The 113,871-nt window shown below is 40.8% G+C and overlaps 8 protein-coding genes across 10 annotated transcripts; 2 read left to right on the top strand and 6 right to left on the bottom strand.

Annotated features, from left to right (window-relative positions):
- Positions 1 to 2,146: 2,146 nt before the first annotated feature.
- lgsn (lengsin, lens protein with glutamine synthetase domain) lies at positions 2,147 to 13,149 on the bottom strand. Of its 2 annotated transcripts, none has more exons than XM_030740426.1 (4): positions 13,036 to 13,149; positions 4,626 to 5,310; positions 3,799 to 3,965; positions 2,147 to 3,414 (listed from the first exon to the last, which is right to left on the bottom strand). In XM_030740426.1, exons 2-4 carry the CDS (start codon positions 5,266 to 5,268, stop codon positions 2,221 to 2,223), a joined length of 2,004 nt encoding a protein of 667 aa, XP_030596286.1. In that variant the 5' UTR covers positions 5,269 to 5,310; positions 13,036 to 13,149; the 3' UTR covers positions 2,147 to 2,220. The 2 variants fall into 2 exon arrangements, with proteins under 2 accessions (XP_030596286.1, XP_030596275.1); XM_030740415.1 differs by lacking the exon at positions 13,036 to 13,149 and adding an exon at positions 5,549 to 5,735.
- A 772-nt stretch (positions 13,150 to 13,921) lies between these two features.
- Positions 13,922 to 21,706, top strand: ptp4a1 (protein tyrosine phosphatase 4A1). Its single transcript, XM_030734690.1, has 6 exons — positions 13,922 to 14,082; positions 16,642 to 17,360; positions 18,048 to 18,140; positions 18,504 to 18,634; positions 19,322 to 19,396; positions 20,490 to 21,706. The coding sequence occupies exons 2-6, from the start codon at positions 17,256 to 17,258 to the stop codon at positions 20,605 to 20,607; spliced, it is 522 nt and encodes a 173-aa protein (XP_030590550.1). The 5' UTR covers positions 13,922 to 14,082; positions 16,642 to 17,255; the 3' UTR covers positions 20,608 to 21,706.
- Positions 21,707 to 23,167: 1,461 nt separating this feature from the next.
- Positions 23,168 to 41,104, bottom strand: LOC115790161 (collagen alpha-1(IX) chain). Its single transcript, XM_075074414.1, is given in 35 exon segments — positions 23,168 to 24,234; positions 24,236 to 24,396; positions 25,410 to 25,487; positions 26,116 to 26,304; positions 26,547 to 26,601; positions 26,847 to 26,993; positions 27,396 to 27,428; positions 27,669 to 27,713; positions 27,813 to 27,848; positions 29,073 to 29,122; positions 29,125 to 29,143; positions 30,272 to 30,325; positions 31,851 to 31,904; positions 32,096 to 32,149; positions 32,250 to 32,294; positions 32,392 to 32,445; positions 32,660 to 32,713; positions 33,081 to 33,134; positions 33,522 to 33,575; positions 33,657 to 33,710; positions 33,819 to 33,872; positions 33,984 to 34,037; positions 34,133 to 34,186; positions 34,307 to 34,363; positions 36,419 to 36,451; positions 36,599 to 36,652; positions 36,869 to 36,922; positions 37,337 to 37,361; positions 37,551 to 37,588; positions 37,768 to 37,821; positions 39,384 to 39,446; positions 39,525 to 39,567; positions 40,165 to 40,235; positions 40,923 to 40,945; positions 40,948 to 41,104. Coding segments are annotated over 35 exon segments (2,061 nt in total). The 5' UTR covers positions 40,997 to 41,104; the 3' UTR covers positions 23,168 to 24,189.
- A 1,677-nt stretch (positions 41,105 to 42,781) lies between these two features.
- On the top strand, positions 42,782 to 50,240 carry hyls1 (HYLS1 centriolar and ciliogenesis associated). The gene is given in 19 exon segments (XM_030739544.1): positions 42,782 to 42,815; positions 42,818 to 42,838; positions 42,841 to 42,879; positions 43,057 to 43,073; positions 43,075 to 43,177; positions 43,273 to 43,310; positions 43,312 to 43,377; positions 43,599 to 43,742; positions 43,744 to 43,781; positions 44,690 to 44,745; positions 47,271 to 47,407; positions 47,409 to 47,438; positions 47,697 to 47,754; positions 47,845 to 47,899; positions 49,085 to 49,166; positions 49,430 to 49,456; positions 49,995 to 50,007; positions 50,010 to 50,086; positions 50,088 to 50,240. Coding segments are annotated over 19 exon segments (1,068 nt in total). The 3' UTR covers positions 50,121 to 50,240.
- mrpl4 (mitochondrial ribosomal protein L4) lies at positions 50,150 to 54,276 on the bottom strand. Its single transcript, XM_030739533.1, is given in 11 exon segments — positions 50,150 to 50,368; positions 50,371 to 50,427; positions 50,636 to 50,690; positions 50,692 to 50,710; positions 50,825 to 50,934; positions 51,585 to 51,691; positions 51,925 to 52,042; positions 53,001 to 53,052; positions 53,167 to 53,338; positions 53,549 to 53,627; positions 54,095 to 54,276. Coding segments are annotated over 11 exon segments (903 nt in total). The 5' UTR covers positions 54,143 to 54,276; the 3' UTR covers positions 50,150 to 50,282.
- A 2,864-nt stretch (positions 54,277 to 57,140) lies between these two features.
- Positions 57,141 to 74,979, bottom strand: LOC115780498 (neuroblast differentiation-associated protein AHNAK). The gene is given in 6 exon segments (XM_030729722.1): positions 57,141 to 64,131; positions 64,134 to 69,185; positions 69,449 to 69,618; positions 70,009 to 70,126; positions 70,222 to 70,275; positions 74,881 to 74,979. Coding segments are annotated over 5 exon segments (11,796 nt in total). The 5' UTR covers positions 70,225 to 70,275; positions 74,881 to 74,979; the 3' UTR covers positions 57,141 to 57,678.
- A 1,969-nt stretch (positions 74,980 to 76,948) lies between these two features.
- On the bottom strand, positions 76,949 to 97,246 carry abcc10 (ATP-binding cassette, sub-family C (CFTR/MRP), member 10). The gene is made up of 22 exons (XM_030731185.1): positions 96,956 to 97,246; positions 95,633 to 95,846; positions 93,931 to 95,302; positions 93,549 to 93,776; positions 92,144 to 92,300; positions 91,577 to 91,722; positions 91,060 to 91,139; positions 90,541 to 90,712; positions 89,354 to 89,452; positions 88,722 to 88,911; positions 87,900 to 87,977; positions 85,043 to 85,231; positions 84,405 to 84,543; positions 83,799 to 83,991; positions 82,455 to 82,798; positions 81,707 to 81,876; positions 81,428 to 81,588; positions 80,680 to 80,933; positions 80,046 to 80,191; positions 79,438 to 79,535; positions 78,885 to 78,997; positions 76,949 to 78,673 (listed from the first exon to the last, which is right to left on the bottom strand). Exons 2-22 carry the CDS (start codon positions 95,806 to 95,808, stop codon positions 78,538 to 78,540), a joined length of 4,641 nt encoding a protein of 1,546 aa, XP_030587045.1. The 5' UTR covers positions 95,809 to 95,846; positions 96,956 to 97,246; the 3' UTR covers positions 76,949 to 78,537.
- A 4,033-nt stretch (positions 97,247 to 101,279) lies between these two features.
- Positions 101,280 to 112,737, bottom strand: sp2 (sp2 transcription factor). 2 transcript variants are annotated; one of them, XM_030735650.1, is made up of 9 exons: positions 112,665 to 112,733; positions 108,296 to 108,372; positions 107,193 to 107,240; positions 106,236 to 106,985; positions 105,290 to 105,508; positions 103,490 to 103,790; positions 102,060 to 102,237; positions 101,647 to 101,840; positions 101,280 to 101,403 (listed from the first exon to the last, which is right to left on the bottom strand). In XM_030735650.1, the coding sequence occupies exons 1-9, from the start codon at positions 112,669 to 112,671 to the stop codon at positions 101,303 to 101,305; spliced, it is 1,875 nt and encodes a 624-aa protein (XP_030591510.1). In that variant the 5' UTR covers positions 112,672 to 112,733; the 3' UTR covers positions 101,280 to 101,302. The 2 variants fall into 2 exon arrangements, with proteins under 2 accessions (XP_030591510.1, XP_030591518.1); XM_030735658.1 differs by lacking the exon at positions 107,193 to 107,240 and having other exon boundaries at positions 112,665 to 112,737.
- Between the last annotated feature and the right edge of the window lie 1,134 nt (positions 112,738 to 113,871).

The raw sequence follows: 113,871 nt of genomic DNA, 5'->3' as shown, positions 1-113,871 counted from the left end.
TAGAGTGGGTGATGTCACAGATGATGAGGGGTGACCATATATTAAAAAGCCTCTCGGGCTGAACTTTCTGGCCGAAAGCCCTTGAAGCTAACTTCTACTGTACCATCTGCATGTTTTTTTCATGAGTTGCAAAGCTAGAGCTACATTAAAAACAAATGATTGCTCAGTTGCAAAGTTGGTGCTTGGGTCAACATTGATTATAATGTACAAACAACACCAGAACAGTAACATCAGATTGTAACTGCACATAGAACTTACCTAGAAGAAAACATGAAATCTTGCACTCCTTTTTAAAAACACTGCACAAAAACAAATGTTTGCACCAACCAAAACTTTTTTTCATCTGATTCCACAGATTTCAAATAAAGTGCAACTTAGAATATTCATCCTAGAAAAGCCTGCCTTTAGTTCATAGAATAGAATGTCATTATACAGAATGCACAATGAGATTGGAGTCATAATCAATTTAGGTCAAAATGTATCTCCAGATTTTATTTTCTCAGCTGTTTCTCAAGGTTTCCATAGATGTGTAAAAGTGATGACATCCAGCGTGACTCCTCAGTGACTTTACAGAAAGCAGTCTGCGCAGGTTATTGAGTAAACCTCAAAGAAAATTTGTTCTTTTTTAAAGCACTCACAGTGATAACACTAAATACTACACATTCAATGATGACAGCAACACCGGCAAAATCCCACTCATCTCCATTTTGCTGGTGTGGCAGAAGAATTGACAGACTGCTTGAACAGATAACATGATGGGTAAGTTAAAAATACAGTGCTGCGAAAATGTTCTTCAGATTCCTTGTCATCATGCAATACCTTCGAGGCTGTCTCTGACTGCTCTTAAATTAAGTCTGTACCATGACAAAGTGCCCAAAAATATATGAATGTTTCAAGTGTAAGACATAAAACCGTCTCTCTTCAGCAACAAGAGTAGATGAGAGCTCTTGTTGGGGTCATCACTGATGATGATAACGTCCTCACAGGGTTGAAGTGTCATTGCGTTCTTATTGGCTTGTTTGTAAATAGTCTGAATTGACATTGCACTCTTCTGCTTCAAATAATTATGATAATCATAATTTAAGCATCTTTATACACAGTGTGTAGAGGTGTGTCATTTCCCAAAACCACAGAGTCATCTGGTCATGTAAGATGAGTGCTATCAATTTCAGTCTTTTTGATTCATACTGAGGAAAATATAAGTAGTCTAATTACAGCCAAGCTAGCGACCCCAAGAGGTTAGTATGCTCATTACACACCAGAAAACCATGTCTCAGCTGCTTTGGCTCAACTCCCGAATAATAACTGCACATCAAAAAAAGCATTTTTAATTCTTGTTTTAACATTTGCAAATGTTTTAGCACATTTAGGCAAAAGCCTAACAGACATTTGTTGCACGTCTTTGTCATCAAAACAGATTATCATTTGAATAGTTCAACCCTCTAAAATATACATTACCTTCTTGTGTAGGTCATCACATGTAGAATAGTCAAAATCTGTCCGGGCCATACTGAATTTTCAACATGTGTATTGTAAAGCATATTTTCAGAGCGTCAAAACAAACCGCTAACATAGAGAAGCTGCTCACATGAATATTTTATGGTCCATGGAACAGGAAGAGGAGTGAGGATGTTTAGCAGTGAGTGAGGGAAAACAACAAGAGCGCAAAGGATGGATGTAGCATACATGGTGGCTCTTCCTTTGCTACCCAGTAAGAGAACATTAGGTGTGAGGTCAGCGAGGATCTGTGACCAAATGGACGCTGACTCAGCTCTGCTGTGCTACTGCTGACACCGCATATTCGACTGCAGATAATAGGCCAATGTTTGGTTCCTGTGGTAACGTTTTTGGCATCGATAATTTACATGTGTTTGTTCTTTGAAGCGATGTGTCGATTTTCTGGTTTCCATTTACTTGTGTGTGTGCCCGCTGGAGGAAAAAGACATTTTTGACTCTCCGCTCTTCTTCACATTAAAAAACATTGGGCAGAACAATCCTTTTGCTGTGTACACACAACAACAAAATAGCACAACACTGCTTTGCATTTTGGGGGGGTTTAATACCTTTATTTTGAAATGTCTTCTAAACGATCTACAGTGTCTAATAATAAGTTATCAACATCGTATAAAATAAAAACTTGTACATTCAAGCAGCTGGTTCCCATGCTTTTATTTGTGTGGCAGGAGGAAATGTGTTTCATCTGAAATAAATTGAGGCTTTCTATATGAAATACTCAAAGCACTTGTTCCTCTCATCATCCAGTTCCTGGGTCTCAATCTCAAACTTCTTCATGGCAATGAAATACTGAATAAAAGGCTCTCCGAGGGCACTGCGGATGACATGATCCTCCCCCAATGCCTCCAGCGCGTCGTCAAGCTTTACTGGAATGGCAAACTCCTTCTGTTGACAGGGGGCTTTGTTCAGACCGCTTTCGACATTCAGGTTTCGTCTGATACCATCCAGTCCTGCAGCCACTGTAGCTGCCAGGACAATGTAAGGGTTTGCCATGGCTGAGCCCAGCTTGTTATCAATATGCGTCTCCCTCCCACCGTGACACTTGATGTTGAAGGAGCTGCTGTTATCGTTACAGCCACAAGTGGCATACAGCATCTGCTTGGGGTCTTTGATGCTTTTGGCAATGTGACTCCTGCAGCCCAGGCCAGGTGACATCAGGCAGCTCAGCGCAGCAGAGTGGGTGAGGAGGCCTGCCAGCCATTTTCTACCAATCTCAGAGAGCTCACCTGCTCTCTCTCCACTGTGGAAGATACTGCGTCGCCCATTAGCATCCCACAGGCTATGTGAGAGCACACCCGCATTGTACAGACCATCGTCAGTGAAAAAGCTGGCAATGTAGCTGTGTTTGCGAGCCATTTCTTTGATGCCAGTGCGGAAGGTGAAGGCGCTATCAGCGGCAGCAATCCCAAACTCCGGCCTCAGGTTGATCTCCATCTGGCCAGGGCCACTTGCAGAAGCCATGCTGTCTATGTCAGCCCCCATGCAGTACATGCTATCCACCAGCTGCTGGAAGAAAGGCAGGTCATGGTTGCTGAGCAGGGTGGTGGCAGGAAACAGGAGCGTCTTTGGTCCGATCCGGTCTGGAGCTCCTAGTACGCAGCATTCGTAGGTGAAGGATGAGTGCAGAGAGAAACCCAGGCTTTGGAGCTGGCCGAGAAGCTGCTTGGCAATGAGGCGAGGCGAAGTGCGAAGGGGGTTTCCTGTGATGGTGCATGGGTCGCAGATGACCCGTGCTGTTTGCTCAGCCCAGGGTAGGGCCCTGAAGGTCGAAAGGTCAGGGATCAAAAGGACATCACTACAGAAGTTGGCAGTGTTGGCGTGGTCCACTTCATTGCTCTTTGGGCTCAGGGTTAGCTCCAAATAGCTTCTTGGCATTGGTACCCCATATAGTGCTTTCTCCTGTCAATGCAACATATAGATTAAAAACACTACTCACCTTTTATTAGGAGGTTTTATGAAAACACTGAAGGCCATTCTTGTGGCCGTGGGTAACTGACTTAGTTTTACATAAAGACATGTAACCTAGCGCTCAACAAAAGATCTAAAATACATCTATCAGTTATTCTGAAACCACTCTGAAAGTCATAGATAGATAGATAGATAGATAGATAGATAGATAGATAGATAGATAGATAGATAGATAGATAGATAGATAGATAGATAGATAGATAGATAGATAGATAGATAGATAGATAGATAGATAGATAGATAGATAGATAGATAGATAGATAGATAGATAGATAGATAGATAGATAGATAGATAGATAGATAGATGTTCATTACATGGAAGAAGCGGACAGGCACTGTCTTGGACCTTGACACCCCGTGGAGGTCAGTGGCCTCAAAGCGGACGAAGTTGATGTTCTCGCGCGCTATTTGCTGTTTAATTTGCTCCATGGCTGCAATGAACCTCTGGTTCCCAGAGATCTCGATTGTGTCTTTTTCGTTATCTGTGGAAAACAATTTGAAATATCTGCAAAAACATTTGACAAGCTTTCATTTGAATACAAAGCATCACGTTTAAAAAACATTTTAAAAAGGACAAATTAAAAGCTTGTTTTTTAAGTCAGAGATTTCACAATCTCAAAGCTCAAGTAACACCATCAGGACCACGCTAGTCAAGCCAAAATGATCTGGGTTTGAGGCAGTGTCAAAACAGTGACATAGTTTGTCCACTGACGCCACTGACAAGTGTAAAATTTCCCACTGTTAGCCACTGAATATAATACAGTGAGCAGAGAAAATCAAATCTCACTGAAAAAAGCCTCAAACTGGGTAGTGTTTTTCCAAATTGTTTAAAGTTATTAAGAAGGTTTTAAATCAGGTGACTCTTTCAAAAATATAAAAAATAAACAAAAAATGTGTCATTTTTTTATATTCAGGACATAAAGCAGACGTCAGTATCTTGTGCTGGTTAAATGAAGTCCCGTCATGTAATAACCAAAATTTTTATAATGAGACAGGACTCAATGCTACAGCCCTACGAGCCAGCAATTTCTATTTTCCCTGAGCTGGAAGGTATAGTTCTAATACTAAATGTATACTTTTTCAACATATTTCTTTCTTCCTATCAAGAAAAACTTGGCTAAATCTAATCAAACTTCACCCACCTGAATGAGAACCTCCAGTCTCTCCCCAGGAGCCACCGCTCGCATATGTGTGGGTCCTGACTCCAGGCTGCCTATTTGTGTTTGCACTAGACCTGAACGAGCTGGATGAATCCATGGTGGAAGGCAGCTGAATAGATGTGCTATCTCTGGACCTGGGCCCCCTTCTGGAAGCGTCAGAGTGAGGTTTGAAGGTGCTGAACGCCCTGTGAGAGCTTCCATCATCCTGACGTCCGTTGGGCCCTCCACCACCAGTGCTGCTTGCATGGAGGTACGTGTAGGGACTCCCTGGTTTCCCCTCATGTCTTTCCCGGATGCTGAGCAGGGGACTGTCCCTCAGGATGGTCTTCAGCTCCTCCATGGTCTGCCTCGGAACACCCATTTCACCATAGGACACTCTGGTCTGAGATGAATCCTCTCTGGTCCAGTCCCCCCCAGCAGCAGGTTCATCCACTGAGGGATCATCAACTTGCTCTGGGGGCTGGTGAGGCACAGGGCCAATTGAGATAATCGTGGGGGTGTTAGGAGTCATCGGGGTACCGATGGGAGTGTGGATGATGGATGGACCGCCTCCTCTGCTGCTCCAATCAACTGGATGCACATATTTCCCCGTCACCCTGACTCCCTTCTTGCTGCCTAGACTCATCCCGGTGCCGTCTATTTGGTCGTCGCTTCTATTTTGGCCTTCCTGGAAAACAAACAGTGCCTCTATCACAAGAATGGTAGGAGAAGGTCAAGTATCTGTGAAGCTGATCGCCAAAAAGTGTAAGCAATCAAATCTGAAAACATACTGAATGAAAAAAGACTTCAGAATTAAAAATGCAATACTCCATGGATCAAACAAAGTGAAGTCATATATATGAAGGAAAAACCCTGTATGGATCCTGCTAAAATCAAATCAAAATGCAAACTGTAGATGCCGTTACCTTGAAATCTTCAGAGTCATTCATTTCTTTTTTTGTACTCATGAACTGTGATTTGGAAATTGATAGCCCCCCCCTGTGAAAGCAGAGCTTCACTTGCACATTAATTTTTATAGACAATTGGTACAATGATGACGGATTAGAAAATTCTTTCTGCCCCGCAAAACAGCCACGGGAATCCAGCTGGAAACTGGCATCAGCCAGCCGCCGGTGGACACTGAAGCGCCGCTGCTTCGAGCTCATTGGCTGCTGCCGAGAACAATTCAGTGGATCTTTTGTGTCACTGCAGAGTAAAACTGCAGAGCTCAGCAGTTCTATGTGTGCTTCCAGAAAGATATGGGAGCAAAAGTATTTATTCCACAGAGATGAAAACCCACAGTTATAAAAAGCAGACAATAGCTGCTGGTACTGACAGGCTAAGCACTGAAGAGCTGCTAGAGTGCAGCGTGACACCACGCTTCTATCTGTAGCACATTTCTTGAAAGGAAACAGCATCAAAATAATACTTTTTTCTTAAGTAGTTGATCATCAATGGTACCACTTTCTAATATGATGTATTTATATGTGGTGAAACAATCTCAATCAAAGTGTATCATTCAAACTGTTCTAAAAGTGGCAGCAAATTTTAATTTTTCTGTAATTTATTTAGAAGTAACAGAAAATAAACTGTAAGGCTAAATTATTATAGCCATTACTTACAGTTTACTGAAGCATATCTTATTACAAAGTTGGATCAATCGACTATTGGCTATTCTGGGGTTTGTCAGTGTATCACATGATCTTTCTTATTTTCAATCCCACCTTTCAAAGCAAATGTCTCATTTTTAAACTGCTCAAAAATGTTAAAATTTGTAACACTTCATGTCGAGATCCAGCTCCACCTGCTGCATGCGATACACGTGTTAGTGCTGGAACAGCCACTAAAGGTTTGTTTTGTTACTGTTTCCAAAGTCAAGTCATGTGCTGCATTTACTGCCTCTATTAATGGTGAAAAAACTATTTAATTTATTTAAAACTTTATGGGAATATGACAAAAAAAAACTTCTTAATGAGTGCATCCAGCTGTTTTCATGTAGCTGTTTTTATCCTTCCAGGATAGGTTGACTTGTCACTTCAAACAGCAGAAAATGATCCCGTATAAAGTATTTTTATTTTTCTGTAATTTACATTATTATAACAGTAAAAAGTTTGTGTTGAGTCTGAAATAAAAGGCTTCATATTTTTAGCTTGTTTACTGAACATAGTGACCTTCGTTCTTGAAGGGATTTCTAACTAAAGATGTTGATTTAAAAAAAAAAGATTTTATATATATATATATATATATATATATATATATATATATATATATATATATATCCATCCATCCATCCATCTATATATATATATATATATGTATACATATATATACATATATATCTGGTTAGACTGAAAGATGTCAAAAGTCACTGAATTAGAAACTATTTCCCTGTTCCTCAAGTGAAAAGCTATTTTACATTTTATAAAGGAGTAATTTTTAATGGCTATATTTGTCACGCCTACACTGTTTGTTTGTTTTTATCTATGACAGAATTTTTCTTATGTCATTAATTATTCAAAAAGTAAAAAAAAAAACACAAATTTACTGAACAAAACTACACTGCTCAAAAAAAATAAAGGGAACACTTAAACAACACAATATAACTCCAAGTAAATCAAACTTCTGTGAAATCAAACTGTCCACTTAGGAAGCAACACTGATTGACAATCAATTTCACATGTTGTTGTGCAAATGGAATAGGCAATAGGTGGAAATTATTGGCAATTAGCAAGACACACTCAATAAAGGAGTGGTTCTGCAGGTGGGGACCACAGACCACTTCTCAGTACCTATGCTTTCTGGCTGATGTTTTGGTCACTTTTGAATGTTGGTGGTGCTTTCACACACATGGTAGCATGAGACGGACTCTACAACCCACACAAGTGGCTCAGGTAGAGCAGCTCATCCAGGATGGCACATCAATGCGAGCTGTGGCAAGAAGGTTTGCTGTGTCTGTCAGCGTAGTGTCCAGAGGCTGGAGGCGCTACCAGGAGACAGGCCAGTACACCAGGAGACGTGGAGGAGGCCGTAGGAGGGCAACAACCCAGCAGCAGGACCGCTACCTCTGCCTTTGTGCAAGGAGGAACAGGAGGAGCACTGCCAGAGCCCTGCAAAATGACCTCCAGCAGGCCACAAATGTGCATGTGTCTGCACAAATGGTTAGAAACCGACTCCATGAGGATGGTATGAGGGCCTGACGTCCACAGATGGGGGTTGTGCTCACAGCCCAACACCGTGCAGGACGTTTGGCATTTGCCAGAGAACACCAGGATTGGCAAATTCGCCACTGGCGACCTGTGCTCTTCACAGATGAAAGCAGGTTCACACTGAGCACATGTGACAGACGTGACAGAGTCTGGAGACGCCGTGGAGAGCGATCTGCTGCCTGCAGCATCCTTCAGCATGACCGGTTTGGCAGTGGGTCAGTAATGGTGTGGGGTGGCATTTCTTTGGAGGGCCGCACAGCCCTCCATGTGCTCGCCAGAGGTAGCATGACTGCCATTAGGTACCGAGATGAGATCCTCAGACCCCTTGTGAGACCATATGCTGGTGCAGTTGGCCCTGGGTTCCTCCTAATGCAGGACAATGCTAGACCTCATGTGGCTGAAGTGTGTCAGCAGTTCCTGCAAGATGAAGGCATTGAAGCTATGGACTGGCCCACCTGTTCCCCAGACCTGAATCTGATTGAGCACATCTGGGACATCATGTCACGCTCCATCCACCACAGACTGTCCAGGAGTTGGCGGATGTTTTAATCCAGGTCTGGGAGGAGATCCCTCAGGAGACCACCTCATCAGGAGCATGCCCAGGCATTGTAGGGAGGTCATACAGGCACGTGGAGGCCACACACAATACTGATCCTCATTTTGACTTGTTTTAAGGACATTACATCAAAGTTGGATCAGCCTGTAGTGTGTTTTACCACTTTAATTTTGTGTGTGACTCCAAATCCAGGCCTCCATTGGTTAATAAATTGATGATTTTTGTGTGATTTTGTTGTCAGCACATTCAACTTTGTACAGAAGTATTCAATGAGAATATTTCATTCATTCAGATCTAGGATGTGTTATTTGAGTGTTCCCTTTATTTTTTTGAGAAGTATTTATTATTCTTTCTGTTATTTTGTTTCAATAATACTATAAAAATACATTTTAAAGCTTAAGGTATGTCTGAGTACATTATGTGTGATATGTTATCATTTTAATACCAACATATTGATGAACTGGTGATTTCTTAATACTTTGATTAACATCGGACTACAATGAAGTCATCATAGTCAGGCTGTATTTGGCTCTTCTTGGTTGGTTAGCCATGGTTCACTGTCAAACATCACAATGTAGAGATTAGAAATGGAAAATTACAATTAAATCATGGTGTATGAACACACACACACACACATTTTCAGAGTTAGAAATGCCCCTCACAACTTTCCAGTATCCTTACCATACCAATGGACCAGTTTCTGTAAAAAGTATGAAAAGTTGTAGAAGTAGACTGAAAAATTCATCACAGAAAATGTTGTGATATTTTATAATTAAAATATCACAACATTTTCAATTTTCTACAGCAGGACATATACATACAGGTGGAGTTATGAATAACCCCCTCGATCACTTGAAGGCTGGACAGGTTCAGGTTTTTCCAAGTAATTTCTCAACAATTTAAAAAAACGTAACTGTGTACTGTGTAACTAGCACAGCGGCATGGTGGTTAGCACTACTGCCTCACAGCTAGAATAACATCTAGAAAGTCTGGGTTCTCGACCTATGACAGCTGGGCTAGGCTCCAGCCCCCTGCTACCCCGAACAGGATAAGTGGGAAAGACTAGATGGATGTAAACTGTGTAATTTGGTACTATTTAAAGGGAAAATATGCATTTTCTTTCCTGGTGTACCTGTGTAAATATTATTTGCTTGTTACTAATATTTTGATCCTTCATGTACATTATGTGGCACGTTTAGCCAACTTGTTATACTGACTCCTTCCAGCTTATACTAGTAATTAATGCAATTCACATTTTGAATGTGTGCTAGTTAATCAGTCTTGGTCCAAGTGATCCATTCATTCTAATGCGTCCCTCTGATGACTCAGGATTAGATGCTGATGACTTAGGAATTACTCATCAAATAGCCTGTGAAAGTAAATTGGGACTCAGTGGCTCTGGAGATCAGCTTCACATCCTCTCAGCATCAAGTTTAATGTGCTGGTTAATGATGCAGCTCTTGTTCCTAAATAGAGGATTTATAAAAGATTAAGACATAACTACTTTGATCAAAGCTCTTATACAGATGCACCCAAATCAAGAGTGAAGAAAAAAATAAGAAAATCATGTGGTTTACTTCTAGGCAGACAGATTAAAGTTTACCTGCAGATGTTCCAAGACACCACCTGAGTGTATTCAAAGTAGATTTGATCAGTATGACAATATGGTACAGTGGTGAATATACAACATATATTGGTTCTTGAAAAGTGCATCCCATGAAATGTGACTTCAATCTATCCATCCATTTTCTGACACTTATCTGGGTCCAGGTCACGAAGGAAGCAGTCTAAGCAGAGATCCCCAGACCTCCAGCTCCCCAGCACTGCCTCCAGCTCTACTAGGGGGATATCAAAGGGCTCCCAGGCAAGCCAAGGACATAATCACTCCAGCATGTCCTGGGTCTGGCCCGGGGCCTTCTCCCAGTTGGATGTGACCAAAACAATTCACCTAGGTGGCATCCAGGAGGCAGCCTACTCAGATGTCCAAACCACCTCAGCTGCCTCCTTTCTAGCAGCTCTACTCTGAGTCCCTCCCAAATGACTGAACTCCTCATCCTACCTCTAAGGGAAAGCACCCTTTAGAGGAAGCTAATTTGTGCCACTTGTATTCACAGTCTCATTGCTTCAGTCAGTACTCAGAGTATGTGATCATAGATGAAGGTGAGAATGTAGATCGACCAGTTAATCAAGAGCCTTTCAAGAGTTTTTTTACATTCCCCTCTCCCTTCACCACAAAAAACTGCTACAGTATCAACATCACTGTAGACCCTGCACCAATCTGTCTGTTATACTGCGTTTCCAATAGTACCTACTCAGTATGACTTAACTTGATTCGGCACAGTTTGTAAGGTTTTCATTAGATCCTGGTACCGGGTGCTTTTTTAGTACCCACTCAGCCGGGGTTCCAAGCAATCCAAGGCGATCCAAAAATGTGATGTTGAAAAACAGCATGCCACTGATTGACGAGGGAGTGTCATCACTAGCTGAGACACGAGAGCGACGCCTTCACAGAATCAAAGGTGCCATTTTTAAAACCTGAGAGCAAGAAAATGGCTTCACACGCAAACCAACACCGTGATCCTACGGCGAGGTGCAGACGTTTCTGTGCTTGGTGGCAGACGAGAAATGAGAAAGTGTATCAGGAGGTCTTCAAGCTAATGGACGCATTTGAGTCGCATACAGATTACATCAATTGACTTCTGCCCATGTTGCTATATTGACTCCACCCACATTGAGGTGGTACACAATTGTAATGGAAACAAAACAAAACCGTGTTGAGTCACGCTGAGTAGGTACGAAGTGCTAAGTGCTGAGTAGGCTCAGGGAGGGGCAGTCATCTGCCGCGACCGGTTGGGCTGAGGGGAGAGAAAAGACATGCTGTGGAAGAGAGACAGAGATTAATATCAATTAATGGTTAAATGCAGAGAGGAGTATAAACAAAGTAAATAAGGTGAATGAAAAGAAACAGTGCATTATGGGAACCCCCCAGCAGCCTAGGCCTATAGCAGCATAACTAAGGGATGGTTCAGGGTCACCTGATCCAGCCCTAACTATAAGCTTTATCATAAAGGAAAGTTTTAAGCCTAATCTTAAAAATAGAGAGGGTGTCTGTCTCCCGATAAAACCATATCATCTGCAAAAAGCAGAGACAACATCCTGAAACCACTAAACCCAACACCCTCCACGGCTTGGCTGCACCTAGAAATCCTGACCATAAAAATGATGAACATTATCAGTGAGAAAGGGCAGCCCTGGCAGAGTCCAACCCCCATAAGTTGAATCTGAGTTATTAACACTCACTACAGTGGTAGAGAGACTGAACAGCATGCAATAACAGGCCACATTTCCCATACTCCCAAAGGACTCCTCCACAGGACACCCTGAGGGATGCAGTCAAATGCCTTCTCCAAATCTACAAACCACATGTAAACTCGTTGGGCAAACTCCCACGCGCCCTCAAATATCCTCAAGAGTATAAAGAGCTGCAGTCATTTTCCTCAATCTGATGTTGGACCGAAGGACAGTTGAATTATGTTGAGAATGTGATTTTTTCAACATAATTAGTCTGTGTGCTCTTTAAAACAGTGCCAGTAAAATAACGGTGCCAGTAAAGACGACCCACAAACTTCATATTTTGTAGTCACTTCATAATTCAAATACATTTTAAAAAAGGGAAAAAAATGGGGAGGGAGGGATCAAAGTCAAAGCCCTGTTTTGAATCCCAAGTGAAATGCAAGAAAAGCCTCAAACTTGCTTTCTCCTGTCACGTCTTCCCTATACCCTTATCTATAGTTTCAAATATCCAACTACAGATCTCAGAGGCACCACCCTCTGAACAATAGGGGCCAGTGGTCTACTAAAATTCCAGTGCTAGACACCACAGGACACGCCTAGAGGTGCTGTCCCCAGTGGATACACCACCAGAGAACCTGGGATTTTGGAGTCTCCAGTGCATAGTATCTTAGTACAGATCCTCTTATCTTAGCAGGTATTACAACTGTGCTCTTCTAGACCTCAAATATTGTACCTGGAATCAGGAATCTAGTGCAGCCAGCCATAGGCCATGATGCTTCTAGTACTAACTGGGACTGGTTTTAACATGACCTTATTCATCTGTTCCAGTTATTCCTTCAGTCCGTGGTTGGTAATTTTCAGTCTTCTTGTGCTCCTTTTTTCTGATGCCTGCCCTTGACTGCTCCTCATCAGCCACCATGTCTGGTTAGGTTGTTATCAGCGATCAGCGGCTGTTTCTTTGCACCGTTAAGTCCCACAGGATCTTAGCTCTGCTGTTCTCTATCAATTCTTACTGAGTATCCCACTGGATCTGGGGACTTCTAACCCATACTTGTCCTAAATGTTCCTGCACACTATCACGTAAATTTACCTTAATAGAATATTTAATACACACATCTGTGCTTCAAAGCACAGGAAAAAATAATTTTTAGAACACATAAATTAACTAATTTGTTTGTTTGTTTGTTTTTCCCCTTTACATTTCAAGCTTTGAAATGTAAATAAGACAAAGTCATCTTCACATCCAGTCATAAGCAGTGTTTCATTCACGTTAAAATTTCGGAACATTTCTGTCGTCTTCTGTCATCATGTGATTTCTGGAGGTGAAGGTGCAATTAGGCCACAGTCACCGACTGACCTTTGCTGCCTGGACGAAGAGAAATGTCTGGACATAGCACCACACATTTTCAGGGTGGGGTTTCACGAGACCAGTCAAGCTAGAAGCAAAAAAAGGAAAAAAAACGGACCGGAAGTTTCCTCCGTTTATCTTCGAAATAAAGGCAAAGGTGTGCGAATGGAAATTTTTTTTATTAATAATTTTTTTATATATTTTTATATGCTTTAAGAAATCATTAAAACAAACCCTTCAATTAATTACATGACAAAACCACTAACATAGCTTTAATCTGAGGTTAAATCCTGACTAAGAATTACATTGTCAGGTATTTAACAAATTACTTTAGAGCTGGAGTCAAGACTAACATATAAAAATACTCATTTTCAACATGTTGCCATTCTGGTAAAATCTCATAACTTTAATTTTACAGGTGGATTTTTGCATTAGAGAGTTACTTAGACATAGACATACAGTTGTGGTCAAAAGTTTACATACACTCATCATAGGCATGAATGTCATGGTAAGTTTGGGCTTTTAATTATCTCTGTTCTTTTTCCAGGGTGGAATGATTGTACAGCATACATCTTTAATGACTTTAAAAAAACAAGAATTTTTCTCTAATCTACACAGGGACAAACGTATACATACACGGTTAAATGTTAAATGGTTGGTTAAATGTCCTTTAAATGCTAAACGTCCTGGCTAAGGAAAATTATTTGAACACAAAGAAGTGCAAAGTACAACAAAGTGAAATGAAAAGCAGTTTAATATAGAAGTGTTCACAGTGATGTGCAAGACTGACGACTAGTGAAATTCCTCTTATTGCTTTTAATATTATTATATTATAATATAGGACCGGTGTTTTATAGTGAAAGTCCTGACAGGAAATGAGATCGGTCTCTCTCGCTCTCTCTTTCTCTCGCTCTTTCCCGGCAGATCAGGAGACTTCGGCTCCGCTCGGAGAAACAGCACCAGACTGTATGGTGAAGAACCGTTTCATAGTTTTACCTTTTTCTGGGGACCGGCTGTATGATTAAGCTACAATCTTCAATGAGTAAGCATATCCCAGTAAGTAACCAGTTTTTCGTGGCTGCCATTTTGTTTCTGGCTTTCTTCTACGCTGCTGTTGTAAATCACTACGTTATCGTTAACTGTTACCAGCTGGCCCTCACGTTGCTTCGGTGAAATCACGGCCTGCTCGATGGAAACCCAGTTTAATATCCCCATGATTCTGTCACTTAACGTTTCCCTTATGCTGTAAATCCACTGGACATGGCTTTGTCTCGGTATTTGAGTGTGATCTAAGGTTTGCGAGATGGTCGTCACGATTAGGAAGCGGCTGGCGGATGCGCTGCTCGGGCTGGTCCTGGCTCTTCACTCGAAGTTTCTGCCATCTAAAATCGACGTATATTTATTTTAAATAAATGAAACCTGTAAATGACATGTCGGTGGTGGTTTGCGACACGGGCTACCTAGCCGGTGTCTGAGTTAGGCGTCGTTTTTGTCACCTCCGAGCAGCGTGCAGTCTTGCCACAGCTCCTGACATCGCCTATAGGCCTCTAATGTTATATGATGGCGCCCAGTCTATCCTCACACAAAGGACACTTTACAGCCTTGCAACGCAACGCAGTGGCATGCCTGCTATTTAAACCACTTCTTCTGTGCTCCATGCCTCTCTTCTCTTATCAAATCACCGTCCCTTTAATTAGTTGATAGCTTTTAGGTGCTTGTTAATATTTCTAAGCAGATGCTGCTTTTGAGCCGGAAAAGCAGCAGATTAACAAAGCATGCCCGACCGGCTTAGATTTCACTGTTTCTAGCATAAGCCGAAGAAAACCTTTCCAGTAAGCGGGCTCTCAGGTAACGAACTTCTGCAAGGTGTAAAGGGCAAGAGCATTAGGAAGGAAACTGCAGTGAAGCCATTAGTGAGTCAGATTTCTGATGATCGTAACCGCGTGTGTGTTAAAGCCCCGCTGAAGGCCCCGCGGCGAGCTGAGCCTTCGTACACAAACGACCTAGATGTCAGAAATGACACACACCGTTTCATTTGTATTGCACACGAGGTGGGCTATCACACAGCACTGCAGTGGGACTTTATGTAACATACCGGCAGGTAGAGATTTCTCTTTTCCAGTCCGCTTTGCTGTTAATCATGCTATTATCTGACACACCGCTTTTCTGCGTGGGAATCAACACCCCCCCCCCCCCCCCCCCCCCCCCCCCCCGACTCACACACTGTTAATGTGGCTGATCATATATTTGAGTGTGAATTTAAACTCGGAATGAGTTTAAAGGTTCAGAAATGAGAAGCTCAGAAAGGCTGCGATTTTAACTACCGGTTTCAGGGTCGCTAATTTAAAGAAAATTATACAGCGGGATTGTGTTGCTGCCGTTAGTCCTTTAATCTGTGTTTGTAGCAGGATTGTGTGGTGGCCAAGTCTGAAAGTCACTCCAACATTCAAATAAAGAAATGTCGTTGTTTTTGTTTTTTATTCGTGGTTCGTGATTTTACTGAAACTCCGCGGCCAACTTTGAATCCAGGACTGTGCTTTGTCCCTGTGCTTCCTCTGTCATTTAATCCCTCTGCCTTTCACTCTGATGGAGTGGGATGTTTGACTTTTAGGGCTTATGGATATGCGTTGGGGATTAGAGCTGTCATGATATCAGATCTTCATTTCCTGGTTATCATAGTTTAAAAAAACAAAAAAAAAAAAAAACTTAACAAGGATGGTATCATTACAGTTTCCTTACAGAATGTGAATAAATAATCTGTGGCTCCGTTCAGTTGTGTCTTTTTGACAGATTAATTGAATGCAAATTATAAGTGCACAAAAAACAGAACACCTTCCTCAGTGTTATTAATGTGCCATTATTAAATATCAATGCAGTTATTGTGCCACTCCTTTTTAGGACTGTATCAGCAGATACCAGCTTTGTTAACTTGGATCCCCAAGTGGGATATTTATATATACAAGTGGCTGATATTTCTGTTGCATCACATCACTTTTGCTCTGGCAAAATGTTTAAAAAATAGTGAGATGAATATGAGGGGAAGGGGGGGGGGGGCAAAACTTTAAAATTATTCATTTGGTTTTTCTGGCACAAAAAGGGAGGTGACCAAAAAAAAGGGGGGGACTCCACTATTATACGATCAGTGCATCTCTGATCAGGGCCAGGTGGCATGCAGTTTCTTACAAAACTTGACAATTTGTTAACAATTTAGGAGTCTTAGGCTAGTGTAGCATTTTGCTCAGTCAGTCAAAAAAAAAAAGCCAGTGTGTCTTCCTTTTTTTTTTTTTTTTTTTTTTTTTAAATAAAGGAAAAAGCAAAAATACTGAAACATTTTTTAAAAGTCTATAACAGGGATTATTTATTACTCTTGGTTAAACACTGCCCTTAAATATTAGGGAAAGCAACAGTTTTATTAATCAGTTACTGTTAAGGTAATTTTTCTAAACGGGGTGTGTCTCCATATCAAATATCAATACATTGTTCTTTCCAAAATCTGGCATTAGTGTTGCAGTCATACTAAAAGTTTTCCCCCTTAATGTTAGCATACCAGAACTGGACAGAAGCGGGCGTTCTTTAAGTGTTGTCTTCCCTCCTGTCCCCCTCTGTGTCCTGCAGCAGTTCTGTGGTGTTCTGGGTCACACATTTATGGAGTTTCTGAAGGGCAGTGGGGACTACTGCCAGGCTCAGCACGCCGCCTATGCAGACGAGTGAACAGCCAAACTCGCCATCAATCCGACGCACTTGAGCCACAGGAGGGACCCCGGAAAGTTGGCAGGACCGGGACTCCTCCCAGAACCAGCGTAAATTTGGCCTGGATGGGGTAACTCCACCTGCTGCACACTGCCCTCGTCGGCTTCCGCCTGGCCAGAATCAAGGTGGAACCAGCCTTGTTTTTTTTTTCCTTCCTTTCTTTTGTTTTATTCCGAAGGAGAGGGTTTTGAGTTACTTTTCCAATTGTCCGCCCTTTTTCGGCTGCCAACTTCCCGAATTTGCCTGTTGTTTTTGTTTTGGGGTTTTTTTTTGTTTTGTTTTAATTTTATTTTTACTTTTAGCCTTGCCAACCTTGAAGAAGACTGGAGGATTTTTTTTTTGTTGTTGTTTTTGAGTTCCTCAAAACTTGTTGGACATTTGTTTGACATTCCCTCCGAGCTTAACTGTTTACATTAGTGTTTACTCTGTGGAAGACATTTGAGTTCTGTTACACTTTTTTATTTTTAAACATTGTCACAATGGCTCGAATGAACAGACCAGCCCCTGTGGAGATTACCTACAAAAACATGAGGTTCCTCATTACCCACAATCCCACCAACGCCACCTTGAACAAGTTCATAGAGGTGAGCCAAAGTGTTTACAGATAATATCACAGTGTGTATATAACTTGAAGCCCACATTGGAGAAGCACATGACCGGTGATTACATGTTGAGAAATATTTTGTAGTTAACAGTGAGGACAAAAGGTGAAGACGGATGGTTGAGTGGATTTCAAATTATTAGGGTTATTTTGTCCACTCAACAGTGGGCTTTCTTCACGAACTCGTCACTTGCGCCGATCTAGTTTAACTTAGCTCAACTTTTGAGGCATGCAGTCGAAGCAAAAACTGATGTGAAGGGTACCACTGACTCACCTGACCTAATATGAAGTATATTGGAGCTTTATCTTCACAACTGGAACCTGCAGTCAGCTGCAAGGTGGCAGAACGTGCTGCTGATCCTTGATAAGCTGTCCATGAACAGCTGTGTCACTCGCACATGTTACAGAATGTGCACCCTGATCGTTTGATCACTTTATCTCTAAATCTCTGTTCAGTTTGAAGCAAGAAAGCTTATTGGTTTTGTTTAAAAACAAATAATCACAGGTGATTGTGTAGTGTTTACCACAAAGAGCAAATCTGTGTATGTGTGCACGCATCATCAGAATCACTTTGATGCCTGTTTTGTAGAATTATACATAATATAATTATACATATCCAGTGTCCTGGAGGTAGCTTTGCCAGTCATGTTGGTGCGATGTCTGATTACAGGAGCTGAAGAAATATGGAGTCACCACGGTTGTGAGAGTTTGTGAGGCCACCTATGACGCCACCCTGGTGGTCAAAGAGGGAATCCAGGTTCTGGTGAGTCCAAACCTCTGACTTCATCATGACTCCTAATGTTTCAAGCCAAAACAAATGTAGTTTTTGCCATAGCTGTGGGGGTTTTTCCCCAGTGTGCAGGGACAGGTTCCTTTTCAGTTTTTTTTTATTGTGTAACAAAAGGGGGAGGGGGGGTGCACCCATGAACAGATTTAGAGGTTTTGTAAAGTGAAGACTCTGAACAAGTGGGAAGAAAAGCTCCACAGGTGTCCCCGCTGCTGCAACAACATTTTTCTTTCCCTGCAGTCGGCTCAGCCCTCACACTTCTTTTGTTTTGGTTTCCAAGAAACTGAGGCCACTGACATCATTTCCCCTTTCCCCCGCCCCTCCCTCTCCTTTCTCCAGGATTGGCCGTTCGACGATGGAGCTCCTCCCTCCAACCAGATCGTGGACGATTGGCTGAACCTGCTGAAGCTGAAGTTCAGGGAGGAGCCGGGCTGCTGCATCGCCGTGCACTGTGTAGCAGGGCTGGGGAGGTAACAGTCACTGACACCAAGATGAAAGTTTTTATATTTTACTGTGATGGGATATCTGTCAGTGAAATGTGGCTCTTGCTTCTCTTTGTACTCTGATACAGAAGCAGTCTGTGCTAAAGCAGTTATTTGAGAATGATCCCTGTTTTCTCATCATTTTTATAGCATTGTAATTAAACTTAGTTTGGGGGATTTTCTCTAACAAAGTAGTTTTAATCCATCAAGTCCCTATTTTCTGACCTTTTAAATAAATAACCTACCAAACCTGAGCTCCCAGCACTGTGGAAATGATCATAAATATACAAGTTTAGGAATAAGCTCGTTGTTATCAGTTGCGGTTTGAAAAACAAACCAGGAAGATCTCAAACAAAGAGGCAGCCATTTGCATTTTCCTTTCATCCTGCTGTAGATGACGCTCGGTCTCACCCTCATTTTATCCAAAGTGTGCGTGCGTGCTCGGTTCAGACGACCTGCCTGGTCCCGTCTCTGTCCTGTTTGCTTTAATCTGATTTTGAGGAAGCGTTGCTCACAGGAAGTCTTTGAAATCCCTGAAAATTCTGAAGGTTTTTGCAGAAACCCATCAAAAGCACTTAAATGAGGGGTGTTACATAAAGGTTTTTTCCTGGAGTAAAATCTTATTTTGTATAAGTTTGTATTAACGGGCGTTCTTGGCACCTTCTTCTTTGGCAGAGCTCCTGTTCTGGTGGCGCTGGCTTTGATTGAATGTGGGATGAAGTATGAGGATGCTGTCCAGTTCATTCGACAGTAAGTAAAAACCGTTTGGCAGGAAATGATTAAAGAAGCTTCCTGATAATTGAGTTTTAAAGAGCCATAAAATTACCTTAGTTAGTTACATTTGGCTGTTATGTGCAGCCAAACGAAAGCAGTAACTTTGAGAGAGTCCTGTATTTTGTTTATGTTTTGCTGTAACATGATACTCTAGTGATACATAAAGCAGGGAGGGCTGAGTCATATCTGTAAATAGCAGAGGTATCAGAGTGAGATAAGAGTGAATCAGTAGGAGGAGTGCTTTAAAGTGTGTGTCATCACTTTAAATGTTTAAAGAGCATTTGGAAACAGTGCAGAACAAATCAATACGATGAGGACGGTCCCAGCCAGTTTGGATTGAAAATGTTTACAGGTTATGGTGGGAGCAGAGCACTGCAGATAAAACCCACAATTTTTTTTTTCTACTATGAATCATCATATTTGATTTTCATTTGTCCACATATCCCTGATATAAAGGAAATGAAAGGATAATTATCACAGTACGGTTTATACTCTAGCAGAATCATAAAATCCTATTGAGAAAAAAAGTTGTGGTTTAATGGCTATACACATGTTTACCATGTCACTGCATATATTCATCATCACTGTAGTTACGCTGTAGAAAGTGCACACTGGGTTAGTGGACTTTCACTAAGCTTACCCTTCTGCTTCATACATAAACATTGTGGGCTTGGCTCAACTGTTGCTCTGAGAAAATTGCTACTTCTGTAAATTTACTCCTACAGGGGGACCCATTCTGACATTTGCAACCCAGTATTTATATTCTTGGACTCTTATCAGAGTAACTGTGTGTGATTCAGAGTGCGGGGCCTATACTGGTCCTAAATACAGCCCCTCGGTTTGTGTTCTGTCTGAAATGAGCTGTTTTAGTCCCCCCCCCTTCCTTTAAGCTATCATGTGATTGGTTGCCCCTCGCAGACAGAAATTTAAACAGCAGGTTATCTATACAATGACATCATTTGAAACCTTGTCCATGTTTAATACATTACATCATGGGAGCATGCATTATGGATTTGACAGTAATGGATCTGCAGAAATGAGCTGACTTCACGTCTGCGTTTTCTCCCAGGAAGCGTCGAGGAGCGTTCAACAGCAAGCAGCTGATCTACCTGGAGAAATATCGTCCAAAGATGCGCCTGCGTTTCAAAGATTCCAACGGCCATCGCAATAACTGCTGCATCCAGTAGAGCCAAACATTCAGCCACGCCAACCCCCCCCCCCCACCCCACCCTCCAACACAGAAGAGTTCAATTCAACCTTGCTAGCTTATTACCTGGAAGGCTTCTGTTTTGTTGTTTTGTTTTTTCTTCATTGTGTTGAAGTATTTTAATTTGGAAAACCATGCTTGGTAAATGAACCCCCCCCCCCCCCCCCCCCCCCCCCCCCCCTCTCTAGTTTCAAAATTAAATGTAGAAAAAAAGAAAAACAAGAGTTGTGTGAACCGAGTTTTTTCTTCATGTGCCCAGAAAAAAAAAAATAAGAAGAGTCGTGTATCATTGTAAGATGTTGGATTAACTGTTTTCTGCAAATGCATCCCAAAGATTTTGATTGGCCCTTGCGTTGCCTGAAAATGTGTTTAAGAGGAAAAAAAAAAAAATAGGAAAGATGTTTTACTTAATGTGAACGATTATGTGTACCTTGTTCAATTTTAGAATTCAGTTTCAAGACTGGCTAGAAAGAGGTATGCCTTTCTTCAAATCAGATGGATCATCCATTAATGCCTTACAATCGAAGTGGAACAAAGGCAATCGAGCGGGAGTCGACTCCTGTTGGCATTTGGAAAAGGTGTTTCATTTTTCTACTTGGAACAAAAAAAAACTAAACTGTTGCCTTTGTCTTGTGCAGGAAGTCTCTCACACACACTTATTCCCTTTCAGTAACTATTTTTAATATAAATGCTTAATTGTTGCAATATTTGTCAATTAAAAGTCTAGGAACTTTTTAGTCTTTATCAAACCTTCTGTTTACTAATTAACTGCCATGTTAAAAATGTGATCTTTTTCTTTTTTCCAGTTATTTTCTTTTTTTTTTTTTTTTTTTTTTTTTTGGTGTGTGCTTCAAACTGGACTTCCAACATCTGCAATATTTTGTATGCCTTTTTATTTGATGTCCATAACTTAAGACTTGGATACTTGATGATTTTATGTATTTGAAAATGTGTACTATTATTATTAGGTTGGCTATTTATACTATCAATGGATGTGTGATTTAGTACAGTGAGCAACAAAGTTGTACCTGTTCACCAACTTGTGAGAGTACATTAAATGATACACTGAAAAACGACAATGAAAATTGTTTTGGTTTTTTTTTCCCTCCCTCTGGTTGTAAAGGGATGGCAAAGCAGGGTAGATGTAGGCAAAAAAAAAAAAAAAAAAAGGATGTTTAAAGATATCAAACATCAAATTTCTCCTTAATAAAGGAAAACTGCAAATGCAGCACTGAAATTCAAATGTTCAGTCCTGGTAAATATCAAATAATGGCCAAGGATTCATTCATATATAAGATCTTGAGTGTAAGATAGTGATTGAAAATGGTTTCAGTAATGGTTATTTTTGATGGGTCATTCTTTCAAACACCCTCATATGACTGTTGTTGACCCCTTTCATATATACCGGTCACTCATACTTCACTAGCACCAGGTTGGACCTGCTGTGGCCTTCAGAATGGTGCTGGAAACATTCCTCGGTTGCTCTGTTAGACTGAGGCCTGGTGACTGTAGGCCATTTAAGTACAGTGAACTCAATGAGATGATCTGAGCTTTGTGACATGGTGTGTTACCCTGCTGGAAGCATCCATGAGCAGAGGGGCACTCTATGGACATGGTCAGCAACAGTACTCAGGTAGGCTGTGGTCTTTAAATGAAGCTCAGCTGGTACTAAAGGGCCAAAAAACTATTCCCCACACCTTTACACCACTGGCAGCAGCTTGAACCATTGATACAAGGCAGGCTGGATCCATGCTGGATGCTCTCGTGTTGTTTATGATAAATTCTGATCCTGCCGTCTGAATGTCGCCACACAAATCAAGACTCACCGGCCCAGGCTGTGTGTTTCCGATCTCCCGTTGTCCAGTTTTGGTGAGCCCACACGAGTTGCGGTCTCAGTTTCCTGTTCTTAGCTGACAGGAGTGGCACCCTGTGCGGGCTCCTGCCGCTGCAGCCCATCAGCTTCAAAATTTGACACTTTGGTTGTAACCAGTGGTTATTTGAGTTACTGTCATCTTCCTATCCGCTCAGAGCAGTCTGGCCCGTTCTCCCCTGCCCTCTGACAGCAACGAGGCATTTCCGCCCAGAGAACTGCTCATCGCTGGATATTTTCTCCTTTTCTGACCGTTCTCTGGATGGTTGTGTGGGAAAATCCCAGTAGGTCAGCAGTTTCCAAAATAATCAGACCAGCACGTCTGGCACCAACAACCACAACATGTTCAAAGTCACTTGAATCACCTTTCTTCCCCCATTCTGATGCTCAGCTTGAACTTCAGCAGGTTGTCTTGACCGTGAGTTGCTGCCAGGTGACTGACTGATTGGCCGTGGTGTCTGGTGAGTGTGTAGAAAACCTCTAGGGTAACTTTTGAAATAACTTTGAGAAAAGCTGTTCAAAAAGGGGGAGGACACAGTAAAGTTCAAGTATACACAACTGGTTTATTTTAGGTTTAGGTCAAAGTTTAACCCTGAAGATTAAAAAAAAAAAAAAAACTTGTTGAATTAGTTTTGGTTTCACATTTAAGTTGAACTAAACTACGGCCGGAAAGTGTAAAAAAAAAAAAAAAAAAAACGCAGTGGATTTGCTAAATGAAGAAAATTATAAACACCCAGAAGTTAAATGACACAAGTCTTTCCACATCTTCTTTTCAGAGGCTTTCCCACCTAAAATATTAATGACATATTTACAGTGAGGATTCAGATTTAACGACAGCTTAATGACAATGTAAAAGTACTCGTTTTGCTAAACACGGTCAAAGCACATTTTCATAAGTTTGGCTGTCTGATACTTTTTAGTCCTCATATCTGGATTATTTGGTGCGTTTTGAAGGAAGAAATTCATCATCGCAGTGATCCAAGTTTAAATCTTTTTAAGTGCAGTTCATTTTTCACTTATTTCTTCATACAAAACATACCAGGAGTTATCAAAATGTTTTTATTTTCCTCCTTTGTACAACTTGAAGATGTCATGTCGAACCTTGATATAATAAATAAGAAATCATATAAAATTGCCAGAGAGGTTTTCACACTCTGATCACAATCACACAGAGACAGAAATGATCAAACATTTCCTACATTAAGAGCAAAAGCACAGGAGGGATTTAAGTGGATAAACAACAAAGATACTCACAAACTAATGTCTGTTTTCCATCAGTATAATTTGCATATTGACACATTTACATAAAAATACAGAAAATCTTGCCTTGTTGTTTGGATAGAGACGGGGCTGGCAGGCTTGTACAGTGACTATTTAATTTTTCAAAAATAAACACTCCTTTTAATTTTACAGTACAGAGATGGCAATGTTGAGGTAAACGCTTTTTTTTTTTTCTTTAAGTAAAGGAGTTTCAAACGTGTCCTACCTGAATATCACTTTATAACCACAAAGATGGCTTCAGTAAATCTGTTCCAAATCAGCTGGCTACATTTAAAAATACATCAACAACAATAACAACAAACATACACACACACACCAAGTGACAAAAACTCAAATGGACAAATCTTCTCTAGAGTGCTGGTTTCTCCTCCAGTCTATCAGTCCTCCTCCCAACACAGCGGCAGCCCCTCCTCACATCTCAGTGGGACCTTTCATGCTGGAGTCCTTTGCAGAAACCCTCCGATGCCACCATGGAAGGGACGCACTGAGACGACTCACAGTAACCGTTCAAACCAGGGGGACCGGGAGGTCCGGGAACACCGGGGGTACCGGCAACACCACGAGGTCCCCTCTCTCCATCACGACCGTCTCTGCCGTAAGCCGGTCGACCAGGATTACCTGAAAAACACAAGTACATAAACTCATCAGGAAAATGTTTACTGAAGACATAAATTGAGTGAGAAGCAGGGTGATCTTCTCATAGCCTTCTATCCAGTTTGACTTTGTTTTTGCAAACACAGGAGTCAGCCCCTGCTGGCCATTAAAAATAATGCAGGTTTGCAGCACTGGGGCATTGCTATGTCCACCTTGTGTGGACGATTATCATAATTGATCTGTACTCTATTTTGCAAGCTTTTCTTCTTGTGATACACTAATTGAAGTTTAGTTTGCTTACAAAGAACAAATTTACAGAATTTACAAGACAAGAAGTTGATCCGTAAACATTTGGTAGCACAGGGTCACAACAGCAGTGCAAGAAAAACACAAACTATGTGGAAACGTAAAAATATTCAAGTTTCCCATCTTTAGCTCGCAGAGAATATCTGCCCTTGTAAACAGCGGAAATGTTTAGGCCCATGTAATGTACGACTCAAGGGTGTGCTCATTTGTACTTAATCTTAATCAGACCGTTTCTAATTACAGTTAAAACGTGTGAGCTTAAGTTTGGGATTGCTGGCTTTGTTGTTTCAACATCCTCAGGTCAAACTGATTTTAAGTTTTATAAAGTATATACAAACCATATAATACAAACCATTTAACTATTAAAGTAGCACTGGTTGTTATTAAACCTGCACCCATTATTCCTTAAATTACAGAGCATCCCATGCTTCTAATTAAAGCGTGATCTTTGAATATCATGGAATGCATCACTTACTGCATACTGATTATTTTTCTTGACCTGCAAGATTTTATAGACTTGGGAGGACAGAAGAGGATATATTTGCTCTTAATTAATATAAAAAGTTGTATATAATTGAGTTGAGACACGTTTTGTTTACTTAAGGGTACAAAGTACAATTGCCCATCTAAACTGCATTTTTCTTTGGACAATATTACATAATATTCACTGAACAATGCTTGACTGAGACATTTAGAGCATTTCTTCTAAGATCAGCTGTCTTGTCAATTACCTGGTAGACCGGGGGCACCTGGTTCTCCTTTGGGTCCTCTCGTTGTGGGTCCCCTGTCACCTTTGTCACCCTGGTCACCTGTGGTGAGGAAAAATAATTATCACCAATGGGAAACACATAATTGAAGTTACTATATTTATCCGTGTTTAGCGTGAAGTTCAAACTCAGGCTTCACACCTCATCTGTTCCCTCATTAATACCTGGGGAGGTGTGGTTCACAACAGCATCGAGAGGACATAAATGACTCCATCAGTTAATTCAGAGACTCACGCAGGCTGCTTCAGATTGGCTGTTTATTTTCAGATTCACTAATAGTTTTTCCTCCAGTATTGTATGCTAATCAGTTAATGTACAGAGCCAAGAATACTCACGCTAAGCATGACAAATATTCTTTTTAACCGGAGTTGTATGTGGGTCATATTTGGTTTAACCTCACATATCAGCATGTACCCATCCATCCACATGCTCTCCTCTGCCAGTGCTTTCTCACTCCTATTGAATCCATCTACAGGTGGCAGTAATGCACCAAGGAACTCAGTGATGCACCAAAAAAGGCAGAAAAAGAGAGAGAGCTCTTATTTACACGACTTCTCACTGACTGCAGTCAGTTACTTTTTCATTCTTTGTGTTTATTGGCTAGAGTTGTGTGACCCCAATAACCTTAAACTGACCTTCCTGCTGATATGACCCCCAATCTAGAGCTCACCTTTAGGTCCTTTGCGACCCAACAGTCCAGGTGGACCTTTCAGACCAGGCAGACCTCTCGATCCGGTGTGACCTGGGAAACCATTCTCTCCTGGGGGGCCTGGAGGTCCAGGTGGGCCAGGAGGACCGGGCACCCCAGCGATACCTGACTCAGGCCTGGTCAAGCTGGCTGCTAGCTGGGCGAACTGTTCTGTGACACCGGACAATTTTGTGTTTTAATCCTGTGTTTTAATCTGTAGCTATATAGATTTTAAAAAGCATGTGTGTGTGTGTGTGTGTGTGTGTGTGTGTGTGTGTGTGTGTGTGTGTGTGTGTGTCCCAGATTGTTTTGAAAAGTTATTTTATTCAAATGACTGTAAAACATGCTGTCTTCAGAAACCTGTACCTAGTGATAACCAGCCAGTTAGAATGAAGTGTGAGTGTGACACTTACCTTGCATTACCCTCATGCAGACTTGTTTGATGTGTGTATCTGTTGGTGATTTTCCCTGAACAAACACAGATTGTTGATAGTGATGAGTCTTTTGTTACGTATGAAATTCTGGGCATAAGATCAGATATATTTAGTCTCATCAAACTTATTCTGACCTAAGTGCTCCCTGTTGAATATTATATTTCCTCTCCCAACAATTCATTTATTGAAAATTCCAAGTACTGTCTTTGAGTTGAGGGAACGTGCTTTTGTGATTCAACAGAAGGCTGTAACATGATAGTTAGGGATAAAATTTCTCACCGCTCGTCCTTGATTTCCCGGCAGGCCGGGTACCCCCATGTCACCCTGCATGCCACGGGGTCCTGGTTGGCCCAGCTTGCCCTCTTTCCCCGGCAGTCCTCGGCTGCCCTCGGGTCCTTTATTCCCCGTCTCTCCAGGTGGACCTGACTACAATCAACACAGCACCAAAACTTAGGATGACTCCAACAGAATAAAGTTGGGAAGATACTGAGAACAGGGAATCTCTTGTCAAGAGGAAGATGAGAAACACTGGACCCAAAAATACAGATGAGCTGGAGGCAACTATTGAAGCAACCTGGGCTTCAGTGACACCTCAGCAGTGCCACAAGCTGATCGCTTCCATGCCAGACTGCAGTCATTTGTGGTAAAGGAACCCCAGCCAAGTATTCAGTATTGAGTACCCAAGTATTGATTATTGAGTGTATAAAAGAACATAATTTTCAGAAGTTGAACATTTTCTGTGCTGTAAATTCTTTTATGATTGATCTAATGATCTAATGATCTGAGAAACTTCCTGTTTTCCAATTTTTACTCCGTCCACGCACATACCGATCCTCTCTCTCCTGGTTCTCCTGGGTCACCCTGAAAAAAAAAATGTAATTAATTACACTTCTGCAGAAAGATCCAAAGATATTTAAACCAGATATGGTTCATATTTTATATTCTGAGAGGCCGTATCACTTTGTCACAAAAGATCATTCTCCACAACACATTTTGCAAATTCAAATCATTCTTCATACTGTTCATAACTGCATCCTCCCTGATGCCATCACTAAGAGCATTTCTTTTTATCCTTGATATTTTCAGCGGTTCATAACTCACCACATCTCCTCTCTCTCCCGGTGTTCCCTCGGCTCCCGGAGCTCCCTAAAATAAGGACAAGGGGCAGATTTTTAGTTCTAATCCAACTCTGCGATCTGTTTAATATTAACAGTCATTATATTACAATTCAGTTAAAAAAAATACCTGGTCCCCCTTTGAACCATCAAGACCGACTGCACCCTGAGAAAAAGCAAAATAATTATTTCTGGCAATATGAAAATATTCATTGGAAATAAATCTTGTGCATCAAAATCTGCAATATTTTTATATATTTAATGAATTGTTTAGAATTGTAACTTGTTTTTAATCACAGCAGCAATAACCCATTCTGAGTTTATTTGGAAAACTAATCTAAAGTCACGTTTGCCACCTGTCAGTTGTATGTCCAGTATTTAGTCTCTACCAACTCCTGAAGCGAAAAATTCAAACGGGGCTTTTCGACCAACAGATAACCGGCATGGTTCCTGTTCCTGAGCAAAGTTTGGGGATTTTCTACCAAAAGCAAGCTGGTTTCCAACAAGAGCCACATGCTAGTATGGGAATCCTGGCAATATTGGTATCATAAGTGGGAATGATGTTGCCTGGTTGTCCAAACATGATTGTGAACATCTGCTGCTTCTCAACAGAATGTCAAAGGCTCTACTAGTTTTTTTTTTTGCTTTTTTTTACAGAACGTGCCAAAGAGCAGACGGGGGGTCCTGAGTCTGGGGTCTGGGTCAGGATGCACCGCTTTGCTACAAAATGACTGGTTCTGTGGTTTGTGAACAGACTGTCATGAGCAGCAGATTGGTCCTCTGCTGGCTGAAAAGCTCTGCATGATAGCCTCGATGGTCTTTATATAAATCATTTATTATCGACACTTTCACATGAACAACAAATAAATTTCAGATAAAACCTACTCCACTTTCAGAGAAAGCAGTTACACACAATTGCTCCTTGTACAAAACCTGCTTCAGTAAACACATTTAAAGCTCATCTTAAAAAGTTCATCCACTTTGTGCGAGTTACACTAGAAAGCCTGCAAAGAGTAGAATTAAGGATTTGATGGTCTTGACATTTATGTTTATGGTGTATTTTAGTATTTTGTTTCTCCTCACCCCACCCCACCCCCCACCCCTGCAGCTGATTAGCTGATCCTTCTCTCTGCTCTGTGTGGCTGAACACAAAGCAAGCATGGTGAGGATGTCTCACTAGCTTTGCAACCAGCTCGACCATATCCCTACACAAATTCATTCTCATATTGTTCTGATCTTTGTGCAACATCATTGTGCAACTTAATAAGTGGAGTGAGGTCACTTTGTGAGTCAGGCTGCATGTGACGACTTATTTTGGGCTGCTGCATTCACATGACTTCTTTTTAAATCTAATCTGGGGTTTTATCTTGGTTAATTTTGTGTTTCTCACCCTGTCTCCTTTCTGACCACGATAACCAGCCGGGCCAGGAAGTCCTGGAGGCCTGGATTCCCTTTGCCCCCCTATTTAAAAAAAACACAATATACAGACATAACCTGTTTAACACACTGAATACACACATACAGACATTCAGAATCACAACACAGAACAAACTGTGTGAAGCTTAGAGAAGGTGCCACACCACCACCATCACCACCAGCAGCAACCCAACTATCCACCCTCCCTTAGATGTGTTAGGGTGTATGTGGGCATTCCTGGGGAACAGAGATTTCTTTCAGGGCTTCTCAGGTTGTTTTCCTGCCCTGAATCCCCCCTGAGCTGCAGAAAAAATAAAAGCCTGTAACACAAGAGACCATTCATGCCCATTCGCCAGTAGATTAGAGGCTTAACTGCAGGGACAGACCTTCAGTTCTTGTTTCTGTTAAAAGCACAAAAACATGACTCCACTTTCCTGCAATGAACATCTGAGCAGATACAAGGTTTGTCTCGGTGAATTAGTCTCGTGTTGAATAATAGTTTCAGGATGGGTGGGATTTGGGAACACTGATTCTGCTGCTTTCAGCTTCCAGCTTCTTAGTGATTTCTGCACTTTTCCCACGGACCATCCGACCCAGTCTTGGAAATTATTAAGTTCTTTTTAGTGTTTTGCTGAGTTGAATTTGTTATTATCCGAACGTCTCATTTCTGTACTGCTTCTCAATCCACCTGTAGTCTCCTTTCCCTCAGCAGCATCATCATAATCCTGTTTGTCACTCTAACAGAAAGCATTGCTTTTAACCCTCATGTCCCCATTTGTGTTCTTGCCAGCAGGAGTTCTGCCTGCTAGCAGGAGATCTCAGGAACTGTGTAACACCCGTATTCATATGTTTTCCTCTGGCCTGTAATGCTGTTTATCCATCTACATTGTTTTGGTGTGAGTTGCTCAGTTTTGGATATATCCACTGTAAAAAAAATATATATATATATATATATATATATATATATATATATATATATATATATAATTTACCAAGCAATATTTATTTATATATCACTTTTCACAGACAGGAGTCAAACTGCTTTGAAGAAAATTAAATCTGAAATGATCCAAAACTGTTCAGTACTTCTGTGGTGAAATCCTTTTCTCCCAGTTATTTGTCAAAAGACAATGACGTCCTCTACATAACAGAAGACTTTTCTTCAGGTCTTACCCTGCCTCCTGGTAATCCTGAGGGCCCATCAGGTCCTCTCTCTCCTCGTTCACCCTAAAACACAAAAGAACTGCGCTCAAATCAGGAAACATGGACAGAGACAAGAAATGTAACATTTTCATGCAGTTTGGTAGGGTTGATGATGTCATAGTTCCTTTATTTTTTTTAGTTAAATTGTCCGGTAGCTATTATTGTAAAAAAATCAGTTTTAAACTATTAAAGGGAACCTATCATATCCATTTACAGCTCCTTACTGTTGCCTGAGTTACTGCTCAAAATAATCCTCATCCTCATCCTCTGTCTGAAACAAGCTGCTGTAGAACAGTTTCATTTCTGACTGGCTGCCTCTCCTAAACAGGAGGTTTGGCCTACAGGTTGGTGGGACTTCTGTCCTCATGACCACATTAAGAATCAGAATCAGAATCAGAATCTTTATTGTCATTGTACACAGAAGTTGCACAATGAAATTTAAAATGCATTCCTTTCTAGGTGCCTCAGACAATAAATAATAAAATAATAAAAATATGAGTGATAAAAATGATTACTAAAATACAGTGCACAATAGTAAATTAACAGACGAATCTAGCCCCAATACACACCAACGCACGCACACAGTCAGCACTACCACCCCACATCACTGTCCAAACCACACAGAGTTCAGTTCAATGATAGCCCTGGCATAAAAGCTGTTCCTCAGTCTGTTTGTTCTGGCCTTCATTGTCCTGAAACGTCTGCCTGATGGCAGTAGCTGAAACAAGGAGTGTCCAGGGTGTGAGGGGTCCTGGAGGATGTTCTGTGCCCTCCTCTGGCAGCGGGCATTGAACATTGAATATGCTCTCATCAGCATCATTCAGAGTCTGGCATGTAAAGCCTGAACTTTTGGCTCACGGGGATTCATTGTGCACACACTGAGCTGATTAGTAGAAACTCTGACCATTTTCAGTATTTCCTTTAAGATGGCCCTGCATTTGTGTGGCTTTGTGTGTTTTAACTGCAGGCATTAGTTTTATTGGAGATTGATCTGAATTTCACCTCACACACTCCGCTACCAGATGTGTGTAAAAAAAAAAAAAAAAAAAGCCTTCCTGCCCTACATACCTGTTTGCTCTCATTATTTTTGGTCAATAAACTTTGTCTAATCATATGTGATGTTGTGTTCCCTGCTGCTGAATTAGACTGTGTAGACTGCACAGTAGTGGAGACTCAAGTGTGTAATAGAAATACTGAACTGTGCATTCATTTGAGCGTGTGCACTGGAGCTAAAAAAAAAAAAAAAAGTATACTGTTCATCTCATTTCATTTATCATCCTGCTGATATCATCGTTAATGCCTTTTATCTCTTGAATCTACTGAGGAAAACAAAATATGACTTATATTATGGACTCTTCCTCACTCTAACAGTTAGATGCCAATTAGCTCTTCATTCATGCTGATCAGATTTACAGAGGGTACAATAAAAATCTCAGTCTCAGTCTGTGTGAATTCATTTCTTTAGACGTGGGGAATGGGGGGGGGTTTCCTCTTTATGGAGGAAAAACATGTATTTTTGAAAAGTGATACATGGATTTCAGAGACTTACTGGTCCTCCTCTGGCTCCAACAGGTCCCACCTCTCCCTGCTCACCACGTTCACCCTAGCAAACAAATGATCAGACAGGAAAATCATCAGAGTTTTTCTCTCACACTCATCATAAATCTTATCTGACTAATCCATCAGTTAACCAGGCAAAATGGACTAGTTTAATGTGCTTTTAATTGGTTCTTCTTGCTTTTAATTAACTTTATGTTAATATGATGCATATGTTTCACCTTGCTTTGAACTTACTTGTTTCCCCGGAGACCCCATCAGTCCAACAACTCCTGGATCACCTGAGTTACCCTGGTGACACAAACAGAAGCATCACTGGTTCATCTTATTCTGAAACTGCCGTCATAGAAACGTTTTTCATGATGTATTGTTACAGAAGTGCTGATCATACCCTTGGACCTCCGTGTCCTTTTTGGCCATAAGATCCTGGCAAACCCTACATGAAGAAAATTGTAATGAACAAAAAAAATCCTAGTGAAGAAAATCAAATGTTTAACTGTTAATTAGGAATCAGGCTCTCAGAGGTCACTTACAGGAAGTCCCTGTGAGCCTGCATCACCTGGAGCGCCATTTTTTCCTGGAAGACCCTAAAAATAGAATCAATTGAACCCTTGGAGGAGCTGCTAGAAGACCTCGTCATTGCATTGTTATTGCTAAAGATGTTCCTAAGCAAATGTCCACAGACTCAGACTGAAAACTTTCTAAATAAAAGCACTCTTTCCAGAACCTAGGCTGTCTTTCTGCCCCAAATCACTTCCACACACTATTAAATAGTTATTAATAAAAGCAGGCATTAGTTACCTTGGACCCTGGCAGTCCAGGAATTCCTTCACGACCGTCTGGACCAGGAAGGCCCTGTTGATAAAAAAAAAGCAGGATACTTATTACAAAACCTATTACATGCGTGCACATTTAATTAATGCATCACTTTAAAACAAAAAAAGGAAGGAGTAATACTAGGTAGGGAAGGAAATGCATTGTATAGGGATAGGGACAGTGAAATACCAGCATTATTACGACTGAATTCTCTGTGTGTGAAGCAACTAGCCAGGAAAACTCATCCATAGTTAGGATGCAGGTAGGAAAGAAGAATATTAATATGACATCAGCAGATAATGATTGGATTGCTCGAGAAGTAGAAAGCAATAGAAAAGTAGGTGAGTAAGAAGACGCAGTGATTAATTGACTGATTCTAGCATCCATAAGATGCCGCTGTGCTCACAGGATCTCCTTTTGGCCCTGGAACTCCCCTGATCCCCGGTGGACCTCCGTCCCCCTATGAAGCAACAAACTGAGTTAACTGTGATCGAATTTGCAACTTGAGATGGAAACAAATTAAGAGGTGGCAGATGCTGGAACCATGTTTTACGTTGGAACTTGCCTGAATTTCAGGTTGGGATGTGATTTAAACATTAATAAAATAACAGTAATTAGAAAGATGCATGCTTTTCTACCACATGGCGTGTTTAAAATAGCTTTCAGACCATTATTTTGTAAGATTACACTTTTATTTGTGATCACAGTGTTTTTAAAATTTAGGCTAAGACCATGATGACAGGCTTAAGTTCATTTCATGCTATGTTCACGGTGGGTGATACATTTAAATTAGAAACGGGATAAAAAAAACCCAACATGGGCTTTTCAGTCAGATTAGTGATCTTACCAGCACTCCCTTTGGGCCAGTCTCACCTATGGCTCCTCTTTGGCCTGGATCCCCCTAAAAATGGTCAGTTTTCGTCAGTATTTTATCAAAGGAACAAAGAGGACTCGGCAGAGATGATACTAAGTTTCCACTCACTGGAGCTCCCTGGATTCCACGAGGGCCCACGTCACCTAGGTTTCCACGAGGTCCCTGTTTGCAGAAACATAGAAGGACAGTCTCTTAATATATGCCCTGTTCAAACTATGTTGTTTTATAAATCCAGTCCATGAAGCGTATCTGCAGTGTGTGTCCTCTCACCCTGTCACCTTTAGAGCCCATTATTCCCGGGAGTCCTCGTGATCCACCTGGGCCCTAGAATTACTCAGCAGATAGAGGAGCATTAATATGTTTGACTGCATGGAGCCATTTCTGTAAGATTTTTACAGTTACAGTTGGTTTTAAGAGAATGATGAAATATTTTACTGGTAGTCCTTGAGCTCCAACTTCACCAGGAAGTCCCTGTTCACCCTCCTCTCCCTGAAAAATGAAAGTGTCCCAGAAATGTCAGGAGTTGGTATCCGGGGTTCTGTTTTTTTCATGCAGTGAAGACTAAGTTGTTAGCAGAAGGTTACCTTGTGTCCTTGCCTTCCCGGCTCACCTGATTCACCCTTAACCCCTTTGTGGCCCTGTAGACAGAAACTAATCGTTAGAAGTTATCAACAAAAAAGTGCAGTTCAGATTGATGCAAATTTTAATGACTGCATTGACAACATCAATAAAGCCACTGGTAATAGTAATGAACTTACTTTCATGCCTGGGAGGCCAGAATATCCAGTCAAAGATGAGGGGCAGGCATTGGGACACTGAAAAACACAACAGCCTATTTGAGGTCATGGAAAAGCCCACTGAGAGTTCCACTGACAGTGACCGCCACCGGCATTTAAATGAACATAAAATGGTTTTGCTGTTCATGTTGTTGATGTGTGACTGAGCTCCGTGAATTAACAAGATAATTTAAATCTGAAAGCTTTTTTAATTTTAAAGAGTTGGTGTTTGGGAGCTGAATTTTATACACTGCTCAAAAAAATTAAAGGAACACTTTTTAATCAGAGTTCAGCATCAAGTCAGTTAAACCTCTGTGATATTGATCTGGTCAGTAAGCAGCAGAGGGGGTTGTTAATCAGTTTCAGCTGCTTTGGTGTTGATGAAATTAACAACAGGTGCACTAGAGGGGCAACAATGAGACAACCCCCCAAACAGGAATGGTTTTACAGGTGGAGGACACTCACATTTTTCCCTCCTCATCTTTTCTGACTGTTTTTTCACTATTTCTGCATTTGGCTAGGGGCAGTGTCACTGCTGGTAGCATGAGGTGATACCTGGACCCTACAGAGGTTACACAGGCAGTCCAACTCTGCCAGAAGGTTTGCTGTGTCTCCCAGCACAGACTCAAGAGCATGGAGGAGATTCCAGGAGACAGGCAGTTAGTCTAGGAGAGCTGGACAGGGCTGCAGAAGGTCCTTAACCCATCAGCAGGACAGGGATCTGCTCCTTTGTGCAAGGAAGAGCAGGGTGAGCACTGCCAGAGCTGCAACATGACCTCCAGCAGCCACTGGTGTGAATGTCTCTGACCAAAGAATCAGAAACAGACTTCACGAGGGTGGGCTGAGTGTTCAACATTTTCTAGTAGGCCCTGTGCTCACTTCCTGGTACTGTGGAGCCTGATTAGCATTTGCCATAGAATACCAGAATTGGCAGGTCCACTGGCAGCCTGTGCTTTTCACAAATGAGAGCAGGTTCACCCTGAGCACACGTGACAGACATGAAAGGGTCTGGAGAAGCCGTGGAGAACGTTATGCTGCCTGTAACATCATTTGGTGGTGGGTCAGTGATGGTCTGGAGTGACATATCCATGGAGGGACGCACAGACCTCTACAGGTTAGGCAACAGCACCCTGACTGCCATCAGGTATCAGGATGAAATCCTTGGACCCATTGTCAGACCCTGTGCTGGAGCAGTGGGTCCTGGGTTCCTCCTGGTGCACAACAATGCCCGACCTCACGAGGTGAGAATATGCAGGCAGTTCCTGGAGGATGGAGGAATTGATACCACTGACTGGCCCCCACACTCGCCTGACCTATATCTAGTAGAACACTTCTGGGACATTATGTTTCGATCTGTCAGACACACCAGGCTGGACCACAAACTGTCCAGGATCTCAATGATGCCCTGGTCCACATCTGAGAGGAGATCCCCCAGGACGCCATCTGTCGTCTCATTAGGAGCCCCAACATTGTCTGGCATACATATAAGCACGTGTGTGTGTGTGTGGGAGGGGGGGTGTCATTCAAACTACTGAGTACCAGTTTGAGTTGCTGCAATCAACTTTCAGTAAAATGGACTAACCTGCTGCATCATTTTTTCACTTAGATTTTTCAGGGTGTCTTTGAATTCAGCCTCTGTAGGTTGATGATTTTAACTTCCATCAAACGATGTGGCTCCTTTCATTCCTAACACATTACCCAGTCCACATCTGTATAGATATCCAACATGATTTTTTTTCCATTGAGATCTGATGTGTTTTCAAAGTGTTCCTTTAATTTTTTTTTTTATATGAGGTGCTGATACTTCTTACCAGCATGACTTAAACACACTGATGAGAGAGAATTCAAACAGTACTGTAATATCACAGTAAAGATGTTAATTCAATTTTTAAGATAAAACTTTATCCCAGATTGGGGAAATTGATTTATTTACTATAAGAGTAAGTGAAATATTTCAAAGCCAACAAAGCAATAATTTTCCCACTAACATTATTTACATTAAGTTTGATTTATGTTATATCATTTGTAGGTTTCCCTGCTGTGTAAGCCAAATGTGCAGTTGGGTGTAAAATGGGTGTAAATGTATCTACTTACCAGATCCTCGCCTTCATAAACAGCTGGAGGCCCCTAGAAAAAAAGTGTCTGAGCTTAAATCATCTTATTTTAATTTTCAATACACACCCCAGCTATTCATAAAATAAATGAGTGGCTAAGTAACTTTTATGATCTTTTTCCCCTCCTGATAGGAGCACAGACAGAAACTGGGATACTTACTCTTGGACCAGGAGAACCAGGCAGACCAACTTGACCTCTTCTGCCTCTCGCTCCCTGAAACAGGTCGAGGACTTTTTGTTAATCGGGGGTCTAGTCATCATCAGCACATGTTTCATGATGCTTTTCTTTGTTTGTACTGAAGGTATTAGCACCATATTTCAAAAATAAAATCACTTTATTCCACAAAACAATCTAAGAAATTACATTTAAGCTTCACGAATCTTCTAAGTAGCTAAGTGACCAGAGCCTGACTATGATTTCTGTACTCACAGGGGGTCCTACTTTCCCCAGTTCACCTGGTAGCCCGTCTGTACCAGGAATACCCTGTTAAAAAAAAATACAGCAAAATATGCAGAAACAGTTGTAAAATAAAGTGCATTCTGTAAAGTTAGCATTTTTTTAAAGGAATATATTAATGTTGCAGATTATGTAACACTGCTGTTCATGCTACAACACATAATCTCCTGTAAATGACACAAATGAAAGGCGTGCACGATCACCAAGTGAAAAATCATCTGTGGGTAAAAATATCACCTTCATTTTTACACAAATGATATTTGTCATTCATTGTTATATTCCTTCTATTTTTGTCTGCCTCTTTCAGCACCTCTGCAACATTGAGCAGTTTTAACAAACATTGTTATGAAAGTTAATCAGTAAGCACCAATTTATTAGTTCATTTGGTTAATGTGCTGGAATTTAGCTGTTAAAATCCTTAGGTATCAGCACTGTACTCACATCAAGTCCATCAGATCCTACCACCCTGTGGGAGAGAAATCCTAATTACAGCGAGTCAAACTGAGAAAAATTATGGCTGATTCGATTAGTTTTAGTCAGTTGTTTCATTGCATTTTTTCAAATTATATGTAAATAATGTGTGAGATAACATCTGTGATGGAAAGTATGTAAAAAATACACAGAGAAATACATACTCAGAGGTTAACATCTGTACTTACAGGCTCTCCAGCAGGCCACGAGCTCAGGTTCCCCCTGAAAACCAGTAAAAACAGAAATATATTTCACACCAGGATGAGGAAGTACAGCACGCTTACAGATGAGTCACAGCTATTATCACAGTATTATTGTGCAACTGTCATGTGGATAATCGATATACAGATCTCATTTCAACAACATAACTAATAGACTAACATGTCAAAGTGATAACTTACTTTTGACCCTTTTGGGCCCCCAGGGCCTGGATCCCCAGGAGGTCCAACAGGTCCCTGTGGACACAACACAAAGTCTGTTATGATATTTTAAATATATTTTAATATGGGGGCAATTTTCAAAAGTCACAGATTCTGATGGTGTAGGGTGGGATTACAGAGCCTACAGGTGCAGGCTTGCGGACTTTGAGCTTTCCTTGGTGAAATTTTTCAAACTTTCTGCATCTGATAAAACTGAAACTAAGAAGAAGAAAGTAAGAAGAAAATGACCAGATGAGAGATTTTTGAAGTCCTTACACACTTAAATGTTTCAGTTCTTTTTAGAGTGGACTTTACAGAAACTCTGAAGGTGTCCTGTGGTATCAGGCACCAAGACATTAGCAGCAAGCCCTTTAAATCCTGGAAGTTTGGAGGTGGAGCCTCTGTGGATCAGACTTGTTTTTCCAGTACATCCCACAGATGCTCAGTTAGACGCAAATCTGGGAAATCTGAAGGCCAAGTCAACACCCTGAATTCTCTTTTGCTCCTAAAACTATTCTTGGACAATTGTTACAACACATCATTATTGTCCTGAAATAGTTTATTATTGTCATATACAGGTAACAATGGCACACAATGATTAGGTGGGTACTGAAGTAAGAAGAAAGACAGGACCTGAGGCATCACTGCAGCTTTTTATCCTGGTCATCCACCTGCAGTGACTCCATGGCCTGTTCCACAGTTTGAGAACCTGTGGGGGCTGTGTGCCCCCAAACTGGGGGAGTGACTCCAGCAGATCACAGGTGCAACATGAGACTGAAATAAGTCTGATATCAGATGGGGTGTTCTTTAGCCCCTCCCTTCATTGCCCCCCTTATTAACAAAACACTCTCCATGTGGTCAAAGGCTCAGGGTGAGGAAGAAAACAAAGATGACTAAAATCAGACACTCATCCTAAGACAAATGCTGGTAAACCTCAACTAAGGAAACTCTCCCTCAGATTTTCATTAAGTATTGTATTCTGCTCTATTTTCTGCCCCTGTATGTATGGAAAATGTGTTTTTGAATTATCAAAGAATTGTTGTGCAGATTTGTTACAAATGCTCTTTCAGCACCAATAAAGCTCTTATCTGCCTGTCTGTTCTCTGCCCCCACCACCACCACCACCACCACCACGACATAGAGGACAGTGAACACACTGTGACCATTCTGCACCACCTTTCCCGGCTTACACTTCCCTCCTGTCAGCCATCTCTGGGCAGCCGATTCCCCTGACTGCTTCAGTGGTGCACAAAAAGACTCCTGTTTCTGTCAGGAAGCTATTTGAGACTCTCTCCTAAATAAATAGATTGATTTATTCAAGGGACCTTTTTTTTTTTCTCTACACTTTTGCTCAACTGGGGCCAATACAAAATCCCTCCCACAGCAGCAGATCTGAATGTCTTAAGTCATGTGGCTCAGATCTTACAGAGATTTAATACATACATATTTTAAGACCTCTTAGCTGGTGGATTCAAAACTCAACATAGTCTTTTGTTATACTTTAGACTGCAGAGGGAAGATGGGGAGTGAACAAGCTATAACACACGCTTGGTGGGAAAACACGCTACCAAGTTTTGTTGGCGTGTTGTCTTACTTACATCTGCCCCTGGAATGCCTGAAGCTCCAGGAGCCCCGTCTTTGCCGTTGTCACCATCAGGTCCCTGTAAGCAGAAGATTCAGCGTTACTGGGCTGATTAATCTAAGACTTCGGCCTGTGATGAGAGAAATTAAAAACTCACTGGTGCACCAGTCACTGTAGAGTCTTCTCCTCTGTCACCCTGAGACACATAAAGGAGATGGTCATACATATATCTCCTTGTTTCATTGTCTGTTTAACATTTTAGAAGGTGACAAAGACACATTAACAGAATTTCTCTTTTAATATAAATGGCTCAAATGTGGATTTGGAAGGTTGTCTTGAGCTTTAGGAGCTCACAGCGTCAGAAACCATATTGTGGAGAGTTTGTTTGATTTTTTTAAATGCCCTTTGGCAGGAATCCACACAAAAACTGTGGATAAAAACATCTGTTTCCCTAACAGACCAGCATCCAAATAGAAGGGTAGATAATCATGTAACAATGTCTTCTCTTCCTGTCTGGCACACTTTGGATCATCTCCTCTTTGTCTGCAGTGATGAGACTAAAAACAGCTCTACCATGGTTTGAACCTCTGCAGTCACTATGCTGCTGAAGATGAATGAAGATAGAGTTATAGAGTTGTGTTATTGTAAGAGAACACCAGTGTTTAAACAGTAACTGTTTGGCTTCACTGTTCACTGAGCTGCTTAACCCTGAAACAAGCCGGACCGCAGCTGCAGCACAAAACTGATCCGAAAAAGAACTGTTACAGCTGAGAAGAACCAAAAAGCAGTCTCACATCATGCCGTCCACTCCAGGCACTCCAGCTATCCCGGGTGGCCCTGGCGGGCCTCTGGGGCCGACTGGGCCCCTCTGTAAAACAAATACAGAAATCAGTTTTCACTTTTTTCCCACTAAAATCCATCTCTAAATATCATGCAGTGCTGCTGCTGCTGCTAGTGTGACGGGCAGCTCACACAGAGTCCCATTGTCTGGATGATGTGAGTGGATAGGTCACAAATCCAAACCTGGTTCCCTATTATTCTGGCCTAATGAACCGCATGTGCTCAGATTACTGCTGCTGTCTGGACTTTATTGGTGCCAGGTGTGAACCCTGGGATGAACTGATTTTAAATAAACCTGATAAGAAAAAAAGCACTGAAAGCATTCATTTCATCATCACGCATACAGCATCTTAAGTAGAGTACTCTTAAGGATTGTGCATTTTTGGCTTTGGTGAAAACACAATACTTTTTGACATTTATGAAGCCCAGAGTCCCAAAAAATCTTGCAGATTTAACACAACATTTAATTAGATGCTTCAGTGCTAGTACTCAAAGTACCTTAAGGTTACTGAACAACACAGACAAGCTGAACCGCCTATAAAATGTACCATGAGGTATGCCACATGAATGCATAGGACAGGAAAAAAACAAGTACAAAACAGGTTTTTTTATACATCCAGAAGTAAGGACCACAGACAAGCTGTGAGCACCTTCATAAATGTTCAAGTGTGTCTTTGGCAGGAGAGAAAAAAACAAAGCAGCACCTATGACTCACCTGAGCTGAGCAAATCAATACATTTGAAGTAAAAGCACCAGGAAAGACTCCCGACAGATCCTGGACGAAGCCATGGTCTTCCTATGGAAGGTACTAGAAGTCCCTTTTTCCAGATCATGATGGGCTCTCGGACAGCCACCTGTCAGCGTCCCCCCTGACTGAAACCCCCTCCGCCTGCTGGAAGGGGAGGATGTTAGAAAGTCCTGAGTATTTCTGAGAAGCTGAGGCTGGCTGGAGGAGGAGGGGTTTTCTGCACACACAGGGTGGGGTGTACATCCCTTTACTCTGAAAGATTAAACATGAAAGTACAATGGTAGTTTAATACACACACACACTAATTTTGACTTTACTTTGGTTTTTATCAGTAAAGATCATAACACCGTTCTGTAAAATGGATGCTTTTACATTTAGTACAAAAAAAATCCTAAAGTCAGTGTGTGCTTATTAGCCTTCTGTGGGGTCTTCAACTGCATCTCATGGTATGAACCTGCTGATAGTGTCTGCTCACTTGTCATAAAGGTGTTTTATCTGTTATAAAGATGATATCTCTGTTTCATCTGTATCCACTGTTGAGACCACATGTAGTTATAGGTCTCAGAGGGAAGAGAAACAGCCAGAGACACCAATACAACTCTCAAAAGATGCTAGACAATTACGAGATCAACACAAAAACCTGGCAACTATATCAAAAACTACAGAGATCCTAAATGACAGTTATGATGGTGTAGCGTTTACATGGGGGGGGGGGGGGGGGGGGGGGGGGGGGGGGGGGGGGGGGGGGGGGGGGGGGGGGGGGGGGGGGGGGGGGGGGGGGGGGGGGGGGGGGGGGGTTTATGATACAGAATCACTGAAGAATTATTAATTCTGTACTTGCACTGTCAGTATTTTCGAATAAGGTCACCTTCTTTCATTTGTGTTAGCAACAGTTTAAAGCGAAATAGAGACTGTGTGATTTAAAGCAATTAAAACTAGTTTCATCTCAACCAAAAACTACAGCAAAGTACTGCCTCAAAATCATGCATATAACATTAAGAATGGGAGAGACGTTTTAAGCCTTCGTTGTTCTGATATTTTTAAAGCAACTTTAACATTTTCGTGCTGTGTCGTTCCTGCCTGGGAGGCCGGTGGGAGGCGGTAACGCGTCGATTCACCAATCGCTAAACAGAACGACGAAGAAGAAAAAGACCGGATGTTTATATCGAAGACGTGAGCAGGCGTCATTTTCAAAGCTTGTTAACGGCTGTTGTCTTGGTGCTTAGTGTTCAACTCTGTAAACAATGACACACAGTTTCGAATAAACCGGTAATATTAGTACGATGGATTATAGCAGCTAATGGTTTTAAGCACAGGTAAGAACGGCTAGGTTGAAATGAGTTTTAATGTAGTTTCTTTTTATTAAGCTTGTGTCTGGTTGCAAACGGTTAGCTTAGCTCGCTAACAGATGCGTGCCAAAAGGTCCATTTTGAAACGCCGTCAGCCTGAGGTTGGACACTTATTAGCAAATCTACGCAAATATTAAACTGTTTTATTTGGCACTGTAGAAGCTGTAGCTATAGCCTTAGCGAGTTATGCATTTGGATAAAAGATATACATGTTTAAAGGCTTTAAATTAGACATTAATTCCCAATTGAGTGACAGTATAAGCTAGACTATTTAACCCTTTTAAAAATTCTCTTTATCAATCTGTAAAGATGTTAAAATGAGTATAGAGTTTTACGTTTTAGTAAATCCTGACCCAAATGTATATAACAAAAGCACATGTAATTTATAACATGATATCTGTGTTCTTTATATCTGGTTGTGTCTGTATTTAATACTGTTAGGGTTGTTTTCATATCCATGACTGGAAGCTGAAAAATATGGACAACCTGGATTTTTCAGAAGAGGAAATTCAACACAGCTGGCCCTCCTTGGCTACAAAACATACCAAAACACAGGCTGCGCGAATTTAAACAAGGTTAAACATATATTTACCAAGCCTTCAACCTGTTGTAGCTAAATGTTTACTTATGTACTGATCATTTTTCTAAAGAGTTGTTTATAAGCAGTTGCTTAGGGTTAGACACATTAACATTGATGAATTCTATGTTTTTACTGTTGTTGAAGTATCACTGTAATGTTTGTGTCATATCAGATCTTGATGAACTGATTTCGACGAGGGGAGTGGAAAAGCCTGGCCTCATCAACTCAGATAAACACCAAATCTCAGACAGCCACATCTCAGCCAAGTCCTCCTGCTTATACCAAAGAAAAGGGTCAGAGCACTTAGTCAAGCGCTCACTTTATGATTATATTATGTCTGTTTTATAACACCTTAGTTCTAACTTGAGTTCTGTGATTTTCTCCACAGTTAGTCCGCACTGTTTTAACGGCTCTGGTGGAGCATTCTTTCCTGCATGCAGGCAACGCAGACCACAGAAAGGTAAGCATTAACTACTTATGTCATACAAGAAGTGTTTTTAATTTTAATTTTATATATTCATCCATTCATGCATGCATGCATTTCTCGAATGGGCCAAATGCTGTCAACATATTGCCACATAAAATCTTGACGAGTGGCACTTTGATTGGACAAACAAATATGGAAAGAGCCTTATTTTTCTGATGAATTGAAAGTGTGTAATGTGACATGTAGACGTTCACAAGCTGTCAGACTGAGAGTATATCAAGCTGCAGGGATGCTGTGACTCGTACGCTCAACACTCGGTGGCTCAGAAGATCAGGCTCCCTCCAGGTGCTCCAAGCAGGCTGCAGGTGGAGCAGGATCTTGAGGACACCCTCCAGTCGCCATTGACAGATGGTTACACATCTACCGCGGACAACCCAGGAGAGATGCTTCATCAAGAGAAAAGTCCTGAGGTAGTTTTAAGACTATCAATTTGTTGACTTTTTTGTCCAGAGTTTCATTTAGTTTTGTCTTTCCAAGTATAAAAAAACAGCTGATCCTTGTTTGTGGTAATTAAAAAAAAAAAAAATCTAAATTTTAGGTGCCCTGCATAATCAAAACTTGTATACATGGATTGTGCTGCAGTCAAGAAAGTACCACGAATACTGTCTGCTTTGAGGATGTGACAGAAACATAACTTAATATGTCTCGTTGTCATCTTACCCTAAAGTTGTAATGCATATTTAATGCTGGATTAGTATAAGATGAAGAACATTGTTTAACAGTGGAAAATTAATAGCTACATTTTGATTACATGGTTGTGGTTTTCTGTTTTTAATAAACACAAGAAATATAATAACCTCATCTGTTCAAATAATTAAACTACATTTACATATTGTAGGTAGTGCAGTTAGGCTGAAACTAATTCTCTTTTTTTTTTTTTTTTTTAAGTACGGATGATTAGCACTTTATTTGGAAAAGAATCTTTCCGGACACAGTTTGATTCTGACTTGCAAGCCAAGAAAACAAAAGTTTTTATTTTACGCTGCTCTGTAACCTCTACTGGCCTCACAGCGGTAGTGCAAGAGCCATTGGGTGCTTGGGCTTACTTGCTTATTATCTGAAAAAAAGACATGCCTTTTATTACAGTTTTGCCCAAAATTTTAACTGTAAATAAAACCCCTGTTTTTATAATCACTGGTCCTGATCTCCATTTTATGTTGCAGGTTATGTTCCTGGTCATTATACAACTCCAAGTTATTTTTATGATTGATATATTGTAACATCTGCAAAAACAGGGAATGTGTAGCACATCTGGAACAAGCCAACTTGCTGTGGAGAAGGTCTCGAACTGTAACGGTGCTTTTTTTTTCACCCGCAGGAAGCATCAAGGAGAGTCATTTTTCTGTGATGAATCCGTCTACAGCGACGACTCGGGTAAGAGAGACTGATGGGCACTGCAGAAATCCTGTAAAGGCTTCTGATCATCTGCTTTGAGGTTTTTTGTTCAAAAATCTAATAATTATCTTTTATTTACAGCTTTTTCAGAATGCAAAATTAACACCAGCAAATTTTATATGATTATGTTATTAATGAAATGAGGAATATTTAGGTAGTATTGCTGTAAATGGATTAAAATCAAATAGATGAACTCAAATGCAGTTATATTTATTCAAGAAACAATGAGACAATTAATGCAACCGAATATTGCTGAAGATATACAGACTATTACAGGCATTCATGAATCACAACATATTTTACCCACAGTTTTATGTTTGTAGTTCAATTCTGGGTTTTATTGTCCCTCCAATAAAACAAGCAGCATTTAAAAGTAAAGGTTGTCATCTTTTTGGTCCACCAGCAGTGGGAGCTATTCAGTGATAAGACACTTTTGAGGCTTCAGCTAATCCTCTTAACTCCTTCCTTAAGCCCTCTGCCTCCTCCGATCACACATTCCACACATCTCAGTAGTAGTGCGTGCGCAACATGTACAAATGTATAATGCTCAGTGGGATGAGAGAGTGAAGATGACAAGAATTCCCCTCTCCTCCTCTTTTTGGTCTGATGGGATAAAGAGGAAGATGAGGATGTGAGACTGAGCGAATTCTAGACTTTAAACCTGCCCACCGGTGCAGAGGAACTCGCTTCGGGGGGCTTCAAGGAGGTAAAGCCTGAGCTGAACAACCAGACGGACGTCAAAACAGTGAGAGTTCGGATGAGAGAAGTAAATAATGAGAGGAGGAAGAAGAAGAAGAAAAGTGTAGTAGCAGTCCAGATAGTCCAGCACCAAGTCTGATGACCTCTGGCTATGGCACGTACAAACCAGAGGAGCAGGAGGGAGCAGAGTACAGAGATGACCACACCATAACAGAGTTCGATCAGGACAGTCAAGGGGGGATCTGTCTGAGATGAGAGAGGATGAAGAGGACAATCGTCACTCTGCAGCTTTGGAGACTTCCTATTGGACCTACGCATGAGCCAGACTCCAGAGAAACTCCAGTGGTCGTGTTAGACGACAACAAATTTGTTGATAATGCAGCATGTTGTAGAGATGATGGGCCACATGAAGACATCCACATCACAGAGGTGAAATCAGAACAGAAGAAAAAGCAGGCAGATGAAGGAGAAATATGATCTATATCCACCATCTGAAAAGAAAGCATCAGAAGAACAACATCACACTGTTCAGACTGAAGACAAGTTCCTGTTGGACGAGAAGCAAAAACAAGGAAAAGAGGTGCCGAAGCTTCACGAGTTCAATATGTGAAGAAAGAAGTCGGAAGCCGAGTGGAGTCTGAAGATCCAGACGAGTCTTCAAGCAACAGAGACATCAGGTTTATTGACTCCAAAGTGAACATTAGCTGGATGATGTATGACAGGATGTGTGCAGAGTGGAAAGGAAACCTCAGACAGAAGAAGGGTAAATGTTTTCCATGTTAGAAGCATCATTATTATCATGCTGTCCAGCCAAAAAGGATTTTTAAAAAAATCTAAATTCAGTATAAAGTATGTTTCTTTTCTTTATTTAAAAAAAGGTCACTGTATTGAATGTATACATATATAATGAAAACCAACTTTAACTGGGTTTTCATGTGGTCATACAAATAGAAGGTCCCTTCGGTACTGGACGACTGCTTGCTAGTGGTAATAGCCGTGCCCACTTTCAAACTGTGGCGATAGCGATCTGTTCCAATAGCTAACAACTGGCGCGAACAGTACGGCGCGGCGCCGCTAGAACCCTGCATTAAGTGTACACTGACTTCTGAACTAGCTGTGATGTCAAAAATCCTGCTAGCAGATCATGCATTTTCTCACTTTCTAACAGACGTGTACTGTTACAATAAAGAATGCTTCTATTAAACAGGTGCAGTGTTTCAAATAATGAGGTCAGCACATGTGTAAGTAATCCCTGTGAGCCTTAAGCTCTGGCTTCAGACTGATCCTAAATGCTCTGTTTCAGACAGTTTTTTTTTCTACTCTTAGCTCTGGATGATCTCAGTGAGAGCAGGTGTCTAATATCTAACCCCACCCACTTGCTGTTCAGACCCATTTGCGAGGGGCAACCAATCAGAAGAAAGCTGTCTTGAAGGCCACTTGTGAGGAGAGGAGCTAAAATATCTTTTTTTTTTTCCAAGCAATAGATGAACCACGGAGCTGAACCAACGTCCACTGTAACAGAAATGAGGATTATTTTGAACTCTGGCTAAAAATTAAATTTTATGTGTTTACATTATATTTTCACATTTATAAACACAGACTTTGCTGCTCTTTTTCAAGCTACCAAGAAAAAATATATGGTGCTGGAAATGAGCAAAATGGGTCCCATTTAAACTAAGAACGTTTAGAAGCTTTCTATTTACAGTGGAAGAATTGGAAAACAGTCTTTTACTGTTGATCTGACATCACTTTTACACTGAAACATAAAGTGTTGGTTTTGCTGATGGTTATTGATTTGTTTGCAGGTACAGCGAGCGGACTGGAAGAACAACTGGCCGAACTTCATTTATCCACATCACCTCAACAGGACTTTGAGTCAGAGAGTGAAGACGTGACCAGTCAGAGCGACACACAGAGCTCTGAGAGTGACAGCGGCTCTCTAGAGTGCCTTTGACTCATACATGAGAGGCATGGTGGGTAATATGGTCTAATATATGAAATTCTATTAATAGAGTTTATTCAAATTTGCCTTCATATTTTCAGCTGGAGGAGGTGGCTGGGGAGAGGGAGGTCCGGGGTTCTCTGCTCAGGTTGTGGCCCCTGGGAGGGAGGGATGGTATTTTCAGCTGTTAATAGATGTTGAAGATGAGGGTTTTCACTGGATATCACTGTAACGTCTTTTTTTTTTTTTGGCTTCTTCTGTTTCGTTTTCCGGTGGCGGGGTTGGGCAGACTCAAACTCAGCGTGATGGTGATCTGAGGCCCAAACCCCAAATCCTGTAAGGCAGCAGTAAACTGATATACCCATGTACAGATTGTTCTTTTGATGCTGATATTCAGCAAACTTTTTATGATCTCTCACATGAATTTACGTTTCAAGTCATCCGACCAGTGACGAGTCGGGAAACCATAAAGAAGACTGACCCAGTGGCCAAGTAAGTTATAAAACTGTGGGTTTCTTTTCCATCAGAAGTCTCTGGTTCAGCACCTTAAAGGGGACGTATCATGTAAAATCCACTTTTTTAGCCCTTAAATACATATTTTTGTGTACTTTGCGTGTCGAGGAGTGCAGAAAATTTAAATTTATTGTGTAGATATCTTTATATTCTTTTGGGGTCATATTTTTCAGTCTGTTCAGTTTTCTCTATTCCCTGTTACGTTTTCTTATCTGTTACGTCACAGTATTTGCTGTGGAACTGCTAAACAAGGTCATGGACTTCCGGCTAACCAATTTCGTGAATCCGCCATTTTTTTCTCGCAGCGATTTTGTAGTCCAAGTTCAGTTATGCCGAAGTTGCAAGTAGACAAGTTAAAATGTTCGGTTGTTGGGTGTGTTAACCCACACGATTCCTTACATCGCCGAACGGGGGTGGAGTGGGACACTCTAAGACCTGGAGGGGGCGGGGCGTGAAATGTCTCATTCACATTTAAAGAGACCGCACCAAAACGAGCTGCTCTGAGACGCAACGAGGGGTCTGTGGAGCTACAGTAATGAAGAATTCAGACCAAAGCATTGCAGTTCTACTTTATATAGACCACAAGTGAATGATTTACATATGAAAAGGAAGGATTTAAAAGCATGATATGTGCCCTTTAAAGCTTTCATACAGTCCTTATAGTCCTCCACTGATAACAGGTTCAAACATTGCTAAGCAAGCAGGTGCTCCTCAGTCTGTAGTCTTTATGAGATTAATTGAGCACTAAATGCTTTGGTTAGCCTAATTTAACCTACAGGCTCCTTGAACTTGTATTATTGTCATAGCTGGAATAATTCTGTCTGAAAACACTAACCTCCCATCTCCATGCACCTAAACCCTGCAGTTAACCAAAGAGAACCTTTCTACTACTACTGTTTCCAAAGCATGCAAAAGTAGTCCTATGTATTAAATCTACTTGCTAGTCACAAAAGGCCCCCACTGCCTTTATTTACAAAGAGGCAGAGCCCATTAATGCATCATAAAGGACGGGGACAGTAAAGGTCATTGATTCCCTTTTGTTCTGTAACATTCTGTGTTTGCTTCCTCAATACAGCTGCAATCTGGAAACCAGAACCACACCCATGAAATTGATGTTAATTTGATAGTTACAGGTTTGTTTGTGGGCTGTTCCCATGTCTGCAGGTATTTCCAGTACAAGCAGCTCTGGGAAACGTTCAAACTCTCAGGAGAGAAGGACAGGAGGGCTCTGCGCTGGGAGATCAAGGTAAGAAAACATAGCTTTAACAGGGAAGTGCTGTTGAAGCACTCCTGTCATAGTGTCAGATGTTCCATCGCCTTTGTTTTCATTCTTGTAGGATGAGACATGAGTATTCTGCATGTTCAGTTTCTCAGTAATTTAATGATCTGAGTTACAAACTTCCTGTTTGTCTCAGTTTTCTTCTACTGCACAGGCTTATTTGTTGGAAGTGTTTGATCTCGGTGTTCTTGTTACTTCAGCATGTTTCTGTGTTTTGCTTTGGTTTTCAGGAACGGCTTGCATATCAGCCTCCACCTGTAAGTATTTCACCACATTTTTTGTTCAGATGTAATTTGTCTCAAAGAATATATAATATTTATACAAATGAATGTGCTTAACACAGCAGTTTCTAGCACTAAAGATCAAGAGGAGGCTGGCTCCTATTAATTAGTTAAAGTATACCGACCTTTTCCACAGCCCTTCACTTCAAATCTTGTCTGAAACCAGCCGTTTTGCCCCCTGTGCTTTAGAAGCTTGCACTCTGTTGTCTTTGTCATTAGAAATGGTAGTATGTCAAATAGATCTCTACATGTTCAACACATGATCCAAGAACACAGTGGGCAGCTGTTTATAGGCCTGTGTAAGGGTAAGTTAGAGGTAGCATTGTGCTCAGAGCGAGATTTCACAGTTTTAAACTTTTACCATATGGAACAAAGACAGATGCTACATTATCCTTTAAATAGCTGTGGGGAGACTACAGTGTGGTTGCATGGACTACAGCTGAGGCCTCAGAACATCTGAAACTGATTGACTTTAGTGGTTAAACAGTTTACCTCTTGTCTTTTTGTGTTGCAGCCTAAACCTCAGAGAGTTACGTGCCCAACAGCTACATCGTGCCAACAGAGAAGAAACGGTCGGCACTTCGCTGGAAGATCAGGAGCGATTTGGGCCGATGGTCTCCTTCCGCGTAAATTCAGCTAACGATGTTAGGTCTTACACTCTGCACATTGTTTTTGACAGTTTTATTAAAATTTTTGCATTTTATAATCATTTGTGTTATTTATTAATGACTTTTTTTTACACAAAATAAACACAAAGAAAAAACATACTCGCTTAAGTCTGACTATATACAGGTCATTTGTTCTAAGGAAAGTCCGAGTAGGGCAGTTTAAATGGGTAGAGAGGTGTGTAACGCTCATCATGCCACAGCAGCTTGTCCTCCAGAAACCGACCGTCTCCAGAGTCAGGATGATGGCTTCGTGCTTCAGCACGCTGTGGACGTTCAGGCCTGAGAGAGAAACGTGTCAAACCTGCAGCTTTCTCATTGTATCAGATATTTCTTACATATAACATTTAAAATCCTGAGCTTTTTAAAAAATAAGAAATTATTAATTAAACTGACATGTTAGATAATACATGCATACACATTTTTCCCCATCAATTAATCTCTCCGATCTAAAATTAAAAGTAAGACAAAAATTCCTGAGTGAACTCACCGATTGCTGGAATGATGTTCACTGTCTTTAAGTTTGCTGTGGCCTGAAGGATGTTTTTCAGGAAATTCTTCACCTCTAAAAGGCAACAACAAAAACCAGAGCACTGAGCAACAGTGGACTTCACGGTGTGGAGGATAAAACTGCTTTGAAGTTGACCGTTTGTACAGGAGTGTTGCTAAAGATACTCACATGTCCACTATTAACACCGACTCTCCCCAGTGTCTGTGTCTGACGAGGTCGAGCATGTATTGTGAGTCTGGTGTGGGGATGTTCAGGGAGTCCACAATGTGAAGATAGTCCTGTCAACATGCAGTTCAAATGAAAAAAAAAAAAGTACAACCATCAATAATAATTAAAAAAAAAAATAATAATTTTTGAACAGTGAGTGTAATTAAGTCACTTTGTATCTTGTTCTTTAACAACAAAATCATCACCAAATACTTATGTGATCAAATTATGCACTGTGTCCACACTATTTACACTTAGAAGCTCATCAGTGTCACCTATCTGGGACAAACCAACTGAAATCAGGAGAGGGCAGAACTCAGAATATCAGCAATAATGGACAAGAAACTGATTCTGTCTCTGACAGCCCAGGAATTTATGATCTAACACTGAAAGCATTGTTTTAGTTTCAGGAGTAAACCACAAAGACTTAAATGCTTACGGACACCCCCTCAGTAAATTCTCCATCTAAAACAAGCCGCTTTAGCTCCTCCTCTAAGGTCACCCTCTCTTTAAACCAGGGTTCTTCTGAATGGCTGGCCCTTGCAAACAAAGGGCTTGAACAGCAGGTGGGTGTGTGAGATCACCCCTTCTGAGATCATAAGAGTTTGAGATGAGCACTCTGGAAATGTTTTTAAAATTCTTAACAGATATTATCAACCTCTAATATCACTACTAGCTGTAGCTGCTCTGATGAAATGTGAATTAAAGATATTTCTGTTACCTGAGCCATCTTGGAGCTCAGCGCCACTTTGAGTCCTTGCACTCGGACTTTCATGGGTAACATGTAGTAGTAACTGGTAGGCCCTCTGGGTCCATGAGACACCCCACCTGAATGAAACACAGGACCAGTCAGAGCATACCTCCAGCATGTGAATCCCTCCAGATCAACCTACTGAAGGATGATTGTTTCTGAGTCATGACAAAAGTTAAAGCGATAAGAGAGCATACACTGAACTATGAAACAGTTACTCATTTTCAGTTATGTTTAAAAAGAAAACAGTGGACGCAGGCAAATCAAATAGACGTTTAAGAGGTTTTGCAATAAGGTCAAAAAGAACCACCTCCTCTCCATATGGGTGATCGAATGCTTCCATGCCGAGCTCGTCCACTTCCTTTTTGTTTCCAAGGTTTCCTGCCACCGCCACTGACCTCTGACCTGACCTTTGTGTGGGCGTGACTCTGAGAGGCAAAGAAAACTATTAGTCTAATGATTATGAGCCATGGGACAATCAATTCTAACTGCTCTGATCATCTTCTGCTTTTCAAAACAGAAACAATTAACAATATAAATTTACTTTAAAGAGGATGTGTTCTGCCTTATTTTCTGTCACATACGCACTGTTAGAATGATAGATATTAAACTTTGTGAAAGTTTCAAATAATGACACCAGTGTATGTCAGCATTTCTACTTGCGACCCTGAGCCAGCCCTTAGTTACTCTGCAATAGGCCTAGGCTGCTGAGGGGTTCCCATCCACTGAGTGTTTCTTTCTCATTCACCTCTTTTAACTGTTTATTCCCCACTCTGCATTTAGTCAGTTATTATTAATCTCTGTCTCTCTTCCACAGCATGTTGTTTGTCCTGTCTCTCTCCCCTCAGCCCAACCAGTCTCGGCAGATTTCTGCCCCTCCCTGAGCCTGGTTCTGCTGGAGGTTTCTTCCTGTTAAAAGGGAGTTTTCCTTCCCACTCTCACCAAGTGCTGCTCATAGGAGGTTGTTTGATTGTTGGGTTTGCTCTGTATCATTGTAGGGTCTTTACCTTACAATATAAAGTGCCTTGAAGTGACTGTTGTGATTTGGCGCTATATAAATAAAATTGATTATTTTAAACAGTGAGTCATTCAAAGATTCTCAAGTAGTGTCCAAAAAGAAAAATACAGAGCTGGGATTTAGCCAAAAAAAAGGGCCCTTTTTAAATGAGTTATTTTAAATGTGAGTTTCAATCATAGTCACAGTTTTTGAACATATACATTTTTTGCATTAACACAGGCTTTAACTGATCTATTTTGCAAAAAACATGAAAACAAGGCAGAAAAACAATAATAATAACACAGGCTGATGCTAAGCTTAAAGTGCTTAACTATGCGCTTAACTAAAAAACTATTTAAAATAAATAAGTGGGTAAAACTGTAACTTACAATCCTTTTGTAATTTCTCTGCCATACTTCAACACTGTGTAGAATATCGAGCCTGAGGAGTGAGAACAAAGATTAACTTAATATTTAATATTTCAGCAGGTTCTAAAACATGTAGATTTGAGGGGGAAAATCTCCAAATAATAACTCGAGAAATGCTCCTCGTCACCTCGGAGGCACTGCAAATACATCAGGGTGGAGCTCAGCCAAACCCAACGGCTCGCTGTCCTGCCTCTCCAGAGTCTCCACCCAGGTCTGCACAGGGCTCAGGTGAGCAGGAACCACAGCATCACACTTCCTCAGCAGAGGGAGGGGGCAGTCTGCAGGAGGAGGTGGGCGCTCTGCAGGAGGACACAAAGCAGCAGTTAGTGATGGACACTTTCATTTCTCCGAAGGAGCTATAAATGTTATAAGGAAAATCATAATATTGGCTTTTTGGAGGACAATATTTCATAATTAAATTCGTTTTAAAATATATATCCAAACATCACATTCATCTATCAAGCATGGATTAAAAAAAACAAAAACAATGGAAGCTACAAGTTTCATACTTAATCTGGCAGGATCCACGAGGTTGGTGGGTAGTAGTAAATTTGGAGGCAGAGCGCCCTCAGAGAATGAGGAGGCGAACTGAGGAGACAAAGTGATGACATCACTAAAACACATCACAAAAATTAAAAATAGATTGATACCTGTTAACAGTCAGTGAGACTAAACTTCAGAGGTGCGAGACTAAATGGTATCATATTCATCTGAAAATGCTTGTATTTGAGGAAGAAACAAATAACAGCACAGGCCACTCACTAAGTATTATCTACTGTATTAGAGTTATGTGCTGCTTATTTGGTCAAAGAGATACACTTCAGAGGTTGCAGCCACTATTCAGCAAATGTTTATAAAGCTTAATAAAACAACTAACACTGAAGCTAGTATGTAAAGAAATTAAATGCCACCAAAAATGGTTCCAGATTTGAACTGAGCTTTTTCTGCTTTTGGGTGTAAATAGTTATTTCAGATGTAGCTGAAACACAGCTGTGTGCAGGTGGCAGAAACCGGCTGAGGGACGTTGTCCGTGTTGATGTGTTAATGTCACTCACCCTTTTAGCGACTCCTCTGCCACAAACTATGAAGGACAATCGAAACATTTCTGCTTGTTTTTCTTCCACGCGCTTACACAGTTAAATTGCTCTTAAATTATTTGAATAAAACATGGTAAACAGAATGGAATGATGCCCGAAAGGTCGAAGACGATTTTCCGTGTGGCGTGCTTGTGGCGCGTCTTGATGACATCATGCTGGTAGAGCGGCACCATCTATTGGTTGGATGTGGTCAGAGCGCATGCAAACATTTAAAAAAAACAGTTAGACAATAAATGAAAGGCAAGTTCCTTAGACAAAACACATATCGGAAACCAACAGATCGATAAATACTCGGAGCAAAGCATAAAAAAATGCTATATTGATCACATATTGCTATTGATTTATTGCCCAGCCCTAAGATGTATACATTACATCTCATACGCTGTCAACTCTGTTCACCTAACCCTTACAGTAAAAGTTTTCATTTATTTTAAAACCTCACCTCGAGCCCTGCACCACCCTCTCCTTTTCCTGTCTCCTTTGTGCTGCCCCTGAAATTGCTGCTCCTAAACATACAAAATGGTTTCAGAGATGAGGTACAGCTCCTGAGCCTAAAGGTGGCTCATTTTATAAGAAACAAGAAAAAAATCCACTCATTGGTCACTATGGAGAAGCATTTCACCAACTGAGGTGTTTTACTGCACCTGGCAACCTAAACCTAATCTAACCTAACCCATACTCTTATAACTACTGTGGAAATAATGAAAACATTATTGAAAATTTATCTTGGAAAAAAAAATCAACCTGACATCAGTCCTCACCTGTTCTTTCTGGATCTGTTATAATTAATATGGTTTTTAAAGCTGATCTCACACCCTGAAGCTCCACTTGGTTCTCCTCTCTCCTCCCTGAACCAGTTCTTCTCATGATCAAATTCTTTAGTTTTATATTTAAAAGTAATAAGAGGCTAATAAATATTTCATTAAACTAATTTAAGACCTGAGCTTCTTCAGCCTCTCCACCTTTCATTGCTTCAACTGAGTCATTACTCTATGTACTACCATTCTCCTGATAAGGTATCATTACATATATCTAATATACTGTTGTACATGTTGATAAATTATGATCAGATGTTGCCCTTGTGTTGTGTGACTGTTACTCACACTGACAAAACTCATTTTAAAAAAACAAAGTGAGTCCTGCTGCTGTTTCAGCCTTTTTTGTTGGTGGTGGCATTGTGCTCAAATGAGATAACAAAACATTTTGGCTTGTGTAGCTAACTTCTAGACAAAGTTAGCAGTTAAATGTGGACGAGTGACCATCCCAGGATTAAGATGACTGAACCAAAAAGATCTGGTTTCTATATATGAAAGTAAACGCTATGTTGTGCCTTCAAAATAAAAGCACCTGAGTTACAGATTTATTTGGGGGTTTTTTCCCTCCGTGAGAGAGACAAGACATGCTGTGGGAGAGAGCCACAATATATTTATTTCAACATTCTGCTTGAGTTTCTTGTTTAGAAAACTGGTTTCATCCAGTTAGAAGATCTATGAATAAACAAAGTGAAGAAAAAAATGGGGAAAATATGCTTTTAATTTTCCAGTCTAAAGAAGTCACACTTAGCTTAATGGGTGAATTCTAAGTAATAAGCTGTATCAATAAGAGTACATTATATATTCTATGCAATCCATGTGTGTCTAGGTCACTCATTGTATCTCATGTCATGAGAGCAAGATTCCTGTTTCCTTCTCTTAGTAGCATACTTAATTTTGAAATATCATTAAACTCTATAAAATTAGAAACTTAAATGTTTTGTTTTTTGTTTGTTTTACCTACGCTTTCATAAGGGTAAGTGTGTCCAAACTTTTGACTGGTACTGTATATCTCTCAATCTCACTCGTCATGTTAGTATCTGTTTTTGTTTTTTAACAGTAAAGAAGTAGTCTGCTGATTCATATCTGTTTTCACGGTAATATTCCAGACCAGATTTACTTTCATCGTTCTAATGTTTCAACTAGGGTGCTTGAAATCATGTCGTAAGTGGTTTACCACGAATGGTGCTAAAGTATGCAGTGAGACTGGTCAGACAGGCAGTTAGTTTGAGACAGACCGTCCAGCAGAGAGTGACGATTGAACATAAATAGTTCAACAAAGTTTAGTTGTTGACATGATGAAGACAATACATTGGGAAAATGTTTTTCTATTTTACCATAAATACACAAAAGCAAAGATGTTTTTCAAAGAAGATTTTTGCACTTTTCACACAAGTCTTGAGCCACTCCTCATTTCTTTATATTTTTTTACAGCTGTACAAGTCCAGGGATTTATTGAAACATGTGCAAACATACTTGAAAAACAATATATAAGGCAAAAAAACAGAGTTGGTACAACTCTAATGAGCCTGAAAGTCCGTATTTGTTATGAGCAGCTTTTATCTTCAGCAGTCTGAACTCTCTTTGCCCGCTCTCGTCATTTAAGTAGTCTTCAGGAACAGTTCTCCAGGCTTCGTGAAGGACATTCAAGGCTCTTCTTTGAATGTCGGCTGATTTTGTTTCGTTGTCTGTCAGGACGATCCCACACTGCTTCAGTAATGTTGAGGTTCAAATGCAGCCCTAAACAGTGTTTGACAGATGGCTGTAGACACTCACTGTTGTACCTCTCTTGTCCTTACTTATTGACAGTTTGAACCAAGTCACTCCCTGATATATGTTGCCACGAATTTTCATTCTCAGTTCTTGTGTAATTTGGCATACCGCAGCCTTTTCTCTTAATTTCCCTTCCTTGAGAATGCTTCCTAACAGCCACCCTTCCGTTTAAGACCACTTCTGATGAGGCGAAGGGCAGATGGATCAACCAAAGGCCCAGAAAATTTCAGCAAAGACCTGACACAGGACCTGTGTCATTTGCTCAAGTTATTTCTATTTCTTAAGGACATGACTTTCAGATATTGTTCATCATTCCTGTTTTATACAGTTTTGTAATAACACGAACATGATTTTATTATTAAAGAATGATCTTAAATAATGTCTTAAACCATTCCATAACTTCTCAAATTACTCAAAACTGTTGAAGCAAAAACCAAGAATTTAATAAAGTCCAGTATTTGTACATCTGTAATAGATACAATGAATATCCAAAGGAAAAATCAAATATCTGGAAAAAAAAAATCATTTAATCTTGTAATAGCACCCAGTAGAACCCTTAAGCAAATACATTTCCTACATTCCTTTCAATATAATAGTAAAGAGAGAATATTAGAGGCTTCTGAGTGCCACAACAAAACTAGTCAGAGCTTAATGTACAGAAAAATAATACTTTTTTCAAATATTGTAGAGTATAAACCATATGAAAATATTTTACTGTACTTTTAAAAAAAAAAAGGTTCAAATACATTTCATAAAACAAGTGTAAAAGTGCTGCATTGTAATGTAGGTAACATCATTGCAAAGCTCCAAGAGCAATATGTACAAAACAAAATGTAAACAATTCAGAAAGTAAAACATTTTATAAAAATATAAAACAATACACAAATAACTAGAGTAACAATAAATACATCCAGTACAAAAGGCACAGTAAAAATGCAAACACAAGTGCTCTGGAAGCTATACAAGGTTGGAGAAAAATAACGACCCTCTTCGGGCATGTTCACCAGGAACTTCAAGGTCCAAGTTTCCTGGATGAAAGTCAAGTCCTCCGAGCGTGTTATATTTACGATTTGGCATCTTTTGATTTTGTGCTTGAGTGGGAAAAACAGTCATATAGTATCCATCTGAACTGTTAGGTGCTCTCATCCTTGAATCTGGAGAAAATGGTGACAAATGTGTATTGTGTTTAATATGACCAGATGGGATTCTTCTGGGGTCCCTCATGACACTGTTAACTCCAGACGGGGAAATCACCTGTCCATAATTGTGTGGATCCTGGAGGTGACGGTTTGAACCCCTGGCTCTAAGCACATGTTGTCTTCCTGTGAAGTCATCAATGTTGAGATCTGAATAATTTAAATCAATTCGTTGGCCTAAAATGTCATCCATCCCAGGGTAGCTGGATCTTACTTTGGTTCTAGCTGACTGTCTATCAGCAGCACCAAGTGTGACATCACCATCTATGTCCAGGTCCGAAATTTTCATGTTCATATTTGTCATATCTAATGTGCGATGTTTATATGAGGGTCTTTGGTAATATAGTGAAGGATCATCAATATTAAGACCTGGAGATCTGAGATGCTGCTGTGGATTGCGCATTGCAGCTTTGGGCATGTTGAGGTTCATGTTTGAAGCACTCACCCTTGGGCCTGATATATGTCCCATCATCTGGGGTGGTTTCATATTCAACTTTGCATTTGGAGGAGCAAAATCAAGATTTGTTGGTCTCAGAGATGCACCAAAGTCAATATCAGATGCTTGATGAAGATCTGGGCTTTTAAACTGACTCATCTTGAAAGATGGGAGTTTGGCTTTTCTGTCTAAATCAAGATCAACCTGAGGACCACGGATGTTTCCCAAGGGCATATTCATGCCTCTAACTTGATGACCAGTAAAGTTCACATCAGGTTGTCTTATATTACCATTTATTCCTAGATTGGTGTGTTTTGTATTGAACCTGGCATTCTTTAAAGTGGCATCAGGTAAATCTAAATCTGGCGTACTTCGGCTAGGTCCAGAAAATCTCATATTTGGTGTTTTTGCTTGAGGCCCAGAGATACTGAGATCTGGTGTATTTAAGCTTGGCATTTTAAATTTTCCTTTTGGTACATTAACATCTAACCTTGCATCAGGGAAATCGATGTTGGTATCTGGAGTGTTCATATCCAAGTTGGGAGCTTGGAGATCCATGTTTGCCTTAGGCACTCTAAGTCCGCCTTTCATCTTTGGAGCTTTCAGATTCAAATCTGGAGTTTTTAGGTCAGAATTTAATTTCAAGTTTGATCCTTTTGGTAATTTAGCATTAAGATCTGGTAAACTGAGATCAGCGTTTGGGAGATCTGTTTTTGGTGCAGAAAGTCCCACATCAGGAATTTTCAGATGTGGAGTTTTAAATTTCCCTGAAGGTCTGCCAAAATCAGTGTCAGGGAATTCAAAGCCAGTTTTGGAGCCTTTGAGGTCTGTATTTGATAAACCTAGATTAGGGGCATCATATCCACCTTTTATCTTTGGAGCTTTGACATTCAAATGTGGTGACCTCTGTTCAAAGTCTGGCCCATCTAATTTTGGACGAGAAAATCCCACATCAGGTAATTTTAAATTTGGAGATTTAAGCTTCGATGATGGGCTGCCAAAACCAACATCAGGCATTTCAAGGCCAGTTTTGGAACCTTTGAAATTGGCATTTGGTGCCCTAAGGTCAATATGTGAGCCATCTAAATTGCCATCAATCTCAGGTCCTTTATGGTTTGGAAGGTTGAATTTAGGCATTTTCATTTTGGGGAATTTCAACTTTCCTTTTGGTGAGCCAATGTTGACATCTGGAGTGTTCATATCTAACTTGGGAGCTTTAAGATTCATGTCTGGTAAGTCCAAGTCAGGGACATCCATTCCACCCTTAATCTTTGGAGCTTTCAAATTCCAATCGGGTGACTTCAGATCTGCATTTAGGTCCAAATTTGGTCCTTTGGGCAGTGCGCCTGACAGATTAAATTTAGGCTTTTTTAATTTCCCTGAAGGAGCATTAATATCCCAATCTGGAGCATGAAGTTCTGGCATTTTGAGTTTGCCTGATGGCAAGTCTAAGTTGGCATTTGGTGCACCAATTTTCAGCTTCGGGGCTTTGAGGTCAATGCCTGGCACATCTATGTCAGGTGCATTAATTCCACCACTGAGATTGGGACCAGAGATATCTAGGTCAGGTGATTTAAGGTCCAAGTTTGGGCCATCTAACTTTGGACCAGAAAGTCCCAAATCAGGCAGATTCAGGTTTGGCTTTTTAAACTTTCCAGATGGACCAGAAATATCTAGATCTACATCAGCTTTAGGACCTTTGAGGTTGACATTGGGTGCATTTATGTCCATATCTGGACCATTCAAGTTGCCATCAATTTCGGGCCCTTTAAGGCTTGGAAGGTTAAATTTAGGCATTTTCATTTTGGGGAATTTCAACTTTCCTTTTGGTGAGCCAATGTTGACATCTGGAGTGTTCATATCTAACTTGGGAGCTTTAAGATCCATGTCTGGTAAGTCCAAGTCAGGGGCATCCATTCCACCCTTAATCTTTGGAGCTTTCAAATTCCAATCGGGTGACTTCAGATCTGCATTTAGGTCCAAATTTGGTCCTTTGGGCAGTGTGCCTGACAGATTAAATTTAGGCTTTTTTAATTTCCCTGAAGGAGCATTAATATCCCAGTCTGGAGCATGAAGTTCTGGCATTTTGAGTTTGCCTGATGGCAAGTCTAAGTTGGCATTTGGTGCACCAAGTTTCAGCTTTGGGGCTTTGAGGTCAATGCCTGGCACATCTATGTCAGGTGCATTAATTCCACCACTGAGATTGGGACCAGAGATATCTAGGTCAGGTGATTTAAGGTCCAAGTTTGGGCCATCTAACTTTGGACCAGAAAGTCCCAAATCAGGCAGATTCAGGTTTGGCTTTTTAAACTTTCCAGATGGACCAGAAATATCTAGATCTGCATCAGCTTTAGGACCTTTGAGGTTGACATTGGGTGCATTTATGTCCATATCTGGACCATTCAAGCTGCCATCAATTTCAGGTCCTTTAAGGCCTGGAAAGTTGAATTTAGGCATTTTCATTTTGGGGAATTTCAACTTTCCTTTTGGTGAGCCAATGTTGACATCTGGAGTGTTCATATCTAACTTGGGAGCTTTAAGATCCATGTCTGGTAAGTCCACGTCAGGGGTATCCATTCCACCCTTAATCTTTGGAGCTTTCAAATTCCAATCGGGTGACTTCAGATCTGCATTTAGGTCCAAATTTGGTCCTTTGGGCAGTGCGCCTGACAGATTAAATTTAGGCTTTTTTAATTTCCCTGAAGGAGCATTAATATCCCAATCTGGAGCATGAAGTTCTGGCATTTTGAGTTTGCCTGATGGCAAGTCTAAGTTGGCATTTGGTGCACCAAGTTTCAGCTTCGGGGCTTTGAGGTCAATGCCTGGCACATCTATGTCAGGTGCATTAATTCCACCACTGAGATTGGGACCAGAGATATCTAGGTCAGGTGATTTAAGGTCCAAGTTTGGGCCATCTAACTTTGGACCAGAAAGTCCCAAATCAGGCAGATTCAGGTTTGGCTTTTTAAACTTTCCAGATGAACCAGAAATATCTAGATCTACATCAGCTTTAGGACCTTTGAGGTTGACATTGGGTGCATTTATGTCCATATCTGGACCATTCAAGTTGCCATCAATTTCAGGCCCTTTAAGGCTTGGAAGGTTGAATTTAGGCATTTTCATTTTGGGGAATTTCAACTTTCCTTTTGGTGAGCCAATGTTGACATCTGGAGTGTTCATATCTAACTTGGGAGCTTTAAGATCCATGTCTGGTAAGTCCAAGTCAGGGACATCCATTCCACCCTTAATCTTTGGAGCTTTCAAATTCCAATCAGGTGACTTCAGATCTGCATTTAGGTCCAAATTTGGTCCTTTGGGCAGTGTGCCTGACAGATTAAATTTAGGCTTTTTTAATTTCCCTGAAGGAGCATTAATATCCCAATCTGGTGCATGAAGTTCTGGCATTTTGAGTTTGCCTGATGGCAAGTCTAAGTTGGCATTTGGTGCACCAAGTTTCAGCTTCGGGGCTTTGAGGTCAATGCCTGGCACATCTATGTCAGGTGCATTAATTCCACCACTGAGATTGGGACCAGAGATATCTAGGTCAGGTGATTTAAGGTCCAAGTTTGGGCCATCTAACTTTGGACCAGAAAGCCCCAAATCAGGCAGATTCAGGTTTGGCTTTTTAAACTTTCCAGATGGACCAGAAATATCTAGATCTGCATCAGCTTTAGGACCTTTGAGGTTGACATTGGGTGCATTTATGTCCATATCTGGACCATTCAAGCTGCCATCAATTTCAGGTCCTTTAAGGCCTGGAAAGTTGAATTTAGGCATTTTCATTTTGGGGAATTTCAACTTTCCTTTTGGTGAGCCAATGTTGACATCTGGAGTGTTCATATCTAACTTGGGAGCTTTAAGATCCATGTCTGGTAAGTCCAAGTCAGGGGCATCCATTCCACCCTTAATCTTTGGAGCTTTCAAATTCCAATCGGGTGACTTCAGATCTGCATTTAGGTCCAAATTTGGTCCTTTGGGCAGTGCGCCTGACAGATTAAATTTAGGCTTTTTTAATTTCCCTGAAGGAGCATTAATATCCCAATCTGGAGCATGAAGTTCTGGCATTTTGAGTTTGCCTGATGGCAAGTCTAAGTTGGCATTTGGTGCACCAAGTTTCAGCTTCGGGGCTTTGAGGTCAATGCCTGGCACATCTATGTCAGGTGCATTAATTCCACCACTGAGATTGGGACCAGAGATATCTAGGTCAGGTGATTTAAGGTCCAAGTTTGGGCCATCTAACTTTGGACCAGAAAGTCCCAAATCAGGCAGATTCAGGTTTGGCTTTTTAAACTTTCCAGATGGACCAGAAATATCTAGATCTACATCAGCTTTAGGACCTTTGAGGTTGACATTGGGTGCATTTATGTCCATATCTGGACCATTCAAGTTGCCATCAATTTCAGGCCCTTTAAGGCTTGGAAGGTTGAATTTAGGCATTTTCATTTTGGGGAATTTCAACTTTCCTTTTGGTGAGCCAATGTTGACATCTGGAGTGTTCATATCTAACTTGGGAGCTTTAAGATCCATGTCTGGTAAGTCCAAGTCAGGGACATCCATTCCACCCTTAATCTTTGGAGCTTTCAAATTCCAATCAGGTGACTTCAGATCTGCATTTAGGTCCAAATTTGGTCCTTTGGGCAGTGCGCCTGACAGATTAAATTTAGGCTTTTTTAATTTCCCTGAAGGAGCATTAATATCCCAATCTGGAGCATGAAGTTCTGGCATTTTGAGTTTGCCTGATGGCAAGTCTAAGTTGGCATTTGGTGCACCAAGTTTCAGCTTCGGGGCTTTGAGGTCAATGCCTGGCACATCTATGTCAGGTGCATTAATTCCACCACTGAGATTGGGACCAGAGATATCTAGGTCAGGTGATTTAAGGTCCAAGTTTGGGCCATCTAACTTTGGACCAGAAAGTCCCAAATCAGGCAGATTCAGGTTTGGCTTTTTAAACTTTCCAGATGGACCAGAAATATCTAGATCTGCATCAGCTTTAGGACCTTTGAGGTTGACATTGGGTGCATTTATGTCCATATCTGGACCATTCAAGCTGCCATCAATTTCAGGTCCTTTAAGGCCTGGAAAGTTGAATTTAGGCATTTTCATTTTGGGGAATTTCAACTTTCCTTTTGGTGAGCCAATGTTGACATCTGGAGTGTTCATATCTAACTTGGGAGCTTTAAGATCCATGTCTGGTAAGTCCACGTCAGGGGTATCCATTCCACCCTTAATCTTTGGAGCTTTCAAATTCCAATCGGGTGACTTCAGATCTGCATTTAGGTCCAAATTTGGTCCTTTGGGCAGTGCGCCTGACAGATTAAATTTAGGCTTTTTTAATTTCCCTGAAGGAGCATTAATATCCCAATCTGGAGCATGAAGTTCTGGCATTTTGAGTTTGCCTGATGGCAAGTCTAAGTTGGCATTTGGTGCACCAAGTTTCAGCTTCGGGGCTTTGAGGTCAATGCCTGGCACATCTATGTCAGGTGCATTAATTCCACCACTGAGATTGGGACCAGAGATATCTAGGTCAGGTGATTTAAGGTCCAAGTTTGGGCCATCTAACTTTGGACCAGAAAGTCCCAAATCAGGCAGATTCAGGTTTGGCTTTTTAAACTTTCCAGATGGACCAGAAATATCTAGATCTACATCAGCTTTAGGACCTTTGAGGTTGACATTGGGTGCATTTATGTCCATATCTGGACCATTCAAGTTGCCATCAATTTCAGGCCCTTTAAGGCTTGGAAGGTTGAATTTAGGCATTTTCATTTTGGGGAATTTCAACTTTCCTTTGGTGAGCCAATGTTGACATCTGGAGTGTTCATATCTAACTTGGGAGCTTTAAGATCCATGTCTGGTAAGTCCAAGTCAGGGACATCCATTCCACCCTTAATCTTTGGAGCTTTCAAATTCCAATCAGGTGACTTCAGATCTGCATTTAGGTCCAAATTTGGTCCTTTGGGCAGTGTGCCTGACAGATTAAATTTAGGCTTTTTTAATTTCCCTGAAGGAGCATTAATATCCCAATCTGGTGCATGAAGTTCTGGCATTTTGAGTTTGCCTGATGGCAAGTCTAAGTTGGCATTTGGTGCACCAAGTTTCAGCTTCGGGGCTTTGAGGTCAATGCCTGGCACATCTATGTCAGGTGCATTAATTCCACCACTGAGATTGGGACCAGAGATATCTAGGTCAGGTGATTTAAGGTCCAAGTTTGGGCCATCTAACTTTGGACCAGAAAGCCCCAAATCAGGCAGATTCAGGTTTGGCTTTTTAAACTTTCCAGATGGACCAGAAATATCTAGATCTGCATCAGCTTTAGGACCTTTGAGGTTGACATTGGGTGCATTTATGTCCATATCTGGACCATTCAAGCTGCCATCAATTTCAGGTCCTTTAAGGCCTGGAAAGTTGAATTTAGGCATTTTCATTTTGGGGAATTTCAACTTTCCTTTTGGTGAGCCAATGTTGACATCTGGAGTGTTCATATCTAACTTGGGAGCTTTAAGATCCATGTCTGGTAAGTCCAAGTCAGGGGCATCCATTCCACCCTTAATCTTTGGAGCTTTCAAATTCCAATCGGGTGACTTCAGATCTGCATTTAGGTCCAAATTTGGTCCTTTGGGCAGTGCGCCTGACAGATTAAATTTAGGCTTTTTTAATTTCCCTGAAGGAGCATTAATATCCCAATCTGGAGCATGAAGTTCTGGCATTTTGAGTTTGCCTGATGGCAAGTCTAAGTTGGCATTTGGTGCACCAAGTTTCAGCTTCGGGGCTTTGAGGTCAATGCCTGGCACATCTATGTCAGGTGCATTAATTCCACCACTGAGATTGGGACCAGAGATATCTAGGTCAGGTGATTTAAGGTCCAAGTTTGGGCCATCTAACTTTGGACCAGAAAGTCCCAAATCAGGCAGATTCAGGTTTGGCTTTTTAAACTTTCCAGATGGACCAGAAATATCTAGATCTACATCAGCTTTAGGACCTTTGAGGTTGACATTGGGTGCATTTATGTCCATATCTGGACCATTCAAGTTGCCATCAATTTCAGGCCCTTTAAGGCTTGGAAGGTTGAATTTAGGCATTTTCATTTTGGGGAATTTCAACTTTCCTTTTGGTGAGCCAATGTTGACATCTGGAGTGTTCATATCTAACTTGGGAGCTTTAAGATCCATGTCTGGTAAGTCCAAGTCAGGGACATCCATTCCACCCTTAATCTTTGGAGCTTTCAAATTCCAATCAGGTGACTTCAGATCTGCATTTAGGTCCAAATTTGGTCCTTTGGGCAGTGCGCCTGACAGATTAAATTTAGGCTTTTTTAATTTCCCTGAAGGAGCATTAATATCCCAATCTGGAGCATGAAGTTCTGGCATTTTGAGTTTGCCTGATGGCAAGTCTAAGTTGGCATTTGGTGCACCAAGTTTCAGCTTCGGGGCTTTGAGGTCAATGCCTGGCACATCTATGTCAGGTGCATTAATTCCACCACTGAGATTGGGACCAGAGATATCTAGGTCAGGTGATTTAAGGTCCAAGTTTGGGCCATCTAACTTTGGACCAGAAAGCCCCAAATCAGGCAGATTCAGGTTTGGCTTTTTAAACTTTCCAGATGGACCAGAAATATCTAGATCTGCATCAGCTTTAGGACCTTTGAGGTTGACATTGGGTGCATTTATGTCCACATTGGGACCATCCAAGCTGCCATCAATTTTGGGTCCCTTATGGCTTGGAAGGTTGAATTTAGGCATTTTGAATTTGGGGAATTTCAACTTTCCTTTTGGTGAGCCAATGTTGACATCTGGAGTGTTCATATCTAACTTGGGAGCTTTAAGATCCATGTCTGGTAAGTCCACATCAGGGGCATCCATTCCACCCTTAATCTTTGGAGCTTTCAAATTCCAATCGGGTGACTTCAGATCTGCATTTAGGTCCAAATTTGGTCCTTTGGGCAGTGTGCCTGACAGATTAAATTTAGGCTTTTTTAATTTCCCTGAAGGAGCATTAATATCCCAATCTGGAGCATGAAGTTCTGGCATTTTGAGTTTGCCTGATGGCAAGTCTAAGTTGGCATTTGGTGCACCAATTTTCAGCTTCGGGGCTTTGAGGTCAATGCCTGGCACATCTATGTCAGGTGCATTAATTCCACCACTGAGATTGGGACCAGAGATATCTAGGTCAGGTGATTTAAGGTCCAAGTTTGGGCCATCTAACTTTGGACCAGAAAGTCCCAAATCAGGCAGATTCAGGTTTGGCTTTTTAAACTTTCCAGATGGACCAGAAATATCTAAATCTACATCAGCTTTAGGACCTTTGAGGTTGACATTGGGTGCATTTATGTCCATATCTGGACCATTCAAGTTGCCATCAATTTCGGGTCCTTTAAGGCTTGGAAGGTTAAATTTAGGCATTTTCATTTTGGGGAATTTCAACTTTCCTTTTGGTGAGCCAATGTTGACATCTGGAGTGTTCATATCTAACTTGGGAGCTTTAAGATCCATGTCTGGTAAGTCCAAGTCAGGGGCATCCATTCCACCCTTAATCTTTGGAGCTTTCAAATTCCAATCGGGTGACTTCAGATCTGCATTTAGGTCCAAATTTGGTCCTTTGGGCAGTGTGCCTGACAGATTAAATTTAGGCTTTTTTAATTTCCCTGAAGGAGCATTAATATCCCAGTCTGGAGCATGAAGTTCTGGCATTTTGAGTTTGCCTGATGGCAAGTCTAAGTTGGCATTTGGTGCACCAAGTTTCAGCTTTGGGGCGTTGAGGTCAATGCCTGGCACATCTATGTCAGGTGCATTAATTCCACCACTGAGATTGGGACCAGAGATATCTAGGTCAGGTGATTTAAGGTCCAAGTTTGGGCCATCTAACTTTGGACCAGAAAGTCCCAAATCAGGCAGATTCAGGTTTGGCTTTTTAAACTTTCCAGATGGACCAGAAATATCTAGATCTACATCAGCTTTAGGACCTTTGAGGTTGACATTGGATGCATTTATGTCCACATCTGGACCATCCAAGTTGCCATCAATTTTGGTTCCTTTAAGGCCTGGAAGGTTGAATTTAGGCATTTTGAATTTGGGCATTTTCAGCTTTCCTTTTGGTGAGCCAATGTTGACATCTGGAGTGTTCATATCTAACTTGGGAGCTTTAAGATCCATGTCTGGTAAGTCCACGTCAGGGGTATCCATTCCACCCTTAATCTTTGGAGCTTTCAAATTCCAATCGGGTGACTTCAGATCTGCAGTTAGGTCCAAATTTGGTCCTTTGGGCAGTGTGCCTGACAGATTAAATTTAGGCTTTTTTAATTTCCCTGAAGGAGCATTAACATCCCAGTCTGGAGCATGAAGTTCTGGCATTTTGAGTTTGCCTGATGGCAAGTCTAAGTTGGCATTTGGTGCACCAAGTTTCAGCTTTGGGGCTTTGAGGTCAATGTTTGGCATGTCTATGTCAGGCGCATTAATTCCACCACTGAGATTAGGACCAGAAATATTAAGGTCTGGTGATTTTAAATTCAGATCTGGTGGCTTCAGATCAGCATTTAGCTTCAAATTTGGCACTTTTGGCTGTGTACCTGCAAGCTGTACATCGGGTCCATCCAATTTCCCATTCAAACCTGGAACCTGAATGCCTGGTAAGTCAAATGTTGGCATTGTAAACTTTGGAGCCTTGTATTTTTCAGATGGACCATCAATGCTAACTGATGGAGTGTCAGTGGCGAAATTTAGTCCTTTCAGGTCAGTTTTGGGCAGACTTACATCAGGTGCAGATATGCCACCTTTTATTTTTGACATTTTCAACCTTAAGTCTGGTGTTTTAACATCAGCTTCACGTTTGAATATACCAGATGGAGCATCCAAATCTAAATCAGGAGATTTAAGGGAAATCCTTGGTTTCTTCTGTGGCATCTTGATTTCACCTAAAGGCATATCAATGTCTGTTCCATTGATATCTGGTTGCGATACATTAATACTTGACGTTTCTAGGTTTAAATCACGTGATCTCCCAGACATCTGAAGCTTGGGTGATTCTACATAACCAGAAGGATCATCCAGATTTAGATCTGGGCTTTTCAGTCTCTTAGAATACTTAAGACTGAGTTTACCTGAGGGAATGTCTGGTGTGTCTACATCTGGTGGCTGAACCTCACATTCTGGGCCGCTAAAAGATGATCCTGAGAGGCCCAGATCTGGCAGTTTGAATTTAGGCATTCTGAAGTCCCGTTTTGTTCCTTCAATACCAACTTTGGGAACACTGGAATCAATGGATGGACCAGTGATGTTTCCCCCATTGAGGTCTATACCCATTTCAGGGGTAGTAACATTTGAACCTTTTGGGTCCGCACCTACTTCTGGAACTTCCAGTCCAATTTGAGTATTTTCAAGATTCGGCAGTGCAGTGTCAGCTGATGGGCAGTCAGTATTTGGCAGTTGCATGCCAGATGTAGTGCTGACATTTGGACCTTCTGGTAAATCTGGATCATTAAGCTGTGGACATCTGGCACCAAGCTTTAATCTTGGAACCTGAGCTTCTCTTAGAGTAGTCCCATTCAAGCCAAGACCTAATGGTGGAAGATTCAGATTGATGCCATCTGTTAATTGTCCCTCATAAGATTGTGAATCAGCATTAGCAGCTGTGCTTAAAGTCTTGGATTTCAGAAGTCCAAAATCAACTCCAAGGCGAGGCAACCCCATGTCATTTTTTAGGTTGACCTTCGATGAGCTTTGTACCATTGGCTTGGCAGTAACTTCCCCGTTCACATAGCCCTCTTCAGCCCTGGGCACATCATCCATCAAAAACTTCTTGATTTTGGCGTTGTAGATTTTGCTGTAGGAATCGTTCAGCATCTAGAAACAGTGACAACTTGGTGATTGGAATGCAATTATAATGTCTGAGTATATACAATAGCAACATCTTTTAAAAGTACGCTTTAAAATTACATGAAAACCAAGTAAAGTTTTTTTTTTTTTTTTAACAACTTGCATTAAAAGCATTTGCATCAGAACATTTCAACAAATGTACATCGTGGTCCACTGTTGCATAAATATACAAAAAGTAATACATTTACTAATCTTTTAGTTTTAATTGATAGTATCTGTACTTAACCTACAGCTTCAGGACCCTTGGCACATTCATCCAGATTTCCGAGGCTCCTGCTCAGCTTGCTCCGAGTGAGGACTTGAACTTTATCATCAAATGGCTCCATCAGCTTCAGTACTTTTAACACATCCTCTTTTGACAGTTGATCAAAATTGATTGTTGCCCCCAAAATTTCATCCCCTGAAAAAGGCACATTAAGTTTTTGCATAAAATAATACCTTGTTCCAGAACATGTCCATACTTTAATATGTGCAAATCATACAGTATCCTTCAAGGACAGCCTTAGACTCAGAACTTTAAAACATGCACTAACAATACACGAACATTGGCCAGTGGGCTGGGAAACTCTGATTAATCAGCAAAGCAAACTTTCCTGGACAGATCTTTAGAACATGGAGCCTCTTTGAATGACCAACTAAAATTGCCTTACATATTAACACAGCATTGGCTCTGATTCAAATTCACAATGGTTTCCTTGAATTTAAGGTGTGTCCTTTTCAGTAACATATTTTATCTCTCATTTTCAAAAAGTCAAAAACAATCATGAGAGAAGTATGTCAAGAGTCATACCTTCCTTCAGTCCTTTGCTGGATGAAACATTGTTAATACTGGAGATAACCACCCCTCCCTCCTCTAACTGCTCTAAGGTCAGGGCCTCAGAGAGGCTTCTTCCCCTGCGATGTGAAGGCTGCAGGTAAAAGCAAAACAAAACAAAAAAATTACATTTATTACATATTTTAACTATTTAATGAAAAATTAAAACAATATGCTGATGTTTCACACCATGATTGCTGTGTTTCTCTCACTGTGGCACTGAAATATCCAGCTGGACTAAGCCTGTAGGAGAATATAAAATATACAGTTAACAAATTGTGGTATTAATGAAACACATAAAACAAGTAGCGAACCACTGATAGATCTTCTTTAAGGTAAACTGGGACACTAAACTGGTCAGCCACAAAATTAAAACATGCACTGACAAGTGAAGTGAAAAGCACTGACAGCACACCTCGAGTCCTGGCATTCATCTGCACATTACTTTGAATGGACCATCTACCTCAGCATTGTTATAGACCAGCAATGCTGTGGCTAATTCATGGAATTCTGCTCAAAGTAGCTGGTTTACCTCTTTAATCAGCTGAATTCAACAAGAGAAAGAAAGATAAAGTTGGAAGTTTCCCCCTCAAAACAGTTGGAAAGGTGGTTTGTAAGCATATCAAATGAATTCCTTACAAAAGACTTTAAAGAAAACAAAAAGGAACAATACACATATAAGCTACAAATCTTGGATGGAATTTTTTTTTCTTAACCCTTTAAAGCCCGACCCATCAAAAAATAGTCAGAAAATTCAAATTTTTTAGAAATGACATGTTTATTGGGCCTTTAAACAAAATTAAAAAAAAAAAAATTTCCATATCACTTTGTTTATGATATTTTTTTTGTATCACATCTGATACACTAGGCTGTTTTGGTAACATTTTGCTCACAACAATGTTAATTTAAGAAACAAAAGACTGTTTTGCCCATAACATTCAACAAGTTTAGAACACTCTAGGCAATTTACTTCTTTGTTTTTTTTTTTACATTGAACTTTTTACAGCCATTTATTTCACTTCGTGGTAGGCCCAAAAACATTTTCTGTCCTTATTCAGGCACAGATGTACCTTACACTTTGCACAGTAGACATGTGAAAAGTGATTGCCTGTGCAGTGCTTGCATCTCTGCCGGGTTTCCCAAGTTGGAAAATGATCAATGCCATCCTTTCTCACATCAAGAGGGACACTGCAGCTTGGCCTTTTACAGGGTGGTGTTGGGAGTTGCTTCTGGAGAGGATAGTGGTCTGCCACACCTGATTTTGACCTTTCCTGCGGTTGTGAGAGAAGTGCTAACCAACGCCTGAAATCTTCGCACAGCCATTGGTTTCTTTTTAGGTTGTAGCTTCTTTTGATCTCTTCTGTAGAGGTTCCAAGCATTGATGACTGCTACAATAACAGTGTGCCACCAGATGTACATGTACCATCTTCGGGATCTGAAGCTGAACTTGTAAAGTGCAGACAGCATATCAAGGAGATCAACACCTCCCATGAACTTGTTATATGTTTCAACAATGGCTGGTCGGGGAACCATCACATGAGTTTTGGACTTGCGATCCCAGTGTTTCACATGTCCCACAGGCTCAATGCCGACATAAGAGGAAATCAGGTTCACTGCTTTGTTGTCATACCATCTCACAATGATGTTGTTGTCTTGATTCACTCTGAAGTCCATTGACCCTCTTCCACTTTTCTTCATTTCTTTTTCATCTTTCATGACGCAGTCTTTCATCCTGTTCATGCGGATTGTGCCAATGTAGTGGATTCCTCTCTCTTTTAGATGTTGGACCAGAGGAACTGATGTAAAGCAGTTGTCCGCAAAGACTTTGTGATTTCTTCCTGCAGGAAGTGTTGATGTCATTTTCAACACAATTTCTCCAGTAACACCAACTTCAGACTTCTCTCTGTTTGGGTTTTCTGCACCTTGACAAATATTAAAGTCATAAAGAAAGCCACTCTGTCCAGCTCGTCCCCACAGTTTGAAACCCCATTTGTGAGGTTTTGCAGGCATGTAGACACGTAGATGAGACTTTCCCTTAAATGGTACCATAATTTCATCAATTGCGTGGCATTCTTCAGGAGGAATGCAAAGAAACTGTTTTTGCCGTTTTTGTAACCATGGTCTGAGCTTCCACAATTTGTCTTTCTTTGCATCATCAGATGCACTGAGAATGTCCTGAAAGTGAATCAGTGTCAGCAATTTTAGAAACCGATCTCGAGACATCACATCACAAACTGCGGGGAGCTTTGTTTCCATCTCCCAGTAGGTTCTCACACTGGGCATTTGTACTAGTCCCATATGCATGTACATGCCTAGAACCTGCTCAATCTCCTTGGCAGTTGTGTTTATTGACTTGCCCTGCTTCTGCACACTGTACATGTTTGTTTGTTCAGCAATTTCCTGTAGCATTTCATCAGTAACAAACAGTTTGAAGGACATGTGTGGTGTCATGTCACACCTTTGCTTTGTGCCTTCCTCAACACTTGCTTGATATTGATATTGATATTGTGCTTTTCTCCATCTGTATTCTTTGCTTTTTGCCTTGCCCTTCACTGACTCATTACTGATTGTGTCCAGAGTTGTTCTTGAGACCTCAACCTCCATACTTGTCTGGGCTATACTTTCATCCTGATAGCCTTCCTCATCACTACTAACTGAACTTCCATCATCATCATGCATGGCCTGAGGAGTCCATTGTTCCTCCTCCTCTTCGCCTAACTGTTCTATGTCACTTGAATTGCCATCTATTATCATATTGATGACATTTTCAATGTACTTTCTTTTTCTCTCTTCTTCCTCAAGTCTCTTTGACATCTAAAAATACACACATAAATAATTGGTCAGCACAGCATAGAGATTATAATTTCAAAGGAACCCCTTTGAAAATCCCCAAAATGTATTTTCAAATGTCATTTCAGTGATTAACCAGTTTATATCAATCATCAAAAATAGTGTGTGGCTGTAGGAATTCTGTAGATTAAATTACTAAAATGTCACATGACAGTTCAGGACTGGAGCACCTTATATACCTGCAGTATCAAGTTTGATACACACATTTTTAACACGGTTTAACTGTAATATTAAAAAATATTTTTTAAGTAATTATGCATTGCTTTAACAAAGGAAGTATTTATTTTAAAGAATTACTAACAATATTGATGTTATTGTTACCATAACTTCTCCAGAATTAGCAAAGGTTTTCCAGAAAAAAATGTGTGGATGACCTCCTGTCAGCAGACATTTTGAAAAGGCAAAAAAAAAGCTGTTCCGCTGCCTGCAGTACATTGATAATCTACTAGAGGGCAGAGTAATGTCTCAAATGATATACAGCAGGTTTTTGAAGTAAATATTGATCACATTGATAAAATAGAGGTCAGAGAATCTTGCATAGCAAATATGATACAAATGGCGATACAGGGAAACCATTTTTCCAGTCTAAAACCATGCACCAGCACTCAGAGAGACTATTTATTCAAGAATACCCTTAATTAACTGTATGTTTAGGAACACCCACTATATTGTACTGTTAGTGTTGCAAAATAAAAACATGCAAAAACAGAAGAATGATGATTAAAAAAATAGATTTATTTAAAGAAATTTACCTATTTTTTAAAAATTGTTTCAAGAAACAAAGCTAAAAGTGTAAAAGTATATAAAGCATATGAAAGTATCTAAAAATGAATGACTAAATGCCCTGTGCAGGATTTTTCTACATATACCAAATGTAAAAACTTTCAAGGCGTTAAGGAACACCATATGAGTTTTGTTACTGCGCTGTACAGTACAGTGTGTACTTAGACAAGTTACACCCAAGTAAGTCAGCAGATGCATCTTTCAGGTATTCAAGCTATGACTGTGAAACTGTTACCTCATCACAGAGGAAACCCTGGAACAGGTTTACCAAGACCAAGTTTACCAAGTTTTTTGGCATTTCCTTGTTGTTAGCACACAAAGCCCGAGCAGCCACACCCACTGCTTTCTAACATAGAGATATTGTGGAACACAAAAAGACCTCCTGTGAACCCACACACGCTATATTCTATGAAATGATTCCCAGAGAGGACCTGGATAAATGAATGTGATCTTACAGCTCCACATATCAAGAGAAAATGTGAAATGAATGTTGACACAGCCTTAGTGCACAATTATACAGCAGCACCAAATAAAGAGCGATCAGGCAACAGGGACTACATGAACACTAGTTATCTCAGGACTCTCTTAACAACAATATAATATTTAACAATAGACTTTTTTTTTTTAAGTGAAATCATACTAAGCTAAAGTCATACTCTGAAAAATATATCATTTATGTTTGTAAGATGTTGAGCTGGAAAATATTTTGGCAGAAAGGTAACAATTAGACATGTGAACAACCCCGAATAAACATCTCCTCATGAGAACTTTACGCGTCACCAGCATGAAAACATCAGATTTTCAGCATTTAGCTTTTAGCACACATGGCTTCAAATGACATCTGAGTAAAAGAAGCCGCTGATACACTACTCAGTTACACATTAAACATTTTACAGGTAAGCCAAAGTGCACATGCCTTTGTTGAGTGCCAAAGATAAGAATGCACTGCAGTGCTAGTATTTAATTATAGTGTGTATATATAATATTTATTTATAGTAATGCCTTTCAAAAGAAAACAAGACACAAGACATGCTTGTTTGGCTCCAAAAACAGAATGAACCAAAACACACACACTGCATACCAGCTGAATGGGAAGGTGGCAAAAACTACCTATATGGTGCCAGGTAAAAAAGCTCAAATGCAACCCATTACCACCTCAATCCTGGACGGGACTGAGCCCACTAATGGAAAGTAAATGTAAGAAATTCCGCTTACCTCCGGATCCATGTGGCTGCTGTGGTGTCAGAGCTGTGTCGTAAAGTTTCACCGGTCACCAGTCCATGCTGTTTTACCTGAAGGCTGTGAATGAGGACACACGGAGCAGTCAGGTGGACATATACTCAGCCTGAGGTAGCCAAACAGGTTCTACTTCAAAAAGCCTGCCTCCATTTAACTGTCAACAAACACGCATTTTCACATCACACACCCTCACAAAACCTTCACACACCTTGACTACCACACGCCTGTGGCTTACATGCATGCAAACACAAACACACACACCACAACAGACAACAATAAAACGGTCCCATTTGTGGCTCACACAGCCGTGCATCTTTTCCTACACGCAGACAGATGCACTGCGCACACACACACACATGTTAAAACCGGCATCATAGTCGATTCCTGCCTTTCAGGAACCAAAATACAAAACAAAATAAAAACTGGCCCTGACTACTTGATAAGTGTGGTAACAGGAGGAAAATGCTGACCTGAGCCAAGGGAGCGGCAGGCGTTCACTGTGAGTCACTGTCATTAGTCACTTGTTGGTGACAAAGACTGTTATCCGATTGAATCGGGATAGAAAGGAAAGAGTTCAGCTGCATTCATGGAATCATTCTATAATCCAGCCTGAAAGGGTCCAGCTGCAGCTCCAGATGAGCTCCAACTGTACACCTTTTTTTTTAAGTGTTCTCAGGCAAATCTGGTGCATTAATACAACACACATCAGTGTTTAACAACCAATAACATTTTTATTACCAAAGAGCATTTTACAATATGAGCTGATGGCAAGACAAAAATACAAATAATGAAAATAAATCCTTTCAAAATACATTCATCTGTGACTATGGTCACATTTGCACACCATCACAATCACATCATTCAAAAAAACCTGGCTTGACTTTTTAATTAATAACTAAATCTAAAGTAGATTCACAGCTCACATTAAAGCACTAAATTATTTTATCAATGGGGATTATTCATGTTATCCTCCCTTAATTGGTCCCACAGGTGAGAATCCGCTGTTTGTCTTGGTCTTACATTAACATTACAATAACAAACCGTCAATGAGGTCAAGCTGAATCCATTTATGACACATACAAATATATTAGTACAATAATCAGCATTCGCTTATTTTAACAAATATATGTCTGAAAAGTGAGATGTAGATGCCAGAAAAATATATTTCATAAAATAAAGTCAGATTGCTTTGTAACAAATAACCAGTGCATATAAAGAGAGTCAAACACACCTCAGACTGAATTCTTCCATCTCTGCCCGCAGCCAGACTGAATGACAGAGTGAATCATTTACAGAGAAGTCAACTAAAAAGATTCCATCTGCTCATAAAACACCTCGTGTTTCTTCAGAATAAGAAAAACATGCAGAGACGCCACGTTTTGGTGTAGAAAACATTACCTTCGTGAGAGTAATAATAAACCATCAACAGCCCCAATGATGAAGAAAGAGAAAAAACTTCAAGTAAATGTTTTACAAATGTCTCATAAGACTAACCTTAGATAAAGTGTTATACTGTACTGACCTCATTGAAGTGACCTGCATTTTCCCCACACAATGCAAACTACTACTATTATTATTACTACTGCTATCATTGCAAATACCGTATTTTTCGGACTATAAGCCGCTACTTTTTTCCCACGTTTTGAACCATGCGGCTTATAGCCCGGTGCGGCGTTTCTGTGGATTTTTCTTTAACCACCAGGGGGCTCTTTAGCAGGATATGAATCATGGGACGTCAAAGTTGGAAATCAAAGAAGAAAGCGCCAACAAGTGCTAGCAGCAGGCACAAAAGAGATTTTTTTCAAACTCCCTCATCATGGAAACCACAAAAAGAACTTCCTATGATGCCGCTTTTAAGTTGAGGGCTATCGACCTGGCACTACAGGAGGGAAATAGAGCCGCTGCACGTAAGCTCGGCGTGAACGAATCAATGGTGAATTGACTTGTTATAACTCAAATTTGGGGTTGTCTGTCCCCCTCTGCTGAGTGCCGAGTAATTGTGGAAAACCGAGAGCGGCGGAGATACCAGCGGCTTATAGCCCGGTGCGGCTTATATATGTACGTTTCCAGTTTTTTCCAAAAAATTTGTAGGTGCGGCTTATAGTATGGTGCGCTCTATAGTCCGGAAAATACGGTAGTATTAGAAAGAATGGATAGTTCTCTCCAATAGTATTTTCCATTTTTGTTCCATAAGAACACAGTCACATGCATGTACATCACCATCATCATCATAACAAAATAAAATGCTTGGATGGACTTCTTTGCAGTTAAGATCTGTAAAGCTCTGATGAGCCTGGGTGGCTTAGTGGTGAAGCCGGCGACCACATACACACGTTGCGGTGCGGCCGGCGCGGGTTCGAGTCCCAGCCCATCGCCAACCTGCGTGTCCTCCCCTGTATCTTTCCCCCATTTCCTGTCTCTCTCTCCACTGTCACAAAAAGCTGCTGTGGCCAAAAAAAAAAACAAAAATCTACAACGTATGAAGCAGTTAACCTTCAACATTCCCCGTGTGAGCATTAACCTTGGTAGAAACAGTTTCAGGTACTATTCAAATGGGATTAACGCCAAACTGTCCTCAAACTACAGTTCTTCATACGCCTTAGAGCTTTTTAATTTTTTTTTTTTTAAATTTTAATAGAAGAATAATTCTCTCTGTTGTTGACCTGAATGTGTTCTTGTGAATGTTTCTTCTTTGCAGGTCTCTCGTTCTAACTAAAACACGGAAAAACGAACTCACTTTGTTCCTAAGATGATTTATAAAAGGTCTGACATCATTTGCTTCACATAAATCCATAATTTCACACAGATTCTGACTATAACTTCTACAGAATGTTATAACACAGCAATGCTTAACGGCTTGTAGCAAAGCCAAATTCACTGCTGAGTGTGAGCCAGCTGGGATGAGAACTTGCATATATGCAAGTCATGAAGCCGTGGTTCTCAGCTGAAAAAGGATGTGCCTAATATTGGTTACAAATGCGTTGCTGCCCCAAGTGGAGGGGTTCAAAATTCTCGTGTTCATCATTAGTGAAGGAACAAAGGAGTGGGAGATTGACAGATGGACCGGTGCAGCATCAGCAGTGCTGTGGATGCTGCTCCGGTCTGTTATGAGAAAGAGAAAGCATCAAAGTGAAGCTGTTCATGTGCCAGTCCAGCTACGTTTCTACCCTCACCTTTGGTAACAATCTGTGGGCACTGACTGCAAAAGAAAGAAAAAGACTGCTGATACAAGCAGCAGAAGGATGTCTGGGCTCTTCCTTAGAAACAGGAGGAGCAGATCTGCTACTCCTCCACATCAGCCCGTTGATTTGGTCCTGGTGAGAAGACCCCAGGACAGACCCAAAACATGCCAGAGACATTATGTACCTGACATGGCTTGTGAACTCGTCTGTGATCCCCGGAGGAGCCAGAGGAGGGATGTGAAGTTGTCTTGAATGCAATTCAAGAGTACAGCATAAATTGAATTAATGCTGTTTGTGCATTAGAGTTATCAAATAAAAAAATGAATAATCAGAAACATTACAGCCTCTTCTCTGCATCAACCCCGTGCAAAAGTTAGGATGGTGCTGTAACAGCAGCAAGCTCTCTGTAAGTGTGTCCACAATAAAGTCTGAAAGTGCGTCACCAATCATCTCACTGTCCCTGATCACCAGCCAGTCTGTGAAAGATTGAGTTATCAGTTTGGCAGAGAGCAGCAGGGGTGTCAAACTCCACCACCTTCCCAGCATGCATCACTAGCACCCGGTCACAGTCCATGATGGTGTTGATCCTGACAAAACACACACACACACACACACACACACACACACACACACACAAAAAGATTAATTCTTCAAATATCCTCATAAAGATGAAGAATTAGTTTAAGAGCTTCATTCTGAAACTAAACAAACACAAACAGACAGAAGACTCCAAACATCTGATGTAACACAACATCCTGAAATGTGCAGGACAGGAGCACATGCAGGACTGACAGTCACCTGTGGGCAATAGTGAGAACAGTCTTGTCCCAAAACTTGTCTCTGATGGTTTGCTGCAGCAGTTTGTCCGTCTTATGATCCACACTGGCTGTGGCTTCATCAATACACAGGACCTAAACGATGGAAAATCAGAAGTATAAGTGTTGTGTCTCTTCTTTCCTGTAATGCTTCTACATTACGGGAAATAAGACAGGAAGAAGTCAATTCAATTAAAACCAAGCTTAACTTTACAAAGTTCTGGCCAACACCTTCCTCTGTGTGCAGTCTCTTACGGGCGTTGTTAAGGAGTGTCACATAATTAGAGCAAATCAAACCATGCTAAACACAGGCAACATTACAAGAAAAAGTCTCAGCTGTATATCAGCTGAGCTCCGTGAAAGCTTGTAGCTAAATGATTACAGAGCATGATGTTGGCATCATACTGTCACTGACATGTACAGACAAAGCTACAAAGTTATGTTCCCTTTTTAATTTAATTTTGCTACACCCTCTCATCCTCGCTGTCAGTCAGTCTAAGGTGCATTAACTCTCTGTGACACTGGTGGGAGCTCACCTTGGCCTGTGTCAACAGAGCTCTGGCCAGACACAGTAGCTGTCTCTGTCCTGCAGAGAAGAATCTTCCTCTTTCTCCCACCTCAGCCTCAAGACCGCCTGACATTCACAAACATATACACAAAAGGCGTGAGAGGCAGCGTGACTCTGACAACACACTCATCTCTCAGTCACGCAGATTTTAAGCTCTTTAGTTCAGGCTTTTTTTTGATGAATGGCGTATAAATTAAGCAAGATAAATAAAAAAGACGAGAGAAGAAGAGGAGGAGAGAAAAAACAAAGGTAATGGTGTTACTCTGTAATCATCAAAGTATGTTGGTGGGTCTCTGGAACGCTGAGTGGGTGAATGGGTAATTAGTTAAGTGACCCATTATTCTGTGGTACAAATAAATCGTTAAAATCATTCAGTGTAGCGGTTCAACAATCACTTTCTCAGTGGAAAGAAGATAAGAACCATTTTGTAGCTGAACCAGACAGTCATGTGACCAGACGGGAGCGGCAAAAGGTGGAGTGAAAAGACACACCTCTGCATAAACAGCACTGTGCTACTCTTCACCTCATTGTTTAATCACCAGGTAATTTCAAACTGACTTTGTAAATAACTCTCACCCATCCTGCTGACCACAGCACTGAGATGGCACTGCTCCAGGACGTCCAGCAGCTGCTGTTCCACATGTCGCCCACAAGGGTCCAGATTCTCTCTGACTGTCCCACTGAAAAGGAAGGGGTCCTGAGGAATAATGGCCAGCCTGGACCTGCAAAGGATAACAACACACAAGTCAACTTGCCGCTCACTGATTTTATTATATTACACTGTACAGCATGTTGGTAACTTATAAAAATAAATGATTATGCTTGATGGTTTAATGATTTTGTGTGACGATTATGATGTTTTGATGATTTGCTGTGTACTTTTTTTTTTTTTTTTTTTTGCATTTTTGGCCACAGTGGCTTCCATCGACAGTGGAGAGAGACAGGAAACGGGGGAAGACGCGGGTACCGCAACGCGGCATGTGCATACAGTCGCCAACCCCACCACCAAGCCACCCAGGCGCCCGATTTGCTGTGTACTTGATTGATGTTTTTAATGCTTTTAATGATTTTACTGCACATTTGTTTGATGTTCATATGATGCAAAGCACTTTGAATTGCCTTGCCGCTGAAATGCGCTATACAAATAAATTTTTACTTTAATTTATTATCACAATTTTCATGGAATTCCAAATCCCATGCACAGGTGTACCTGAGCTGAGCTAGGCCCACGGTGCTAATATCCAGCTGATCAAGGAGAATCTGACCCTGGTTGAGCTCCACCATACGAAACAGGGCCAGGAACATTGTTGACTTGCCAGATCCCGTACGTCCCACAATGCCTATTTTCTCTCCAGGTCGCACCACGAGGCTCACTCCATCCAGGGCATTAGGAAGACCATCCCTGTAGGTCAGAACCACATTCCGAAACTCCAACCAACCGTGCTCAGGCCACGTGGGGGTCAGCTGATGTCAGAATCAGAGAGGGTAAAATGTAAACAGTGGTATTAAAGATTTGAAACTAGTGACTGAGCCCATAAACATGTAAGCAAAGTGTTCACTGAGGCCATAAATCAAGTGAGAAGTAGGGCTGGTTTCTCATAGACTTCTATACAAACAACCTTCTTTAAAAAAAAAACAACAAAAAAACAGGAATTGCCCCCTGCTGACCAATAGAAAAAAAGACATGTTTAAGGCACCTCTGCATTGGCTTTACTTCACTTTACAGAAAAAGATGCTACGTCCAGCTTTATTCACAGTCTGTGCATATAAATTGTGTCTGTTTTGGGATGATCCTCTGACGCATACAGCTTTGCTTCCATCTCTGATGTTTGGACCAAAGAAAAACAAGTCAAATTCACTGAAGGCAGCTGTGAGCAATATTCGAAAGCTCAGAAAATGGCTACAGTGTAGCCCACTGTTATCATGTTAATATCAGTATCCAGTGCAGTGCAGCTGACCTTTGTATTCTGATGTTGCGGTTCAGTCGGCAGTCCAGTGGAATATTCCTCTGTTCGTTCCACGCTCACCAGCTGCATTTCAGTCTGCGTGAAGCTGAATATGAGTCCAGATAGCAGCTGTGTGATGGACAGAGCGTAGGACAGGGACAAACCCACCAGACCTGATAGGAGAACCAGCACACGTACACACACAGTCTTACTTAATGGCTGCTACGGGCATTATGTAATTAAATGTCTTCTACCCTGGTGCACAGCCTACAAATTCTTCTGCTGTCTCACCCGGATCAACAGAATTAAACTGGTGCTGAAAGACAGCTATCAGCCCAAGGCCTGTCACCACAGCGACACCAATCAGCTGCAGGCGGATGTCCAGCCACTGCCCAGCAGCGTTGCTAAGAAACAAGCAGCGCTGGTTCTGCTCCAGCCGTCTGGCATTCTCCTCCTCAAACCTGAAACGGCAGGGAAGAGTCCCTTTGGTTTAGCTGTACCTTCAGTCTCTATATCTAACATAGCTCATTATTAATGCTTCCAGTCACCTCTGTCAAGAGAATTTGTGCACATCTCTAATATTTCTCAGTTGTATGTAAGTTTTGAAAAGTTTTGTCAAGTGTGTTTTCTGATGATGGAAAGCGTTTTCTAGCCTGCCAAAATTATGTGACTGTTTAACGTATTTTAAGGTGTGACAGGAAATTTTAATATTTAAGCACTCAAAATTACAGAAAACACAACAAGAACAATGCATGCAGGGATGAATAGATCCCTGAGAACACGAGGACTAAAAACCTTGTAAAAGTTTTATTTTTTTATATTTTGCATGAACAAATCCATTTTCAGCATTAGTGGAGAGCAGTTTATGGTTCAACTGTAAAACACCCTGCACACTTTACCGCTGCACAAAGTATTTTTTTGCCAGATTTGAAACCTAAAAAAATATCAGCTAATAATTGTTTTCACATACATTTAACTAATCGTCAAAATCTCAACAATGTATTGGGTTTTTAAAAAGTTCCTTTTCCACGTCTCTCACCTGGCCGAGCTGCCGCTGGCCCGGATGGTTCCCAGCCCGGTCAGTGTCTCAGAGAAATGCGAGTAGACAGGTGACAGGGTGAGGCTGCAGAGGCGCTTCAGCTCCCGAGAAGTGTGTCTGTAGAAGTGCTGTGTGCGGTAGTAGAGCAGAGCCAGGGGGAGCAGGGCCACCAGGACCCAGGGCAGGCCGTAACTTATCACCACCAGCATGCCCAGTAAACCAAATATGTTGGCCAGTAGGATGTTCAAGACAAACGGCAGGCTGTCGTCCACGCTGTACAAGTCTGAGGAAAACCGGTTAAGAATTCGGCCCAAAGGGGTGGTATCGAAGAAGGTCATTGTAGTCTGGATGGACACACAAACATTTTTCAATACAGACTTTTTTACATTTATTTCCTAAGTGGGAGTGACTTCTGTCACACCCCAAAAAAAAACAAAATTCACAAAAATGAAAAATTTGATTTTTTTTTCTTTGCAGATGCGTCTAAACAAGGCAATGCTCAAGGGCCTCATGAGCTGTTACTATGGAGAAAAAGCCAGTCAGAGTCCATCAAAAGTGACACACAATTTAAAACTGAAGAGATTTAGAACCCATGTTTTCCAAACCAGTTTAAACCACAGAGGCGCTCGAGCAAAACTGCAGAAGATTTATTTCAGAAGTAAAAAGCACGTTCAAAAATGAAATGAGATTTTTACTTCTGGAATAAATTTAATAACAACTCAAGCTGTGCTTCTTATTGGACAGTGTGACCTAGGTTACTTATTGTAGCTACAATTTACAGAGTCCTCTAAATGTGCCACATGCAGGCATTTGTAAAGTCCTTATGCTAAAAAAAAAAGACAGCTAAGGATACGGTCCCTGAATGCATGTGAATGATTTCAGCTGTTAAAAACGACTTCAAAACAACGTTTAGCCAAAATGTTATGAACCACTCCTCCAAACCACCTCAAACTGGTCACTACGCTTACTCAGGTCCCCAGCAGTACACTAGAAAGACGATAGAAAGCCCAACAGACACATTTCTAAAATTACAAGTAAGATGGATTACATGCCTGTATGTTAATAGTGTAACAGGTATTGCTGGTAGAGATGAACTCACACAGGATTCTCATATGTCTGATGTTCCTCTCAGTTCCAAGGGCCATTTTAGAATCTTTTAGCACTTTGTTTTGGTTTTATGGCTCACAAATTAGAGGTGCAGTGAGACAGTAAGTTCATCAATAGGTATAATGCTTGCGTTATACATATGAAGCTGGGAAAAAGACTTGGTTTCAATGACATTTTCTATAGATTAGTCTGACTGCTGGCCCAGGTGCTCAGGGGCTCACAGCTCGGCTGACATACCTTAAGAACCTGATCCAGAAGCCTGTTGTGGATGACAGAAGCGGCAGAGATGACTCCATAGGCAAAAAGGAAGGCACGGAGGGCAGTGAACACAGTGTTGGCCACGGCAATGGAGCCGTAGACTGTCAGGTAAAACTTAACATCTGAGTCGATGTCATTGGAGAGAAATGTTTGCACAGAGGGCACCAAAGACCTGGATGGGTAGATGTGAATATTTGATCTTAATCAAAAGACTGAAACAAGAGGGGAAGAAGTTAAATTAAATTAAAACCAACTAATCACAGTATAAAAACTATTTTTATCTTTCCATTATTGATTTTTCTCATTCAAAATTAATTATAAACTTCATGCTTAATATACCAATATTACATATAATGGCAAATTCTTTACATCTGTACATTTTAAAAATATTACATAAACTAATATTTTAAAATCATCATGATCATCATCATCATCCCACCGCTGAACTGCATCTTATTAATACAACTGCGCTTTCAAAATCTGATGCTGATGTCGTGTTTTACAGTTTATTGTGAAACTATAACACCAAATCAGCTTGGTTGTGTTCAAATTCATAGAACTTTTGTCAAAATGTTGCTGACTCACATTAGTCCGCCAGGTGAGAAAAGCAGCAGGTGAGGCGAACTGAAGACAGGTAACGAAGAATCATTATTCCCAGAGGAGCCATTGTGCTTTAGCTTAGAGATCCAGTGGGACAGCCACCAGTCAGACACATTTTTAGAGGCTGAAACACACAAACACACACACACACTCACACACACAAAACCCTTGAAGCCTGACTTAAACGTGAATATCACACTCCAGAATATTAAAGTGCTGGATAAAGGGACCATATAAATACTCACTTTAGACTGAACTCAGTACCAATGAAACTATCAGCGTAGATATTATCAGGCAGCTGATGCAATTAATAACACATGAACAACCTGCAAAAATGAACCTTTTTCTTTTTGTTTTGATCTTTTCTTTGTTTACTTTGTCATTAATATTTTTCTCTAGTGTCTTGTGACTTGAATAATTGGATTTACTAAGGTTGCTGATCTCTTAAACCCGTGACAGACTAAAGAAACACACAACATATCTAATAAGTTATTATTTGACCAGAAATCACATTTATAATTTTAATTACAGTATGAACAAATCTGCTTCTTGATGTTTCTTGATGACTAGATGAATCTATTATGTACATAGATCATAATAAGCATCACTGGCTCGTTCCAAACCTTGCATGAGGAGCAGAGAGATTAAGATGCAGGTGGCCAACACTCCGCCCACAGCACCCCAGTAGGTCTGGTAAACTCTCCACGACAGCCTGCCCACCTGCTTCCGCTCCGCCCCCGAGAGCTCAGGATCATCATCCACACTTAGCTCAGACAGTAAACTCAGTTCTTCTTCATCCTGATCCACGCCATCTGCTTATGATCAACAAGAGACAAACAAACAAAGATTATCAGACTGTCGGCAATGACTAGCAATAAATGGTATCGCCAAATTAAAAAAAACTTTAAAAACATGCAGACCCATCACCGACGGGGATATCCTCCCACCATTAATTAACATCTGATTACCTTCTTCAAAACCATTTCGCCCTCATTTGGAGGCCTTGACCTAAACCTGTATCCAAATACTTTTAGTCACTCGTGGGTTAGTAAAGATACAGTCCATATTCCAGCAAGAATTGGTGTTCAACACTAACAATGCTCATTAAATCAAAACAATTTCAAGCAAAGAGATAATCAAAGATTGATTTATCTTTAATTTTTCTGCAAACACTTTTTGGTAACCACATCCTAGAACAGACACAAAGATTTCCATGGTAAACAAATTAGAGAAAGTACACACTGCACCCTTGTTCAAGGGTGTGTACTACATAATGTCTTTCTATTTATGTCATCTGTAACAATAAGCCAGATAACACATATTCACAAGGTATTCACATCATATTATACTCTTGTGTGTACAAAAATATTAGTGCATAATGCACCCATACTACATAATCTGCTGATTTCAGTGCATTATGTATAACATCACTTTAATCATAAGTCAACCATGTTGTTTACATTTGAGCAAAGCCAAACAGAAGTTGGCATCACAGGCTGATCAATAAGGCTGCAGCCCAGAACTGATGTTACTACAAACAGACTCTTTGGCTCTTCACCTACAAATCTGGGATTCCCCAGTTTCTCACTATCAGCTACTGCCAGCTGTTTAGTGACCGAGGTCAGCTGCTAGATATGGGGAATCCCCACTTTCTCCATGCAGTCAGTAATGGTCAAGTAGGTATAAGCAGTCACGCAGCAATATGATCACATGATAAGGCAAAGCCAATCGGGCATGAGAAAGAGTCTGCATGTTATTAGCATTTATTATCATAGGATCAGGAGCCTGAAATCCTCCATCTTGTTTACTCTCCACATCAGATTAATACAATCTAAGTGTATAAAACATCCAGGAATATGAGTATCGTGTTGCACATCTCTGAAGAGTAAAGAACATATATACCAAATTTCCTGATGGACAGATGGATGGACGGACAGTATGACAACAATATCCTCCAGCTTTACTTTGCATGGGAGAATAATGAGGGAGAGAACAGATGAAGGAGAGTTAATGAATCCAAAAGTGCAGAGGATCAGTAATGGGGAAGTGAGGGCAGCTATGAAGAGGATGAAGAGTGGAAAGGCAGCTGGTCCAGATCACATCCCCATGGAGATACGAAGATGATGAGGAGACAGAACAGTGGAGTTTTTTCCAGACTGGATAGCAAGAGGACATCTGAGGAACACAGAACTGATTTTCTCTGATTTTCAAGAACAAGGGTGATGTGCAGCGCTGTAGTAACTACAGAGGGATGTAGCTGATGAGCCAAACCCCAAAGCTATGGGAAAGCATTGTTGAAGCTATTTTAAGAAGAGAGATGATCGGGAGCAGCAGTAGGCCTTCATGTCAGGAAAGAGCACAACAGATGTGTTATTTACTTTGACAGTGTTGATGGAGAAACACAGAGAAGATGAAGAGAAGAGAAGATGTAGGGTAAGAGTGACAGATAGGTTCAAAGTGGGGGTGGGATTCCATCAGGGATCTGCTCTGAGCTCCTTCTTGTTTGCGATGGTAATGGACAGGCTGAAAGATGAGGTCAGGCAGGAGTCTCCATGAAGAAGTCATCATCTGGTTTGTAGATGACATTGTGATCTGCAGTGAGAGTAGGGAGCAGGTGGAAGAGAGCCTGGAGAGGTGTTGGTATGTACTGGAGAGGAGAGGAATGGAAGTTAATAGAAGCAAGACAGAATACACGTATCTGTGAATGAGAGGGAGACAGGTGGGATGGTGAACATGCAAAGAGCAGATATAGTAAAGGTAGATGAGTTTAAATATCTGGGGTCAACCATCCAAAGCAATGGACAGTGCACAAGAGAGGTCAAGTGGGGAGTGTAGGCAGGGTGGAGTGGGCGGAGATGAGTGTCAGGGGAGATTTGTGACACAAGGATAGCAGCAAGAGAGAAAGAGAAGGTTGAAGATGATGGCACTGACAAAAACACAGGAGGCAGAGATGAAGATGCTAATCAATTAAAATCAAAGGCTGGATTATCAGATATAGAGATGAAGACTGGGGTGGCTGTAGCTCAGGAGGTCATCTACAAATCAGAAAGTTGGCAGTTCGATCCCTGGCTGCTCCAGTCTGTGTGCCAAAGGATCCTTGGGCAAGATAGTGAACCCCGAGTTGCTCCCGATGCATTCATCGGATTGTGAATGTTAGGTAGAAAGCACTTAAGATGTAGAAAAAAGTGCTTGAACGACTTTGTGTGAATGGGTGAACCAGACATGTTGTATAAAAGTGCTTTGAGTGCTTTTATACAATATGTACTCATATAAGAAACAGTCCATTTACAGGAGAGGACGCTAGGGATAGGATGAGATGTAGGCAGATAATCCACTGTGAGGACCCCTAAAGGGAACAGTCGAAGGAAGAGGAAGACGACAACTCTGGACCAAAGCAATCTGCAGTCAAGAAGTGACTACAAAAGCTCCGCTGGCTTAACCCCTGAGTTTTTGTCTGTTAGAAAGTAAGTTGAACGTTACCTTTCTCTTTTGTGTTGCGGTCATTCTTCTGCTTTTTTGCCCCTGCTTCCACCAAAGGAAGGACTTCTGCCGGTGTTCCTGTTTAACACAGAGGAATATAGGAATATTATTATTCCACAGATATTCCATCTTCTCAGTGAACCACACTTGTTGATGCTCCTGCATGAACAATCAGACAAGACAGTTATTTACAAACTATAAACAATTCCTATTTTGAGCCATGAAGGCTTCCAATAAATATTCTGTTTCTGTACAAAGGCTGCTGAAGCCTACGTTTATAAACTTATACCCACGTTTGAGAATATCTCATGTGCCATATTACTGAATAAATATAGAAGTAAAATATTGTTGCTAATGTGTTTAAATAACATTAGGCAGGTAGATCATCACCAGAAAATCAAAAATAGAAGTAAATGAAGTCACTTGATCCAAAGATGGTTTTCGTGTTTTCAGATCTGGCACATGCCAACATTAAACAGCACTCAAAAAATCGCGAATAAAAATAATGCCAATGAATAGATGAAGCAGGAAGCATATGAACCAATCGTGTCGTTGTGCAGATACATGTACATAGTAAAGGTTCACAACCATTTCCAGTACGTAGTAGTATCTCTACTAGTTATTAGTAGTAGTTATACAGGTAGTAATACAGATGTAGAAAGTGTACTTTTTTAATTATGCTTTGTTTTAACGTATGCGTAATTAATTCCTATGGCATTTGTTGGGATGAGCAGAGCCACTGTTTGCATCAGTGCTCTGTGAATACAGCTGTAATGTTGTGAAACTGTGCGTGAAGAGTACAGAGTAGATTTTAGTTTCTACCTGTTTTGACGATTGTTCCATTGTCCATGAGGACAACCACATCAGCTTTGTCCACAAACTCTATGCGGTGTGTGCACAGAATCCTGGTCTTTCCGCCGAGGAGCTCCATGATACATTTCTTCATGAGGTGTTCAGCCACATCTGTATCCACTGCAGCCAGTGGATCATCGAGGAGGTAGATGTCTTTGTCCTGCAGGATAGACAAAAAAAAAAAATGAAGGGGACAGCAACATCACATTACACAAGCATATTACATTTAAACAGCTTTTTTTTTTTATTTGTGGCTTTGTACCTGTTTGTTATAGGGCGTGATTTGCAGTACATAATACTATTTAGACATCTGTTAGACTTTTTTATTTGAATATAATTTCACATGTAGACACTGCAGCTGGACATAGGCATCAGATCCATGTAACAGCCAGATCCCTCAAACAAACATAAAAATCTCTAAATATTTACTTGATGTATCAGAGCATAGGTTTCAGTCTTTATCAGTCAATCAATGCAGCAGAAGTAAACATAATTCTAAGATCAGGTGTTCTTGTGTTCTGCAGACTAACTCAGTTATTTGGTAAAATCTCTTCTGCATCTCTGAGTGTGAAGCAGATGGCTGGATTGTGCAGAGGGCTCACCATGTAAACAGCTCTGGCAAGTGCCAACCGGGCCTTCTGTCCTCCGCTCAGAGTCACTCCGTTCTCACCCACTTCAGTCTTGTCACCATTTGGCAAAACCTGCAGACACACAAACAGAGCAACGAAAACACTGAAAAGCAATTTATTTTAAAGTTTATGCAATCACAGAAACTGCACGGAAAGCACAGTGAAATCAGTGTACTGCTAGGAGCTTTAAGCTGTGACACGCTAAACAGGAAGGCTCACTAAAATGTGTCATTTAAGAACAATTCATTTCTACACCTACACTTGTTATGACTGTAGAGGACAGAAAAAGCCACCAAATTCAATCTGGAGTGCATGAAAGTCTTAATTATAGAGCTCTATCCAGAAGCTGTTAATGGCACATCACTCTGGACTCACGAAACAGTCATCACCATCTTCTGGGTCGACTTTTCAAAAGAAAAAAATGTAAATGCACACATGACCCAAAGCACTATGACTACTCACATATTGAGGCATTAGCCACAGAGTTCAAAGCTGCTTCGGTGGCACCTAATACACAAACCCCATGATAGGCAGGATTAATCATACTGCAACATGTGACAACAGTCATATGAAGAAATACAACTGCTAAAAAAAAAGAGGCAGACATGGGTAGCCCAATGGCTTAAATTGGACCTTTTAAACCTTGCATATTTTCTGTGATCTAAACTGTAACAAAGGTGAATGTTCATATTAAACATGGCACAAGTTTCCAATAATCAGATCAGTGTATGTACATACAAGGGTCTGTGACCACATACACTCCACCTTCCTGCTTTTTACACTCTCTGTTTGGGAGCAGCGGTCAATCATAAGAAAGCTGACTTAGAGGGAGAGGAGCTAAAACAGCTTAATTCAGAAAGAGGATGAACAGAGGGGCTATAACAAAGTCCAGTACAAGATAAAGAAGGATTATTTTAACTATGAATCATGCAAAGCTCCTCTAACAGAGTTCAAGAATAAAAATATGGAGCTGGAAATGAGAATAACAGATAATATTTAAGATCAGACTTTTTGTTGTATGTCCACACGCCTCCCTCACTTCCTGTCAGACCTCTATAATCTATATTTGGTAAAGACATAAAATACCCAACTCCCTTCTTTATCAGTAATATAGAGAGATGAAAAAGGAGACACAAACAGTAAGGGTGTCATGATCATACATTGAGGTCATCTGAGAGTGCGCAGGCCTTGATCACAGCCTGGTAGAAGGCAGCATTGTAGTCTCTGCCAAACAAGATGTTGTCTCGTACTGATGCATGCTGGATCCACGGTTCCTGTGAGGCCAGACCGAAGCCAGACTCCCTGTCTGCAACGTAGAGCACTCCAGCAAGCCTGCAGAGACAGGAAGAAGATGGATGGATCTCAGTGCGGCTGAACAACAAATGATTTCATCTCTGCTTGTGTCGGTGTCAGTCTAAAAGACTCTAAATGCTATATTCTCTTATTGTTTAAAGGATTTGTTCCCACTACAGTTCTGATTAAAATATCATTTAATGTAAAGCAAAGTATTCAAAACACATGTAAAAAACTGGCTGTATAATTTCCCCCGACTGCCTCAAAACAACAAATTCACTTGTTCATACTGGAAAAAGGGAATATGGACGCTTCCACAACATTCCTCAAATATAAATCAAATAATAATCTAAATATTTGGAACAAAACTTTCAAAAGCAGCATACCTGTTAAGTTCAGCTGTCAGAGCAGCCAGTAAGGAGCTCTTTCCACAGCCGACCTTCCCAACCACAACGACCAGAGAGCCCTGAGCCAGACGACAGTAATAAGATTCACAAGGGAAGAAAAATGTTTAACTGAAATTTTACCTTTCAGAAGCTGAACTTGAGTTTATCACAGCAGCCAACCAGTTGATCTGATTCAGCTATGAGATCTTCAGATGTCATGTCTGCATACGGATGTTTACTGACTGATTAAAGTCAATTCCAAACACCTACTGTTGAAACATCTGTTTAAATGCACTTTTGCAAATTAAATATTCAAGTGAATTTTTAGGCTGTTAAATACTGTACTGATGTCACTGACAGAAGATATTCTAAAAACAAGTTTCCAATGATTTCTGTGAGATTAAGTTAAGTTCACTGCTCCGTACTGGCTGGTTTCACTGGTGTGACAAACATATTTTGCAAGAAAAAAAAAATTTAAACGAATATATATATGTACATGTTAACATATAACTTGTACCTTGGTTATGTTTAGATTGAGACTGTGCAGCTGCAGGCTTCCTTTAGCAGCTCCAGTTTCTCCCTCTTTGTCCTGAGTGCTGGGATCCTGCCAGGAAAACGACACCTGGCTCAACAGGACAGATGTCTGACTGTCTTCAGGAGACACTGGGGACAGGTGGTGTTTCAGCACAATAGAAATTTTACATTCATTAAAAAAAACAAAAAAAAAAACATGTTTCATTTGTGCTCTATTCTAAAAGATTTGCTGATACACTCAGGTAAATCAAGTTTTGTTTTTGTTCACTTTACTCTTTGAGACAAAGCATTTAATACAAAAAATAGCATTATTCAGACTCTCAATGACTCAAAGAAATATTTGTTGAAAGCAGAAAATGACAAAAAAGAGTGAATAGTGCTTAATATTTGCACATAATCTTTAATGGCCAGAAGTTGTTTTAAACATTCAGAAAACCTGCATCTTCCTTGGAAGAACAATAAGCACGAGAACCTGTTTCTGGTCACTGATCAAGCCCTAAAACAAATACACATGCACGCAAACTTAACAGCAAACAAAGCAGCACCCTACCCAGCGCATAGTGTGCCTGCAGGTTCCGATTAGTCAGTTTAAAGAAGCGCTGGATTCGTTCCAGAGACACGCTGGCCTCCAGGACTCCATTGAGGACCCAGGGGAAAGCATTGAGCGGGATGATCAACATCCCCACCAGGGCGAGCGTGGTAAACACCTGCATGAGAGGAGAACCACATTTTGGAGTGCGGACTCTTAAAAAGTCATCATATTTGATACAAGTTATATAATCCTTTTTTTATACATGCATTTATACAATCATTCACACAAGAGTATGAGAATTTTTAAGCTAGAATTAAGTTCAAAGCCACTAATATACGTTTTACTAGGAATACAGAAATATCTGCAGCACTGGAGCATAAAACTGAAAACACAAAAAGTTATTTTTTTTAATTTTGCCAGTTGTTTAATTCAATTTAAATTTCTCGCAGTGCTGATTTTTTTTCCCTCCAAAAGCCCCTGACCATCATTTTTGGATTTTTATTTTAAATTGTCCAAATCAAGGGTGCTAAACTCTATTTTGTGCAGGTTACAAAACAAACTTCAGATAAATTTGGGATACGGGGCTATGTGAATAAAACAGACTTCATTTCACTTGCGCCTTTTCAAAGGAAATAACTATTACTGCTATGAGCTGTCAGTCATCTGAACAGCTTCCTGTGCAGCAAATCTACCTGAAACTAAATTTTTATGACACATAAATAATGCAAATTATTACTGTACGGTTAGAGCAAAGCTGGTTCAAGCAGATATCTCGAGCTGCATTGTTTCACACGTGTCATACCAGATCACACCCTCCCAATTTTCTGCTCTATTAAAGCTTCTCATCTCTATGACATGTCAGTGCCACTGCTGCCCTCTTTTACTGCCTGCTGTTTCAACCTCTCCACAACCCCAGCATCCACCTGGAGGTCCTGGAGAGATAATTAATGTATCATACTTGCGGAGAGAGATGCACACAAAGCCTAGACACCAAACTCTGACTGTATTCTGCTGCTGTGATACATATTTTCAAGAATGAGTTGTCTGACTAAACTACAGATAGCAGAGAGACAAAAAATTAGGATTTTTTTTTTTTTTTTTTATTTCAAGTGTTGCTAAAACTTGAAAAGACTGCATCCATCCATCCATTCGCTTCCGCTAATCCTGTTAAGGGTCACGGGGGGGCTGGAGCCTATCCCAGATGTCATAGGGCGAGAGGCGGGGTACACCCTGAACAGGTCGCCAGCCTGTCACAGGGCCAACACAGAGAGACAAAAAACCTTTCACACTCACACTCTCATTCACACCTATGGGCAATTTAGAGTAGCCAATTAACCTAACCCCAGTAAGTGCATGTCTTTGGAATGTGGGAGGAAATTTTCTACAAAGCTCACTGCTGGCATCAACACAGCAGCCACTTTACCTTTGCTGCAGTCAGCTGGTGTCCAAGCAGCACATACGTGACAAAGGTAAGGATGGAGATGACCACAGGCAGAGCAGCCCAGGTGTACACACACAAGGCATCCAGATATTTGACAGCCTTAAGGTGGGACAGCTCCTCTTTACGACAGTCAGCCACCTTCTGCATGAAACGAGGCTCCCAGTTGTAGAACTTGATGACACGAATGCCAAAGAGGATCTCTGTCATTAACTGGAGAGAAAAGTCAAAAATTTAAAAAAAAAATTGAATCTCAACAACAATCTTGGTTGTTTCCTGGGTGGCTTCATGAAAGCATTTTAATCAAATCTGAAACATGTAGTATTATTTACGTATATGATATAATAACAGCTTAAACAGACCACACCTTAACACGGTTATCCTTCCATCGGAGCATCTTTTTATTGTTGCTAAGGATGCAGGAAGCAAGGAACTTGTTGAATGGCACCAGCAGCAGAGCTACGGACAGTCCTCCCAGGAAAGCTACACCCACCTGCAGATACAGCAAGTAAAGGGTGACAGCTAACTGAAAGGGCAGGCTCCACAGCTCGTGGAAACTCTGGAAGAAGTTGACCACACGGTCAGTGTCTGTGCTCATTAAGTTCACCACCTCTCCTAAAGTAAAGCCAGCCAAACTGCAGCTGCTGACCCTCAGGGCTTTGCTGTAGATGGCCGTCACAAGAGCAGTTCGTGCTGACAGTGCCACCTTGGAGACCTCGAAGACAAAGATGTTTCGCAGAACAGAGCACAGAAGGGTGGTGGCGAAGAGCCCCACGGCACACCAGAGGCCCCTGCTGAGTGGGGCATCTTTTTCCTCCATAAAGCTCACAAGACTACTGAGAAGCAGCGGACCTGCAAAACTACATACGTTGACTGTCACCTTCAGCACACCTAGGATGTAATACCACTTTCCGAATGCCTTGTGCAGCACCTTCAGCAATCCTACATCACCTTCCAGCTCCAGTGGTTCCTCCTGATGCTGTAAACTCCAGGTGCCACTCAGGAGGTTTGTGCTGACCGGTCTGGGCCACTGATCCTGTTGGTCAGTGACTGGTGACCCTAGCCGGCAGGCTTCCCAGCACTGGTGAAAGTAACGACAAATCACACTAGTTCGAAGTTTCCGAGGAAGGTGATACACATCGGCCGGTCTCTCCAGTTCCCCTCTCTGGCCTCGTCTGAGGAGCGGGGTAAGCCACAGGTAGAAGAGTCGGTAGAGGCAACCACTCCCATCCTCAGCCACCATCTCTCCCGTGTCTGGCTGTGTGCTCTCAGGGATGAGCGGAGACCCATCGACATCATTAATGTATAAGGTGTACCCAGCATCACTGATGCAGGGGAAAGCAAATGCCAAGAGGTAAATGAGAAAAAGAAACGTCCGCACCGAGGCAAAAACAAATCGGGCCAGTTTAAGAGGTTCAGCAGGGTTTAAATATTCCTTGTTGTTACAATAAATAATCAAGGTGATGATAAGGTTAGGGAGTAACAGAAGCACCAGGAGAAGCAGCAGTGGAGGTCCTCTGGTTCTCTTGAACACAGTCCTCTGGAGCACTATTATGGCACTGAAGTGGACCAGCCAGGCCAGGATCGCACAGCTGTCTGCTAGGACATCCAGGTACATGTCTCCCTGCTGGAGCAAACTAACCAGGATGACATCTGCAGTAAAGAGCAAGGCGGCCAGCAGAGCTGACACCAACCTGAGTGTCCAGCCACATGGAGGAGACGTCTGGAGGAGGCTGCATCTAGGAAGCAAAAAAAAAAAGAAAAAAGTCAAAATATAAAAAGAGTTTTTAGGATTTCTATTTATTCAAATATTCAAAGAATTAGCTTTATAGGATGCCCAGTTCAGTTTGTAAGCTACACTTTTTGAATGCAGCCAAAAACTGGTTAAAACTGAGAAGACTCCAAAAAAGATAGTGTTTTAATTAGTGTTGTTGTACTAAAGTAAAACATAATTCATCAGATATGTATGTCTTTTCTTAACTGTAGCTTCATTATCTGCTGATAAAATTTCAAGATTACAAACTTGTTACTCCCTGAAATATGAATCTATCAATGTACGACCTACCTACCTTGTCATACTGAGGTAGCAGGCACAGAAAATGGCCATCCCAGCATGAGGCAAGACTCCAAGGATGAGTTGGTTAAAACAGGGGCTGATGCATCCATTCTGCCACAGAGGAAGAGGATTCTCCTCATCTGTATAACAGAGGCCTGCAATCAGCTCTGCTGGCCCAAAGTCACTCATCTCTATTCCTACTTGACTGCTGTCATTCCAGAAAATATCTGTAGAACAAAAAAAACAGTATTAATTATCAACTATGAAGGGTAACATGGGTGAAAAAACAAGGATACAACAATTTGTACGTCAGTACTGATTCACATGACTATCACCTTCCTATCATCAAATAAGAAGACATTCACCAACGGCAGAGCCACTGGTTATGCCCCATCACTTCTGCCGTACATTTACTTGATATTCAGGTTCATTAATTCATAAATTTGTTAATAAATTACTGGAATGAAGATCTGAAGACAGCACAGATAATTTCAGTAATGAAAAGGGGATAAAACAACAGCAAAATAAAACAAAAAGCCTATATATTAAATTTTAATCATCACTATGGACCTGAATTTTGCAATCCGTGCATGCCTTATGAAAGTAAGTACATTTTCCTGAATGCAAGATTTGAAACATAGCATAGGTAGGATAATAATTTGGGCAACACTTCTGCATGATTAATTTTATTGCAAGAAGGAGCAAAACGCGGCATTCAAGCATTTTCTTAGCCTCTTATCCACTTCAGGGTCACTGGGAACTCAAGCCTATCCCAGCTGAGTTTGGGCAAGAGGCGGGGTATACCTGAGTCAGGTCACGCAGCAAATTTTGTGGCTTTTTTTTTTTTTAAAGGTTGCGTAGTAGAACATTTTAAAAACTATCTCCAAAGGTATCAAAATATGTATTATTTCGGCATACCAGCTTTAAAGAAAGGATGACCAAACCGTTATATTTCATATTTGATTCTGAAATGTTCACATCCATTACACATCCAGTTAAGGGTTTATTTATAAAGGTGCTTGAAAACAATCTCTTGGTACATCCAGAAATCTTGAGATTATAAAGACGCAGTTAGTCTCTTTCGTTAACCATATGTCTAATTTGTGGCAAAAACATGTTTTGTGGCAAAGACTTGTTTTCTGTAACTGGTCTTTGGGCTTCGTGTTTTCCAGTTTACCAAATTTAAACAAACTTCTTGAATGACCTGTTTTCATTGTAGTCTTTGCTGTATGTAAGAACCTGAGCACCTTAGAAGACAGGTTTACAGTAACAAAGTTAACATACAATTGGTTTCATTTTTTTTAGGCGTTGTTGCTCTAACATTAACAGCACTGACCTGTAAGCAGTCGCGAAGCAAAAAGAAATCTGAAACGATAGACAGACGCATGTATCAGGGGCTTCCTGACTGAAACACCATCACACTAATGTAAACAAATTAGGCTAGCTAACTAGCTTAGCTAAAGAAATGTTACGCGTATTATTATATTTTACTTTTTATCTGTCACTTTTAAGCTACAACATACATTATGTAAAACCCCAACGACCTAGACCAACTGTAAATGCAACTTAGTACACAACCAATTCAAAACCACTTAGAACAAGAGCCCTTAAAATTGACCGGCTTTCCCCTAGCTAGCCGGAAATATGATGATTTGTGATGACGAGTACAAAAAGCTTTTCAAAATAAATGCCCCATGAAAACGAAACAAAATAATACAAAAACACTAGTGCTATTAACCACAGCAGCAAAAGCAGTAATAATAATATTACCAAAAAAAAAACAAAAAAACATGGGAGCAATCTCAAAGACAAAATTCAAAGCCATTAAATTCATTTTCAAAACTGTTTGGATTAGCCTTAAGAAATCTGTTTACTTTTTTTTTTTATTATTATTAATTCGGCTTTCAGTACAGTGTTACCATCTTATCACATACAATTTAAATGTATTTATTTAAATGTTGCATATTAAATATGTGCTTGGATATGATTTATTTACACAATTACAAAGGCCAGGACTGTCCTATTCTTTACAAATAATAATCATATAATGTACGATTAAGATAAATTATTATTATTATTATTAATCTATTAGTCCTAAAATGAAAATTAAAAAGACAGAAGCAGCCACTATGGTTTGAGTTCTTTATTGAGGGAGGGTGATGGTAGAAAAGGAGCAAACTATGTTTTAGCACCTTTATACAACTTAGAAAATTAATTGCTGGTTCTCTTGGTTCTCCTGATATACACAAAAAAGGTATGTAGAACATTTTATGACATAGAGGCTTGGAGAAGGAGAAGCATTTCATTCACAGAAACCAAGCAAAAAAAAAACAAAACAAAAAAAAACTAAATTTTGGGGAAAAAAACATTTTTAATTACAATCAACAGTAAATTTACAAATTTTGGAACCTGGGAGTTTAATCAGTGCACATGACATTAGCATGTAACATAAGTTAATACACAAAACAAAATTTTACAAATGTTTTTACCTGGAATTAGAAAAAAAAAAACATCTTTAAATACTGGGTGCAGCTGTCTAAGGCATCTTTAATTCATAGAAAAAAGATCTAGAAGTCTTATACAAAGCCGGAATGAAGCTATACAATGTCACATTATATATTTTTTTTTTCCTTAAACACTGTACAAAGTCCATTTCCTTCAAGGCTGGCTATGCCAACCACAAAACTATGCAGCTTAACTTGTTCTTAATATCCTACATTTACCGTGTCTGACAGACACGTTTTATTTACATATTCAGACATGAAATAAAAAACATAAATATGAGCAGCCTCTCTCTCTCTCTCCCAATGTCACCTCTTTGAAGCACTTTTTCCAACGTGCTCTGAAAACTAATTTGCCACAAGTTAAGCTTTTTTTGGTCAAATTTCTCTGTCGTGTACAAATAAACTGTAACAAGCCTGCACCATCTATTAGACTTATTACTGAAACAAACCTCATTGCAGAGTGAAGCTGCTATGCTGGCACCAGGATAATTTGACCAAAAAGGTTTGTTAATCAATGACTTGGTGTACTTCTTTAGAGATAAAGAACTCCCCTGCAACTTCAGGCCTCAAACTGACTGATGAACTGTTAGGAAAAGGTCAGTACGTCTTCATTACATCAAAATCAATAAGCAAATGTGTATTTTCTGTAAAGCAAATGAGATTAAAGAAAGTTACGTCAGTACTGTACAGTAGGCCTAATGCTGGTCATCTGTACATCAACAAAAACATCTCAAGTGTCATTTCAGAATTAAAGCCATCATATAACTGGAAAAAGGTTGTGTAACTCATAGAAGGCCTGAGAAAGCTTTATTTTCTTCCTTTGTTTTTTTTTTTGCATCTTGTGACATGATTGTCAAGTCAGGCCAAATAATTAAAAGTCTGATCATATAAACAGCAATGCATAGGCTACGAGTCATCAAATCCAAACTATGCTGCGAGTTAAGCACACAGTGCTGGAATTTTGTTTTGTTTTTTTTAATCAGTAAACAAGGAGAAAGTGTCACCGGTACCAGATTTTTTTTAGTTTCCTTACTTTGAGAAATATGAAAATGTTCTAAAAAAATAAGCCACAATGAAAACATGAACTGTTCAGGTTAAAAAACGTGTAATAAAAGAAGCAGAAGTCATTAAGTTTGTTAAATATCGACTATAAACATGCAGCCACTGAACAACTCAAATAAAAAAAGTAGAACTGGTTTGATTTAAGTCAGGAACTAATGTGATCAAAGAATGGATGGCCTAACTTCAGCAACTGTAATACTTGGCAAGCACAAAAATAAATAGGAATCTGACACACAGCCCTAGAAGTAAGCGTACCTGTTTTAGTATCCAGGATGAATAACCAATTACGTAGCAGCCACAGACAAGAGCCATTTGAGCGTGTTTTGCATAAGGGTTATCAACTCTTCTTACCGCTAATATTTCACTGAATTAAATCTTTAGCACTTACAGATTCAGGAAACCTCTACTTTATTTCCACAACTTAAAAAAAAAAAACTCTTATGTGTTTTTGGGCCATCGCTCCAGTCCCACTGCGAGCAACAACACATTAAATTGTGTATTTTTTCCAGATATTTGAAAGTTCTTGCAGTGCTTCTGTAAAGGTAGAGAATTTTAGGTAGTATAAATAATTATTACACTTTGACATCTCCCTGGCAAAGCTGCTTGGACAGAATAATTGTACAGTCTTTCACAAAGGTTTCATCTATTACACACAACTTACTGATAAAAGAGACCTAACTGTCAGCAGTGATGTTTAAACTTACGTTTAAATTTTATGGTACTTAAAATTGTAGCATCTTTAACAACCATTTGTTCTTGTCAGCAATGGCAACAGAGGTTACACCCTACTTTTCTATCATCTCATTTGCATGACTGCCAAAACGTGCGAAGACTGAAAATTCGGCAGGGCAGCCCAAAAATGAATCCTCTTAACTTTGGTGTTCCACAAGGATCGTTTCTTGCTCCTCCAGGTTTTAAATTCTCAATTCAGTTAGAGTTCATTAAATTTAAATAAATATGCCCAAGAAAACCCAACTTTGACATTTGCCCATACCTTTAAATTGCTGTATATAGATCACTACCTTTATCCAAGGACCTTCCAGATCTCATGGAGATATCATTATATTGTTATAACTCCAGCACTTCCTTACTTGTGGCCTGCTTGTTTGTAAATTCACTTTTTTAAATTTTTATGACAACTTTTAAGGCACAAGGAATTCTGGCCTAACCTCTGTGTTTTCCCCCTCATGAGCCCGAGCTCACACTGAAATGCTTTGTTCTGCAGCTCAGTCACTTTGGTTTTGGCTGCAGGAACTCAGGCTGGCTTGATCAGTACCCTCAAACACATGTGTCAAATTTTCCCACATTCTTTTGTAAATTACTTTGTCACATTGGAAAAAAATTATGTATGGAAAAATGTTATAAATGCCTTATTATAAGTAATAATATTGACTTGTATGCAATTACATATTTTAAAACTAACTGATGTAAACTTCTAAAGGTTGTATCGCATTGGTAGATTTTTTAACAGCAGGATTTACAGATTTTTAAATCCCTGCTGATGCAGAAATATTTAAAAACATGATTATCACTCCACTAAGATAACCTCAACTTATTTTTTTGCTGTTGGTGGGGGGGGGGGGGTTAATTTCAATTTCTGGGCTCTCCCAATATTCCATAACAAACAGTACAAAGGTTTTTGGGGTAAGGAAAACAAAATAAAAGACCGAAACCATGACTGAAGTCCTGGAGTCCTTGGTGTTGGTTTAAAAAAATTCGATGAATGTTCTTCCTCCAGAGGAGTTCATAAATAATCATGAAGAGTTAAGCATTTAAGTCTAAAGCCTCGCCATCTTTTCACCTTACAAATTCAGTCAAAGCTGGCTCTGACCAGTTCAGGAAAAAAAAAAAAAAAACAAAACATAAAAATAAAAATAAACTGTCAATACATTTGCTGAAAGTTTGATGAAGTCCACCAGGAAGGGTTTCTTTGTACACCATGCTACACAGTGTCCTTGAAGAGTGACAGGGACTCTAGCAGATTATTTTTGGAGAATTTCCCATTGTGGGATAAGTCACAAACACAATCCCTTGGTCTCATCTCTTCTGCCCATCCTTCCTGTAACAGTTTCTTAGTTTTTTTTTTTTGTTTTGTTTTTTATCTGTATACAGTTTGCTCACAGGTTCTTGGTGTTTATGTGAGTCTTGTAATGCTTCGTCAGATGGTCGCTCCTCATGAAGCGTTTCTGACACTGGCTGCACTCAAAGCGCTTGTCTCCTGTAGGAGGGAAAAATATCCTGAGTAATGTCTTTAATGTCATTTTCAATCACAATAGGCGTTGGTCAACCAAACATAATTTGTAAAAATTTATGGATTGTTGAGTGATGTATTTAGCAACTCTTTCCATACTTTGCCTTTTTATTTGAACATCTGCAGTTACAAACATGCATTGTAGTACGTCACTGTGAAATTAAGTACTGAGCAATTTTAAAATAATGTTTGTTTCAGTGTCTACAGCACCTGTGTGCGTCCTGGCGTGCCTCTGCAGCTCGTCACTGCGTGTGAAACGTTTCCCACAGAAAACCCAGTTGCAGACAAAGGGCCTTTCGCCAGTGTGGAGCCGGACGTGAGCTCTGAGCAGAGACGTTTTCCTAAAAGTCTTTTCACAGCCAGGGACGTGGCAGATGTGTTTCCTCTTTCCCACTTCCCCAGGTCTAAACAGTGAACACACCCAAACCATTCATCAGTATGACCGCTTTAATAATCTAGCTGAATCTTAAATGTAAAACCTCACTGCATGGATTTAGCATTATTCTCAAAATGTGGAAGTCCAGGTAACGACCCTAAAATTTTCGCAATCAACTGAAAACTGAATCAAAAAAAGAAGAAGAATTCAAACTGACACTCATTTGTCCATCCTTTGACAGGCTCACCTCTTGTCTGCATCTTTACAGTTGGGGCAGGTGCAGGCCATTCGCCTTTTTTTCTCTCCTGGCTGGCCAGGCAGCTCCAGAGTGAGGGTCTGGTCTACCTGGATGGCAGGTTGGCCCTGTGCTGTTGCCAGCTGGAGCCCTCCACCCTGCATGGTCTGCACCGTTAGGTGCTGCTGGCCTGACAAACACAGAGACTCATTGTAAGAGACACAGCAGGGCTTTGGTGGGAGCTGGCAAATTCTTTAAAAAAGATAAAATAAATCAGTGGTGAGAGTATACTGCCAAAATTGGACTGAAATTCTAATCAACAAACAATCCAGATGTGAAAGTAATGACTGGACAACATGCACAGTTTTTCACAGCACTGCATAAAGTCCTTTGAAAACTTTCAAAGGACTTTATGCAGCAATGTGAATTTTATTTTCACGTGACTGCAATTGTGCCCGCTTTTTACACAAGACAGAAATGGCCAGGAATAGCTGGTTTAAAAAATGAAATTTCAAAATAAAAGAAAGGGGCGTGTCCCACAGTCAACCAACAGACAGTGTTTATTTGTTGTTTGTTTATTTTAAAAAAATCCAAGTTCTCCAAGCTTCACATCCAATCCAAGCTGTTCCATGAGTGCACTTACTGAAAATGGCATATGAGAAGTGGGGTCTCCGCCACTGTGCTCCCTGCATGCACTACATACACACATCAGTGTATATATCAGAAGTACGAGAGAAGAGTGTTCTTCCCCTTTTAAAAAAAGTCAAAAATATATAAGGATGCTTCCACTCTCTGTCTTAAGTGTTGTAAAGATCAGGGGACTTTGGCTCATCTTTTTTTTTCAGTGTCCAAATCTAGGGCCCTTTTGGTATCACTTGTTTGAATTTCTGTCCAGGGCAATTGTAGGGAAGTTCCACGCACCCCCCCCCCCCCCCCCCTTACAGTGTTGTTTGGAGTGACTGAACCAGGATGGGTGAGGAATAAGAAAGAGGTTATGTCATGGTCTACACTAGTAGAAGGTGATATTGCTCTGTTGGAAATCAGATAAACCCCCTTCTTTTGAAATGTGGAGGAGAGAATAAGGAAATGTGCTTCATCTGGAGAAAATCAGATTTACCTTGACTAACCGAGAAAGTGTGTTTTATGATATATGGCAACCAGTACTTAAGTTTGATGGAGAAACTTAAATAATATGCACTCTGTATGTACTGTATGCATATGTTCTGATGTACCACCTGTCATTTTATGTCCTCCCACTGTTGTGTGTTAGGTTGGGAGGTGACTGTTGTGTGCTCTTTTTCTTTATTATGTGGGAAAACTAAAAAAAAAGTTAATCTGTCTATTCACAAAAACAGTTTGATTGCTTTGTGCTCAGTTTTATAGAGGAAGGAAGGAAGGAAAAAAAAAAACAAAAAAACGCAAAACATCCAACATCAGCTCACCTCCTGCATTGGTGATGGTAACAGGAACTCCCTGAACTTGGACCCCATTGATGCTGATGGTCTGCACTGCTTGTGCTGCTGAGGTGAGCTGCGAAGTGTTCAATTGTATCATTCCACCTGCAGGGGCAATTTTTGCCAGAGTCCGCTCCTTTCGTCCTCCGGTAGCTTGTGCTCTCTTGGTGCTGGCGGCTGGCGACGTGATGGTGGTGGCAGGGGCAACCGTGGTGGCAGGGGTCGTCGTCGTCGTGGAGTCCTGGAGCTGAACAGATTGCCACTCACCTGAAGCTGTTTTAAAGAGAATCTGAGGAAAGAAAAAAAAAATCACATTTTTACTTAAAATGTTAACCCTTACTGGGATATAAGCTAATTGCTAATTAAATTTTCATATTATCTTATGTATGATTTTCAACATGTTGGTAGTTTAGCTGCAGCTTGTAAGAATGCCCCACGGTCCCTTGCTATGGTTCCTGGGGTATTTATAATAAATAGAAGAAGTTACTTTCAGCTGCTCCCTTATTCACAGGGGGTCGCCACAGTAGGCAGCACCATATATTTGATTTTCCTCACCAGATCATCTTCCTGACACAACCCCCTAAGGATTTGTGGCTCATCCCAGGTCAAACTGGGGATCCCTGGTTTGTTAAGTGAATGTCTAAACCACAGAAGCACTAGGTATTCATAATAAATAATGTTGTATTACTATTTCTTATTTCATGACTTATGTAAAATTGGTGGTGATGAACACATAAGTGCAGTTCCTTTTAGTAGGGGCTGACTCAAATTACATTTTCAGATGTCAGTACTGATTAACCCTTTAACACAGAATGTGTCTTCAGCGATACATCCGTCCATCAATTTTCTTCCACTTATCCTTTTCAAGGTCACTGGAGGCTGGAGCCTATCCCAGCTATCATAGGGTGAGAGGCAAGGTACACCATATACAGGTCGTCAGCCTGTCGCAGGGCTAACACAGAAAGACAGACAACCATTCACACTCACATTCACTCCTGTGGGCACTTTAGAATCACCAGTTAACCTAACCCCACTAACTGCATGTCTTTGGAGTGTGGGAGGAAACCGGAGTACCCGGAGAAACCCCACACAGACACGGGGAGAACATGCAAACTCCACACAGAAAGGCACAACATATTTCAAATATCCTGCTGTTTGCGAACTTCCAGCAACAATTACTGTAATAGAGGCCCCGTGGTAGACCCAGGACACGCTGGAGAGATTATGTATCTCGGCTGGCCTGGGAACGCCTTGGGGTCCCTCCGGATGAGCTGGAGGAGGTGGCTGGGGAGAGGGAAGCTTGGGCTTCTCTGCTTAGGCTTCTGCCCCCGCGACCCGGCCCCGGATAAGCGGAAGAAAATGGATGGATGGATGGATGGAATCCTATGTTGGGCGTGAAGCACAATTTCTCAGCTTTCAGAAACCATCTGAATTTTTCCGATAGGACAAACGGTCAGATAATTACAGTAATACAAAATACATTTGATCAGACGTCTCAGCGGTGATACAGGTAACGTGTATCGGCAGCAGTGGCCCGGTGTTGAAGGGTTAATTGGGCACTCTTCTGTAAAGCAATAAGGTGTTGGTAGAGACCAAAAACAAAGCTAAATGAGAGTGGACTTTGGAGGTCTCCAGGTCTGATCAACAAACATTTAAGTTTAAAAGGTGGGTCCAATATACGTGTAGTCACTGTTAACCTTTTCCGCCATAACTGCAGTCAGCCAATCAGAAGTCAAGATTATCATAACAGAGGTTAAAAAACAAAAAAAAGTAAGTCTGAATGGATACCTGTGTTGATGATGGATCTGCTGGAGTGACCTGCAGACTCGAGGAGACCGGCTGTCTCTGCGGGACAGGCGGCAACGTGGCAGAGGCAGCCTGTACCACCTTCAATGCCTGCTGTGGAATCTGAACCACCTGAGGCTCTTGTTTGGGCTGGACCAGCTGGACCTGCTGCACCATAGCTGGCTGCCCGGGACTCTGCACAATCAGCAAATTGTTCCCTGCCTGCAAATACAGAGACAAGAAGCTGACCCGTAATGCTCAACCTCAGCTTCAGCCAACATCTTCAGTGTTGTGATGATGCTGAAAGGCTAGAATTCTGTGTGGTTGGCTCAAGGCTGCTGATATACAAGCTATGGAAATAAGAGTGAGACCTTCAAATTAAATTCGTTGTTTGCATGTCCGCACGGGCTGACCGATGCAGATTTACATCGGCTAGCTACAGACTGGACTACTAGACTGTTTTAATGATTATTCCAGAGAAGGACTATCACTATAATAGAGGTTCAAACTCGATATCAATATTCTGGAAAATACTTGATGCTCAATACCATTTTCAATACCATGGAGAAAAAAAAAGAACTAAGGCTGATTAGCACAATACAAACAACAAGAAGAAGGTGTCGGGCACAGCAAACCCAGCCCCAGCAAATGTTTTAGCTGATTTGACTGTTGTTCGTCACACAAGCATGACACTCTCCAAACATTGAATCACCGATATAACACATGGTGATACACATCACCAAAAAAGCTCTGTACCATAAAGAGTCACACTTGTGTTTGCATAACCTTACAATTTAAAAGTTAAAACAGTCAAAACTAAAAAAAAAAAACCCTGTCATTTCAAAGAACACACTGAGAACACAGGTTAAGAAGGTGAATGTTAAGAACTTTTAACAAAAAAAGTGTGCATCTCTTTTCGTGCAGCAGAAACAATAACAAACAGGTGTACCTGTATGATGTTGTCACCAGCTTCTATTAGGATGGTCTCCATCTGCTCTGGGGTCGGAGAGGCAGCCTGCGGGGGAGGGGGCGGTGGAGGCTCAACAGCCAGTACCACCTTCTTTTTCCTCCCTCGCCGTCCCTTTCCAGGAGTGGGAGTGGCTGCTGCTGTCTCTGTGATGATTTGTGTCCCACCCACCTCTCCTGTAGCCACGTTGAGGGGCAGTGTAAGCCCACTGGGCAGCTGCACCAAATTTGCAGCTGTATTGTTTGACTTCCGCAATTTGAGGGAGGGCTTGATGGCTACAGTCTTCTGTGGCGTGACCGGAGCAGTGGCTGCAGCTGGCATGGTCATGGGAGTGGTAAAGATGGCCTGGTTGGTTCCTGGTATGAGCTGGATCTGACCTCCCTGTGGCATCACCTGAATGGTTTGTGCACCCTGGATCTGCGGCACCACCTGGTACTGGATGCCAGGAGGGGCCGAGGTGTTGGTGCGAGCAGGACTCTGCTGGATAGTGAGGACGATGGGGCTGCCAGGAGCTGTAGAGCCCAGGCCGGCAGGGAGCTGGATCACATTGCCCTTTGCTGAAAGGAAACCAAGGTTTTTGGGTGGAGCGGGGGCTATAGGAGCCGGCTTTATAGGAAGGAGCCTGCGAGGTTGTGGCTGCGCTGGAGGAGAGGTGACAGGAGCCTGAGCAGCAGGAGGGCCAATTTTACTGCAGGTGGCAGCCAGGAGGGCCAGAGGAGAGGGCTGGGTGTCCTGTGGGAAGAAACACAGGCCAAGTCTACATTAAAACCAGCCTGAACAAGAATAGGTCAGCACCGAGAGAAAGACAGGGTGAAGTAGCAGTAAGATCAGCAACTAAAAACAAAACAAGTTAACAAGCCAAAAGGTAAGCCTACAGCTACACATTAAGAATCATAATCAGTAGCGATCAAGTGGTGTAGTAGGTGTAGGAGTTTCCACCTGCAATGCCTTTGTGCCCCTCTTTGGTCCAAATGTGTGATCCTCAAGCTGCAGGACAGGGAAGCATTCTACATTAATGCCATCTTCAGCGCACTTTACATACACCGGACCGCTTTATGTACTTGAGGCAACACGTGAGTCCTAAACTGGGACCAGGAAGGTTGATCCAGCCAAAGCAATCAAATTTGAAAAGTGATAATAGTTTAGCTATTAGTATTTAAGTTCCCGAGCAATTCTCTCACTCAGATGTTGATCAACATGGGGAAGGGAAATAACACCTGAATTTACAGAAGACAAGGTTTCTGGCAGAAAAGTTGTGTGGCTCATTTTCTTTAGCCAGCACAGGGAGTGGTGGAGGGCAGCTTTTCCATTTACAGGCTAAACCAATAAGAGAGCACAGAATTAACCTCATTTGAAAAATTAATGACACCTACCATAATGCATAATTAGTGGGAGTAAGTAGACGGATACAGAGGTAAAACAAAATTATGTTAGAACACTTGAATGGTTCCTTTTTGTTTGTTTTGTCTAGTTTTTTTTTTCCTCAAAGCAGTTTGACATGTGACAATAAGCTAATGGAAACAGTAAACTAATAAGGTGTTAACTTAGTCATTGTAGGTTTTTTTAATATATTTAAAAAAATAAAAATAAAACGCTTAGGCACAGTGTGCTTACCACATACTGGAAGAAAACCAGGCATTTCACAAGAATTTTTACAAAAACAAACAACTGGTATTTAATAACATTATCAAGAGTCAAAGCTTTTTTTTAAAGCTCAAACTCTCACCTTCATATGAAGCAGGAAATGGCCTTAGCATGAAGTTAAGGCACCAGTGTGACTTCTTTAGGTTCAGATCAAAACTGGTATTTTATTGATATATGAATGCACAACTTTAAATTATTTAGGGATATGCCAAATACATAAATGCGATTTTAAAAATGTGATTAAATGTAATCAGCAAAACCTGGTCCAATACTTACATATTAGCACAGAAACATGCCGCCAGTGTCCAGCAATATGAACACATGCAAAGGTTAAATGCAACAGTGATGTCAAAGAGTGCAACAAGAGTGCACAGCCAAGGCTTGTGGCTGCTACTCACTTGTGACGAAGCAGAGGAGGGCTGAAGGTATTCGCTGGGACTGACAGCGACAGTGGTAGCCATGCTGTCCTGTTGTTCTGAAAAAACATACAGCAGAGTAATTTCAGGATACCTGCAGCATTGGTCAAGCTGTTCCAGGATATTACAACAAAACAGAACCACTCTGAGAAGGACAAGCCATGTACTGTCTCCCTTAAACTGTCATTTGATCATTAAATGTCATCAATTACATAAATAAGGTCATTAACTGTGCTAATTAACACATTCATTTGCATGCTGACACATTCATTTTCACCACACAAGTGGGATATTACCATGACAGACACCTCTTAATGCATTCAGGAATACCACAGCTTTTTTTGGAGGTTTCCAGAAAATATTTTCCTCTCAATATTTTGATACTAGAGAAGGATATCAAAAATAATCACCTCAAACATGGTATCAGCTGAGTTATTCAAAGCTGTCTGTTGTAATGGATAATTTGTCTTTCAACTCAAATAACCTCTGTGTACTTCTTTTTCTAGTACAAAAACCAAGTGAGCAAAGTAGAAAACAAATTTCTTTCTAGGTTGTGTCCAAGGCCGTGACGCACTTATTATCAGGCTGAGGTTACATGGTGGTGGGAAACTGAACTCCCCACAGCTAACAGAACAAGACGGTATCAACACAAAGATTATAAAGGAACTGTGGTTATTTTGCTCTTTGGTCAATGCTGATGTGAAGACTGTTCGTACTGTATTGATCCCTTTGCAAAGGTTATATTCTTACTTTCAATAAATCATCATAAAATCAGTTTGGCTTCAGGCTTCAGCCTTATTTTTCCACAACATCTGTCAAGAGTCAATAGATCATTTTACTGTTGTTAAAGCACCATAATGATGTTTTACATGAGTCATTTACCAGTCACAGAGATGGCTAACAAATACTTTTACTGCTATGGTTACTGCGTTTTCTCCATTTCTAAACGCATTTGTCCAGTCAGCGGCATCTATTCATCACACTCCAAGGACAAAATCCAAATGTAAGTTAATTAAGATCATTTTTATAACTTTTTGGGTAACTCGGTGCAGATTTTGTATATTCACACATTAAAACGCATCAATAACTGCATTATAAAAAGGAGTAATTTTTTTAAAATTAAAATGCTGACAATCTCCAAAAGCATGCTTTCAAAAACAGTCACCAGTGATGCAAAGCAGTATACGGAACTAGAACTTTAAAGAACTCCTTTAGAGCAGCATCGTTTTCTCTCTGTTGTTCAGTATGTGAGAATGATGCACACACCTACTGATCTGTTTGATAAATAAAGCACTGCATCACATCTGTTGCTGTTTTATTCATTTTTGATCCAGTGGACCAACAACCTGTCAAAATGTATTCAATCAAGAAAGAGTCAACACCTGTACGTCGAACATTTTCAACTATCAAAGCTTGTGCATGCTCCAACTACAAATATCAGGATCCTGGCCACATTTCAGATTCTCTCTGAGCAAAGAAATGCACTGGGCTGCACTCAAAAACATATGGAAAAGAAAAAAAAGGACACAAAATTTATTGAGCATATTGTATTTCCATTTCGACAGTCAGCATAAGTACATTTAGCGCAGACTGCCCAGCAGCATTTAAGAGCAGGGTAAATCTTGAGGGCCAAGCAATGCTGCCTAATGATCAAAATAGGTTGAGGCTGTTATTGTCAAACAGAACTGCTCTGGATAAAGCAGCACAGTTCCACTACCCATTACTGCCTGAACAACAACACGAGCTAGTGCACAGGATATAATCTCCACTTTTTAATAATATATATTCCAATATAAATTCAAGTGCAATATACAAAATGTGCAAAAAAGACAAGGGTTCTGTACCTGCCTTAAGTATTTTGATATGGGATTTTATAGAGCAGAAGTACCAGTGGGCATGTTTTTCGTGTGTGAAACTGAGCAGCTGTCATCAATAATGTACAAAAGGAAACATTACTAGAACATGAGTACATCTGTTGAGCTCCAAGCACGTACGCTGGAAAACACCTGAAATCAACCAGCATGCGAGATGCATAACCACATGGCAGCCACACAGCACTCTTCAGGTAACCACCAATACTTGCTACAAATACACAGGCTGCTGATAAAAGGAGTAATTCATTACAGATCTGTAAACATAGTCAAAGGAAAAAAAAATAAAAATCAAAGCATATTCTGCAGCATGAAGAAAAAAAGATTTCACTAGAAATAACATGCCCTCACAAAGAAAAAAATATTTACTTCCATCAATATTCAATATAAAACTAGATGAATTGGGCTGGGTGATAGCATTATGATAAAAACTTATATCAGACTATATATGTGAATCATCACAATAACTGCAAAAACATAAAGTCAAGTTTAAAGGTGAAAATGCTTGAAAATGCTAATAAAGCATGTGCACTAACACCACTTATTTGGGGTCGTATTGAATGGGGCTGTGTTATTCTCAGCCTTTTCTGACAGGTGTTATAAATGATGAAATGTGTTTGTGGTTGCCTGCTGTGCAGCAACTGCTTTTTTTTTTTGGTCAGTGTAAATGCAGCCTTCTTCAAACTTCTGAAGTTCAGTGATCTTTCCTGTCTGCACCTTTCAAGCATGCACAGCATTTCTGTGCATGCACAAAATTTCACTATTACAGTGAACATTTATTTAACTTCTGTTTAATTTTTATTGAGGAAACTTGTGTTGCAATACACCCATCAACCACAACATTAAAAACACTGACAGATCATGTGCTGTGTTATTTTGACAGCACCACCCAAATAAACTCTGTTGCAAACCAAGCACCCTTAGCCACACATGGCAACAACAACGACATCTCCCAGCAGAACAACGCACCCTGCCTCACCAATAAAAAATAAAAAACTCTGAGGAACAAAAACACAGACCCCAAAGCATTGGCCTGCAAGATACCCTAATCTCATTCTGATCGAGCAGCCTCAGCCCAGTGCCTGACACCACAGGCCACAGAGGGTTAGAGCAGCTTTGCTGGCATGAGGAAGACCCACACAATATCCAGCAGGTGGTTTTTTAGTAGCACTTATTGTTATGTTTACATCACCCAACACTTAGATAAAATTAAAATAAATGTTACTGTAGATTAATTTCATAACTTTACAAGGGCAGTTAATATCTTTCTTTGGTTTGGGATTTTTTTTTTTTTTTATCCTGCAATGTAGAAAATGTTTTTCATTCAGATGGTTAGAAAAGCATTCAGAGTTGTCAAAGTTTGCCTTGAACTTATTTTCCAAACAACAGATGCTTTACTCGGGAATTCAAGTGTAATGACAATACATAAAAGAGCACAAACAGTGGCTTTACTAAAGGCCTGCTCAGGAATGGAAATGTCGGATAACTTGCTACTTATGAGGAAATGCCTGAAGCAGAAATTCCTCATTTCTGCAAGATGTACCAGCTGCATCTGCCAGCTCATCTGTCGACATTAAACTTAAGCCTGACAGATAATAAACTCAGCCTCTGCGTGGTGGCTGCTGATCAGCTGTGCAAACAGCAGCCAGCTCCAACAGAGGAACTCCTCTGTTGGAGCTGGCTGCCTCATTAAGTAAAAGTATTATAAATGCAGCTGTTAATCGAAACGCTTGAACATCACTGTTAAAGCAGCAGACTTTCACACGGGGAAATCTCAGCCTGCTGAGCCACTAACCTCTCTATGCTGTTACACTTTTTGGATGGATGATAACAAATCTTTACGACAGTTAAAAGAACTTTAGCAATTTTGCAGATCCCACCAGTTATGCGAGTTTGACTTTAAGTCCTGCAAATAGCACAAATTGGGGGGGTGGGGGGGTGCGGCCTCAAAATAGCGCCGCCATACTCTGTTGTGTTGGTTTGCAATTCAACAGCAGCTAACGTTAGCCACCAAGCTAGCTAGCACTACTGACTTAACTGAGGCAGGCTGAAACATCTAGCTGCTAGCTTAAGCTGATTTGTGTATATGTGCAGCTTTGCTTTGACAGGCAGAAGAGGCAGGACTGGAATGTCTGTACCATGGAAATATCTCAGTGTGCTGCTGTGGAGTTTCATATGTGGTGGAAATGCACAGACACATTTGGGGGCAAAAACAAGTAAAGGACCAGCTCCATCGCGTCCACTAGCATTTTGGCTAGCTGACGCGTAGCTAGCAAGTCAAACTCTCTTTGATAACGTTACAGAAAAAGGCAGCCCTTTGCCGGAAGTGCACTGCTTATTTTGGAACATACAACCCCACGAATCCCCCTGAAACATAGTTATCTGTACCACAGTATGATTAGTGCTTTCTCTTCAATACAAATAAAATGTTTTACGAAGTAGAATGTAATATAAACACCAATGTTTTAATTCCTACCCACCGCTCATGACGACATTCGCTCTCCGCGAGCCTTGCAGACCGAGCCCATGGAGGAATCCGCCCGCGCTGCTACACCAATCCACGGACAATGGAGAGTTGAACGACGTCCGCTCCAACCAACCGCCTTCAGCTGTCTTTGTGATCGAAGTCCGCCTGAGCCAATCCCGACATGAGATTTCTGTACGTCGGTCGATGGATGACGGTTTGACCAATGGAATATCGAGATTGTGATCCGTGGGGCGGTTCAAAGAGGACAGACCTGGAACTAGCGAGTGCCCTATTGCAGCAGGAGCGCTGCTTTACTGACGTCCCTGACGGCCAATGTGATCTTTGAGGGGCAGTTCGGTCAAAATAAGAATGGCAGCCGCGTTGATCAATGAGCTTTAAGTCAGTGGTGCCTGACCTGTTAAAACGGTGCCACGGTACATTGTAAGGAGCGGACCGTTATGTGGAATAAAGACTGCGCTTAGTCAATATATGTTTATTTTAAAGTTGTGAACATATGTTGCATTGTTATAGGTGTTGCTGCATATTTTAGATAGTTCTGAGTTTGACTATACTCAGAGGGGGGAAGTCCAAATACTTCGTTACTGTACTTAAGTAGAATTTTCAGGTATCTGTGCTTTACTTGAGTATTTATTTTTCTGACAACTTTTTACTTTTACCCCCTACATTTTTACACAAATATCTGTATTTTTTACTTCTTATATGTTCAAAACAGACCCGTTACTTTAGGTTTCAGATATTTGAGAGAAGTTTTTATTTTTTGGTAAGTGCGCCATTCAAACCGATCTGAGCCTAAATGGAGGAACAATAACGCATAAAAGACAATCCTACTGGCGTATCCTCCATCACCGGGACTTATCGCATACAAAGGGATTAAAGAGAAAAAACCATATAATTTATGTATCATTTATAGTGCTATAATCAGGGGTTACAGTGGGCCGCACTGAGTACCGATGTCCGTAAGTTGTGGTCGGGGTACTTCAGCGTCTAACTAGCGGTACTGAAGAGGAGCGAAAATAAAGGGAGTAACGTCTTGCAGGTAAATGCAACGTTTCTAAATGCTCAACAAATATCAGCAAACACACAAAGTGTCTGCAGTTTATCACGCAGTGTGTCTGCTAGCTAAAAGAAGAGCTGCTGTATTTCCAGGGAGAGAAAAGAAAGGGCAAAACTTCAAGGAAGGAGAAAGATGTAAGAGGAGA

Source organism: Archocentrus centrarchus, chromosome 1 (assembly GCF_007364275.1).
Source record: "Archocentrus centrarchus isolate MPI-CPG fArcCen1 chromosome 1, fArcCen1, whole genome shotgun sequence".
NCBI lineage: Eukaryota > Metazoa > Chordata > Actinopteri > Cichliformes > Cichlidae > Archocentrus > Archocentrus centrarchus.
The sequence above is the reverse complement of the archived record's forward strand: the minus strand, read 5'-3'. Positions and strand labels throughout refer to the sequence as shown.

Bases quoted from the DNA above. Each gene is read 5' to 3' on its own strand.
- ptp4a1 (XM_030734690.1), top strand. From the start codon at position 17,256: ATGGCTCGAATGAACAGACCAGCCCCTGTGGAGATTACCTACAAAAAC. The intron at 18,141-18,503 runs GTGAGTCCAAAC...TCCTTTCTCCAG, and splicing joins AAGAGGGAATCCAGGTTCTG to GATTGGCCGTTCGACGATGG. The intron at 19,397-20,489 runs GTAAGTAAAAAC...GTTTTCTCCCAG, and splicing joins GCTGTCCAGTTCATTCGACA to GAAGCGTCGAGGAGCGTTCA.
- lgsn (XM_030740415.1), bottom strand. From the start codon at position 5,590: ATGAGTACAAAAAAAGAAATGAATGACTCTGAAGATTTCAAG. The intron at 3,966-4,625 runs GTGGGTGAAGTT...TGTTTTCCACAG, and splicing joins GACTGGAGGTTCTCATTCAG to ATAACGAAAAAGACACAATC. The intron at 3,415-3,798 runs GTAATGAACATC...TTGCATTGACAG, and splicing joins TGCCTGTCCGCTTCTTCCAT to GAGAAAGCACTATATGGGGT.
- sp2 (XM_030735650.1), bottom strand. The intron at 103,791-105,289 runs GTATCCATTCAG...TTCTTTCCTCAG, and splicing joins CAGATCCATCATCAACACAG to ATTCTCTTTAAAACAGCTTC. The intron at 102,238-103,489 runs GTGAGCTGATGT...TGTGTTTGTCAG, and splicing joins TACCATCACCAATGCAGGAG to GCCAGCAGCACCTAACGGTG.
- abcc10 (XM_030731185.1), bottom strand. From the start codon at position 95,808: ATGAGTGACTTTGGGCCAGCAGAGCTGATTGCAGGCCTCTGTTATACA. The intron at 91,723-92,143 runs GTAGGGTGCTGC...ACCTGTCCCCAG, and splicing joins GCAGGCACACTATGCGCTGG to TGTCTCCTGAAGACAGTCAG. The intron at 90,713-91,059 runs GTATGCTGCTTT...CTGTCTCTGCAG, and splicing joins CTGACAGCTGAACTTAACAG to GCTTGCTGGAGTGCTCTACG.